The 144,179-nt window shown below is 42.0% G+C and overlaps 2 protein-coding genes and 1 pseudogene across 3 annotated transcripts; 1 reads left to right on the forward strand and 2 right to left on the reverse strand.

Annotated features, from left to right (window-relative positions):
* Nucleotides 1-23,594: 23,594 nt before the first annotated feature.
* On the reverse strand, nucleotides 23,595-70,017 carry LOC147444076 (uncharacterized). Of its 2 annotated transcripts, XM_086526815.1 has the most exons (4): nucleotides 69,259-69,959; nucleotides 24,609-24,792; nucleotides 24,305-24,477; nucleotides 23,595-23,982 (listed from the first exon to the last, which is right to left on the reverse strand). In XM_086526815.1, exons 2-4 carry the CDS (start codon nucleotides 24,726-24,728, stop codon nucleotides 23,886-23,888), a joined length of 390 nt encoding a protein of 129 aa, XP_086382941.1. In that variant the 5' UTR covers nucleotides 24,729-24,792; nucleotides 69,259-69,959; the 3' UTR covers nucleotides 23,595-23,885. The 2 variants fall into 2 exon arrangements, 1 of the variants encoding a protein (XP_086382941.1); XR_015190013.1 differs by lacking the exons at nucleotides 23,595-23,982; nucleotides 24,305-24,477; nucleotides 24,609-24,792 and adding an exon at nucleotides 51,682-54,439 and having other exon boundaries at nucleotides 69,259-70,017.
* A 49,363-nt stretch (nucleotides 70,018-119,380) lies between these two features.
* Nucleotides 119,381-120,987, reverse strand: LOC147444077 (uncharacterized; annotated as a pseudogene).
* Nucleotides 120,988-139,652: 18,665 nt separating this feature from the next.
* On the forward strand, nucleotides 139,653-140,054 carry LOC147444078 (uncharacterized). The gene is made up of 2 exons (XM_086527782.1): nucleotides 139,653-139,889; nucleotides 139,974-140,054. Exons 1-2 carry the CDS (start codon nucleotides 139,653-139,655, stop codon nucleotides 140,052-140,054), a joined length of 318 nt encoding a protein of 105 aa, XP_086383908.1.
* Nucleotides 140,055-144,179: the final 4,125 nt, after the last annotated feature.

Genomic DNA, 144,179 nt, shown 5'->3' on the forward strand with positions numbered 1-144,179 from the left:
TAGAATGGAAACAGATGCCAAAGCAAAGATTATTGAAGATGATTCATCTCCAACCTCAAAAGAGCTTAAAGCAGATCAAGCAACAGCAAGTGCAGATCAAGAGAATCAAGCAGCAACCACAAAAGCTATTGAGCTGAGAAAGCCATCAAAACTAGAAGTAAAGAAGGTTGAGATTACAGACAACCAGGAAGCAATAGGAAAGCCAAAGTCCAATTACTCAATGTCATTTAAAAGAACAGATGAAGGTCTTACTGGAACACAAATTCTCAAATCACCTTCCATAGAGAGCAAGCTAGGTGAAGATGATACCACGATAAAAGAAACACAAGGAGCTTCAAGAGAACCACCAATGAAGATAGCTATAGTCCTCAACAATACAAATGGAGCAAGTGTCAGATGCAATGCTCTATTGGATAAAGAAGCACAGTGCAAAATGGTTGCAGATAACATCCAAAGAATACTCATATCACTCCATGCAAGCAAGATAGCAAAGCAATACGAGGTGTGGCGTCAAGAAGAAATGGTTGTTACCCTTAGCATCCAAGAGCATGAAGAGTAGGTAAAGATTCAAGTAAAGTCTTCAAAGGAAATGCATACGGATGTCATTCTTGGACATCAGTGGTTAGACCAACGCAAGGCCCACAAAGAAGAAACAATGCTATTACTCTCTTGTCCAAGAGGTATTAAGCAACCGATACAGGTACCACTAATGTCGGATTTAGAGTTGAAAAAGTCACAAGAATCAAGGATACATCTTACAAACAAAGGTAAAGCTAAAGTGGACCTATCATTGATGAGAAAAAAGATGTGACATCATATGTCTCTACATCAAAGAACCCTTGTTAATCAGCTTCTTCAAGCAAATCAAGCTTTAGAAACTTCAAGTCAATTGCTAACCCAAAAAAAACCTCTAGGAAACCACCCAAAAAAGAAAAGGTATATCAGCCAAAGTACTCAAGAAAAAGAAATTCAAGCAAGTGCGTGTTCGAAGCAGTTTAATAAAAGTCAGTGATCTAGTGTGGATTGAAGATGAAGCATCAACATAGAAATACAAACACATGGGATGGATAGCATCACAATGGAGTTTAAAAGAACATGAGTACTACAAAGGTAATAAACAAAAATGGGTACCACAACCAAAGATCAGGGAATTTGAAGTGCAATCAAGACCCTCCCAAAGGACAAAAAGGTATCGATCTCAACAACCCCCTAGGATACCTAAGAAGCGGGTGTACAAAAGGACAACACCACATGCTGAAAAAGTCAACCATAACTCTCTAGACGATAAAGAGCAAAGATGGATTTCAAAGAATCTTCTTCTTGGACAAAGATTCTACACATGCTATACAAATATTTAGCTACCAGTTAACCAAATACCTACTACAATTACGACAAAACTACAAGAAGATCTCAAGAGCTCAAAACGATCTTTTGCTAGAAAAAGTCAACAAAGACGCTACAAAGGTATTAAAGAGATTTATATTCTTAAGTCTTCCAATGCTTCAAGTCAAAAACCAGATGCCAACAGTAACAAAGGTCTACATCAACATCAAAGGCTCCTTAAAGTAGACCTAATTGCAAAATCAAATAGACAATGCCAACTTGGTCCTTCAATAATCCACTATTTGAAGATTAAGCTTACTTTTACGTGAATAAATGTTCGTAGCAAGCACAGGAATCTAAAAAGTCAAGCCGCCAAGGTAAAAAACACTTGTTGGCATAGTTAAAGGTGGGTTGTTGAGCCACTAAATGAGCAAATCGTTAGTCCCAAAGATTAAACTCCATGCTAAGAGTCATAATTATTAGGCTTGCTACCCTCATATATTTGCTACCCTCTTATTTTCACAGCAATCAACAAATAATCTCCTCAGTACTTTATTAATATTTCCCATGCTAATAAGAACTCCAATATCCCAAAGGCACTTTTTTCCCATCGGTTTTTTTCTTTGGTCTTCCAAGTAAAAGACCCTAATTTAGATCCTCACCAATCTACTTCCTTCTTTATGTTCGGGCCAAGAAGATTAAGAGAGATATTGGAATGTCCTTTACCTGTTGTAATTCCAATGATCAACTACGAAAACTCATTTGATGTGCATGTGTTTGTCCTTATCTGAAGTTGAGCTCCATTGAAGTTTCTGGGAGTTAAGTCAATCAAAAGTTTTGGGTTCTTGCACGCGTGTTCAAAGGGGTTTTCAAAGCATCATAATTTGGGTAGCCATGGCTTTCTCTTATCCGGAGTTTCATGGAAGAAGTGATGAACATGTGAAAGATTTTTTGGAAAAGATGGAGGTTGCCTGCATTAGCAACCAGATTCATGACCCTACGCAGATGTTACGTATTCTCCAAATTTGTTTGAAGAGTGATGCATGAGTCTGGTCCAAAACATTTGAAGAGGAGTTGCGTGTGGCTGATCCACCTGTAAGGTTGAGTTGGGATAATCTACGACATGGGTTGGAAGTGGAGTTTGTGAAGATAGAAGATCCTGACAAAGTGTGGCAAGAAGTACAGGCTTGGAGCAAAAGGAAGGTGAGCCAGTAGATGTGTACATACGTAAGTTCTCATTGGCATGGGAGTGGATGTGCAAGGCCTTAGCACCACAAGTACCCCCGCCTGACATGATGAAGAAGGACAGGTTCTTGGCTGGTCTTTGGGAGAATATACGTTGGAGAGTGGAGCTAAAGAAGCCTAGGACATATGAAGATGCACTAGAGGTAGCAAGGAACAAAGAGTGGAAGTTGAGGAAAATGAGCCAGTTAGGGGTGGAGTCTTTGCCCATGAGGTATGAATTTCAGCCTATAGAGTCTTTACAAGGTCGCATGTCAGGGGTTCATCATGAACCAGTGGTTCCTGTTACTACTCAGGTTATGCCAGCAGTGGTCACTACATTGGTGCAAGATGATGGGCTAAGGCCTAGGAATGGTGTTGGACAAAGCAATGGTAGGTTTTGGAGGCAGATGCCCACATGTTACAATTGTGGAGAGTTGGGTCACATCAGCCCGCAATGTGATAAGCCACCAAGGATGGGGGGAGTCATGTATCCATTGCGAAGACAGGTGTTAACTAGGTCAAATGATTATGGCATCGAAATTAAGGGAGATGAAGGAACCAGTGGATTAACCCAAGAGGAAAAGGGAAAGACAAAAGTGCTAAGTGTAGTCACCTTGGAGAAGCCATCAAAGCTAGAGGATACATTAGTGATGCCTATTGGGAAGAGGACCGCAGAGGATAAGAAAGGAAGAAGTGCCCCAGGTCCTAGTAAGAAGAAAGGAAAGATCCATGAAGGCGAGGATGTCAAGGCCAAGAGAAAAAGGAGATCTCGTAGAAAGTTTCATGTTTCAGATTTTCCACTAGGGGATGGGCAATTAAGCTATGACTTGAAGGAGGATCTAACGAGCAGGAAGGCAGATGTTACTTTTGGGCAGCTTATAGAGATGGTGTCTAAGCTAAAGCGATAGTGGAACAGGATGGTTAACCCAATGGACAAAGAGCCAGAGAGAGGTTCAGTACAGGTGTTGGCAATGGATGAGCTACCAGACATTTGTCCAATAGTAGATGTGTGGCATAAAAGGAAAAATTTGGGACAAGGTTATGTGGATGGCGGAGCCCAAATATGCGTCATAACACACTCATGCGTTGAGAAGATGGGTCTCACAGTGGCTGGGGTGTCAGGTTTTCGGATCACATTGGCAAACCATCAAAAAGTAAAATGCTTGGGTGTTGTAAAGAGCTTAGAAGTGGAGGCATATGATGCAAAGGCAGTGGTTGATTTTCATGTGATGCCAGCAGGGTTGGGAGCATATCCTATTATACTGGGCAGACCATGGTTACGTGTAGTGGGAGCTGTTCAAGATTGGCGACATGGTACGATTAGCCTCTATGGAAAGACAGGTACCAAGAAGCTTTATAATATGGACACAAGGAAACGATTAGAAGAGCTTTATGAAGATGAGGATGAGTCTAGTGATGAAGACTATTCCACGATGACAGATAAGGACAGTGATAACACTACCAACAGTGATGAGGATGCTAATGTTGCATTTCTTTTGATGGATAAAGAAATCCAGGAGTCTGGTTTAGTTGCATTTGCGAATGAAGTTGAAGATGAAAGTGAAGGGCCTTATGAAGTGATTGAAGGGCTGATGCAAACCAAGGTTGAATTGTCAAAGAAGCAGGAATTGATGACACAAATGATCAGTGGAGACCTCTCAACTATGGAGAAGGAGATATATTTGCAAATGCTGGCTAGTTTTCCTGATTTGTTCATTACTTCATATGAAGAGATCAGAGGGTTCAAGGGCGAAGAGATGCATATAGAGCTGAAATAAGGTGCTAAGCCAGTACGGCAAAGGCTAAGAAGGATGGGTCAAGAGAAAATGGAAGCCTTGCGGGTAGAGGTGGACAAGTTATTGAAGGCAGGGTTCATAGTTCCAGTAGAGACCACAGAATGGGTGAGTCCAGTAGTAGTCAGTCCAAAGAAGGATGGGAAGTGGAGGATTTGTGTAGATTTTAAGCCCTTAAATGTAGCCACTAAGAAGAACCCATATCCTCTTCCATTCATCGATCAGATCTTGGATTCAGTGGCTGGTTATGAGAGGTACAGTGTGTGTGATGGTTTTTCAGGCTATTTTCAATTGAAGATTGCTCTTAAAGACCACACAAAGAAAACTTTTATTACGCCATGGGGCTGCTATTGCTACACAGTATTGCCATTTGGGTTGTCAAATGGACCATCTTTCTATCAAGAGAGAGCAAATTGGGTATTGGAACCATTCATTGGTAGTTGTGTTAAAGCTTTCATGGATGACTTCTGTGTCTACAGCAGTAGGTTTGAACATCATGAGAAGCTGCAGATGGTATTGGCTTGATATGATGAATGTGGAGGACAACTAAATCCAAAGAAATGTCATCTAGCATAGCCAAGGGTGAAGTTATTGGGACATATGGTGTCAGAAAATGGCATTGAGGCTGATCCAGATAAGGTTAAGTCTATTATTCTTCTTCCATCACCTACGAGTACGAAGCAATTGACAACTTTTATACACAAAGTGAAGTACATGGCACGGTTTATTCCATTGTCTTCGCAGCTTCTTTATCCATTACAGCAAGTGGCAAAGCATGATCCATTGCAATGGGATGACAAGTGTGAAGAAGTGTTTCGAGAGGTGAAAGAGGTGTTAGGGGGGTTGTCAGCCATGCAGGCTCCTGATTGGGAGAAAGTGTTTTATGTAAATCCATCAGTAGGGGATGATGCCATTGGAGCCATGCTATTACAAAAGGGGAAGGGCAGCCATTATATGAGGCCAGTGTATTGTGCAAGCCGAGTGAAGTTGGTAGCGGAGAGAAAGTTCTCGTAAGTAGAGCTAGTGATGGCCAGTGTAATATTTTCTTGTCGACGCTTTCGTCATTACTTGCTACCACGACCTTTTGTTTTCTTGACGAGTTATGCCTTTTTGCCACAGTTAATTAATGGTACTAACATGTCAAATGTGATGAAGAAATGGGTAATTGAGCTGCAAGAGTTTGAGTTCTCTTTTCTAGTGGAAGATAGTACAAGGGCTACCCTAGCTGATTTGTTGACCTACAAGGAGAATCCCCTTATTGTTAAGGAAGAGGTGGTGAGAAAGGTAGTTGAAGAAGTGTTGCAGATCAGCAATGCACATGTGTTGTTCTTTGATGGTTCATATAGAAAGAGCCATGATGCAGCTTCAGGGGGTATAGCACTTTATGATCCAGAGGGGAAGCTAGTATGCAAGAGAGGGTTCAAATTGGATGCTCATAGTAACAATGAGGCTGAATATGCTACTCTGGAATCCGGATTACACATTTGTTTGAAGCATGGGGTTCGAAGGTTGAGCATAAAAGGTGATGCCTTGTTAGTGGTGAAGCAAGTGCTGGGTGTGTGGAAGAGCAAGAACACCTCATTGAAGGAAATGTGCTTCAGAATTAAAGGCCTATTAAAAAAGTTCGAAGCATGGAGCATTAGACACATTGAACGTGCTCTAAATGGAGAGGCACATGAAGTAGCTCAAGGCATGATTGGGGAGCTATTTGTGTTGAGGACCACTTTACCTCTTTATCATGGCCGAGAAAGTTTGGCTCAAGAAGAGGAGTTTTTGCTAACAGGAATCATTCCAAAGGAGATTCAGAAGTCTAAGAAGTATGGCTTTGTGCGTAGAGCATACAGGTACAAATTGATTGGTGATGTCTTATACATGAAAGGGGCTGATCTCGTGTTGAGACGTGTACCTTGGCGGGAGGAGCTTTACAGAGTGTTGGAAGAGAATCATGAAGGCGCATGTGGTGGCCATTTTGCTCTAAAGATCACCTTGCATAAGATTTTGCAAGAGGGGTATGTATGGCCTAGTTTGCACAAGGATGTTCACCATTGGTGTAGGTCTTGCAATAGGTGTCAAGCATTTGGGAAGAGAGTGTTGAAGCCAGAGCTACGAAAAACCATTATGGCGTTTGATGTGTTTGAAAAGTGGGGGATTGATGCAATAGGCCCGTTACCTATCACAAGCAGGGGCAAAAGCTATATCTTGATGGCAGTGGACTATCTCTCTAGATGGGCAGAGGCTATAGCAGTAAAACAGATCACTGCAAAGAATGTGGAAAAATTTGTGTATGATGAAATATGTTGCAAGTTTGGGGTGCCACTGGAGCTACTTTCAGATAAGGGGCCTGGCTTTAGAGCTAAACTGCTAGATTTTTTATGTGCAAAGATGAAGATTAGGCACCAGCATACCACTCCTTATTATCCACAATGTAATGGCTTAAATGAAAGATTCAATGGTGAGTTGGTACAGATTCTTTCGAAAGTGACAGAGCACCAAGGAAAGAATTGGGATTTGGAATTGCCTAGTGCATTATGGGCTTACCGTACTTTGGTGAAGACAGGTACAGGGTTTACTCCATTTCATTTGGTGTATGGAAAAGAAGCACTATTGCCTGTGGAAGTAGAGTTGCCTGCGGTCAAGATGTTAGAGAAGTTGCTTGGGCCGCCTAGTGATGCATTCGAAGAGAGGCTCTTACAGTTACAAGAGGTTCAGCTGGATAGGATGAGTGCATTGGAACATTATGGGCAGATGCAAGATAGGGCTTTGGCAAAGATAAATGAAAAGGTCAAAAGTAAGGGTATCAAGAAGCATGACTTGGTTTTGCACTACAACAGTAAGCTGGACAACACCTTCCAAAAGAAGTTTCAAATTAAGTGGGAAGGCCCTTTCAAGGTAGTGGAGTGTTTCCCGAATGGTACATATCAGTTGGCTAACCTGGATGGGTTTCTACATAAGTCAAGGGTAAATGAATTGCGTCTTAAATTGTATCATGCCAGGTTGATGATGGTCAAGCAAGATGAGCTGTATGTGGATCAAGGAGTGTTGGAGAAGGATGAGGAGACTTGTGACGCTGCGAGTCTCATATCGCTTTTTGCTGTTGTTGATCATGAATGATCTAGCATACTAGGGGATGGGCAAATTATGTCAGGAGTTTTTTGGAGCAAGGGATTGCGCATATGTACATACACATGCATGGTGCATCGAATAAAGGATTGCCCAATTTTCATAGCCAGGTGGTTACGTGGGGCCCACGTGTGTACAGGTAGGACAGGGTGTACATAGTGCAACGATTTTCACTATTATCAGTACCAATGTGTTTTTTCTACAATAAGGAGGAGTTGGTAGCGCGTAAAACTTCTCGAGGAAGCTATCCGTGGGCCAATGACATGAGGTAAGCAGGTGCGTCAGATGGCATCGAGTGGCGTCAGGAGGTCGAACGGGGTCAATACTTGCACGCGGAGAAGTACGGACACGACGTGGGTGTTTTCTTGTGATACTTATGCAGAAAGGTCATCATGAGGACCACTTTTTGGGGCCAATTCACGTGGTTGCGGGATGCATTATTGGGAAAAACTGAGTGCCAGGTGTGCGGATGATGCAAAAAGGTGACAACTATGCACTGCGAGGTCAGTTTTTGGCCTGTTCATTGTCCGTTTGAGGTCATCTAAAAGGCCAAGGGTGCCCAACTAATAAAGCTAAGTGTGGAAACTGAAAAAACTGAGAGAAGACCAGAAAAAACGTGGAGAAGAGAGGAGGAACAGCCGTAGGTGTGTTTTTGGGGTTTTTGGAGCCTGTTTTGGCCGTAAACTGCTCATCCGAGGTCGGATTTGAGCACTTTGACATTGTAGACTAGGGTTTTGGGCCATTGCAGACGCGATGGTGCTGTCCATTTTGCCAAATTCCTCACTCTTTTTCTGCTATTTTTGCTGTGTAAGTTTCTCCTATGATCGAAGCTTTTGCTCCAGTTTGTGATTGTATTTGGCTTATTTTACCCATACTGTGTGAGCTATTTGCCCCATTGGTGTTGGCCCAAGCTCTATTGTATCTAAACATCAGAAATTCTCCTCTTTTGAGCTGAGTTTTTTGAGTGTGTGTGTGTGTGTGTGTTTCTCTGCGTGGAGTGGGCAAGTGGATAATCTCTCTCCTCTCACTCCATAGGTGTGTTCCCTGTCTCGGCCAGGGGTATTGTGTAAGCCGAGTGGTGCCCCATAGTGTGTGTGTGTGTGTATCTTCCCAAGAGTGTGTGTTGGGTCGTTATAGAGGCACTGTGTGTGTTTTCATCCCGCTCACAACGCGATAGGCAAATATATCCCATTCTGTTGCAAAAGCAGTTTTATGCTGATCTTTTGGGTCAACCAAAAGTTGATTGTATCCCGAAAAGCTGTCTAAGAAGCTGTAAGCTTCTTTTCCTACAACTCGTTCTAAAACATGCTCAGTCGGAAGAGGGAAGTTGTCTCTAATGGTAGCTGCATTCACCTTTTTGAGATTAACACACACTCGTAATTTTCTATTCTTCTTGGGTACTACCACAATTGGAGACACCCAATCTGTGTGTTCAATTTTGTAAATGAATTCGGCTTCCTTTAGTTTTTCAATCTCTTTTTTATCTTCCTGGCAAATGTTTCGTTATACGTGTATGGCGTTTGTCTACTTGGTTTCGCATCATCTCTCATGGGTATGGTATGTTGACAAATTTCAGGATCAACACCCTTGAGATCCTTGTAAGACCAAGCGAAGATATCTCGGTATTTCTTTAACAAGCTTAGCAAAAGCTTTTCTTCTTTGTCTGTTAGGTCATTCACAATGTACGCAGGTCGAGGCTCTTCTCTTGGTTCAACCAAGTCTATCTTTTTAGCATTTTTGGGCCCTTCGTAAGATTCGCCCTGTTTTCGTAGTTCCCTAATAGGTTGTTCGACTATAATTTTCCGAACTTGGAGAGTATACTTTTTGTAATGGGATGAAACATGCATTACATCCTTACCATCTTCTTCCGTGGTTTCCATTTCAGTTGTCTATATCTCCTTTAGAGCTTTTTTCAACTCTTGATATTTCTTTTTCCGCTCAACTCTGGTCATGAGTGGCTTCTTATCTTGTGGGTTTTCTTGAGTACCCTTCCTTGTTTTCCTCGATGTCTGAGACATTTCTGAGTTTTTGTCTGAAGGATAACTACCAGTGATTTTGTCCTTGACACAATCATTTGCATCTATCTGCATCATGAATTGTGTTTTACTGGAGAGTGATGGCATAGGTCGTGTTTTCACAATTTTGGTGTCTCACTTTTGTCTATACCATTTTTGTCTTCTTGATTTCTGGTTTGGAAAGTCAAAAAACTTTTGCTACCCTCCTTTTAAGAGTAGCTTAGCTCTCGTATGCTCTTTTTTCGATCTCGAATCTTCTGAAGTAGCTGAGTGTCCATCTAACTCATCAGTTGCATCGTAATAGAGGTTCAAAAAGACCTATTGAGCTTTCATTAAGTCCTTGGGTTCCTCACCTTCGTCTTCAATGTTGAGGATTGAAATCATTTGGATGGGAATTATTTCATAGCCATCCTCATTGAAAACTTGAGTAGGCATAGACGTATTCACACATACATCCATTGTCGCTAAAATTTGAGTCCACTCGAATGACTCAAATAAATGCTCTGGAAAGGGTTCAGATACATAGGCTTCGTTTATGCAGTTCCTTTCTAGGATACATTCTTCTCGTCTTAAGCTTCCGTTTTCTGAAGCTCCACACATCCAAATAGGAGTGTCTTTGTTTAACCAGGATGGGAGTTTAGTTTCAGCCGAAGAGACTGAATCAAACTCTTGGATGGGTGTTTTCAAGACATCTCTATAAGTGTGATCTTTTAGATTTACTCTTATTATAGATCCCACTTGTTTCAACTACAGATAATCATTTTCCCAATCTTGGATAAGTTGTACCTGTCGCATGAAAGGTCTTCCCAATAAGATTTCATAGTTCAGTTTTTTAGTCTATTATGGCAAAAGTGTGTTGATATTCAATTCCACAGGAATTGACTATCACTTTTTTAAGTAGCCCTAATGGTCTCTCAATGTGTCCGTCAGCCAACTGCAATTTCGTTCGAGTTTGTCTAATGGTTGGTTGTCCCTAGGATTCCCATACTGCTTTAGTGGCTATGGCTATGCCCGCTCCACTATCCAGTATCGCCATGGTTTCAATGTCATTATATTTCACTTGGAGGGTGGTGTTTCCTTCTTCTGCTTCATAATATTCTCCGACTTTGTTCATGAAAACTGATCGAATCTCTTTGTTGTCCATTTTATTTTTCAATTTTTTCTTTTTTTTGAGATTATCCTAGTTATCCCCACCTTCTCTAGGATTTTTTGTAAATCATTCCACAAGCATGGTCTGAGTTTTAACAGTTCTCCCAAGGTAAGAGTGCATTGGATGGGTGTAGACATGATTGAATGAATGTTGTCTACTTCTAGAGTCTGTTCAGCTCTTTTTACTTGAGTGGTCTAAGGCATCTAAGGCATTACCTTATTATCGTCTAAGGCATATTCGTTGTCAGGCACTATAAGCTCTGGTTCGTTTGTGTCAAGGTGGGGTTCTGCCACCACATCAGATTTTTTGTTCGTTTCTTTTACCAGAAGCTCCTCAGGTTTTGCGATACTTTCAAGCTTGGGTTTTTGTTTTCCAGCATTTCTTGCGCGATTCTTACCAAATTTTGATAAGCTTCCAGCTTAGCTGCTTCCATGTCTGGAGATGGATAGATTTTCCACCTATTTTCCATGTTTTGGCCTGCTTTAAGTCCTGCTTAGTAGGATTCCAAGGTGACATTAATAGGCTCAAAAATTTTATCAACCAGAATGGATCCCCTAGATTTCACGGTTGTTTCTTTAAATTCACTTCCAGTTTCTTTCAACTTTTCTTGGAATAGCTTCTTTGCTTTCTCCTCGATTTCTACCTGTTGTTTTTGTTCTCTCATCTCATATTCTGCTTTTTTTTATTCTTTGACAAGAAACTTTCATATTTTTCGAATCATCAAAGGAGTTATGTTTCTTTTTCTTGGCCTGGGCTCTAGTGATTACCTTGATTGGAACAATCGGTTCACTCTTTGATGAGCTACTAGGTATCACTTGGACTACGTTTACTACGGTTTTACCCTTGTTCAAAGAATTTTTAGGACAATCTTTTGGAAAGTGTCCTCTCTTTATGCAACATTGTATGCAATAGGCTTCAATTGGTTTAAGGTTTTTGTCAGGCTCTGGACATTCATTTTTCCAATGATCATCAGTACCATAGTTATAAAAGTTTCCTGTTCTTGGCTTCATCGTGGGTCTTACCATGGGAGGTCTGACACCTTGATTAGCTACATAATACATTGGTGCGAGCTCTGGTGGAGCATAAGTCACGATTTCTTCCATTGGTGGTGGATGTGGATTATACCAATCTCCCTCTACCATTACTATAGATGGACTAGGCTTTGCATAGGGTGTAATAGGCACTAATGCTTGTTCATCTATGACTCCTTCAGAGTGCATGTACTTTACAGGCACTGCATTATGTCCTGGATACGGAGGTTGTTGGCCCAACACAGGTTGAGGTCTTTCCATACGCATTGGTGGTCTTTGAGCTTAGACCATATTAGGATGATATCTGTACATGGGTTGTCATTGTGGCCTCATGGACACGTACTAAACATTCCCATCATACTTTGGTCTGAAGTAGCACTCATGGGTCTCATGGTTGGTCCACTTACCCTCAATTGCACACCATTTTTGTGGCCTAATTGGTTGTCCCTGTGGAGGTATCCCTTGTTCTGGTCCCCTCGTAGGTGCTTTTTTCATGTTGTTCATCATGTCATTCATCCTTTTTAGCATATCTTCTATGGCTGAGAGTGGCGCTACAGCAGCCGTTCCTACTTGTGCTAGTTTAGTGGATGCTGTTTTCTCGCTTTGGTTATCCTTAGGAACATCTTCTTCGTTGAAGATATTGCAATTGTCTCCTAAGTCAATAGCATCCGACACACACGCTTCTAGGGTTGTATGCTTTTTACTATAGAGTATAGCATGAAGTTCTTTGTTTAGCAATCCCTCCAGAAACAAAGATACAAGTCGTTCTTCTACGGGTATCTCCAGCTCTGGGAATCTGGCAATGTATTGTTTCATTTGAGTTGCACAATCCCTAACAGATTCACCATATTTTTGTTTAAAGCTATAGATTTGCGCTACCGTATTATGTTTGATCCCCGTTTTGAAACAAGCAGCTACAAATACTTGAGCTAATGTGTTCAAGTCCATGATTGACCTTGGTGGAATGTTTTGGAACCATGTCAATGCTTTTCCTTCTAATGTCATTTCAAACCCCTCGAATTGAGTATGGAAATCGAATTGAGTATGGAAATCGAATATACGCTCTGCTCTTAGCACTTGCTTAAAGCTTGCTAAGTGGTTGTATGGATCCCTGATCCACTGTATTTTCTGACCCATTTCTGAAAATGAGCTGGTCTGACGCGTCTGTTTGGTTCAACTCTCAGTCTTCTGACAGTTGGTCCTATTTCGAGTCCTTCAAACCAGTCTGTTGGAAATAGTGACTCATGTAGCCCTGGACTAGCCTTAGTGTCACCCAGTTTTCTACGTGATGAGGTGGTTTCTGGTTTCTCACATTACTCTCAGATGATCTCTCACGGTGTTCATCTCTTGGAGTTGTTTTTGGACCTTGTCCTAATATCCAATCCCGTATGGAATATTCTTTGTATTTGGTTTCTTCTACCTCCTCAGGACTCCTCAGGACTCATCATAACAAAGTTGTTGTTATAACAATCCCTGCACAGGTAGGTTGGTAGGTCTGCTGATCCCTTATCTTTTATCTTGAAGATATAGATAATCTTCATGGTCATTAATTGTCCTGGTTTGGCATGCGAAGTTCACAAAAGATCTTTTATGTTTCTATCTTCCCAACAATAGACTCTGATCCTAGGATTATCCATACTAGGCCGTTTCAAAGGCTTCAAGTCTACTTGATCATATCCCTCGAATTCTAAAGTTGGTGGTCCTTCCTTTGTTGACATATCTAGGATTATGGTTTTTACTTCTAACCCCCATTTGTCGATCACGTCAGGGTTTTTGACTTGTAAATACTGAGTTCCGTTTCGATCCATGTATATTTTTCCTTGTTTGTTTGCCTTGAACTCTTCTTCGAACTCAATCCATGGTCATCAATGCGAATAGCATACTCCTCGTTAGGGTCCAAGTAAACCTGGGCTCCATGACGGTTAGTCTTGTAAAAAGATAGTATATGCTTATAGCGCACTGTCGTTCAGGTTTCTGAGTGAGTCGAGTAAGAAGACATTTCGGATGTTGAATCTGAAAAAGTGACTGAGACTTCTTCAAGAATTGTGTGCGAGGAAGTGCCTTGATTCACGCTTTCTTCGGTGGATACTCTACTGGAGGTTTCTCCGGTATGTCCTGATTTCCTAGTACACAAACAGATCGAAGGTTCATATAGACTTATGAAGACCTGGATAGAATACTCACCTTGGATTGACTTGTCGTCAATTTCCACTTGATTCAATTGCAACTTTCTGTCAAGCCACTGATTCCTTGTCTGCAACCTGATTCCTGTACAAATTTGATCAATTTAGCTATTCTTCTATAAATAAAGTAGATTTTTTGCTAACTCTTGTAATTGGTCTCAGTGTATCACTTCAAATCGAGTTATGGGAGTCAATATTTGACTTTCAGATTCGACTTTAGCAAAAATTCAAAGGTTTGATCTGCAGCCTGTAAACTGAGTGTACATGTATCAGTTTTGATCCGATTGAACCCAAAATTGCCCTGTGGCTTTATGTTATGTTGATCTAACACTGTATAAGCGTTAAAGCCAAAATTAATGTCTCTGGATAGCAGAAGTAAATAATCGTGATTATTTACTTTTGTCAGTTTTTTGCACTTTTTGGATTGGTTTGGCAAGTATACAACTTGTTAAAGTCCCTGGACAAGTTTCAACAAGTTTGGATAAATTTTGATCAAGTTTATCAACTGTTTTGTGTCCGCAAACTCTCATTTCGAGAATCTGGCTTAAGTCTCACTTTTGGAATCCAAATTTCAACAAAATTGATTTGTGAGGTTTAATTGATGTGCTTGACCTTGTGGTCTACTCAAATTGCAAAATCATCAAGTTTTGAAGCAGATGTAAATAATCGCGGCAAGTTTTTGTCCCAACTTTGACACAGATCTGTCAAGCACCTTTAGTTAAGGTCACTAGCCAAGTTTTATCAAGTTTGGACAATTTTTAGTTAAATGGTCATCAATTATCTGTCCGCAGACTAACTTTGTAATTTTAGTCACAATTTTCAATCCAATGATCCAAATCTTACCAAATTTGGTTTGTGGGCTTATTACAACATGGTAAAACTAGTGGTATACTGACTTGGTCAAAAAAGTTAGAAAAAGTGGACAGATGTAAATAATCGCGATTATTTACATTTGACAAATTTTTGCAAATTTTTGGTCAAATGAGTATGTACACATGTTTATCACATAAACATAAGCCTATGAATCAAATTTTAACAAGTTTGGATAAATTTTTCCCCAATTTATACTCAAGATTCAAAAAGTCAGTACAAACTTTAGTTTTTACCCAGTATTTTGCCAGTTTAGTGATCTAAATCTCTTGGGCCTTTACAAAAGTTGTTTGTAAACATGCAATGAGCCAATGGTATGAACCTTAGTCAATTTAGAGCAGAAAGTTAATAATGACAATTATTAACTTTAGGCTTGAAATGAACACTTTTTTGCATTTTTTTCAAAGATGGTCTTTATAAGAGCTGTTTTAAGCCTATGAATCAAGTCAAAACTTAATTTGGCCTTCTACAATCCTACAATTCTAAAGGCACTCAGCAAGTACGATTACTTCCAAGCTACCTCTACAGAGCAAAAGATGACAACCTTAAGCTATGCAGTTTCTAAAAGAAAGTTTTGAACTCTAGGCGAACCCAGAGGAAGTTAAAGGACAACTACACAAGATGCTCGTGTTTTTCCCTAATTTAGGTCTCTTCGATCTCCGACAGCAGCGCCAAATATGGGACGCATATCTACCTCACCATCGTATCTTATTGCAGTATTAGCGAGAACCACGATTACTTTGTCAAACCATGGGACGAAGCTGACTTGACTAGTGCATAGAGGCTACAAGAGGTTGTCAATCTCTCAAAAAACAACTAACAACTCGCATCTAACTCGAGCGACACTCAAGTGACTGAAATCACCAAAAGTCAATCACTCGGCAAACAAATCACATCCGTTACAGCATCAAATGACATCCAAACGTAACGAAACTTCTAGGACAATTTTATAAGACCTAAGCACACATGCTTATGGTCTCAAATCCCACTTTAGGTCAAGTTCCAAAATCGTGATTATTAACAGCAGTGGATTTTTGACATAGTCGCTTTCAACCCAGAATGCATCTAAATGCTTAGCAATGATGTCCCAATACCCCGCCTATGCTTATTTTTCGATTTAAAAGTGTAAATTCCTAGTTATGATGAAATTAGGCCGCGGGACGACGACGCCAAAAGCTACGAAATATTGTGATGTGTTTACGTCAATGCGTAGAGCTCTTACCTACGGTTGCAATGCAACAAATGCAATCCCAATGTGACAACCGGAGAGGGAGTAGGAAGTGCGAGAAGGAGAGAAGTGAGCGTCGTTAGCTCACACTGTGTATTTCTTATCCAAAAACTTATAAAAAACTTACAAAAATTGGCTTAAGTTTTTGGGTGGTCAAAACTAATAATCTGGAGTTCTACCAAAGCTGGGAAATGACTAGCTGATACAATCTGGAAGCTTGTAGCCCCGGCTCATTAATTACAGAGTTTATCTGAGAAAATAGGAGTTACAATATTCCCGATTTATCAAAATAATAAATGTTTTACAAAGAGAACTCTGAAAAATGGTGTCTGTGTTAGCTTGCTGCTAACAATTGGGAAGAAGCAAGTTGTGTCCCAGAGTGCTCCATATACGACAAAGAGCTACTAAAGAGGGTAATTGATTCGAGCAAAAGGGTTGCAAATTAACCTACTTTAGTAGTTATTTGCAAATTGCACCATTCAACCTAGTAATATTGACCATTTAGTCTTTGAATCATGGAACCATCTTTGAGACACTTATCTTATTCTCAATCAAGCATAGTCAATTAACAGACTACAAAAAATGAACTACACTACCAACCTGAAAATCGTGTACAAATGTCATCCAATTGTGCAAGCCGGTGGACAATGTTTGAGTCAAGCACAAAAAAGTAATGTGAATAGTTAAACATATCGTCTTGCAATGTCATAGACTCAAACTACAAAGTATACAGTGCACATCATACAAAGGTGCCATACAAAAGTATACAATGCACATCATACAGAGGTGCCATACAAAGTATACAGTGCACATCATACAGAGGTGCCATACAAAAGTATGGTGGAGAGCTAGTACTGTGGTCTCTTCAAAAATTATAAGAAATGGAAGTCGTTCCCTACCCTGTAGCGTTTATGTGTTGCACCAAGCAAACGCATAGGCCTGGGGTGTTGGATACAGATAATGAACCTTGTAGTGTTGTTGAGTTGAAGATGCACTTGTGCAATTGAAACATCCACTGTTGTGAATATATGTCCTCCTTGTCAGACACAAAACACACATTAAGACAAATAGAAAAGATGAAGGATATAGATTAAACTTAAAGAGAAACAGAGCTAACTTTATGCTCTACATCATAGACGTATTGGACTCCTACGTAGTGCGTGAAGTGTCCTCGCTTTGCATCCTAAAACCAATGAGACAGAGCTTCGTGGCCCAGTCCTTGTTGGGCATCTCCTGCAATCAATGCATTTCAAGAGACAACATGTCAGAAGGTAGTGCCATATGCCTTCAAGGGGATTTGACATACGGCCAAAGCACTGCAAAGATTCACGAGGCCTTTCCCTTAATCCCCCGACTAGAAACATCCTTGTGTTTAATTTTTCCATGTATGTGTGTTAGGGTGGCAGAAGGTGACCTCCTCGTACTGTGGGGCTAGCAGTGTGCTTGGTGGGCTTTTGGTTGTAGAACAAATACAACCTTCAAGAGAACGACAGTGTTTCCTTCAGCAAAGACTCCTATGGAAAATTCGCAGTGGTGATCAAGCAAGGGGGCATCATCATGTATGCCTCCACACCAGTCCCTTGTCTTACATGGTGGTGGGCTTCTCATCCATAGATGAGAACAACATGACAATCCCCTCTCTCCACTACCCTTCTCGCTGCACGGGCATCACCTTGACATACAACAGTGAAGGGGGAGTTGTGATCTTTCAATAGAAGCACAGCAGTAGAACGCCTGAATGCTACAACTCTTCAACATTTATGTAGGATCCAACAACAACAACATTGACATTTTCTTCAGGCTCGATTAGGATAGGAACTTCTGTCATCTGCATTGCCAACAATCTTATAGAATCATCAGAAAAATGTGTTGAACAGGCCTGCAAAGGTAATGAATTTTGGTGAGTCGACTCCATATTAGTCCACCTGATCATCAATTGAAATCTGATATCTTCTGTTTCAGTAGCACTAGAATAGACCTCTGCCATGGGTTGACCGCATGAAATATCTAATCTTTGAGAGTGCTCGTCATGTCGGCAAGCATCCGAAGTACCTTCCAGCTTGATGATCTGCGAAATATAAGCAGGGTTTGAAAGGTCTTCTGTACTCCGATTCTGCCTGTCTTGCTGCTGCATGGACAAACTGGGTGGAAAAGAATTGGTGTGAATCTTGACCAGAATTAGGCATGGGACTTGTTGCATATCATTTCCATGAACATTGAAGGATGGCCGAGGGCACACGATTGTTGAATCTGCATGAGCTATACTTGGAGTGGCATAATGTTGGCCATAAATAGTTGCGCCTGCAAAAAATATTTGAGTAAGGTAGTTGAAGCTGGACATACTATTCAGTTGACCACTATGCGGGGAAGGTGCAGGTAGGCTTATAATTAGGTATTGACACTTCACTACAAATGAAGGACAATTCCAATATGCCGATGGGGAAAATAGTGACATTGCGGACCTTGTACTACTAGAATGAATAGGGAGGAGCTTGGCCTATAGACTTTATGTTACTGAAGAATGCTCTCGTCATGTTGACAAGGTAGGCTTTTCTTCATGGCTCTTCGCTTTCATGTGAACATGTATAAGGTGCCAATACCACAGATTCCACTTCCAACACCAAAGATGGGAGTTGCTCCAACACCATGGATGGGTGTTTCCACTTCCAACACGATAGATCAGAGGATGAGAAGGCACTAGGTCTACGTTTGATGGCTCCATTAAAGCTCATTAGCGAGCAAAGCCATCATCACCTACATACTATCCATTATATCCTGAGTCTCTCTCTCTCTCTCTCTCTCTCTCTCTCTCTCTCTCTCTCTCTCTCTCTCTCTCTCTCTCTCTCTCTCTCTCTCTCTCTCTCTCTCTCTCTCTCTCTCTCTCTCTTTCTGAGAATGGCCAGAGACAAACCTGCAGACAAAGCTCCGAGCTCCTTCCGGGAACCTGCAAACTGCTTGTGGAGAAGATCGAAAAGCTTCTGAACGCAAACTGATTTTTTTAATCTTATTCACTTGGTAGCTTTTCAAGCGTATTTTTTTTAAAAATCTAGAGCTTTTCATTGCAGTGATGGTTTTTTATAAATTTAAATCTACTGCCACGTGGTGGCTTTTGCGTTCAGATACTGGTGAAAGAACCTTGGGCTCACCAAGTAAAAAACTGAATTTTCACTAAAAAAGACTTGAGCCACGCTCAGAAAAATAAGAAGACTATCATAATTTGACTCAATAAAGACTTATACATGACAATGAAATCAATGGATCCACACTTGGGACACACGTTAAAAAAGTGACAAATAATTTTTACAATGAAGTTGTCAAACATCATAGAATTGTATTGCACGGTATTGAAAAACTCAAAGAATGATAATATGGTGCGACACAACTTGATTGATTTTCAGAAGTAAAGATTGTATTAATATGGTCTACATCATAAGAGGTGCCATCTCCAAAAGAGGGTGGAGGCATCGCTTGAGCAATACACCAAACTTGGTTGAGATGCTCATCCAAGTCTACCATTGTCTTTCTATCTTCTTTTTCATTTTCCACATAAGGTTCTATCCAATATTTAATCAATCCTATCTTGATGGCAAACTTTCCATCCCCAGGCACATTGTGAAAGTCAAAAAAATTTACGTAGAATTTACAAAACATTTCTAGAACCCATGTTAGGGCATAGATATCTAATTCCTTGCTTTAGAAACAAGCTAACCCATTGGGAAGAGGATGGGGTGTAGGAGGGCCTCTTTATTTTCCCCATGAACAAATAGGTGTACGCCATGTGTGCAAGAATGTGTGTGTGTGTGTGTGTGTGTGTGTGTGTGTGTGTGTGTGTATAAGAGATGCGTAAGAGTGGTCAACGGATGCACTTTTTTCCCAAAAAAGGAGGTGGAAAATTTTATGATTTTTGGCCTTCCATAACTCCCACATATGATCTCTGATATGAGTGGAGATCATAGATCTACAATCTATGCGTCGAGCTCTTTCCATACATATGCTACATGATATGGTTTTACCCTCTAGATTTTAAATTTCATTTTGGGAGGGAACTTTGAATTCAAATAAACTAGTCATTTTGCTTGTTTGAATTCAAAAATTGTCCTTTGATTACTTTCTTAATACTAAAGGTTTGACTTCCTTAAACTGCCAAATAAAGAGGCCCTCCTAGAACCCATTATCTTCCTAATGCAACAATTGAGGTGTCCTCCATGGATGGAATTCATGATTTTCCCTAATTGTGATTTTTATTAGCCTATGATCAATTCCATCTCTCAGTGTCATGCCCCTAACAATGATCCTTGCTCACTAAAACCCCCTCTCTAGTGAAATCTAGCATGAGATTACATGCATGCATGTCATTATAGGTGACCCCCTCCTGATGGTGAATGCCATTGTGCACACTAGTGCATGGATGAAAGAGGGGAAAATTTGTATTAGACCTTTTATTTGCTCCATCTCATGCTTGAAAAGCATTATTAACTTCTTGGGATTTTTGTACTAGCAACTAGCAAGGAACTCAGGGTGCTTAGGAGGTGGCACACCCTCCATCATTGCACGAAGACACCCCCCCCAACACACACACACGGTTAAAGTAGAGAAACAACAACACCAGTTCTCTTTATTGGCATGGCCAATGGTGCGTACTAAGCCCCTGTTCGCCACTTACTTAAACTAATTCTTGTCATATATGATATTGTCTATGTGATTGATCAACATGCTATTGATGAAGATCAATAAACGTTTGCAAATGGATTTCTTCACATCAAGGGGGGGCTCAAACTTTCCCATTGATGTGCAACACAAAGGTTTATTGCATGCAAAGGGAATTTCAAATAATTTAATACGCCACATTTATAATCATTACATACAAGCTACAATTAAACTCAATTTACAGGCTACATTAATCATAGTAAAACATATGCTACATGATGTACAAGCAACAACAAACCTAGTCAATTTAAAGACCATTTGACAAGTCTTTCACATTGGAAGCATTCAAAAAACAATATCAATATGTGCTCTGCAAATGGAAGACCTAGTCAAGTAAACAATCATTTGTCAAAGTTGGATACACATGCGAGATCATTAAATAGTATTGACACATTCTACACTATTTACGCCATGCAACAAAATGGAAATCATTCAATGTGTTTCTTGTCACCTTTGCAATGATGGAATTTTCCTACCACTTGTCAAAGCAGACCTTGCCTATTTAATAACCATGTGTCAGAGCATCTCCAAGGTAGGAGTTTACAAGTAAGAGTTTAACATAGATCTTAGCAATAGAATACCTTGTTAAAAGATGACCATCTATCAAATCATTGCCTTTTGTTAAACTGGAAAGCATGGATTCCCCATTTGGTTTGCATGATAGCATACCTAGCCAAATGCACGACCATCTTTGAAGGTTAGCCAAAGGCTTACCAAAAAACAAGCCATTCATTATATTTGTGTGATGGTAGACCTAGTCAAGTGAACAACCACCTACTAAAATCTTGCCAAAGAATCACAAAAAACTTGAGTTAACCATTTGTCTTGGGTAACGACAGGACTGGTCGAGTGAACGACCATTTGCCGAAAGCTCATCAAATGGTTAACTCAACAATGCAATAGAAATTGCAAATGAATTGTTAGAACTTAGACCCAAAGCAAATAAAATTGAAAAGAAATAAATTGCATTGTACATGTATTTTATCTATCAAACCACTCTTAATCTTCAATTTCAATCAATCTTTGCCAAGAACTATGGGAGAAAAGACCCACATATATGTAGCGCAGTAGTCTATCATGCCACCTTGAGGCATGCCTATCGTGCTATTAGTTTCCACCAGGCTAATAGATTTACCCACTGGACTATTTGGAGGTCACCACGCCCCACCAGCAGGTGGCTTGTCTAAATTGTGAAATTGATAAAACCCTTGTGATTCATAGAAAAAAACACTTTGAACATGTGAATATGAGATAACATTGATTAGTCTAAAACAACACTTTGTGGTTGGTGTCCAATTCAAGTCTCGATGTTGTCTTGTCCAAGGGTATCCCACAACCCCATGTTCTCTATCTCCCTTCACTCTCAATCGTATGCAAACCCTCCCAATTTTTTTAAGGTGATAAAGTAGTTTTGATTTTTCAATTTTTTATAGTTTATTGTATTCTATCGGATTACATGTTTGAAATGGATACAGTAGCATCCACACTGTTTTTCTTCTTTGATCTTTGCAAATAAAGGCATGGCTTGTTAGAGAGCTACAATGTTTTCCAAAACAATGACATGGATGAATAACAACACAACATTAAGTATACAAAATACAGAGATTGCTCCATTTAGTAAATTTCAAACTCGAGCTCTTTTAGACAATGTGGTCTATAAGCACAATTCATGATGAAAACTTCAAACATACTAATTTAAAATTGTATTCATGAAAAGGTACAATTTTGGATCTCAAAAGGATCTTATAAGAATATCCATGTCTATGGTTTTTTTCAAATAGTTATGAACTTCATAAAATAGCTCCACTTGAAAATTCTAAATCTTTGATGTCCTTGAAGGTCCTTTGAAGAAAAAAAATTAACATGCAATTCTAAGAATATTTAAAGTTGAAGATTATATTGAAGGGGCCACTATTGAGATCACACCACTTTGTTTTGATGACTACACTATGCTGATGATTCAAACATGCATTCGTATTTGAGGAGTTGAAAGGACATTACAAACGTTGTCAAGGCATTTGTTCTTAGCTCATATCAAATAGAGATCATTACTATCACAAGAAAACCATTATCTTTAAAATTGTGGTTATGGTACAAATTTCTTGAGACTAAAATCCGAGTTATCACTCATGATCGCTAACTTTTCCCATTTTTTTACATGCAAATTGACAAGCAATGATTATATATTTTAAAGAATAATTGTTCCCAAATTTTCAACTTTATATACTAGTAAAAAGTTGCTATACAATTTTAAAATAAATATTGTTTTTAATGTTGTCACCTTTTGACCTTTTAAAGGTGCAAACTCCTCATTAATGTTTTAAAACAGACCTAAAAATCAAAATTTTGTTTAGAAAATGAGCAAGATCTTTCATAAATAAACCTTTTGTTTCTCCCGTGTCATAATATGGATATTGTAAGCCTTATGATTAGGATCCTCTTTGAAAACATGAACAAGACCTTTTATTTAAAAATGTGATACAAAAGCTGTTTAACCTAGTTGAATTCAAGTTCTTGGCAATCATGATTACCAAATTCCTAATGGTAAGATTCCCTAATCTCTCAAAATAATGAGTTGAGCAAGGTATATAGATCAACAACATGTATATAGACTCAAATTTTTTATTTTTTTTTAGCCCAAGCTAGACAAAGTTGCTTTATAGGTTTATCTTGCTGAACATAGTGTCCAGCTTCTCAAAAGTTGCTTTATAGGTTTATCTTGTTGAACATAGTGTCCAACTTCTCAAAAAGCCAAGGGTTTTCCCTTTTTGTGTGTGTATACAAAGGACTTCCACCGGAGCTTCAATGGACCATGTGAGCTCTCTCTCTCTCTCTCTCTCTCTCTCTCTCTCTCTCTCTCTCTCTCTCTCTCTCTCTCTCTCTCTCTCTCTCAGAGAAGAAGAAGAAAAGAGCTTTTCAACACCATAGGAGCCGTCCCAAGAGACCGCAAAGATCTATGTGACAAGCCTTGAACTCAAAACCTGTAATTCAAGAGGGAACTGGGATAACCAATCTACCAAACTTCACTGATAGAGAGAGTGAAATGATATAAAATGTCATATTGAAGTCTTCAAAACTCCAAAATGACCTATAAGACCAAAAGGATACATCCATTTGTGAGGGTGCCTAGAGCAGGTAGGTATGTATCAGCATCACATAATATATCATCTCCAAACATATGGGGAGGGGTACAATCAAAGAGGGCTATAGAAGTTCACAATGGCCCGTCAACATGTTCAATTCATTTAATGTCTGGTATATGGAAATCAGGACCAAAGAAGGGCGTCAAGGCCTTCTGCACTTGCTCTCGACTCATGCTCGTGCAGTTTGGAAGACATCTGTATTAAGAAAGGACAATAAAAACAGTTATTGAAAGCTTGTGTGAAACGCTTTAGGCTCCCACAAAAAACAGAGACTAAATCACAATCATGTAAAGTGAGACGGGTAAATATGCTTCTCTCTCTCTCTCTCTCTCTCTCTCTCTCTCTCTCTATATATATATATATATATATATATATATATATATATATATATATATATATATATATATATATATATATATATACATGTATGTATGTATAAAATCAATTGTCTATCTAAGAAAAAAATAGACACACAAAATTACTAAAAAGAGAGAAACTTCATATAATAAAAACTTACCTGATGAGCGTCAAGTCACATGCCTCGAGGGTTCGAGGAGACACAGGGTCTACCTCCACCCATGCCTCCCATACATATAACTCTTCATCATAATCCTCCTCCTCCCCATACTCTATAAACATCACATTTGGCGGTGCCAGCAACTTATCCTCCTTCAAGAGATCACTAATGGCCTACAAAAAAGGTGACAACACACAAAAAAAACCACCTCGATTAACCTAAAAGATACAAAAAGATGATAACATCAATTAACCACCTTTGCACCCAAAAGAACACTAAAGAAAACTCAATAAAATTGACATACCTCCACTAAAATGCGCCCCACGCTTCTGCATGCCTCTTCAAGGGATGCAAAATTGACGATCACCGAAGGAATTTGGCCGAACTGCATGGTTATACTCTCCAAGCTCTTGTGAAGACTCATTTGAACATGATACTTGAAGCCCGAATAAAACCATGTAGGATCTCATGCTCCAAAGTTCCAATACCTGCCAATCTTTAAGTTATGAAAACTTTTGTAGGGAAGCAAGTTTTGTATTCACATTATAAATGCCAACAGGTATCAGTTTAGCTGGGGCAAGCTATATGGTTGCAATCCACACTTGTGTACTGAGCATGCCTTCTGTCTTTTGCTTCTATCGAGTGCCCACTAGGTTTCTTTTTATAATTTCTTCGTAATTTTCCTACCTACTTTTCCAACAAAAGTCACTTATTAATAAGTGAAAAATGTGTACTTTGGCAAAAAGGGTTCAATGCTCTAAAAAATGCTCATGCTTGGTACTATATCATGATACTAATGATCCTCGGTTGTGCAATTAGAGGGTATACAGCTACTCTAAGTTCCTGGACATGCACGGCCTACACACAAGCTCACAAGGTGCCAGAACACTTCCTAGGCTTCCTAAACCCTACAAGTAGGAACAACTTGTCCACGTACACATAGGTTAGATGTGCACGTGACACATGCCAAAAACACTCACTTGTAGAACACACAAATGAAAAAGCCTTCGTGTTTTTCATCTTCATCAGTTTGAAAGGGTTTTTTTTTTTTTGGGGAGGAGGGGGGGGGGGGGGGGGGGGGGGATGAGAGAAAAGGACACGATGAATGTCCCTAGGCCGCCACGCCCACAAGGTTGCACTTGTACAGGTACACAGTACCACCCCAAGGTGAGGTCCCCTTTCATAAATATAGGCACAAGCCTTTGTAACAAACTTGGACATCCCAAGTCATGAATCTGGCATGACACACGAGAGAGAATCACTTTAAAACACTTTACACTTAATTCACAGTTCACTTGAGCCGACACGGCTTGGCTTTGTTCCGTGCCCAAAGAGATTGGCCCCAAAAACTAGCACCCCTTTCAGTATTTCTTTTTGTTTTAATCCTTGAGAAAATTACAGTTGCCAGCGGGTCTCCTCTACTCACCGGCTCGTCAACACAAGTGAGCCAGAGAGAGCCCAGAGACTTATTTGAAGGCCCTTGGCCATGGGAAAAGCAATACATGAAAGCTTCCAAATTCAAAAGCAATTTGGCTTCCAAAAGCTAGCACCAAATCAGCCAGTGCAATTTGCCTTATTCCGTACGGCCTGCCACGTCAGCACAGCAGCGCTTTTTGCTAAAAGCATTGTGAATCTTCCAAGTGTCTGGCAACTTGAGTCTGAAGAATACATCAATTATCTTTTCTTGAATCTGGAAAGGGCCATAATACCTCATGGTAAGCTTTGGAAAAAGCCGTTCCTTTCCCTTTCATTTCCTTAGGCGTGCCTTCTAAAAACGTAAGAGCACCCAATCATCTTCCTTCAACTTCAAGTCGCATCTATGTCTATCAGCTGCCTTCTCGTGCCGTGCTTGAGACTTCTCGAGAGCCTCGTGAACTTTGGCAAAAGAAGTGTCCAAATTCCTCGTATATTGATTGGCTTCAAAAATCTTGTCCTTGGTGCTTAGAAATGGAGGGACCTTCTTAGCACCTTCGATTACCTCAAATGGCGCCTTCCCCATCGAAGAGTGAACCGTGTTATTGTAGGCAAACTCCACCAAAGGAAAATATATTTCCCATTGAGTCTTCTGATCGAAAATCTAAGACTTCAGTAAGTCCAAAACCACTGAATTGGCTATCTCCGATTTCCCATGTGTCTGCTGTCACGTGCACATCTAACCCTATGTGCATGTGGACAAGCTACTTTATGACAAGGGTTCAGTTAGCTTATCTTAGGAAGTGTTATGGCACTTTTGTGAGTCTATTCGCAGACCGTGCATGTCTAGGCACTTAGAGTAGATGCATATCCTCTGGTTGCACACAGCATGATCATCAACATTACCATCAGGAGCATTTTACAATGCACAAAATCTATTTTTTCCTATTTTAGCCATTTTTCACTTATTATTAATAAGTGACTTTGTTGGGAAACTGGGTACAGCAATTCTGGTAAGTCATTATATAAGAAAACTAGCGCTAGCACTTTTTGGCAGAAGAGGCAGCAAGGACGAAGTGTTCGACAATGCACCTTCTCAGCAAGACCCCCGGGGCAGGCAACTTAGCATTTCCAGTCACCAAAGACAGCCTAGCGTTTTTTATCAAGGACAACCCAGCGTTTTCATCAGATCAGTCTTGGCGTTTTGCAGTCAGCAGATCAGCTTGGCGTTAGCACTTCACGACAGATTATTTGGCGTTTTTACTGCAACAACCCTCGCGTTTTTTGCAAGTTGCAAATCCACTAGCGCTTTGCAGATTCTCCGCAACAATTCAGCCCACAACATCAGCGTTTTGCATTTTCAGTAGTTAGCCTCCATACTGCAGCCCCCAAACCTCGCAGATCTCACCTTCTTGAAGCAGATCCTCGCGGCACGGTCAGATCAGCTAGCGTTTGCAGATTTAGCCCGCTATTCACAGATTTCAGCATCTGCGTTTTCAGCGCATCGTCGTCACCGACATAGAGTCAGAATTCAGCAGATACAAGATTTGCAAATTTCAGCCATTAGCGTTTTCAGTTTTCAGCCTGTCTCGTCGTCGACATTGTCGGCAAGTCCATTGCATTGTAGAGATTTGTGCAATCAATAGTAAACTGCTCTCGCCATAGAGAGTGGAGCCTTTGGAGGAGGATTTGACAACATTCTGGTGTCGTATTCTTCTCTCTCTATCTCTCAGTCTCAGCACCTTCATTCACAGTGTTTACCACTTTTTTTGTGATCATTTGCACTCTCTCACTAAAGGAACGGAAGGCTCTCCCTTCCATAAGTACAAGGAACCCTTGAGCACAGTTTGGAACACTCATCTTAAGCAAAGTTCAACATTCACATCTGCTGCACCTTACATAGGTATCACAGCTTTGGTAGTATTCTGTATCACTCAAGGAAAGAACCACATAATTTTTTTTGCTTGTTGTGGTCGCACGTAACCCAAGTCCACTTGAGCGTGTCGATTCCTAATCGTATTTTTGAAGTGTGACAGGAAACCCAAGAAAGAAGAGCTTGTCCAGCCTCCCCTTGTTTCTCTTTTCGCTCATTAAGCGCGGACGGTGCACTTAGCGGCCGACCAATCGACGTGAGGTGGGAAAAAGCAACCTTGGTGTGAGCACATGGCTGCCAAGGGGTGTGCCCGTGGGAAAGAGAAGAGCTCAGGTAAGAGAAGATTCTTCTCTAACACAGATTGCAAGAGAAAGAAGAACCTCAAGAACCCAAGAACCACAAGAACCTAAGTTCCTCGTGAACTTAAGAACCCAAGACTTCACTGTATGGTCATTACCCGAATCGGAATGGATACTTCACATGGAGGTGATGAGCATGGAAGTGGCGAAGAAGAATTTTCCCCACCAAGAGGTTTTTCTGACCCTCCCCCTTCTCCATCTACGCCAAGGATTGCACCAAATCCTATGGAGGCTTTGGTCAAGACGATGATGGACATGATGTTACAAAAAGAAGCGCAACGCACTGCCTTGGAGCGCGAGCGCAAAACAAGAAAGGCTATCTTGGATCGCGAGCGCGAAGAAAGAAAAGCAGAATTGGATCGCGATCGCGAAGAAAGAAAAGCAGAAAGAAAGGCCAACTTGGAGTGTGAGCGCGAGCAAGCGCACTTGGTGGCCGAAAAGCGAAGGGCAGCCTTGGAGAGTGAGCGTGAGCAAGTGCGCTTGGCGACCGAAGAAAGAAAGGGAGCTATTGAGCTAGAGCGTGAGTAAGCACGTGAAGCCCAACAAGTAGCGGCCGAAGACAAACGAGCGGCCTTGGAGTTAGAGCGTAAAGCGCAGAGAGACCAACGCATGCAAGAGTTTGCCAGCCAAGATTCGGACTCCAACAACCTCGTCACCGAGAAGTTGACGTTCAATAAGTATGACGGTAAGATGGATGCTACTATTATTCATTCTTGGTTGCATCAATTTAATGCTTACTTTGCGACAACTAAGAAGACAGGAAATAGCAAGGTTTTAACGACAACCATGTACCTTGCCGGTGATGCCATTAATTGGTACCACGCATGGCAAGAGGCACACTTGACCGCACACCTAGAGGCAGCCAACGAAGACGCGCCCCTTTCCTTCAATTGGACCGACTTCCAAGACAAGCTCAAGGCGCGGTTTATGCCACCCCAGTACCTAGCACGATTGAAGGACGATTGGCGCGGTACCTAATGCAAAATGGTATGCCAGTTATGTCTTTCTCTGATCGTGTTTTGCAACTCGGCACCTGCTGAGCGCAAGGAGGCATTCCTTTATGGATTGGACGAGTATATCAAGTTTGATGTCGAGGTACTCGATCCACTTGATCTCAACAAGACGGTAGCGATTGCTCTCGCACAAGAGATGAAGCACAATAAGGGAAAGCCTATTTACATCTGTGGGTGGAATGATGACGAGAACTGCAACCGCGTACCAATGTTCTCCCAAATTTCCCTCCAAAACAAACTCGTGAATCGGGGATCTCTGTCCGACAATATCGTCTCCGGCATGCCATGTAACTGAAAAATTTGAGCAATAAACAATCTCGGTAAATGATCAGTGTTGATTGTCTTCTTTACTGGAATAAAGTAAGCTTGCTTGCTAAATCTATCAATGACTCTCCAAATGCCATCGTGCCCACTTTGAGTCTTGGGGAGATCAAAGATGAAATCCATAGCAATGCTTTCCCAAGGACGGGGATGGGTAAAGGCTGTAGAAGTCCATGTGCCTTATGCTTGTCAAACTTGACCTTTTGGCATACTAAACAACAACGAAAAAAGTCATCCACATTCTTTTTAAGCCTTGGCCAATACAAGTAACGCTCCACACCCTTCAAGGTGGTATTCATGGCACGGTGGCCTGTAAAAGGTGGAAAATGACACTCTATCAATAGCCATCTCGTATGGAATAGCCTGAAACTGTCTCCCCATTCTGTATCCGGATAAAAATGTCAGCAAAGTCAAGATATGTGGTGTACTCGTCAACCATATCCCCGAAGCTTCTGTGATGAATCGCAAAAAAAGCCAGAACCCAAGTGATTCTCATATTCTTTTCCCAAGATAGAGCAGAAGGGGAACTTCCTATCTTGGGGAGAGTTCTCAGCTTGAGCTTCTGAGCTTTCAGTGACATTGATTGCTTTGTTTCGACGTGAGGTTGAGAGTCGAGACAGTTCTTACCTCATAGCATACCTCTTAGGATACTTTTCTTTCAAAGGGGGCTTCCAAGTTATTATCTTCGGTTTGCTACCGATGCTCCATTCAACCGAGTACCATGCATGGTGTCTTCCAGACCTTCCCTTGCCCATTTCTTGTGGCTTTGGATGGTGTGCTTTAGCCCACAGTGCGATCAGTATCCTGGCGGATGTTCTTCTTTGGCCATTTCAGTGGTTGTGTCGTCTTTCGGATTTGTGGTCTGACAATTGCTCTTCCCAGTGCATCCGAACGGTAGCTCCTATTCCATCGTCTTCCAAATTGATCCCTAGAGACTGTACCATACAAGACACACCTACTTACCTTATCCTTAGACTTCCCTACGGCCCTGTTGACAAATGCCCTCCAAGTTGGGACAACTTATGGACATGCCACGTTCCTTAGGCGTGCCTTCTCAAAACGTGACAACACCCAATCATCTTCCTTCAACTTCAAGTCACCTCTATGTCTATCTGCTGCCTTCTTGTGCCGTGCTTGAGACTTCTCTAGAGCCTCACGAACCTTGGCAAAAGCACTGTCCAAATCCCTCGTGTACTAATCCGCTTCAAAAATCTTGTCCTTGGTGCTTAGAAATGGAGGGACCTTCTTCGCACCTTCGGTTACTTCAAATGGCACCTTCCCCATCGAAGAGTGAACGGTGTTATTGTTGGAAAATTCCACCAAAGGTATATATTTTTCCCATTGAGTCTTCTGATCGGAGATGTAAGACCTCAATAAATCCAAAACCACTGAATTGACTATCTCAGATTGCCCATCTGTATGCGGGTCGAATGATGATGAGAACTGCAACTGCATGCCAATGTTCTCCCAAATTGCCCTCGAAAACGAACTCGATCTCTGTCCACCGACACTATCACCCTGAGATGGCGTCCAAGGTGATTGCGATGAGCCTCCTGGCCATCCGAGGAGTTTGAGCCATAGTTACCCGAAACGCAGAACGAGAACGGCGACGGGGGAATCGCGACGGGATCCCCTGTGGAGCGGGGGAACGGCGAGGAGTCCAGAACGGGAACAACGCAAAATGAGAGGTATAAAAACACCCAAATAATGTAATTTTAAGCTCTGTGTGTTTGAATAAAAGTAGTGTCAGAGTCCTTTGACTCTAATACTCACAAAAAACTTGATTTGAAGACCATTCAACCTTATTATTGCCAATGTGTGTCGTATAGACTTGAAAGCTTGAGAGGAGGGGAGGGACACGGAGAGAGAGAGAGAAATGAAATGAAATGTTATATTAACGTCTTCAAAAGGCCAGAATGACCTATGAGACCAAACTGATACAAAGTGGTGAATCTGTTACAATGTCTGGGTACCTTAGTACTAAAGTACTAGGTGTGAAAAGTGTGAAAGTGAATGTGAAAAACTAAACACAAAGTATTAAATAAACTTCTTAGGAGCATTCTGGGTGTCTGGCTAGAATGCTTTTAATCCTTTGTTGTAGTCTCCTCCGGTGAAGTGTGCTTCTGCCTCTTGGTCTTGGTCGTCTCGATTTCCTAAGCTCAATCGCTCTGTCAATTAGGGTGCCTTTGGTATGAATGTGAGTACTCCTTTGTGTTGGCTGCTGGCCTCCTGCTTCCCCTTCCACTCCTCCTTCACTCGATCCGAAGAAATCTGTGATCTGCCTCTGAGGCTGTAGTGAGTGCTCTTTGTCTTCTCATTAGATTATCCCTGTGCCGATGTAGTTCCAGTAGGTACAAGCCTAAGCATCTTTGATCTTGGTATTGCATGGTTCTATCTAGAGGTCCAAAGCCTTCTTTAAAGAGGCAGTGAAAACGCCCACGTATCTCGTAGTATACTTTGCAGTGGCATATGTAGTGTAATTCTGTCTCCGGCTCCATTCCGCATAACTTGCAAATTCTGCTTTCAGGTGGGATTCCCCTAAATCTGCCAAATTCAATTTCCAACTGGTGTGAGGATGTACGAATCTGACCAATAGCACATCTCAAACCATGAGACAGGTGGGTATCCATGTAACTCGAGCGAATCACAAATCCATCTTCATATAGTTGTAGGAAGTTTTCTTTGTAGTGGGCCATCTTCGTGCCCAGTTCTTGTGTAGGGTCTATCCATGTCCTCTTAGTATCCAACTGTATAAGATCCTCTCGGATGATTTTATTAATCTCCGTTTGTGTAATTTCCAGTGATGGAGCCTCAAGTGAGTATTGGAAGGGGGGTAATCTTTCCATACTGAACCCGTGTCTCTGAAACCACGATGACAGTTGCGCATACCAACATGATGTATCCCCTTTCATTGCCAATTGTCGAGAGGATTCGAGGGCCAATCTAGTATATCGGCAGTTATTTGTATCCCACAAACCATGCATAAAGGACACTGATCTGGTAAGAGCTTCAATTTCTATCGGAGGGGCCGCTAGTTCCGCTCGGGTAATCGCGTGTGGTACGGAGGCCTTGGCTCTAATCAATTGGGAAATCATAGATACCAAAGGTCTCTCCATTGACTTCCAATTATCCTGATCCACAGATGGTCCCCAAATCTGGACCCCATAAAGCATAGCCGAAGCCACCATAGTATCAAAGAGCCACAGTTTTGTTCGTGGTTCCTGAAACTGCACTTGTGAACACATCCTCTCCAACCCTCCCAAGGCCGCAGAGGCTCTAGATAATCTAGCATCCGCTACTTTCTTAAGAGTAAACTTCGGTCCTGCAAATACCACCCCAAGGTATGTGTATGCATCTGTGTACTCTACTGTATCCTGGCCATATGCAAATGTAGGTGCCGATCTCCTAACCCACTGCGGTGTGGTGTTAAACACCATAACTTTGGTTTTACCCAAGTTTACTGACAGTCCACTGTCCTCCGTGAATTTATGTAAAGCATCTAGCTGCCTCTGCATTCCATCTGGTGATTCTGCTATCAATACAATATCATCTGCATACAACAGCAAAGGGATCCATGACCCGGCAAGTTGAGCACCCCTGTCATCTTCTCTCTCAATGTAATCTGATACCTCATCTATGTACATACCAAATAAAGTAGGGGACAGTGGGCATCCCTGCTTTACTCCAACGGTGGAATGAACAACGTCGGAATCCCCTTCTGGAGTACGTACATAACCAGTTACTAATCCGTATAAGGCCATGATCCCCCAAATAATCTCTTTGGGGACCCCTAACTCTTGCATCCTACGCATCAGTCTGGCCCTTGGTACTGTATCAAAAGCTTTCCGAAAATCCACAAAGCAACAATACATCCTTCTCCCGTTTGCTCTTCCTTCCTCAATAATGGCTCTGAGCGTAAGAATATGGTCTAAAGTGGAATAACCCCTTCTGAATCCAGCTTGTCCTGTTGCCCTTATGCCCTCATTCTCTGCCCATCTACTCAATTTTTGTTCAAGAATGGATGCGTACAGTTGGGTCAAAGTGTGACCTACCATAATGGTACGGTAGTTCCCGGGTATCATAGGATCCCCTGACTTGAAAATAGGTACGATAGTAGATAATTTCCAAGATTCAGGGAATCCTTCACACATGACCCGATTAAACAGACGAGCAAGGACTTCTGAAAGTAGATCCCTGGCATGGATCAGATGTTCTGCTACTAAACCCTCATGATCATATGCTCTTCTTGTCTTCATCTTATCAATGGCTTTTTCCACCATTTCCGTAGTAAAGAAAGTACTAGTAGCAGGGCATGGCTCTAGCGGATCTGGTAATGGAGGCTGTCCAGAACCATATATAATGATGTTACATATTGACCCCATATCTCAGGAGAAGTGATCGTCGGATGCGGTGAGTGCTCGCGAAATAAGCGCCAGGCCTCATGTGAGTCCTGACTCAAGAAGAGCTGATATAAATCCTTCTCCAGTTTGGCTAAAAATGCCCTTTTCTTGCGACGTACTATACGCCGAAGAGCAATCCGAGACTGCTTATATGTGATGATCCCAAGTGTAAGCTCTTTCTGGACTTGGGTTCTCGTCTCTCTGCATTCCTCATCATACCAACTGTTTTGAGGCGTGTTCCCAGATCCTCTCTTCTGATCAGGTTGAGTATGTGGGTATGCCTCTTGTGCTGCTCCATGTAGTATCTCTGCTAATTGAGAAGTAATCTCCTCTACAATATATACTGGCTCAGCTGCCCACGTCCTATTATAGATCTTTTCCACATAGAGTGAATCAGTTTCTGGCGTGAAAGTATATCTTGTGTGTGTCTTCTTCCTTTGTACTTGAGAGGCATTGTATTGGAAGGAGATTGATAAGGTCAATAGAGCATGATCCACTGCAATCCCAACCGGCCTGGGTCCCACCATAAAGTCCTTGATACTAGAAATAAAGCTTGGTGAAGTCATGACATAATCCACTGTACTGGCCCCATGCCTGTGCGGGAAGCATGTGAATCCCCCAGATAACGGGAAATTCTCTAGACCATTAAGTATGGCCAAACCATGTATAGTTGCCATCTCCATGAGATGTCTCCCATATTCAGTGTGTTCTTTGTCTTGTGAGTTTCTAGTAAGCCCTCTCTGTGATAAATCCACTTCTCTGAGCATTTCCTCAGAAGTATCATAGAATACTGCTTGAGAGTTGGGCGTTCTATCATTAAAGTCTCCTAAGAGAACGATGTCTCCATCTCTAGAGAACTCAAATATGTCATTATTCAATATGGAGAAAGGGGATTGTCCTTTAGGTGAGGAGTAGACTGAGGTACTCGGAGGGAAGTAGCATATAGCGATATATAGAAATCTACCTGTCTCGGCTCTCATTCTCACCCACATATACCTTGCTTGCTCATCTTTCCTGATAATCTGTAGTAGTGGTTTCAACTCCTCTTTAAATAAGACTGCTACTCCTCCTGAACCCCGGCTACCCTGTAGAGATCTCTTGTCTGGTCGACCAGTTGTTTCCCATAAATAACCCTTCACATGTGGCATACGTTGTCCCGGTATCCGGTGTGTCTCTGAGTAGAAAACTATGTCTCTGTCCCTAAAGCTGTCTTCAAAGGCACCTACATCAAGCCTATATGATCCATTACAATTCCACGCCGCTATCCGGAGCGTCGCCCCATACATCTCGCACCGTCATGATGAGCGCTTTTCCAGAACCACTACTTTCCCTCCTCTATAAAAGGCGATTTTCCCCTTTTCTCTTGCTGCCTGATCTATGGCATCAACTCTTGCATGTGTGCCACTTGTGCCAATGTAAGGTCATCTCCCAGGAAAATACCGGTTTTCTTAAGAGTTGGCCTCTTCTTTAGAAATTCTTTCCTTATTTCTATATTCGGGAAGCGGAGAATAAGTGCCCTATCCTTTACGTTTCCCTTCTCATTGGTTCCTCTCTTGCCCACTCTCCATGCACTTGTGTGAGTGGGTTCTGTGATGCCCATGCGTTGTATCAGTTCCTTCACTTCTTCATCTACATTCTCTTTGTCTTTGACTCCTATGACCCGCACATGCAGAGCCCGAGTCTTCCTTTTCTGCTCTTTCCTCAATGGTCATATTAATGATGGTGGAGGTAGGTGTGGTCTCGGGCATCTGAGCCTTCCCTTTCTTCGCATCCTCAATCCATTTCTCTGCTTCATCAACCTTTTCTTGTGTCTTAAAAAGACGTTCCGCCCATGAGGATGCCGTTTTCGATTTCTGTTCATCTCCTTCCCGTAGAGCTTTCATCTGATCCTTCATGTCCTCAAGCTCCTTCAGCACCGAAGGTTGGTCGTCTCCCTTCTCCTTAGTTGCAGATTCGCAAGCTGCCAGTTCTCCTTTTAGCTCCTCGATTATTGCATCTTTTTCCCCCATTTGCTTTTCCATATTTGTTCTCCATGCTTCAAAACTTGTTGATGCCTCATCGATTTTCTTTTGCATAACGCATTCTATTACATTTACTTCGGCCTTGATTAGGTTTCGTAATTCCGTTTTCAAGATCTGACTCTCCTCATTCTGTATCCCCCGGATCTCTCTCCTTAGTTCTCTCATCATGTCTCCATACATGGAGTTCCTGTAGCTCTCAGCGCTCGCATGCATTTCCTTCCTGATGTCATCTCTCATGTAGTTTAGCTCTTTTTGAGCATCACCTGGACCTTCTCCATCATTAGTTCATCATGTATCTTGGACGTTTTCCCCACTCGTAATGATCCTGGTGATAGTACAGTATCTCTGTTTCTTCGCTTGAAAGTAGCCGTTGTTTTTTTTGGGAGTGGTGTAGCTATCTACACATGGCCCTTCCTCTTCAGTAGGCGGATCCATCGAACCTGGGCCCCAAATGTGGGGTAAGGTACTAGGGTGGGGGACTGAGAATAGGGCCTACTCGTTGACGGGAGAGAGAGAGAGAGAGAGAGAGAGAGAGAGCTTAAAAGTTGAGAGAGAAGAGAGGGAGACTCGAGAGAGCTTGAGAGAGAGGGGGAGAGGGAGAGAGCCTTGTCGACTCTAGATTCTAGAGTCTAGACTAACGAGGCTAGAGCTTGAGAGTCAAGACTCCAAGACTCGAGAGAGTAGAGCTTGCGCTTTGGACCTTGAAAGCTTGTGTGCATTGTGAAGGTAAGGGGTGGGGGGAAGGGCATTTAATAAGGGGAGCCTCACAAGATAAAGCACATAAATCTGAAAATCTGCCATTCCCAGCCGTTCCAGGCCATGAAACCCTGCCGGAACGCCGTTCCCAACCCACAGGGTGGCGTTCCCCGGTAACTATGGTTTGAGCTCATTTTTGACAATGGCGCCATGGTTTCACCCCAGCTACTGACGTTCTTGTCAAGAAGGCGAACCTTCCCATCTCAGTCTCCTTTTCCGGTCAGAGAAGGGAGTACCTTCCGATCCTATCCACGATAGGCCCAGAGATTGGGACCATACTGGAGACACCTCGCACGGCAGCCTCTGTAGCTGGCATTCCCACAGTACGTGTTCTGGTTTGGGACACTCACACCCTCCCGAAGGTCATTCTACTATCTCGGGTGAGTGGTGGTTGGCTCTGCCAAAGCGTCGAGTATTCGGGCCTCTCAAATCAGTGTTTCATTTGTCGTCAGATGGGCCATCTTGCAAAAGCCTGTCCACGGAGAAGGCCTTGACTCACCTCAGGCTCAGCCCCAGCCTCCTAGGGCTAGCCAGCAGCAATAGACGGAGTCACAGGGTACTCAGACAGACTCACCCTTCGAGCCTAGGGCTCAGGCAAAGGAGGGTTGGCAGCAGGTTCGTGGTCGACATTGACAGGGACCACCATGTCAGCCTGGCCCTCCGGATGGCCGCCAAGCTCTAGGCCAGCAGTAGTGGGTTCCCACACAGAACCATTTCGGCCCTCTTCAACAGGACGATGTCCTAGCTCCCACCTGTACCTCAGCCTCACCTTCGACAGCCCCTCCTCCCCCGAGTTCTCCTCGGCCCCTCTTTCCCCGCCTCGCCCCTCTCCTTCTGTCGCACCCCGCCCTCCCACTCCTCCATCTCCCACTAGCCCCCTTGCAGCCACATCTCCCCACCGTTCCTACCCCGCAGCCGACCCATGGGGTAGGACCTTCCTCGACTGCTAGGAGATCACTTGACAGCGCTTTTGCCACGAGTCACTTGGCAAGAGAGGGACAACCCTTCTTGCATAGCCCCCTTCTGGTGCAGACCTCTCCCTTTGCAGCAGTTGCTCGTGGACTGACGAGTTTCGACATTCGTCACAGGTGGGATTTCTTTGCCTAAGACTTCACGTGGTTTCTTGGCGACCCTTCACTAGACTTTGAGGCAGCTCGTTTCGAAGTTCATGTACTGTTTCTTGCAGTTAGTTAGAGTGATAGAGGCCCTGGACTCAGCGGTTGGCTTCTCTTTTCCCTTATGTGGCAGGGACCAGTCTGAGTGGACTTTGGACTCGGTGCTGGAGTGGCTGCAGGCATAGGCCCTCAAGTTCTCTCACTACATGGGAGACCTGGGGGTTACAGACCTAGTACAGACTTTGTGGCCGCTGGCCAAGTTCCCAATGACACCTCCCAACTCGGCAGGATATAGACACATTGTGGTACACTTCTTTGCTGACACACAGGGTCCACCATGCTATGTATACAAACATGAGGACTCTTGGACAGAGGAGGTTGTCCTACGCACAGCACGCTCTTCTTGAGCATCGGCTAGACAGTCTTTGCAGTCATGCCTATCTTGGGGATGCTCGGATGCGGATTACTCCCCGTCCAAGCCAGCCTCGAAGATAGTGCGCTTAACTGTTGCTGCAGCATCAGTTCTCTCTGGTTCCCATTGTCTCATGGAACGTGAAGGAATTAGGCCGGATCCCAGTTTCAGTGCCAGCCGGGTCGATTGCATCAAGAGCTTCAGCGCTACCTTGTGGGCGGAGAGATTGACCTTCTTATGCTAAACGAGCATCATCTTTGTGAGAGCCGCATTAGACGATGTGGTCAGCTTTTGCGTGGGCGGTTTGAGACATTTCGGTCAGCTGCATTTGGACCTGCATTTGGACCTGGTGGTATCCAAGGAGGGGTATGTATGACTATTGTGGACTCTTGGTAGCAGGCCATGTGGACAGAGGTATTATTGTGCCAGGCAGGGCTCAATGGATTACTATGCAGGTTCAAGGCTACCTCTTGGGCTTCTTCAACATCTATGCGTCCAATGTGGCAAGTGCACGTGGAGAGTTTTGGTCTCACATTGTAGAGTCTCTGCCGCATGCAGAGCAATGGTGCATTGAGGGTGACTTCAACATGCTGCAGGATCCTTCAGACAAGATTGGAGATAGCCATGCTACTATGCACGGAGCTGAGTTGGCAGCCTAGGAGAGGCTATGTATGACTTTGAGGGTTTCAGATATTTGGCAGTATTCTTGCTTTGTGACACCCCCAGACAGCTTGGCCTTCTCTTGCGCAGACCGCAGAGTGGGAGGAGTGAATCTATCTCAAATGGATCGCTTCTACGCTAGTGACTACATCCATGACTTGGGTGGGTCAGTTTGCATCTTGGCTGGGACATCTTTTCCGGACCATGCACCAGTGATTCTCACAATGACAGATAGACAGAGGAGGGGGAGCACGATGCTACGCATCCCTGAGAGGATCTTGTTGGACTCCGAACTCAGAGAGCGAGTGACGGCTCTTTGGACAAAGGGCTTGGACATGCAGGACACTCCTACTGACAGAGTGGCCTCTGGACTTGCTCAGCTTAGGTGTTTCTTTCTCCAGGAGTCTATGACTCGCCGGACGCTCCTGCTGACAGAGTGGCCTCTGGACTTGCTCAGCTTAGCTGTTTCTTTCTCCAGGAGTCTACGGCTCGCCTGGCTGCAGTGAGGGGAAGGAGCAGCGTCTCCGCCAAGGCGTTGCTTGTAACAAACTGGTGGTGTGGCAGAGCCACCCGAACACACACTCACACGCCTGTTGACATGGCAGTTAGTATGGACGCCCGAAAAATGCGCCAACAAGTTGGCATGGCGCTACGGATTTCTGCGATACGCACTGACTGTGCTGACGTGGCAGCAACACATGGATGCTCGCTTTTTGCGATAACAGAGCGTACGGATTTTCTGCAAATTACGCTAACAGCTTTTGTTGGCAAATTTTTTATCAGTTGATTTTTGGGATAGTTGCTTTTTATTTTTGAAAGCTTTTGGGGCTCTGCTTGTAGCAACCCTTGTAACTCTTTATAAGGACCCTAGGGACTCACTCTGCAGAGCATCTGGACGTAGAGTCTGAGAGCGAGCACCCACGGGCTCAGTTGTACTTTGCTCAAAGATTAATATAAAAATAAATACCGAAAGGGGCACCGGTCTTTGAGGCTAATATCTCTAGGCACGGAACTACGCCGGGTCGTGTCATCTCTCTTGTGAACTGTGAACTAATTTTAAGTGAATCTCTAATGTGTCGTGGTAGAATCTTGACTTGAGGTGTCCAAGTTTGTTAGTGGTATCAGAGCACGGTCGATTTCTCTTCTACCGAGAATTCCGATCCCTTATCTTGCGACACTTATGGATTCTGAAAAGGATCAAATTTTCTCAAATTTCTCGCCATACTTTGGCTCTTAGCCATTCATTTATGGTATGCTCGTAGTGGTTATAGGTTTCCTTTGATTTTGCCTCATGTTCTCACATCGACACATATTCCGAGCGTAAGACTGCAGCATGCAGGTTACAGGTTTTCACTATTGAGCTACTGGTTGGTTTATGCTTGATTAGCATAGTGGTCAAGTGATCCCCCACTTTGTTGCCATTTTCGCGTTCACTTATGGCAGCAGAAATGTGTGATATTGAGAGACGGCGGTCTCGTTCTTGCCGATACATGTGTTGTTGGCATTGCGCTCACACAAGGCACATTAGACGCCGTTGTTTCAGATGTATGAGACAGCAGTGGAAATGTATGCGAGATGCAGATACAGCTTTGACAAATGTTAGAGAGGCAGTTCCAGTGGCAGTCTATGCCAGTGACAGTGATGTCACGCTTACCTCCAATGTATCTCTTGCAGATTTGTCTATGGTTAGCACACTTTCTCCACAATGGTTACTAGATAGCGGTGCAGTTTTCCACGCCACACCATGTCGTGAGTGGTTTAGCACATTTTCTAATGAGATGAAGCAAAACATCGACACCATCTGCTACAGATGTTTCAGGCATTGCATGATCACAAATTAGTCATCGATGCCAAAAGGAGTGAATTTTTCTTGCCAGACATACACTTTTTGGGACGCAGCAGGAGTACAAATGGACCCGGCCAAGATTGAGACTATATGTGACTCACTAGATTTGAAGAATATTCATGAAGTTAGATTCTTGGGCTTGCATTCTTACTACCAACGGTTCATTCGAAAGTCAGAGGTAGCTTCCCCTTTGCACATATTGACTCAGAAAAGAGTCCCTTTCTTGTGGGGACCGACAGAGGTGACTGCCTTTCAAACACAAAATTCATTTGAAGTATATTGAGATGCTTGTGGTCGTAGTCTGGGAGCGGTCTTAAGGCCATGTGATTGCTTATGAAAGCAGATTGTTTTCAAGGCCACAATTAACAGCACAAATTTATAAGAAAGAGCTTTTGGTAGTGATCCATGCTCTTACTCAGTGGCGACATTACCTACTTGAAGCCGATTTTACGGTCTTCAGTGATCATCAGAGTTTACGCTACTTCTTGTCTCACAGAAGCAGCTTTCGAAAAAGCAAATGCTGTGGGCTAACATCTTGTCACAGTTTCACTTCCAGATTTTGTCCATGTTCAGGGATAGAAAAACTTGGTGGCAGGTGCATTGTCTCAGAAGCCCCTAGTCTTGGTTATTTCCGCGATTCATCATAGAAGCTTCGAGGACATGGTCAATCAATACGCCACAGATCCGTATTTTTTCGATGTATTCACTCGAATACAGAATGGGGAGGTAGTAGCGGGATATTCCATACCGGATGGCTACTTGATGAAGAAAACGATGTTGTGCATTACACAGTCCTTGAGGGAAAAGGTTTTGACTGAGTGCCATTGTCCACCTTTTACGGGTCACCGCAGCATCGACACCGCCTTGAAAGGTGTAGAGTGTTACTTCTTTTGTCCGAGACTCACATAATAATGCATACTGAGCTTAGAAAACAACCGTTCCTTGCCCTTCATCTTCTTTAACCTTGCCTTTTCAAACCTTAACAGAACACAATCACCAGGTGACAATAGCAATTCACGACGATGACGATCAACAGCCTTTTTTTGCTTTGCCTGAGTCTTCTCCAAGGCAACTTTAATTTTCTTGTACATTTAATACATGTTCTCAACATATCGATCTGCCTCAAAAATACTTTGTATGAAAAATGGAAGGAACCTTTTTGCCGCCTTCAACAATCTCAAAAGGTGCCCTGCCAATCCACGAATGTACTGTATTGTTGTACGCATACTCAAGCATAGGCAAATACTATTCCCACTTGACCTTATTATTGACACATAGCATTTTAGCAGATCCAAGACAGTAGAATTAGCCTCTTTTAACTGTCAATCAGTTTGTGGATCAAATGAAGATGAGAACTTGAGCGTAGTGCCCATGTTCTCAAACAATCCTCTCCATAATAAACTTGTCACGCGAGGATCACGATCACTGACAATCGATTGTGGCATACCACGGTACTTACATTGTACATGAACAACCATACCATCTGGTCAGATTTTATCTTCTTCCTCACAGGAATAAAACGGGCTTGCTTGTTGAACCTGCAAATAATGGTCCATATACCATCATTCCATGTTGGCGTTCTTGGAAGATCAAAGATAAAGTCCATAGCAATGCTTTCCCGTGGCTTATCTGGAATCGGTAGTGGTTGTAACAACCCTAGTGCCTTTTGCCTGTCAAACTTGACCTTTTGGCAAATCAAGCATGTTCTCACGAAGGCATCCACATCTCTCCTCAAGGTAGGTCAATAGAAGAATGTCTCTACAGCTTTAACCGTCACATCAATACCACAATGCCTTGCATACGGTGGAACATGACTTTCTACCATGACCTTATGTCACAATGGCCGAGTGACACAAAGTCTGCCATGCATTGTCACAAATTGGTGACGTGGCCTTAATACACACACACACACCTATTCTCCCCTTTGGCATGGACAGACCCACGAAGAAACCAGCTGAGACTGCTGTACAGAACTGTCCGGATTTTGCGGCGCATTCGGCGGGATGCTGACATGGCAGTTGTGTACGGAAAAGCCCTGCTTTTTATCTACGCAAGGGCTGAAATCTATCTACGCTGAGGCTTTTGGGATTTGCTTTATTTTTCCACTAAGCTTGTGAGAGAGAGAACCTGCTTTTGATTTTGAAGCTTTTTTGGGCTCTGCTTTTAGCATCCCATGTAAACCCTTTAACTAAGTGGGCAGGCCTCCCACTTCTCAAAGCATTTGGACGCACAGTCTAAGAGTGAGAGCCTCCCACTCAATTATAATTTTTCAACAGATAAATACAAAAAGAAATACCGAAAGGGGCGCCAGTCTTTGGGGCCAATATCTCTAAGCACCGAACTCCGCCGGTCGGGCCAATGTCGAATCAATTGTGAACTGTGAACTGTGAACTGTTTTGAAGTGAATTCTTGTGTTGTCGCTGTAGAATCTCTCAACTTGGAGTGTCCAAATTTGTGACAATGGTATCAGAGCACGACCGATTTCTCTTCTACGGGAAATCCGATCCTTTTTACGCAGCACTTATGGTTTCAGACAGAGATCAGTCGACTTCCTCTGCATCCAAAGATGCGAGAAGAGATCACAACAAAGATTCAGGCGAGGAGTACAGCTGCCTCGGCCTACTCAGGCGGAGATTGAAGAGATGGAGCGTAGACGATTGATCGGCGATGCAACAAAGATGATGCTAAATTTTGCGAAGGACCCGAAATATGCAAAATTTATGAGTCAGACCTCTTTCGACGAGATGCATGCACAGTGGCCGCAGACCACAGAACCATCCCTCAAACCAGCCCTAAAGAAACCTCCTACTCTAAGGATGCACACAGAGCAAGAATTAGAAGAGGTGGTTGATGCACGAATTGCTCAGCTTTTTGACGCGTAGAACAAAGCAGAAAAGCACGACAAAAAGCAGAAGAAAGGAACTGACTTCCCAGGTTACTTGGGTCGTCAGTCTACATTTGCGTTGGCAAGAAAACAGAAGAAGCATGTTCAATTTGAAGGAGTACCCAGTTCTTCTTCTTCTTCTTCTTCTTCTTCTTCTTCTTAAAGTTCTTCTAGCTTCTCTGACTCGAGCAAAGAAGACAGAAAAGGCAAAAAGCGAAGCAAAAAGCAAAGCTTCAAAAAGGGCAAGAAAAAGGCAAAGAAGCCTAAATCTCGCCCCGTGGTTGACAGCTCTACAGAGGACTCGTCTTCAGATAGTTCGGACTTTGACGACATCAGCCTTTATGCAAAGAAGAAGAAGATAGAGAGAGAAGATCGACACAGAAGGGGGCCAGAAGATGGGTTGGTCCCCCCGCGTAATAGTATCTTTATTACTGAGGAGAAGTCTATACAAGCACTTTAACCGAACGTATTCCACGTTCGTTCTAGAATAAGACTTGATGGTTCCCGAAAGCCTCAGCTTCCGATTCCTAGGGCAAAACCCTATTCCAAGGAACTTCGGTTCCTTATTCCAATTCCTCGAGAATCAAGGTTCTCGCCTCTGGATCTCACCTTCCAGACTCAGGGCATGACATCCCTGCAACTCTCTTTTAGAACTCTATTTCCAGAGTCCTCTTCCCGCAGAATAACTCTGCTTTCCCGGACACGAAGTCCTTACTTGGGAATCCCAACTTCTGGATCACAACTTGAGAGACTACCTCTCTCTCCGATTCGTGGATCTACTTCCCAAACTCGGGTACGAAACCCCTGGGCTGATCTGGCTCTAGTTCCTCGGAGCGCTTTTCTCCTGCAGAGGCTCATACCTTCCTCTGCTCCTACTCCCTCACTAAGAGGAAGTACACCTGCAAACAAACACTCAGAGTTCATAACATGAAAATCGTTACCTTCAAAGTCTCGACGCTCGAAACGCAACTCCGTTCTCGAAAAGCAATTCCCCGGAAGAGATCTCTCCATAGAAAATCCTCTCTTCCAATCCCACACACAAAAGAGGTGTGTTCTCGGGTTCCTTCTCATAAATCAGCCCCGTCTACGACGTATATGGGCTGAAAACAGAGAAAAACAGCAACTTGTCGCGATGGAAACACGCTTCGTAGGCACTTCTTCACAAGGGAACTCGCGCACTCGGTCTTGGCGACATTTGGTACACTTGGGGCAGCCATGGGCATCACCGGCAACATCTTCTTTACGGCTGAAATCTGCAGCAGCATCTCCTCCTTGCAAAGATTGGTCCTCCCCTCTGAGTGAGGGCATGTGATGCTTTTATAGCTCCTAGCCACGGGCACTAATAGCTGCTCGCGTAGAGATTGCAGCCCCGTTTTTTTTTTTTTTTCCAAAAATTGTTTTTTTTCATATTTTTTTTCTGTTCTGCCAGAAAAAGAGAGAGAGAGAGAGAGAGAAAACATTGGCTGATCTATTGCCTTATTTATCAGATGGCTGCCCACTTAATAAGTGGGCGGCCGGCATATTGTAAAAATAGTCACCTTATAAGTTAAAAACAATGCTTTCACAGCACTTCCCAGGCATCCCTGGATGCAATCACATGCACAGTTGTAATGCACACATAGACTTCCTCGCGAGAAAGCATCTGCTCTCCCGAAAGGCAATCCCGCTTTCTCAAAAAGCATCTGTTTTTCCTCAAAGTTTCCTCTGAACCCATCTTCATTCAAGTGCTTGCTTTTTCCTTGTGCACAATTCTAACACAGTTCGGAATTTCCTCCCGACTATGGATATTCCCTTTCCGATGCACCCGTCACCACCTTGTGACGCATCAAGAATACCCATCACCTAGTCTTTTCCTACCGAACTTACGGTACAATCTCCTTCACGATGCTCTATGTCACCCATCCTATGACGCATCAGAGATGTCTCTTCCTGGATGGTCAGATACTTCTTTCCGATGCTCCCTGTCACCCATCCGATGTGACCCATCAGAAGTACCCGTTCTTGGTGGCCTTACAGATATTCCTGTTCTCAGTGCTTCCGTCATTCCTTTGAATGACGCACTAGGAATACTCTGTACTCGGATATCTCCGGTGAGAAAAACCCTCTCACTTAAAATTCTAATAATTCATTTAGAATTAGTTTCTTGGTGTTCCAAGCGAGAAAACCCTATCACTTATAAATCCAATAATTCATTTAGAATTATTTTTCTGTCAGATAAAGCCAATTTAGCAACATCCCTCTCACTTATAAACAGTTGTCCTCAACTGTAGAGGTCCAACTGAACTGCCGGGGAGAAACCGGAAAATTTCAAATCTTGCTCAATGTTGAGTTGAGCCAGTCCTTTCTCAAAAGAGAACTTAGAAATTAAATTAAACAAAAATTCAATAATTCAATACTTCAATACTTACCTTACCGGTTTATGTCTTTCCTCTAGTACCTCAAGGATATCCTTCACCTTTCATTAAAGTTACAAGCCAAGCTCGTCATTCGCGTCTTTCCAACAGATCGGAAGTTTCCTCATTCGAGAACATGTTAACTCAATTCCACCTTTTCAATCCCGAGAAGAATAATCCTCCTAGAAATCAATCTAGGTCTATGTCCTTGCGCATAATCGTGCGCTGTTAGTCCAGAGGGTATTAAACCTCTTGTGTCCTCCCACATAGGGAATGCCCAAGTCATAGAGCATTAAGTTCGATGTCTTTCTTTCACAAACAAAGTTTGCGATCACCTTAGAGAAGGTTCTTGTTCCGGGCTATCACTCAACGTAGGCGGACGGTTCCAATCCGAAGATTCCTTGTGCACGGCGGCACTTCCTTCCAATCTTTTCCTCTTGCAAGTTATTACCACCAGCAGTGTTTTCCCGACGCCCATTAGAGTCTCTTTCTTACAGAATCATAAAAAATGATTCACCTTGCGAGCATCAATGACGCCTTGCAAAATCTCAGGCAGATAGGATTCTAGCCATAGCATTTTCTGAACGTACATTCAAACCCGGTTCACAAAAGAGCGAACTCTCTTTGATTCTTAGGGATGTTCTCCCATATGTAATTCTTACCATTTTGAAACGGTTGGCGAACTATATTCTTACGAACATAATAGTTCGAATTTATTCCAACAGCGTGTAAATGTTACTTGACCTGCTCATGGAGAAACATATAGTGCAACCAAAAGTTGCTACTGTAATGGTAAAGGCACATAGCATACTCAATGATCAACGACTATCAGAAAATCTCTTCTCTGTAGAGAAACTCAAATTCCTTTTACCGAACACATCTCAAATAGAGATTCTCGTGTCGGAATATCCTTGCGCGCAAAAAGGCACTCAAGAGAGTATAACAAACTCTCATCCAGTTCCTTGGCATCTTCGTGTGTTATTCATGTACTCAAAGGTGTACATAATTCTTAAACTGTGTTAGAGTTTCGGTGAACCTGGGAAATTACCTTCCCTTCGTAAGATCCTTAGAGGGAAGATGCTCAACTTGATGATCACTTGGCTCGATCTTAGAGCAAAACCCGCTCATCAAATAATCTAGGATTTCAATCCTTGGATTCCTCGAGCACAGGTTGTAGTCATCGCTTGTTCCTTCCCTCGTAAAGAGAATGTTCATTCACTTGTGCAAAAAGCACTACCATATCTTCCCTTACCGGGTAGGGGGTGTGGGCTTAAAGAGTACTCAAGCTTCATGAAAGCTTTTCTTGGTTGAAGTCTTGGAATGGTTCCTTCTTTTCTACCATCCTACCCGCAATTGCAGGTAATTTGTTGGTGAACTACCGGATACGAAATCAATAGTTGACCTTCTGGATGGTTGAGCAAACCAATTCATTGCATTAAGCAATGTTTCAATTCAATTCTACTCTCATAAACACTCGAGAGTGATCAATCCTGGTTAAACACATGCATATCTCGTGCATAAAAGAAATACACAGTTTATGGGTTCCTGAAAGATTTAACTTTGATCAAAGACCTACCCTCTTACTTAAAGTTTGAGGGTCTTCCTTTCAAAAAACTCAGGAGTTGGATTGAATTCCTTACTCCAAACTTTCTCCGGATAGCAACATATCCTTCGAGGAGAGGTAACAAAAGTTCGTTGTTTTTGTGTTCAATGGTTCCCGTCCCACTGTGGGGATTAGATTCTATGTACACTGAGGTGTACACTTTCAGCTTTTATTGCTGACTCCACCATCTGCTGCAAAGTATCTTGCAAATGGGTTTACAAAATTCGGGCAAAAGTCCTTCGTTAAATTTGTTTATCTTTCCTTCCTCGGAGAGGATCAAGAGTGGAGCTACCTTGGCAAGAGTGAACCACTACTTTCTTTGACTCGCTCGTGTTCCTATTGGGCAAACCGATCCCAATCTTCTTGGATGCCTTCCTCAAAGCGTAGAGGAAAAAAAAATTGTCGGAAAATTCAGCCTTGAAAGTTTTGTTTTAAGTTCCTTGCAGAGCTTTGGTATACCACCAAGTACTTGCAATCCCCCTTGAGGTGTTTGGTCACATGCCTCACCTTCGACGCTTCTGAGAAATTGCCATTTGCAAAGGCAACTTCAAACTATCGGATTAAAGCAATAGCTTTCGGGGCATCTTCCGTTCCGTCAAAAGTATCAAACTTGACTGGAAGTGTTCCTAGGTCTAGAGACCTTCTTCATATCCTTCCCGGAATGACGGGATTTCATGGCTATAGTTCTGGATTGACGTTCATGGATATTTTCTGGATTCTGAAGAATCTCGAGCATTCCGCTCCTTAGATTCTCTAGGTTCTTGAGCATCATGCTCTCGTCGCCTTCTCAGAGAATCCCAAGCCTTGTGTCGACTTCTTGCAAAGAGAAGAAAAAATTTCCAACTCTGCGAGCTTTTCCTTGTAGGACTTACTACTTAGGGTTCCGCCTACTTAATTCTCTCTTGGCTTGTCATGGCTTCTTCCCGTATCTTCCCAGAGTCGTCCTCCTTTACAGAGAAAGAGAGGAGACCATGCTCTGATACCACTGTCACAAACGGGAGCGCATAACAATATAAAATACATTCGGATAAATAGGATTTATCACTTATTACTGAAGCCAGAGGATATAGAGAGAAATAAATAGAGAGAGAGAGAGATAGAGAGAGAAGATCGACACAGTACTGGAGACCAGAAGATGGGCTGGTCCCCCCGCGTAATAGTATCTTTATTACTGAGGAGAAGTCTATACAAGCACTTGAACCGAACGTAACCGAACGTATTACCACGTTCGTTCTAGAATAAGACTTGATGGTTCCCGGAAGCCTCAGCTTCCGATTCCTAGGGCAAAACCCTATTCCAAGGAACTTCCGTTCCTTATTCCAATTCCTCGAGAATCAAGGTTCGCCTCTGGATCTCACCTTCCATACTCAGGGCATGACATCCCTGCAACTCTCTTTTAGAACTCTATTTTCAGAGTCCTCTTCCCGCCGAATACCTCTGCTTTCCCGGACACGAAGTCCTTACTTGGGAATCCCAACTTCTGGATCACAACTTGAGAGACTACCTCTCTCTCCAATTCGTGGATCTACTTCCCAAACTCGGGTACGAAACCCCTGGGCTGATCAGGCTCTAGTTCCTCAGAGCGCTTTTCTCTTGCAGAGGCTCATACCTTCCTCTGCTCCTACTCCCTCACTAAGAGGAAATACACCTGCAAACAAATACTCAGAGTTCATAACATGAAAATCGTTACCTTCAAAGTCTCGACGCTCGAAACGCAACTCCGTTCTCGAAAAGCAATTCCCCGAAAGAGATCTCTCCATAGAAAATCCTCTCTTCCAATCCTACACACAAAAGAGGTGTGTTCTCGGGTTCCTTCTCGTAAATCAGCCCCGTCTACGACGTTTATGGGCTGAAAACAGAGAAAAACAGCAACTTGTCACGATGGAAACACGCTTCGTAGGCACTTCTTCGCGAGGGAACTCGCGCACTCGGTCTTGGCGACATCTCGTACACTTGGGGCAGCCATGGGCATCACCGGCAACGTCTTCTTTACGGCTGAAATCTGCAGCAGCATCTCCTCCTTGCAAAGATTGGTCCTCCCCTCTGAGTGAGGGCATGTGATGCTTTTATAGCTCCTAGCCACGGGCACGAATAGCTGCTCGCGTAGAGATTGCAGCCGTTTTTTTTTTTCTTTCCCAAAAATTGTTTTTTTTCATATTTTTTTTCTGTTCTGCCAGAAAAAGAGAGAGAGAGAGAGAGAGAGAGAGAAAACATTGGCTGATCTATTGCCTTATTTATCAGATGGCTGCCCACTTAATAAGTGGGCGGCCGGCATATTGTAAAAATAGTCTGAATCTGCCCAAAAACTCAATAAAACCTTATAAGTTAAAAACAATGCTTTCACAGCACTTCCCAGGCATCCCTGGATGCAATCACATGCACAGTTGTAATGCACACATAGACTTCCTCGCGAGAAAGCATCTGCTTTCCCGAAAGGCAATCCCACTTTCTCAAAAAGCATCTGTTTTTCCTGAAAGTTTCCTCTGAACCCATCTTCATTCAAGTGCTTGCTTTTTCCTTGTGCACAATTCTAACACAGTTCGGAATTTCCTCCCGACTATGGATATTCCCTTTCCGATGCACCCGTCATCCACCTTGTGACGCATCAAGAATACCCATCACCTAGTCCTTTCCTACCGAACTTACGGTACAATCTCCTTCACGATGCTCTATGTCACCCATCCTATGACGCATCAGAGATGTCTGTTCCCGGATGGTCGGATACTTCTTTCCGATGCTCCCTGTCACCCATCCGATGTGACCCATCAGAAGTACCCGTTCTTGGTGGCCTTACAGATATTCCCGTTCTCAGTGCTTCCGTCATTCCTTTGAATGACGCACTAGGAATACTCTGTACTCGGATATCTTCGGTGAGAAAAACCCTCTCACTTAAAATTCTAATAATTCATTTAGAATTAGTTTCTTGGTGTTCCAAGCGAGAAAACCCTCTCACTTATAAATCCAATAATTCATTTAGAATTATTTTTCTGTCAGATAAAGCCAATTTAGCAACATTTCGATTGTCCAAATTGCAGGCCGATATTTCAATGAAGCTAAAAAAAGCAATGTGAATGGTTAAAACACTTTGCCTTGCAATGAAGGGTCACAGACTGAAAATGCAAAGTATACAGTACACATCATGCAGAAATGCCATACAAAAGTATGGTGGAGCATTGGCATTGTGGTCTCTCCATAAGTTATAAGAAATGGAAGCCGTGCCCTGCCCCGTAGCATTTATGTGTTGCGCCAAGCAAATGCATAGCCATGGGAATTGGATGCAGATAACCGACCTTGCAATGTTGTCAAGTTGGAGACGTGCTTGTGTAACCGAAACATCCACTATTGTGAATATATGTCGTCTCTGTCAAACACTAAACAAGTGTTAAGACCGACGTTGCATTAATTCACATGCAGTGTGATATAAAAAAGAGTATTGGCCCTCTGAAACCCCGAAACGGCGAAACAGCCGAAACGTTTCGACGTAACGGGCGAAACAGGCGAAACGAGTCGACTTTTTCTTTTTGTCCCCCTTTTGACCAGTTGACCTTGAACCACGCCAGACCCTTAAAAAAATCAATACCTTGTTTACTCGTGACTCAAATCTCACATCCAGATTTTGGTATTTCACATGTTTTGACAGGTAAATTTATATGTATTAATGTACAATTATAGGTACATACATGTAAAACAAAACATGTGTTTCGCTTTCTTTGAGCCCCGAAACGAAACATTTCAGAAACCTCGAAACCCCAAAACGCACGAAACCCCGAAACGTTTCATGTCACACTGTGAATCACATGGAAGAAGTGCGCAACAACCAATTGGTGAGCATAAGTAAATTTGATGAGAAAAAGAACCTTCCACCCAATGGACAGCAAACGCTAAGCTCAATGGATGACCTGGAAAGGAGGAAATACCCAAGTAGCAGAAAACATCGTCATCTTTCAAACACAAAATTTAAAAATCGAGATGTGCATAATTATATCAGATTGAACGGATCATAAGACTCTAGTAGTATGATTAAAAGCAATCATGTCAAAATAAGAGTCAAGGGTACGAAGAAGAAGATGGAAGTGAAGCTTTAAGAGCATAAAAGTAATCTGGAGAGACCTTCCTAGGCAATCATTCAAAAGACTATAACTATAACAAGAATTAGAAAATTTAGCATCAAAGTTAATTATGCCATTGACCTCAAAGATCTATTCGATGAGTCATGAAGGAGCTTGATGGAGTGGGAGAACAGACCTTCAGGATCTGCAGAAAACATGTCGTCGAGTCAAGGCGTAGGGATTGAGTAACAACTCTATGATGACCCCAAGAAGAAGAAACAATTTTTTTGTTCTTTATTTTTTATTTTGATGCACTTTCTTTTGCTTTTATGGCGTGCGAAACAACCCCAAAAAACACAATAAAAAAAAGATGACAAGACTTCCGCAAGAGCCATGAGGGGAATTGTAAACAACTCCCATCATCAAGTGACCTCAGCATGAGCGAGCAACGGCAGTAGATTGCTCCCTGACAGTTGCCGTGAGCAGTTGAAGTCGCAGCAGATCTCGTAGGACTACTGCACGGCGAACCCCAAGCTCAACGAACACGTCAATAGAATTAAACGCAGCAACTCGACTTCACCATGCACTATAGTATGCTAGACGCTTGCTCTCATAAGGAGCATGCCACATCTGGAATACATGTCGGTCAAGGCAATGCCAAGCACACAGCCCCTGTGTAGTTCAAGATGTAAGCATAGCCTTGAAAACCAAAGCATAGGTGATTTCATTTGGAGAGATGCTCTTACTTTGCATCTGCAGAAAACAGCCAAGAGCTTCCTGGTCATGCCCTGTTCCACATATCTTGTAATCGGTGCATTCCAAGAGTTGATGTCCTGCACAAGAAGCTCCTCAAGCAGTTTTTGTGCTTTCTGAAGTACACCATATTTGGCATACATGGCAACTAAGACAATGCCAAGCACAACTTCTTTTTTATCCAAGTGTCTTGCATAGTGTCACATGCCTTCAAAACAAAAGCATAGGTAAATGCATCTAGAGGTTCCCTCGCTACACGTTTGTTGAAAACATCCTAGGGATTCTTGGCCCTGCAACATTTGGCACACATGTTGACCAAGGCAGTGCCATGACTAACAATATTGTCATGAGTTCTTTTGTCCATCTTGGCGTCTTCCAAATTGCCACATGCCTTCAAGATGTAAGAATAGATTATTGCATCTGGAGAGATGTACTCGCTTTGCATTAGCTGAAAACAGCCCATCCCGCTCCTGTTTAGCGTATCCAGCAATTCGTGCATTCTTAGACTTAATATTCTGCGACGGCAGATCCTCAAAAACCTTTTTTACTTTTTGAAGCACACTGCATCTGGCATACATGTCAATCAAGGCAGTACCAAGCACGGAGCCCCTGTCTCACAATATCATCATTGTCGAGTCCAGCGTAAGGCCACATGCCTTCAAGATGCAAGCATAGGTGATTGCATATGGAGAAATGCCGTCGTTTTGCATCCGCTAAAAACAACTGAGAGCTTGTCGGCCCTGTCCTTGTTGGGAATATCCTGCAATCAATGCGTTCCAAGAGACGACATTTTGGAGAGGAAGCTCGTTAAGATCTTTTTGGAGCTTTCTAGAGTATTTGGCATACATTTCAACCAAGGCTTTTCCAAGCACGTCATCTTTTTTTAACAGCCCTTGTCATAATATATCATCGTGAATTCATTTCCCCATATCAGCATCTTGTGTAATGCCATATGTCTTAAGATGCAAGTGTAGGTCATTGCAATTGGAGAAATGCCATCTCTTTGCATCTGCTGAAAACACCCCAGAGCTTCCTGGCCATGTCGCTGTTGGGCATATCCCACAATCAATGCACTCCAAGAGACGACGTTCCAGACAGAAAGCTCCTGAAGCAAGTTTAATTCAGTACGTGTGGGGTTTGACCATTTCGCACATGCCCGTCAATGTTTGGATTGATCATTGACATCCAGTTGTGGTGTTTAATCCATGTCTACTGATTGAAGAAACTTCTCCAGGGAGAATGACATAGGTTACAAAATATCTAGCAGAAATAGGGTACGCAACAAAAGGAAAAGTTGGCTGCACACAACGTCCAAGAGTGGGATAGGTCGGTTCAGCAATTGTCGTCAAGGTTGCCACAGGCTAAGGGCACAAAGCAGCAAAGTTCCATCCTCCTCCACACTTGACAAAACCAAGATCGTTGTGATTGTTGTTGTGCTCGCTTCGCATCAGGTGAAAATACCTCTCTGGCCCTGTCCCTGTTGAGTATATCCCACAATCAATGTGTTCCAAGAGACGAGATTCCCGACAGAAAGCTCCTCAAGCATACCACATCTGGAATACATGTCAATCAAGGCACTGCCAAGCACACAGCCCCTGTGTAATTCAATATGTAAGCATTGCCTTGAAGACCAAAGCATAGGTGATTTCATTCGGAGAGACGCTTTGACTTTGCATCTGCAGAAAACAGCCCAGAGCTTCCTGGTCATGCCCTGTTCCACATATCTTGTAATCAATACATTCCAAGAGTTCACATCCTACACAAGAAGCTCCTCAAGTAGTTTTTGTGCTTTCTGAAGTACACCATATTTGGCATACATGGCAACCAAGGCCCTGACTATCGATACCATCGTGAATTTTCTTGCCCATGCCTTCGAGACGAAAGCATAGGTGACTGCATCTCGAGAGATTCACTCGCTTCACATTTGCTGAAAACAGCCCAGGAATTCGTGGCCCTGCCACATTTGGCATACATGTCGACCAAGGCTGTGCCAAGCATAACATTTTTTTTTCAACAGCCCCTGACTAACATTATCGTCACGAGTTTTTTTGTCTATCTTAGCGTCTTCCAAATTACGACATGCCTTTAAGATGTAAGCATAGGTCATTGCATCTGGAGAGATGCACTCGCTTCGCATTAGCTGAAAACAGTCCATAGCTTCCTCGCCCGCTCCTGTTTAGCGTATCCAACAATCAGTGCATTCTCGATATCAGCGTCTTGCATAGTACCACATGCCTTCAGAATGCAAGCATATGTGTTTGCATCTGAAACAAGCCCAAAGGGCGGTAGACTTTAGCTTTCACCCAATCATTACATAAACTTTACGACACAAAGGAAAATCACGAATAAGCATGTGATTGGAATTCAACACTTCAAGACATTTCACAACTTGGTAGCTAGAGCGCCACCAAGCAGACAGCGACACCCTGTTGGCCCCAAAGACTGGCGCCCCTTTCGGTATTTCTTTATTCTTATGAAACTTGAGAAAAACCAGTAAACCTCTACAAGCTGTCCCACTTTTATCGGGCTGAAATTCCTCTACTCTAAGCCGATTTTAGCAACATAACCACAGTAGAAGTCTCCACGGACAAAAGCCCAACTAAACATTGACTTTCCACACACTTTAGAGAACTTTACAAAACCTAGCGAGAAATTACAACTCGCTGAATTCTCGGTTTTGCGCTCCGAGTGCCGATCACTTCTGTGGATAGCTCTCGAGCTCTCGCACTCGAGCTCTCGCACCTGTAGGGTCACTTGCCCCTTGAATTAGACGAGATTCCTCGCAGGAAATCTCTCTAAATTGTCATGTACAAGCACCCAATGCTTTCCCGAGGCTCCCTTGGCAAATAAACGATCCGAACGCTTCCAACTAGCCCTCACCAAGCTGTCCAAACCTGTCCATGGCTGTAATTGCAGGTTTTTGACCCAATTTTGCCAACTAACGATGCAAAAATCCCTGTAGGTCAAAAGTACACCTCAAGGACACTTTCCCTTGCAATATGGAAGCTTTCTAGTGAGCTACAGGTCAATTTCAGCATGCTGTAATTTTCTGTTTTGCCACTGTTAGCTGCCTAATGCCCTGTACACGCATCTCAAGGCCTTTCCGAGGCTCCCCTGGCGATTCTCTGCAGTTTAAGCGCGAAACCCTAAACCTACAAAAAAACACAACAGGCTGTAATTCTCTGTTTTGGGACCGTTTTGAGCGGAGCGAGCACGCCTACGTGTGTCTCAGGTGCTCCCGCACGCAATGGGACAATTCCCCTGTAAATCAGACGAGTTTTCATGCGAGAAAACTCTCCGTTTTCGTATTCCTTCGCGATGGAGCTGTGCATACCTGAAGGAGATTAGCAATTAGCTAATCCAGTTCCTGTATAGAAGGCTCTTGCCTTGGCAAACACGCATAAAACTGTCACCAACGTGTGACTACTATCTATCCTTTTTGTTGATTTCTTTCTTATTATTAATTTACTTTCACTTTTTGGAAACACCCCTCGGGAAATCTAACTGCCCTGCATTGCATAGCTAGTGTGGAACTGTTCAGATGGAGTCTAGGCCTGAGGGCAAGAGAGCACTAAGATTGGACAAGGACTATGGTTAGCCAAAGTGGAGTCATTGACTAGCCAAAGTGGAATCCTTTGCTACAGAGGCTACATTTCAGTTCTGGGTGTGGCTGCAGTGTACAAAGGGGGTCGGATGACTTAGAAAGATACAATGGCAGCATCTCCTAAATTCAGTGAACTGCTATTTTGGGACCTGGAAATGTGTTCGAGTCATTACCTCCGGAATGACAAGGGGAACATTTTATTACCCTGCAATGAAGTCAACTGGGCAACCGGTCGGGAGATTTTTAGGCGGCAACCCCGAAACGCGAAATGGCTTGTAAATGTGCCAAGTGGCACATTTCAGTGCACTTTCCTCATGCATGAAGAGGGGGCGCTGATTTTAGAGAGAAGAGGGGCTCATTTTCAGGCTGTCACAGGTTGAGAGCTTCAATGGAGTGCTTGCTTACCTCTTATGTACAGTGCGGTGCTAGGAGTGATGCCCTACACGCTACGCATTGCCCTCTCTCTCCCCTATGGCAGTATGTTATGCCCCTCTAGTTGGCTTTTCAATTGACCAATGTACTGTTGTGTGGGTTCATGCGCGATTGCCGAGGCAAGAGCCTCTTGCACAGGTACTTGATTAGCTAGCGGCTAATCCCCAGCAGGTACAGGTGATTCGGAGAGGTTTCACGTGCAAAATCTTGTCCGATTCAAAGGGCAAGTAGCCCTACAGGTGCAGGAGCTCGAGGACTTGCTACGGATGCGACCGGCACGCAAAACGAAGCCCGAAACAGTGAATTACAGCTTGCTGTGTATTTTTGCAGGTTTAGGGTTTTGGCCCTAAACGGACCCTAATGCCCCCAAGAGGTTCGGGGACGCAAGGGGACTGCTGTACAGGTGATCTGGCGCATTTTCGGGGCAGAAAACTGAGAATTCAGCGTGCTGCAGATTCGCCAGGTTTTATAAAGTGTCCGAATGCGTCGGGAAAGTCATCCAATGCGTGGGGATACTGACTGTGAAGGGTCCTAGTACAGTTATGCTGCCGAAATCGGGCCAGAACAGTTGGAATTCAGCCAAGACTGTGCGGGGCAGCTTGTAGGGAACCACAACTTTTATTCCCTCTTTTAAAGAATAAAGAAATACTGAAAGGGGCGCCTATTTTAGGGGCCAATCTGGTGTCGGTCTTCTCATACAGGTGCAATCTAGCAGCCTGTATCCCTTTCCCCTTTGTTGTGTCTTGAAAGTACAGGTAAAGTGGGCGACAAAAATGGGTGAAAGCAAATAAGGTTTAAGTCTAAGGTCTACCACCCTTTTTGGATTAAACAGGCCGGTTTCATGGTTCCATCGCCGGGATTAAATCACTTTTTCCCATAGAAGTGAGCCTTGGTCAGTTTGGGCTTGAAGACACAGGGGATCATAGATCAGACACAGGGAATTGTAATTATGGCTGACAGACCAGATGATGTGACTGAAGAGGTTTCCTCTTCACAGGGTCAACAGACACATGAAGTGGGTGAGTCTTCAAGGCCACCACAGACGGATGATGATATATTCAGGACCCAGTTGGCTACTGCTGTGGCTATGTTCACACAAGTAATGCAGAACCCGAGGTTTTTAGCCTTTCTGTAACCTCCTCTTCGGTCTCAGCAAGTTGGGTCACTGGATCATATTCAAAAGTCTGTTAAGGCTCTAGCACAGGTGATTCATACTGCAGAATCAATCGAAACACCTGTACACTGGACGGAGACCATGCAGTCTCCAAAATCTGTGCCTAAGGTGCAAGAACAGGTGACTGAAATGCCAGTCTTTTAAGTTGTACCAGTTCAACCAGCCACCTTTCAGTAGCCTATAGCTGGTTCTAATGGGCAGGGAAGCAACCTACAGGCTATGCAACAAGTCTTCCCACCACCTTCAATACACCTTGGCTATTTTGGAGGTGGATCAATATTCTAGAGCATGGCTGGTCATGCACCTAGAAATCAGTTTTACACGCCAGGAACAGTGTTCGGGGGTGCTCAAACGATGATGCCTAACCCCATGTATGGTGTCATGGGCATGCAACCAAGGTTTCAAAGCACTCGGGACCAATTTGGGATGCCACAGACAAATTTTGGTATGGCTGGAATTACAAATCAACAGCCAAATATGGCATTTCCAGGTCAACTTAATAGCGGCCAAGGAACACAGATGAACCCTAACAGTGTTCCCATGTTTTAGTCACTTCCATATGACAACTTAGCGCCGCTGGAGAAGCCAACTCCGTACAAAGAAGGTGGAAAAGGTGTGGCATTCACGACCTTTACAGGGTTTGATGACAGGAAGAAGGCTCTCTCATTCCTCCAGCAGTTTGACAAGGCCTATGCAGAGAAAACTTTACAGAGGCTTCAAAGGTCCGCAAGGCAGCCACTTTCTTGACAAGGAATGCGAGACAATGGTGGACAACTTTATTGCTTCAAGGGCAAGCTTCGTCCGCATGGATTTACTTCAAGCAGATTTTTGCAGCAACATGGTTATCTGACGACTTTGAAGCAGATGTCATGACAGAATGGCACCAACTTGATGCTGCTACTTGCAAGAATCTCGATGACTACAATCGGAAGTTTTGGAAAGCTCTACTTCCAGTAACTTCCTATAGGTTTGTGCCATTGACAGAACAGATTGAAAAATACTGTTGTGGCCTACCCAAAGGATTGAGAAAGTACTGCACGAAGACCAAAGTCACTACTTTGACGCAGCTCATCAAGGTAGCAAACACTAGCAATGGTTTGCTCAAGGGAGAAGATTGTGAATTTAATACTGGTGTCAAGGAAGGATCAGCCAAGAAAAATTCAGCGAAGTACGTTCCCAATGAGGTTCCTAAAGGGGCTCAGGAGCCAGCCAATGCAGGGAAAGGCAAAGCTACGGCTGAATCAGAAAAGGGACCAGCAAAGAAATGGAAAAGACGTTTTCCTCGCAAGTCGGAAGAGCAAAAGAAGGTCCTGAGGCCAGAGAACAAATGCTTTAACTGTGAGCAGCCTGGCCACATTGCTTACAATTGTCCTCAAAAGAAAAGGCCAGCTGATTCTGAAGACAAGGAGGACAGGAAAGGAAAGAGGCCCATGGCTGGTCTAGTGCCAGATATGGTGGGCGACAAGCCAAATTCAGATGCAAGTGAGCTTTGCAGAGCATGGGGAAAGGTCAAGGATCAAACAGTGCTTATCTTCTTTGATCCAGGTGCCAAAGCCAACTTCATTTCCCCAGAATTGGCTTCAAAGTTGGGAATTAGACCTGAAGAGATGGGGTATACAGCAGAGGCAGGTTTGGCATGTCCTGGCCATACAGAGGCTGTGACACCCATCATCGGAAAGTTGTGTCTACATATCCAGTTATATGTAGATGCTGAAGAAGTTTACATCATGCCACTGGACGGATGTGATGTGTTGCTAGGTATTCCTTGGTTGTTTCGTGTACAGGGAATCATGGATGCCTACAACAAAAAGATCACTGTGCAGAGCAGGGGAAAGACTCACATTCTGGATGTAAAGCTTAAAGGGGAGTCTATTCCCACTGTATCAGCTTCTGCTATTACTTCTGTAATGAAAAAGCATCTTTCTGCGTACTTGGTTTTTGCCCGTGAAGTGTCAGATTGTGATGAATCAAATTTATCTATGTTAGATAAAGAAAGGTCAATGTTTTTACAACAGTATAGAGACTGTTTTTCCGATTCATTATCGTCTCAATTACCGCCAGAGAGACCCGAGGACCATGCGATAGATTTGGTGCCAGGCAGTAGCCCACCAAATAAGCCTCCGTACAGGGTTAGTGCGGCTCAGCAGAAAGAGATAATGAGCCAAGTACAGGAGCTGTTAGCAAAGGGGCTGATTCAGCCCAGTTCATCTCCATTCTGTTCTCCAGTGTTGTTGGTGCAAAAAAAGGATGGCTCATGGCGTATGTGCATCGACTACGTACACTGAACAAGAATACAATCAAGAATAGGTTCCCTATACCTAGAATTGATGATATCCTGGACAAATTAGAAGGAGCAGCTAAGTTAGCAAGATAGATCTAAAGAGTGGGTACCATCATATCTGCATTAGATCAGAGGATGTGCACAAGACTGCTTTTAGAACAACGTTTGGCCTTTACAAATTAGGAACTTTTAGTGATGCCCTTTGGTCTCAAAAATGCTCATGCTACGTTCAATAGGATGATGGACAGAATTTTCCGTACACACCAGCAGTTTGTTGGTACATTCTTTGACGACATGATAGTCTACTCAAAGAATGAAAAGGAGCATAGGCATCACTTGGCCATTGTGTTCAAAGAGCTACGTAGCCATAGGTTGCTCATCAATGCAAAGAAAAGTGAATTTTTTCTAGAAGAGATTCATTTTCTGGGACACATTGTCTCAAAGGATGGTGTCAGAATGGATCCTGCAAAAGTTGAAGCGATCAAGTCATGGCTAGATTTGAAGACGGTGCACCATGTCCGAAGCTTTTTGGGACTATGCTCCTATTACAGAAGGTTTACCCGAAATTTCGCTGAGATTGCTTCACCTTTACATGCTCTTCAAAAGAAGGCAGTCACCTTTAGATGGACACAAAAAGAGATTTCAGCTTTTAATCTCTTAAAGGAAAAGATGACTTCAGATCCAGTCATTGTGTTGCCAGATCTTATGAAGTCATTTGTGGTCCATTGTGACGCCTGTGATAGTAGCATTGGTGCAGTGCTAGTGCAAGATGGCAGGGTAGTAGCCTATGAGAGTAGAATCTTACAAGGGCCAGAAAAGACTATTCAAGTCTATGAAAAAGAACTGCAGGCCGTCATTCATGCGCTCTTAAGTTGGAAACACTACCTGCTAGGTGCAGATTTCGTTGTCCAAACGGATCATCAGACCTTGCGATACTTCTTAACACATGCAAAGTTATCTGAGAATCATATGCGATGGGCAAATATCTTGTCCATGTTCCATTTTCAGATGGTGCATGTGGAAGGCAAGAAGAACGTTGTGGCTGATGCCTTGTCAAGGAAGCCACAAATTTCAGCTGTCAATTCCTTATCATCATTAGCTTGATGATATGAGGGAACAGTATGCAAATGATGAAGATTTTGCAAGGGTCTTCGAGCAGCTAATGGATGGACAACGTCATGAACACCATCTTCTCAAAGATGGCTTCATGATGATGCATGGCAGATTGTGTGTCACAAAGCCATTGCGACGCAAAGTTATGAAAAAGAGTCATGTCCCACCGTATGCAGGGCATCGTGGTCTCGATGCTACAGTTCAAGCGGTTGAGACATTCTTCTACTGGCCTACATTGAGAAGAGATGTGGATGCCTTTGTGCGAGAATGCCTAATATGCCAAAAGGTCAAGTTTGACAGGCAAAAGGCAAGAGGGTTATTGCAACCACTATCTATTCCAGATAAACCATGGGAAAGTATTGCTATGGATTTTATCTTTGATCTTCCGAGAACGCAGATAGGAAACGATGGTATTTGGACCATCATTTGCAGATTCAGCAAGCAGGCTCATTTTATTCCTGTCAGGAAGAAGATAAAGCCATATCAGATGGCACGCTTGTTTATGAGCAATATTTTCAAGTATCATGGCATGCCACAGTCGATTGTTAGCGACCGTGATCCACGCATGACAAGTTTGTTCTGGAGAGGCTTGTTTGAGAACGCTCAAATTCTCTTCGTCATTTCATCCTCAAACAGATGGGCAGTCAGAAGAGGCAAATTCTACTGTCCTAGATCTGCTGAAGTGCTATGTGTCAGAGCATAAAGGAAAGTGGGAGCAGTATTTGCCATTGGTGGAGTATGCATACAATAATACAGTGCATTCATCAACTAGCAAGGCACCTTTTGAGATAGTTGAAGGTGGCAAGAAAGTTCCTCCCATACTGCATACAAAGGACAAGATATTTGAAGCAGATAAGTATGTTCAGGACATGGATGAAATGTACAATAAGGTCAAAGTGGCCTTAGAAAAGACTCAAGCAAAGCAAAAGAAAGCAGCTGATCGTCACCGTCATGAAGTTGTATTTTCACTTGGTGATTGGGTGCTTCTACGCTTTGAAAAGGCAAGGTTAAAGAAGATGAAGGGCAAGGAAAGACTGTTTCCAAAGCTCAGCATGCGTTACTATATGGGCCTTTTCAAGTATGCGACATAATCAGTGATGTTGCATACAGGCTGAAATTGCCTGAGAGTGAAAAGATTCACAATGCGTTTCATGTGAGTCTTCTCAGACCCTATGTGGGTGATGTGCCAGAAGATATGTCAGCTGAAGATCATCCGGAAGTCGAGGAACTTGACGAGATCTTGGTCCCGGAACAGACTTTGGCACATAAAGAAAGAAAAGTCAAAGGCAAGGTTGCTAGGCGTTACTTGGTGAGGTTCAGAAACTATCCACCAATGGATGCTAAGTGGATGGAAGAAGGTGAACTTGCAGAATCACCAATTGTGTTATCACTTTACCTTGAAGCCTTCGATTTGCAACCTACCTTGACCCCTTGAGTTTCAAAGCTACATGGATTGTCAGTGTGACAATGGCTCCTGAAACAAATGATGTACATGGTATTTAAAGTGAGCTCAAAAAAAGACAGTGGCAAAATGCACAGCTACCATTTTGTCATTGCAAAGTTAATGACTCAAAGCAATGGCACAATGCGAAGCTACCACTATGTCATTGGGACAGGGTTCACACGCACGCAATACATGTGTCGACGAGGTGTTGAATACACCAATGTTGACTGTGAGCATGTATGTGTAGTACATGTGTAGACAGGTGTTGAATACACCAGTGTTGACTGTGAGCAAGTACGACATAGATGCAAACGAGGACGTTTGAGATTTCAAGAGGGGGGTATGTCACCAGCATGTGACTACTATCTATCCTTTTTTATTTCTTTCTTATTATTTATTTACTTTCACTTTTTCGAAACACCCCTCGGGAAATCTAACTACCCTGCATTGCATAGCTAGTGTGGAACTGTTGAGAGGGAGTCCAGGCCTGAGAGCAAGAGAGCACTAAGGTTGGACAAGGACTATGGTTAGCCAAAGTGAAGTCATTGACTAGTCAAAGTGGAATCCTTTGCTACAGAGGCTACATTTCAGTTCTGGGTGTGGCTGCAGTGTACAAAGGGGGTCGGATGACCTAGAAAGATACAATAGCAGCATCTCCTAAATTTAGCGAACTGCTATTTTGGGACCTGAAAATGTGTTCGCGTCATTACCTCCGGAATGACAAGGGGAACATTTTATTACTTTGCAGTGAAGTCAACTGGGCAACCGGTCGGGAGATTTTTAGGCGGCAACCCCGAAACGGGAAATGGCCTATAAATGTGCCAAGTGGCACATTTCAGTGCACTTTCCTCATGAATGAAGAGGGGGCGCTGATTTTAGAGAGAAGAGGGGCTCATTTTCAGGCTGTCACAGGTTGAGAGCTTCAATGGAGTGCTTGCTTACCTCTTATGTACAATGCGGTGCCAGGAGTGATGCCCTGCACGCTACGCATTGCCCTCTCTCTCCCCTATGGCAGTATGTTATGCCCCTCTAGTTGGCTTTTCAATTGACCAATGTACAGTTGTGTGGGTTCATGCGCGATTGTCGAGGCAAGAGCCTCTTGCACAAGTTTGGATTAGCTAGCGGCTAATCCCCCGCAGGTACAGGCGATTCGGAGAGGTTTCACGTGTGAAATCTCGTCCGATTCAAAGAGCAAGTAGCCCTACAGGTGCGGGAGCTCGAGGACTTGCTACGGATGCGACCGGCACGCAAAACGGAGCCCGAAACAGCGAATTACAGCCTGCTGTGTATTTTTGCAGGTTTAGGATTTTGGCCCTAAACGGACCCTATACCCCCAAGAGGTTCGGGGACGCAAGGGGACCGCTGTACAGGTGATCTGGCGCATTTTCGGGGCAGAAAACTGAGAATTCAACGTGCTGCAGACTCTCGCCAGGTTTTGTAAAGTGTCCGAATGCGTAGGGAAAGTCATCCAATGCGTGGGGATACTGACTGTGAAAGGTCCTAGTACAGTTATGCTGCCGAAATTGGGCCAGAACAGTTGAAATTCAGCCAAGACTGTGCGGGGCAGCTTGTAGGGAACCACAGCTTTTATTCCCTCTTTTAAAGAATAAAGAAATACCGAAAGGGGCGCCTATTTAGGGGCCAATCTGGTGTCGGTCTTCTCATACAGGTGCAATCTAGCAGCCTGTATCCCTTTCCCCTTTGTTGTGTCTTGAAAGTACAGGTAAAGTGGGCGACAAATTAAATGGGTGAAAGCAAATAAGGTTTAAGTCTAAGGTCTACCGCCCTTTTTGGACTAAACAGGCCGGTTTCATAAAACCCCCATAATTGTACATGGTCATCTGAGAAGCCCAACTAGAGGGGCATTACCATATGTGCAAAGGGGGGAGAGAGATGCGTGAGAGCAAATTGTCGCGCTACATAGAGCAAGGGAGAAGGCAAGCTTTCCAATAAAGTTGTGAGCACCTACACCCACAACTCACACACACTGTAGCACACTTATGAGTTGAAATCAGTCCCCCTCTCTTGAAATGGACACCCCCTCATGCTTCTGGCAAATGCATCTAAAGCCGCCATGTGTCCAATTTGCCTCTTTTGAGTTAATTCCCTAGTACCCGCTGACTTATAAGTGTAGCGAGGGGCCTAAATGATTTTGAACTGAGCCTAAACACCCTTTTACTGCTCGGATTCTAGTGTCGATTGGCCCGACCAACTTGTGGTGACCTGCCCTTCCCGATTGCGGGTGAAACTCTCGGCCGTCGGCCGTTTCACACTGGCCATACAATGTCTGGCCATTTGGCAACTTCAAAAAGAGGATCTAAAAAATTGAACAAAAATCATCGAAAAGAAACCAACAACTCAAGTTAACAATTGCCACGTCCTCGTGACATACCACCCTCTTAAAATCACAAACGTCCTCGATTGTGTGCCATATATACATGCCATAGATGATTTAGTCTGGTAAGCACCCTTTTATCACCGCATGTATCCGCAAGAAAGACTATCAAAACATGTGTACAAATGAATTAATGAGACCTTCATACTTTTGTCAAACAATGTATACTACTATTGCATTGAATCCATGAGTACATTTGGTGTGCTAGTTCTACCATTACCCCTCCTTTGCAAACGTTGGGTTGGGACATACGTAGGCTGTAACCAAAAGGCCTCAAGGTAAAGCTGCAATACATTTGGTGACTCTGATAGTTCATGCTCTTCCATCCACTTTGCATCCATAGGGAGATAGTTCTTGAACTTCACCAAATAGCATCTTGCAACCTGTCCCTTAACTTTTACCTGTGCAAGAGGCTCTTGCCTCTGCAAACGAGCATAATTCCACAACACTCTAACGTACTACCCATGACCAAGTAAGATCAATTTCAAGATGATTTACCAATGCGTCAAAGAATCCAAGCAATCGCCTCACGGAATCGACGAGCAACGTGCCACCTGGAAGACCCACATCACTCCCGCAGGAGATCTAGTGGCCAGTCTACCACCGTGAGACCTCTCCCTATCTCATCTTCATTCATACTTGCAAACCCTAAAAACGCAGCAAAAAACCAGCCCTAATTTGATCACTTTTTGGCTATATATCAAAAACGCTGAAAAGGTTATATAAAAACATGCGGAATTTCCTGTCTGTGCTGTGAAGAGGAACCCTCTTCCCTAATGTCATTCGTACTGTCAACCATAGTGTAAATCCAAGTTCCTGTGCTGTGTCTTTGCTCAAAAACCAACCAAGGCTCACTTCTTGAGGAAAACGTGATTCTGTCCCGGCAACGGAACCATGAAACTGGCCCATAGGGCGGTAGACTTTGGCTTTCATCCGATCATTACTTTAACTTTACAACACAAAGGAACTTCACGAATAAGCCTGTGACTAGAATTCAACACAAGAATCTCTTTGTGAGATCTGTCCGATTGCTCTGTATTTCTCTATTGAGAAGGGATTTTCTAACGGTCATTGAACATCGTGTACACCACGTGGATTGACCACTCACGTAGCAAGTTATGGTTGTCGGATACGCTTCCCGATAAGCAAGTCAAGTGATGAACTCTTATATTCCAAGATGAAAAGAACTACCTTCACCATATTTGAGAAAACATCCCTGAGAATCAAGAAGGTTCGCTCTAGTGTGATCCGGGTTTGAACGTACGTTCAGAAAATGCTATGGCTAGAATCCTATCTGCCTGAGATTTTGCAAGTCCTCATTGATGCTTGCAAGATGAATCATTTTTTTATGATTTTGCAAGGAAGAGACGCTAATGGACGTCGGGAAAACACTAATGGTGGTAATAACTCGCACGAGAAAAAGATTGGAAAGAAGTGCCACTGTGCACAAGGAATCTTCGGATTAGAATGGTCTACCTACGTTAAGCGACGACCCGAAACAAGGGCCTTCTTTAATGTGACAGTAGACTTTGTTTGTCAAAGAAAGACACCGAGATTAATGCTCTATGATCTGAGCATTCCCTATGTGGGAGGACACGAGAGGTTTAATATCCTCTGGACTAACAGCGCTGGATTATGCGCAAGGACAGATACCTAGGTTGATTTCTAGTTGAATTATCGTTCTCGAGGTTGAGAAGGAGAAAGTGAGTTAACAGATTCTCGAATGAGGAAACTTCCGACCTGTTGGAAAGACGCGAATGATGAGTTCTTACATGGCTCGTAAGTTTGATGATTGGTGAAGGATATCCTTGAGATACTAGAGGAAGGACATGAACTGGCAAGGTAAGTATTGACTTATTGAATATTTGTTTGATTTAATTTTGAGTAAGAACTAGCACAACTCACCCTTGAGCAAGACTTGGAAACTTTTCGGTTTCTTTCCGGGCAGTTCAATTGGACCTCTACAATTGAGGACAACTGTTTATAAGTGAGAGGGATGTTGCTAAATTGGCTTTATCTGACAAGAAAATAATTATAAATGAATTATTTGGATTTTTTAAGTGAGAGGGTTTTTCTCATTGGAGACATCCGAGTACAGAGTATTTCTAGTGCGTCATTCAGAGTAATGACGAGTGCACTGTGAACAGGAATATCTGTAAGGCCACCAGGAACGGGTACTTTTGATGCGTCACATGGGATGGGTAATAGGGAGCATCAGGGAAGAAGTATCCGGCTATCCGGGAACAGACATCTCTGATGCCTCATAGGATGGGTGACAGAGTATCGCGAAGGAGATTGTACTGTAAGGACTAGCTAATGGGTATTCTTGATGCGTCACAGGGTGGGTGACCAGGGCATCAGAAAGAGAATATTCCGTAATCGAGACAAAATTCCGAACTGTGTTAGAATTGTGCACAAGGATGAGCAAGCACTTGAATGAATATGGATTCAGAGGAAACTTTAAGAAAATACAGTTGCTTTCTCAAAAAGCAAGTTGCTTTTCGCGAAAACACATGCTTTCCCGCGAGGAAGTCTAAGCCTGCATTGCATTCATGCATGTGGTTGCATACAGGGACGCCTGGGAAGTGCTATGTAAGCATGATTTTCAACTTATAAGGTTTTATTGAGTTTTTGAGCAGGTTCATACCATTTTTAAACAAAGTCCGGCCACCCACTTAAAAAGTGGGCAGGCCCTCAATTAAAATAAGGCAAAAAAAAAAATCAGCGCTCCATATATAAAGCATAGCGTACGGTCCTCTTCTCTCTCTTTCTGGTTGAACATCAGTTATCTCTCTCTCCCTCTCTCTAGCGCCCCTATTCCTGCTGGCAAAGTGGCCCTATTCCTGTCGGTGGTCGAGAGCAATAAAAGGTGAACCTCCCTCACTCTTGGGAGGAGAAAACAATCAGCACTGGAAGAAAGGGGATGCTGCTACAGAATTTCAGCGGTGAAGATCGTCAGAGTGTGCAGCAGAAGGGGAGAGGATGGAGACAATGGAACACCATGAGACACAGAGAGAGAAGAGACATGACGGGAGACAAATGGTGGAAAGGCTGACAGCCCAATAACTCCAGATGGCTACATGGTGATGATAATACAAGACAATGAGAAAGAGGGTGCCCCCCCTCCTATATATAAGAGAATAGGGGTTGGTCGGGCAATAATCCTCAATATAGCCCAATGACCTAAAAATATGACCCTCCAATATAAATGGGAGAATATGTGACCAAAACAAGTCTGAAGTTGGAAATGTGCTGAACAACGGTAAGTGTGCCTGAAATCCCTGTCCAGCAGGTGTACGAGTGGCCAACCCACAACCAAGGGCCAGTGCACATGAGTGGTGAAGAGCCTGTAGACGGTGTGCGAAGCATCTAGAGATGTAGAAAATCTAACACCCTCTCTCAACAACAGATGCGGAGAAGCTATTGAGAAGAATGCAACACGCCTAGTAAATCTGGAGAAGATTTTTACTAGGAGAAGATGTAAATCTCGGGAGAAAAGGATGAGGAGCGCCAACCAAACAACACGACAATCCGTACAGCACCAATGTGATGATGACCAAGGGTGAGGAAACTCCAATCAAGTCGCACAAGGAAGCTGATGGACTAGCAAGCTACGGAATAAGTCGTTGAAGAGGATTTATATGAGGAAGTAACCGAAGATGAGCATCCAATAGCTCATCGGTGATGATCACCACTAGGATGGAGGGACCCAGCGTAGCAGCAGGAGACAAGACATGGGGACCCCATGAGGAGGAGCACTCTGACCAAGAGGAGAGAAAAACTGCCAGGGTGGGAAACCGGTAGCATATCCAAGTCAAAGAAGCTCGAGCACAAGAGAGAGGAAGAGCATGAAGAAGAGGCTCAATAGGGAAGGCATCGTCCACCATAGTAGACAAGATGACAAGATAAGCAATCCATCCATGTAGAGACCGTAGTATCTGTAATCTTCCGAGAGAAGAGTCATCTTGAGGAGTAAAAGCTGCAATATGATCTGCCGTTCCATGGTAGACACACAATATCGGACAAAAGGGTAAGAGGAGATCCTGGGGAAAGTGAACCTGTGGGAGCATATCCACCACCGGGGTCTGGACAAAAAATCCAAGAGAAAGTCTACAAGTGCAAGTCGTAAAGACACATGACATAGAAGAACTCCTCCCCCCCCCCCGGAAAGTAATGAAATGTGGTGAGGTAAAGGACGGTTGCGAGGATGCATCGAGAAGAATGACCGGTGATGTAGAAGTCATAGCCTCGGAATAGACCAGCAAAGCAAGGAACATCCAAGAGGTCTTCACCGTGTAAGTAGTGCATAGGTGCATCCAAACTGCAAGTGGAGGAGCCACAGAACCAAGCACAAGCAAGGAAGAGACTCTACCAAGTAGAGGCAAGGCAAAAGAGCCACCATGGAGCAGTGTGCCAGAAGAAACCTTGCAAGCATCCAGATGCCAAAGGATACTCACATCTAGGAGTACATGTCCAAAAGAAGTGTCTGACGTGCCAAGAGGCACGGGTCTATCGTACAGAGAATCAATGAAAGAGGTGACTAGGGCAATCCCAAATAGAGAGAACAATCGAGAGAGAGGTAGGGAGGGTTACTGAGAAAGAAGTAGCGGTGGAAAACACAAGCACGTCAACATAAGTACCTGTACGAATCTAATCCCCTGCATCTTCCCGAGGGCAAGAGAGCTACAGGGAGGGAAGATCTGCAATGTCGAGGGAGATCCGTCCATTGTGCCAGAACCTATATCTGAGTCCACTCTCAATGTCGGAGAAGAAAAGACAAAGTTGAAATGCGATCTGAAAACACGCCGGAATCCAGTGGATCACTGAAGATGCTGAAGGTTTGGGGAAAGGACAATTGAGGCACCAAGCACCGGCTGAAAACAGCGAGGAATAAGTCCCAAATCTGAAGGTAGAAGGTCAAGGGATGGAACGGGGCAGCAATGGCAAAGTGGGCAAGGAGGGAAACTCCAGCCGGGAAAATAGAACCAAGCTGAACAAGACCAACCAGAAAACGCTGGTGTAGGTGAGTCCTAAACCTGCACAACGTTGGGCAGCCAGCAAAAAACAGTAAGGAGAGAAGCACTTCCTGCTGAAAACGCTGGAGATCTGAAAACGCAGGCAGAGGTAGAGGGGCAAAGGGATAGGCGTTGGGCAGAGGAAGCATAGGCGATAGGAGAGGAGCCTCAAATCTGAAAACGCAAGGGCCCAAGTGCTGACAACGCATGGGTTGAAAAAATGTTGTTGGAGAGGACAAATCCTTTGCGATGGAAACTTCTCATCAGTGATGGTGATGGCAAAAAAGCAAAAGCCTGCTCTGATACCATGTCAGAGTGTGCAACGGAAGGGGAGAGGATGGAGACAATGGAACACCATGAGACATAGAGAGAGAAGAGACATGACATGAGACAGATGGTGGAAAGGCTGGCAGCTCAATAACCCCAGATGGCTACATGGTGATGATAATACAAGACAATGAGAAAGAGGGTGCCCCCCCTCCTATATATAGGAGAATAGGGGTTGGTCGGGCAATAATCCTCAATATAGCCCAATGATTTAAAAATAGGACCCTTCAATATAAATGGGGGAATATGTGATCAAAACAGGTCTGAAGTGGGAAATGTGCTGAAAAACCTTAAGTGTGCCTGAGATCCCTGTCCAGCAGGTGTATGGGTGGCCAACCCAGAACCAAGGGCCAATGCACGTGAGTGGTGAGGAGCCTGTAGACAGTGTGTGAAACATCTGGAGATGAAGAAAATATAACAAAGATGGCACCGCCGGCTAGTCCCATGGCTGCCCCGAGTGTACCAGATGTCGCCAAGACCATTGTAGTCAGGTACCATTGTGAAGAAGCGCCTACGAAGATCGAATCCATCGAGCAAGCTGCTGTTTTTCTCTGTTTTCAACCCATAAACGACGAGGACGGGGCTGATTTACGAGAAGGAACCCGAGACCACACCTCTTTTGTGTGTAGGATTGGAAGAGAGGATCCTATGTGCAGAGATCTCTTCCAAGGAATTGCTTTTCGAGAATCGAGTTGCGTTTCGAGTGCCGAGACTTTGGAAGTAATGTTTTTCATGTTATGATCTCTGAAAATTTGATTGCGGTGTACTTCCTCTTCGTGAGGGAGTAGAAGCAGAGGAAGGCATGAGCCTCTGCATAAGAAAAGCGCTCTGAAGAACTAGAGCCAGATCAGCCCAAGGGTTTCATACCCGAGTTTGGGAAGTAGATCCACGGATTGGAGAGAGGTAAACTCTGGAGTTGTGATCCGGAAGTTGAGATTCCCAACGAACGACTTTGCGTCCAAGAAAGCGGAATTATTCTGCAAGAAGAGGACTCTAGGAACAAAGTCAGGAAAGAGTTGCAGGGATGTCATGCCCTGAGTGTGGAAGGTGAGATCCAGAGGCAAGAACCTTGGTTCTCGAGGATTTGGAATAAGGAACGGAAGTTCCTTGGAATAGGGTTTTGCCCTAGGAGTAGGAAGACGAGGCTTTCAGGAACCATCAAGTCTTATTCTAGAACGAACTGGTAATACGTTCAGTTCAAGTGCTTGTATAGACTTCTCCTCAGTAATAAAGGTACTATTAAGGGGGGGGGGGGGGCAGCCCATCTTCTGGTCACCAATTATGTGTCGATGTTCTCACTCACTCTCTCTCTATTTCTCTCTATACCCTCTGGCTTCAGTATTAAGTGATAAATTCTATTTATCCGAGTATATTTTGTATTGTTATGCACTTCCGTTTGTGACAAAGGTCAACGCACACTTCTTCTCCTCCCTAACGCTTCTCTGCAGACTACAAACAGAGAGAGGTAATTCTCTCTCTCTCTCTCTCTCTCTCTCTCTCTCTCTCTCTCTCTCTCTCTCTCTCTCTCACACACACACACACACACACACACACACACACACACAGTAACTTTATTATCCTTTCTCTGTAGTCTTCTCTTCCTTGTGTGCTTTGGACAGAGGAAGAGAAGACTACAGAGAAAGGATAATAAAGTTACTGTGCATCTAAAATCAGCAAATTAACAAGTAATTCTTTGATTTTTATCGTAGTAAAATTCATTGGAAAACTTTCAATTTTCACCACTCTCATTTGTTAGATTGCTGCTGTTTATCAAAAATCAGCAAAAGAACGCTAATCTTCACCTGCAAACATGCTTACGAGAAGAAAAATAAACAATTTCAGCAATTAGTCATTAAAAATTGCGTGAAACCGAGGCTATCTGACTCAAACCGATCCGTAGGTGTGCGCGTGGTCCTTCTGTAGCCAAGCCGTCTCTAATACCATCAAACGAACCCACGGAGTGAATCTCCTGGCTACACGGACCGCCTACAGATACGTGTCGGACGAACCACCCGACTGTAAACCACCATCCGACAACACCCCCGTGCTGGGGCCAACGTCCGGGCACGTAGGCATGCATCTGTAAGACGGAGCGTCCCATACAACCCGGCCTCACCTCCTCGAGGTGACCTCGCGTACTCCTAGCCTCATGGGCTAACCACTGGCACTATGCCAGTGGGGGCCGATAACCACAAATGAGGCCTTGGCCTCCTTTTTATAATAATGGTCAACCACGCTAGCGGGGTTCAGACTACGTCCGCCCCACTGCACGCCCATCCCTACAGCGTCTACGCTAGATCCCCTCTCCTGTGAGAGGGACATAACATCATCCCAACAGCATTTTCTACGCCTTGGATGGCCATCCCTCAGCCAGAAATTGCGATCCTGTCTGCTGCCCCATAGCATGTAATTGCTGGTCCTGAGCGCCCCTTTTCCAAGTCCATCGAAGGGCTAAGGGCTGCCCAAGCATAGGCAGCCAGGACAGTCCCCATTGAGAAGCCATCGACAGCCCCCACTTGCTGCCCATTCTAGCCTCCACATCACCCCAATTCTGGCTTTCATCGGAGCCAATCCCCAATCTCCACAGCAGGCCTTATTTAGCCACGTTTACATCCTCTATCCGTGAAGCCAATTCACCCCGGTAATTCCCCGTTGGTGCCATTCCCGGCCTCTCCATCGAGTCATGACCTCGGCCATTCATATCAGCACCAGAGCTACTCCTTCTCCACCAGTGCCATCTTCCCAACTCTCAATATCTGGAGAGTCTATGTATATAGGTATCTTTGCGTATATTCCATACATTGCAATAGAAAGCAAATACCACATCGGAAACGGTGTGGGGACCCTTGAGGGGGTTGGTTGAGACCCAATCGGGTATTACTCTCTCTCTCTCCATCTCCCACACACATACACAAATCTGGCACACATCTCTAATATACTCTAAATTCTTAACATCTCTCCCCCATAAAAGAAACATAAAGAACCATAAACGAATCAACCAATTGTACAATAAAAAGGATTCAGGGATTGGTGAAGAGCATAAAGCTAGATCTTGTCAGCTATTCTATCCGTTGCGCCAGACAATCTTGTAGGTCGATCCTCCATGCAAGCAGATCGACGTTTTTGGCATTGTGTTACATTGATATTAGAGCATTGCAGATTGAGCGCCCATGCACGCAAGCGGTGTTTTCGACAAGAAACTAGTTTTGTGTCACTACCCCACACTAATAGGTGTTGCCTTCAATTAAAAACCACTCCGCCCTTTCATCCATCAAGCGTTGGGAGTGCTCCCATCTTCACCGCCACTAAACTCAATTTCGATAAGCCGAGCATTTTTGGAGTATTTACTCCGAAATGCGTCCATCATGGGCATCTTGGGGATTGTTTGCATCCCACCACATATAAAAATTATAATGCAGTATATATAACAATCTCCTAGTTGCCATGTCGTGTGTCGTCTCTCTCTCTGCTAAAAGTCTGTTAATCTGTTCTTTTCTATTGGCACGTGGTGCCCGTCTTGTGACATCTGCAACTTGGGCACTGCGGTAGGCATCATCGGCACATCTTGGCCATTAGCATTTTGCATCAGAGGTGCAATATCTGGCTGCTGTCCAGAAAAACCAGCCATGGCAAAATGACCCTGTGGACCCCAAACTGGCCCTGGTTGCACTGAAAACCTTGCTGCATGCCGATACTACCATACATGGGGTTTGGCATCATGCCTTGCATACCCCCAAACACTGTTCCTAGCATGTATGGCTGACTTCCAGGCGCATAACCAGCCATACTTTGGAACACTAATCCACCCCCGAAATACCCAGGATGTACCGTGCGTGTGGAAAAACTCGGTGCATTGCCTAGTAACCAGTTCCTTGACCATTCAAGACAGCATGCGCGCTCTGAAAGGTAGCGGGCTGAGCTAGCATAACTTGTGGAATAGACGTTGTCAGGAGTTTTGGAGCAAGGGATTGCCCATATGTACATACACATGCATGGTGCATCGAATAAAGGATTGCCCAATTTCCATAGCCAGGTGGTTACGTGGGGCCCACGTGTGTACAGGTAGGATAGGGTGTACATAGTGCAACGATTTTCACTATTATCAGTACCAGCGTGTTTTTTCTACAATAAGGAGGAGTTGGTAGTGCGTAAAACTTCTCGAGGAAGCTATCCGCGGGCCGACGACATGAGGTAAGCAGGTGCGTCAAATGGCATCAAGTGGCGTCAGGAGGTCGAACGGGGTCAATACTTGCACGCGGAGAAGTACGGACACGACGTGGGTGTTTTCTTGTGATACTTATGCAGAAAGGTCATCATGAGGACCACTTTTTGGGGCCACTTCACGTGGTTGCAGGATGCATTATTGGGAAAAACTGAGTGCCAGGTGTGCGGATGATGCAAAAAGGTGACAACTATGCACTGCAAGGTCAGTTTTTGGCCTGTTCGGGGTTCGTTTGAGGTCATCTAAAAGGCCAAGGGTGCCCAACTAATAAAGTTAGTGTGGGAACTGAAAAAACTGAGAGAAGACCAGAAAAAACGTGGAGAAGAGAGGAGGAACAGCCGCAGGTGTGTTTTTGGGGTTTTTGGAGCCTGTTTTGGCCGTAAACTGCTCATCCGAGGTCGGATTTGAGCACTTTGACATTGTAGACTGGGGTTTTGGGCCGTTCCGGACGCGATGGCGCTGTCCATTTTTCCAAATTCCTCACTCTTTTTCTGCTGTTTTGGCTGTGTAAGTTTCTCCTATGAGCGAAGCTTCTGCTCCAATTTGTGATTGTATCTGGTATCTTTTACCCATATTGTGTGAGCTATTTGCCCCATTGGTGTTGGCCCAAGCTCAATTGTATCTAAACATCAGAAATTCTCCTCTTTTGAGCTGATTTTTTTGGGTGTGTGTGTGTGTGGAGTGGGCAAGTGGATAGTCTCTCTCCTCTCACTCCAGAGGTGTGTTCCCTGTCTCGGCTAGGTGTGTTGTGTAAGCCGAGTGGTGCCCCATAGTGTGTGTGTGTGTGTGTGTGTGTGTGTGTGTGTGTGTGTGTGTGTGTGTGTGTGTGTGTGTGTGTGTATCATTCCCAAGAGTGTGTGTCGGGTCGTTATAGAGGCGCTGTGTGTGTTTTCATCCCGCTCACATTCTTTTGGCGCCCCCACGGAGGATCTTCTTCGAGTACCTTCTGCTTCGAGCTTCAAGCTTCGAGATTCAGGGCTACAGGTTATAGGTTACATGTTACAGGTTACAGGGGCAGGTACAGGTACAGGTGATTCACACAGGTACAGGTAGATGGAGTTCAATTATATACTAGCAGTGGTGTCACTTGCAGTTGTTGTGGGGATGTATCACTTGGTGCCTGTTTGAGCGCATTGTCTGTTGGATTGTACGTTACTTGTGGAAACTGCCATGGTACGCCTTTGTGGAGCCATATTTGGTTTTATTTGGCAGTCCCAGCCATTTCTAAGACTTGGTCTGGAAGATAGTCATTTCTGAGACTTGACTATACGCGATTTGCATTAGCCTTCGTGTGAGGGTCGATAGCGTGAGGTTTTTATTGAGCTGGGGGATTCTCAAATGTGGAGATCCTTTCAGTGATACAGGTAGCTTGAGCATCCTTTTCGTGACCTCGCCATAGGCTATGTACTAGTGAGTCCTATTTGATGCTCGGGTTCTATTGTTGACAGTTTATGCATACATATACAGTCTATATTCTGGGTTCACAGTGCTCTACTTCTGGGGAAACTCTTTCAAAATTTTTCCAAGTTATGATGGCTGGTTTTTGGTCTTTTGAGCCATTTATGTTGTTATGCTGCTGAAATTTTGGCAAATCAGAGGATAAGACAGGTGTTCTCTCTTGGGAGCTTCATGGTTGGCTTTAATGGATGATCAAAATGGCCCTCAATTCACTCCTTTTCATTTAACTCAGAGAATCCAGATAAATGTTCATGTGTCCAGGAAGATTTTTTTCCAGCAGCGCATAGTCTTTATGTTCGGGCCAAGAAGATTAAGAGAAATATTGGAATGTCCTTTACCTGTTGTAATTTCAATGATCAACTACGAAAACTCATTTGATGTGCATGTGTTTGTCCTTATCTGAAGTTGAGCTCCATTGAAGTTTCTGGGAGTTAAGTCAGTCAAAAGTTTTGGGTTCTTGCACGTGGTCAAAGGGGTTCTCAAAGCATCATAATTTGGGTAGCCATGGCTTTCTCTTATTCGGAGTTTCATGGAAGAAGTGATGAAGATGTGGAAGATTTTTTGGAAAAGATGGAGGTTGTCTGTATTAGCAACCAGATTCATGACCCTGCGCAGATGTTACGTCTTCTCCAAATTTATTTGAAGAGTGATGCACGAGTCTGGTCCAAAACATTTGAAGAGGATTTGCGTGTGGCTGATCCACCTGTAAGGTTGAGTTGGGATAATCTACGACATGGGTTGGAAGTGGAGTTTGTGAAGATAGAAGATCCTGACAAAGTGTGGCAAGAAGTACAGGCTTTGGTGCAAAAGGAAGGTGAGCCAGTAGATGTGTACATACGTAAGTTCTCATTGGCATGGGAGCGGATGCGCAAGGCCTTAGCACCACAGGTACCCCGCCTGACATGATGAAGAAGGACAGGTTCTTGGCTGGTCTTTGGGAGAATATACGTTGGAGAGTGGAGCTAAAGAAGCCTAGGACATATGAAGATGCACTAGAGGTAGCAAGGAACAAAGAGTGGAAGTTGAGGAAAATGAGCCAGTTAGGGGTGGAGTCTTTGCCCATGAGGTCTGAATTTCATCCTATAGAGTCTTTACAAGGTCGCATATCAGGGGTTCATCATGAACCAGTGGTTCTTGTCACTACTCAGGTTATGCCAACAGTGGTCACTACATCGGTGCAAGATGATGGGCTAAGGCAAGACATGAGGCAAGTGGTAGATTTGATGAAGAAGCTCAGCCTAAACATGCTAGGTCAAATGGGAAATAATCGAGGTCGAGGGAGGTTTGCAAATCAGCCAGGAGGTGAAGAAAGGCCTAGGAATGGTGTTGGACAAAGCAATGGTAGGTTTTGGAGGCAGATGCCCACATGTTACAATTGTGGAGAGTTGGGTCACATCAGCCCGCAATGTGATAAGCCACCAAGGATGGAGGGAGACATGTATCCATTGCCAAGACAGGTGTTAACTAGGTCAAATGATTATGGCATCGAAATTAAGGGAAATGAAGGAACCAGTGGATTAACCCAAGAGGAAAAGGGAAAGACAAAAGTGCTAAGTGTAGTCACCTTGGAGAAGGCATCAAAGCTAGAGGATACATTAGTGATGCCTATTGGGAAGAAGACCGCAGAGGATAAGGAAGGAAGAAGTGCCCCAGGTCCTAGTAAGAAGAAAGGAAAGAGCCATGAAGGCGAGGATGTCAAGGCCAAGAGAAAAAGGAGATCTGGTAGAAAGTTTCATGTTTCAGATTTTCCACTAGGGGATGGGCAATTAAGTTATGACTTAAAGGAGGATCTAACGAGCAGGAAGACAGATGTTACTTTTGGGCATCTTATAGAGATGGTGCCTAAGCTAAAGCGACAGTGGAAGAGGATGGTTAACCCAATGGAGAAAGAGCCAGAGAGAGGTTCAGTAAAGGTGTTGGCAATAGATGAGCTACCAGACATTTGTCCAATAGTAGATGTGTAGCATAAAAGGAAAAATTTGGGACAAGGTTATGTGGATGGCGGAGCCCAAATATGCTTCATAACACACTCATGCGTTGAGAAGATGGGTCTCACAGTGGCTGGGGTGTCAGGTTTTCGGATTAGATTGGCAAACCATCAAAAAGTAAAATGCTTGGGTGTTGTAAAGAGCTTAGAAGTGGAGGCATATGATGCAAAGGCAGTGGTTGATTTTCATGTGATGCCAGCAGGGTTGGGAGCATATCCTATTATACTGGGCAGACCATGGTTACGTGTAGTGGGAGCTGTTCAAGATTGGCGACATGGTACGATTAGCCTCTATGGAAAGACAGGTACCAAGAAGCTTTATAATATGGACACAAGGAAACGATTAGAAGAGCTTTATGAAGATGAGGATGAGTCTAGTGATGAAGACTATTCCACGATGACAGATAAGGACAGTGATAACACTACCAACAGTGATGAGGATGCTAATGTTGCATTTCTTTTGATGGATAAAGAAATCCAGGAGTCTGGTTTAGTTGCATTTGCGAATGAAGTTGCAGATGAAATTGAAGGGCCTTATGAAGTGATTGAAGGGCTGATGCAAACCAAGGTTGAATTGTCAAAGAAGCAGGAATTGATGACACAAATGATCAGTGGAGACCTCTCAACTATGGAGAAGGAGATATATTTGCAAATGCTGGCTAGTTTTCCTGATTTGTTCATTACTTCATATGAAGAGATCAGAGGGTTCAAGGGTGAAGAGATGCATATAGAGCTGAAAGAAGATGCTAAGCCAGTACGACAAAGGCTAAGAAGGATGGGTCAAGAGCAAATGGAAGCCTTGCGGGTAGAGGTGGACAAGTTATTGAAGGCAGGGTTCATAGTTCCAGTAGAGACCACAGAATGGGTGAGTCCAGTAGTAGTGAGTCCAAAGAAGGATGGGAAGTGGAGGATTTGTGTAGATTTTAAGCCCTTAAATGCAGCCACTAAGAAGAACCCATATCCTCGTCCACTCATCGATCAGATCTTGGATTCAGTGGCTGGTTACGAGAGGTACAGTGTGTGTGATGGTTTTTCAGGCTATTTTCAATTGAAGATTGCTCTTAAAAACCGCACAAAGACAACTTTTATTATGCCATGGGGCTGCTATTGCTACACAGTATTGCCATTTGGGTTGTCAAATGGACCATCTTTCTATCAAGAGAGAGAAAATTGGGTATTGGAACCATTCATTGGTAGTTGTGTTAAAGCTTTCATGGATGACTTCTGTGTCTACAGCAGTAGGGTTGAACATCATGAGAAGCACAAGACAAGGTCTACAAAAATTATTGGACGTGAAATAATCCAAGACAAATATTATCTCTTGCTAGTACCACACATTTGGTAAACTTAGGTCAAACTTCAAGATAGTATGTTCCTCTTCTTGTAGGTAGCCAAAAAAGGCATGTACCAATCAAGGAGCATCTAAAGGTCAAGCCAGGAAGTTAACAAAGATGCTTCGAAGAACTGACAAATTGAAGCAAGCATGACTTGATTACCGTCAAAGGATGATGGTTTTAATGCCAACACCAACATACCCTTGGCTTCAAAGATATTATGTTTCACATTTTTTAGTGTCTACAAGACACCGAAATGAGGTGAGTGTTCGTGCAAATGTGTTGTATCTGCTTGGTCAAACTAGTCAGGACCATGATCAAATAAGATAGAAATTATGGCACTAAAGGCTACCAAATGATTCATTCATTGCTCAAGGACGCATTTGGAAGGAATTTGACCCTCTTCTAGTTCTTCAACCTTCTCTTGTTTTTTTCTTAGTCATCTTTACTATCTAGGTTGTTTATTTGCTGAGTTGTAGAAGGATGTGAATTTTGTGTTTGGTGAATGGGCCTAAAAGAAGCATCACATGTGTTCTTTAAACACATCAATAATCTCCCAAAAAATTTCTCATAGATACCTCTCATAGTAGCGGCAACAAGTTGGTGTTGGAAGGACCCTTTTCTACTTTCTAACTTGGGAAGGTGTTTAATGCCTTATTAAGCCTTTTGGACACCTTGAATAACAAATTATAAGTCATTTGGACCCTTGAAACTCATTCTAAAATTGAGATTGTTAGGGATCCCTTTGCTCATTTTTTGAACTCTATGTGTTCATCTTGCTATGCTTGTGCCCTTGGTTAATTTATTTTCCTTCGTTTCTTAGCTCCAAATGGGATTGATTTGTTGGTGAGATTTCTTGTATATATTTATCCCTAGCCTTTGCAATGGATGTAATGGTGCACTTTTACCTATTGGTGCTTGCAGTATCTAATGTGGAGCAATTTTGCTTGAGTATTTTGCAAATGTATGCTTGATCCTACCTTGCAAAATGTATCACCCTTTTTTTGCTTATATTCATTCGTTGAACCCCAATTAGCATACTTACCTCCTCAACTCAGCCTAATTGCTTGATGATATTTCATCCCTTGCCCATGATGCCTCATTTTAGTGCATGCTCATAGGTTGTGTAGTCTTGGAACTTATTTGAATGGATGTGTAGATGCATGTGCATGGGAGTAACAAACAAGGTGCCTAATGCTGGCTTTAAATGGTACACGACCTTATATACAAGTAAACAAGAATGTGGTACAAGAAGGAGCATGATGAGTCGCTACAATTTTGAGGAAGAGGTTTCAAATCCTTCCATCATTATAGAAAATGGAAGTATTTCCCCGTGCAAGATTAGGTAGACGACTAGCTAAATAGGCATAAAAGTGATGGGACTAAAACTTGCATGTAATGGAATTGGCATATTAACTTGAGAGTAGCGGAAATTAGAGAGAATACTTATAGCGAGTGAACATAATTGATGGTAGAAACATAAACATAGTATTTAGTTAACTTGGCATGAACAATACTTTTGCAAGAGAGAGAATTTAGAGAACATGACAACAGTTGAGGACCGGATTTATGTGGAGCCAGTCCCCCCTCCAATAGGCATTTGTATTATGATTTCTCCCATCAAGAGAGACTTGTTACAATACAATCTTTGTGTTCCTTGTGACCTAGGTGATGCAATGAAGATGGAAAGCTTCATGCATCATGAGCATAACATAAACTTTGAGGAAAGCATTAACTATCCCAAATCTTAGTCCCAAGACCTCAAACACCTTCGAAGGTGGAGAGAGCTAGCAGGAAATGAGGGTAGGGAAGAGGAAGAAGAAACATTTCATAGGAGAAATAACTAGTTCTTCACTTATCATCACTCTTCTTGCTAGCATGCATAATAGCACAGTAATGAAGATGGAGAAGATGGCAAGCTTAAGCATTGAAGCATGGCTCTTGGTTGGATTTTCATTCGATAGCCAAGAGTGTTGGTGTAGGCTCTCAACCTCTCTACTTGCTTGGAGAAGGAGAGGGAGCTCTTGCACTTTGCACTTCACACAATGAGAATGTGTATGTGTGTGGGAGAGAGTATACCCCTTAAGAAGGCCCCCTACTTGCTTTGGCCGACCCCCTTGTAGCTCATGCTTGAAGCTCATTGGACCCCTCTAGGCCTAGCCAATCACAAGCAAGAGTCATACCAAGCAACAAGGGTAGCCTTGGGACAAGTGTCCCCCGTTCCCCTCTGAGAGAGAGGGCTTGATAAATGTTAGAACAATTAATTAAATCCACTTAATTATCATTGGACCCCTTGGAAGGCCAACCAATATGCTTTAGGCACACCATGAGGGTAACCTAGCTAGGGGCTTGACATGTGTCCTACTTGCCCCTTGGGCAAGGGGTGCCCTTTGGGGGAGAGAGTGGTCAAGCAACCACCCCCCTTCTTGCATGGCTCTCCCCCTCCTTGTATGGATTCATTTGACTTTTGTGCCACCTCAAGCCCCTCAAACTTGGGCCTAGTTCTCACCACAAGCTTGGCCCTTAAGCCCCTTAAGCTTGGACTGGGTTCTCACCTCAAATACAGCCCTAGCATCTCAAGCATGACAAGCACCTCAAGCATCTCAGTCATCAGGCATGTCAAGCACCTTAAGCTTGGGCCGGGTTCCCACCTCAAGCACAACCCTAGCTTACCTAAGGTCAAAGGACTTTTAACACTATTTATTGAAGGTCTTGAATGAAGCTAACCCTGAGGTCTTTATGCTCCATTGGTTAGCCTTGCTCTTTGATAGACCATCTCTCATTTGGGCCCTATTACCATTGGCCCCGTGTTGAGATAGATCTATAAGCACATGTCTATATCCTAACCCTTGTTCCTGTTTATTCTCCCACATTAAATGATTAGTTTAATATGAGAAAATCATTTGGGTTGGTCAGATATTAGATTTTATGACATGCATGCATTTTGGAGCAAGACATTGGGGGAAAGGGCCATGTGGCTGCTCATGACTCTGATAGCACCCACTGATCTAATCTCTATTCATTGATAGTATAGAGGTAAACGAAAAAAGAAAATGTTGTTGCTTGTCTGCTCCATGCTCTCTCTCTCTCTCTCTCTCTCTCTCTCTCTCTCTCTCTCTCTCTCTCTCTCTCTCTCTCTCTCTCTCTCTCTCTCTCTCTCTCTCTCTCTCTCTCTCTCTCTCTCTCATTGTATCAGAGCTGATGGCTACGATGGTGTACTCCCCCCGGCCTTGAGGGCTTTGTGGGTGATAGTTTGCACATTGGAGGCAACAAAGGAGGTAGCTTGGATCTTGAGCTTCTCGTGGGCAAGCTTTAGCCCAAGGGGGAGCTTGTGGGGCATCAAACATGGCATCATCTATAAAACAATCTTTGGGTTTTTCATTTTTGGTCCACATGCACTTTGAATTAGCTAAGGACTTCTCTACAAAGTTGTAGATCTTGAAGTCAGTCCCATGCAGATAAAAATGTTTTCAAATCAAAGCTCACTTGCTCAAATTATGGCCAAAGTACTAAACTAGCGTCAAATTGTCGTAGTTGACAGACCCGTTCTCTACGAAATCAATTTTTGCAATTTCTGTGATGCGGACCATAAACCTTCAACCTTAGGTTGATTGGGAGCTACGCATACGGTGCAAATGCCGCAGACTAGAGTGAGATGGATTTTTTTGGCATTAGCAACACTTCTAGCTAGCGACGGAGGTGACATTGGCAAATAATTTTGTAATCAACTTAGACATCCACCTCGACTCCGATAGGAAGGTATAGTTTTGACATCTTGATTTCTCTCGTATACTCAGAGGTGGCATACACACATGCTCACATAGGAGCACCTAGAAGCATCTTGTTTCTCTCAAGGAGGAGTGTGGATTGATGTATGTTCTAGTGTGGATAAGTGAGTTGCATTGATTGATTGTACTATGGTCTCTTATGCATTGAGTTAGTTTCCATTTTTTCTTGAGCACACATCTTGCTTGAAGGCGGAGGATTAGACCTATGACTAGACTCTTCGACATCACTACTTGTGAATTGGAAGCACTCTAGCTCAAAGGTAGTGAGTGCTAGAGATTACAGGTGGGGATTTTCAATAGATTTGGGATTCGATTGAGGCATAAAGCTGACAATAAAGTACAGATTGAGTCTAGCGCACATATAAAAGTATTTATGTATGATTTCTTATGGTTTATGAGAGCAAGGCTGTGAGTTTTGGGTAGCCACATATTGACTTGCAATTTGCACTTTCTACAAGTGTTTTGGACACTATTATTGGACCATGTAGTATTTATTGTGGGATGCTTTGCATGGATTTCATTAACGTAATCATGATCATGTGATTACGTCAATAACTCTAGTATTTACACAAGAAAATCACGTGATCACGTTAATTGTTAACGTGACTTTGATTATGACCTGCAAAAATCCATAGAGCCGGTTAGCCCTCTGGGGTTTTTATTTTTCTTGGCGAGGCCCGCCGGCCTTTCACTATCCTAACGGGATCGCCGAGCTTCTGCAGATACCCGGCGGGCCTGCCGGGAAAATGAAAAAGCCCGGCGGGAGTAATTATATATAGTAAACAGTGTGCTAACCGCGGTCTTTTAGTTAAGAAAATCCTTGGGGAGTATATCCGAGTGCCAGGTATAGTCATCTCCTTGTGAATTGACCTAAGGTTACAGAGTCACAGGTCCTTTTTTTGGGTTGAACGTGATTCTTAATTCGGTAACCACTTCTAAAAAAATTTAATTCGTTTACCGACATAAAGGTACGAAACCAAAACAACTGAAAACTTGGAGAGTCATGCTCATTGCAAAGAAGCCATTGGTCCAACTGAGAGTTGTAATTGGTTTTAGAAGATGAGCATATATAAATGACGAATCGATAGTCAAGGGTCGGATGTCTTGTACTAGTGTATTGGGCATATAAAGATCCTTGAAGTCTTGCATTTTTCACCATCATAGATTTGAGTTTATTTACATTTGTTACTCCACAATATAAGAGCTATAATCCTTAATTGGAGTAAAATAGCTTTTATATATTGAATTGGTTGCATGGGGGGGCTACAATCCTTCATTGGGTACAAGTAGTCCTCAATTGAGTGATTATATTGAATATTTATTTGCGTTAGTTCATGCATTTTTATACAGAGAGTGCATTATGTATTATGATAGATTATTAGTGCATGAAATGACCAATCATATATTTTATTGCTTTCGTTTGTTTTTTGTAGCAATTGAAATTAGATGTGTCTTATTGTTTGCAAATCAAAGTGGACATATAAATAGTCATTATAGCAATAGTTGCATTGAGAGATTCATAGCATTGTTGTAGTTATTAAGCCGTGCATAAACTGTATTGCAATGTGTATGTTTGCTAACAATATAGGTGATAGATATGTGGATTGACTAGCGTGCATTGAAAATCTCATATTGTGCATCATGGTTACTTTCATATTGAATGGTTTTTAGATTTTAATATATATTGAAAATAAAAAAAATGTTTGAATAATTGAACATTCGGTTCTTTTGTCTTCAGTTTTATTTTAAAAGCAATGGAGCAAAATGTGAGCACAAGTGGTACGAAGAAGCCAAAGAATAAAAAAGCGTAGGATTATGCTCACAACATATGCGGCCGATATATGGAGTGGCAATGTAAATTTTGTCACAGAAAAAATCAGGCAGTGCACCACGTATTAGGGATCATTTTCTGGGTAGCGTTAAAAAGAGTTGTAAGAAATGTGAACATCCTCAGGCACCTGCATTTGCAAAGCGTTTGAGAGAAGAGCTTTGTTACCATATACATGTGGTAGTGATGTGTGTGAACACACTAGGACCGTCGGGGTATTTTTTCCCTCTTTAGGAGGGTTTTGCCCCTGAGCATTGTATATACGCCCATCACTCTAGGGCTATCTATATTTCCATTGCACACTAAGTAACACACTCTCTATTGTGTGCCTTGAGCTTCCTTCATCTTCTCCAAGATGTGTGTGTTTCTCTGCAACCCTAATTCCAACAATTGGTATCAGAGCAGGTTGCGTCCTCCCGGGCTTAGCCGCCCAGCTTCTCCAGTACACTCCTGCTCACTTTCTCCGATTTCAGTGAGCTTTGGCGAGCGTTCACAGGTTGACAAACATTTCGAGTGAGCTCGTAGAGCATGGTCTGCTCAGATTTTTGATTTGGGCTCATTTCGGCCTCTGTTTCCACTACAGGCAGTACTCCACAGGCTATTTCATCATTTTGTGCATAATTTTTATCAGTGCCGTTTTCTGCATAACAGGTGCCTCATAGTCTTCTATGGTTTGTGCTATATAGCACATGTTGTTACCGCTCCGTTTCTCCTATTTTCAGGTAGTTTTCACATCAGGTGCAGCATTTACCATGGCTGACAACAACAACACATATGTGTTCAAGATGTTTGCTGTTGAGGACAGGTTGGATGGGGACAACTACCCTATGTGGGCTTATATGATGCAACATGTTCTTGTGTCAAAGGGCGTCTGGAACATTGTGCAAGGCATTGATGTACGTCCTGGTTCTGAGGATGTAGGCAATGTTGAGGATGTTGCAGGTCTTGCTGCAAGGATTGCTGCTGTTAGTGTTGTTTTGCCTACGATAGAACAAGCTCGTTGGGATGTAAAGGATGCGCAAGCTCATGCATTGATTGCGTTGTCTGTGAAGCGCACCATTGTTCCTCACATCCGTTCAGCAAAATCTGCAAAACAGGCTTGGGATATTCTAGCAGGTCTTTATGCAAGCCGCAATGAGGCTAAAATTGCTTTGCTGCGTAAAGAGCTGGAGTCGAAGATTATGCATGAGGAAGATGATATGGACACTTTCCTTGCTAGTGTCAAGGATATCAATGAGTAACTTATTTTTGCAGGTGAAGTCATTTCAGACAGTTCCCTTGTGCAGACTGTTCTTGATGCCTTACCAGATTCCCACCAGACTTTTGCTAGTACTTGGAGACTGATGACCCAAGGAAATCTTGAAGTTGTCAAGTTTGATGCATTATGCACATTGCTGTTGCAAGAGTCACTTTCTAGAAAAAATAGGACTAGGCAGCATGCAGTTGAAGAGGCCTTTATTGCTTCTCAAAGAAAGGGTGGTAACAGTAATGCAGCCACTTCTTATGGTTCTGCTGCGAGTGTCAAAAATTCTGTTCCTAATGCTTCTGCTGGCAGCAATTCGTTTGGAAATTCTGGTGATGAAGGCAAAAAGAAGATGTGTTGCTATTATTGTAAAACTAATGATCACTTGATCAAGTCATGTCCTAAGTTGAAGTCCAAAGAGGCTAAGAAGAAAGAGGGTGGTTCCATTGCAAATGCTGGTTCCACTACAAATGCATCCATTGTTGAGTCTTCTGTGAAAGGAGACTGTGTTGCTGATGTTGATGCAGAATGGGATTTTAGTGCAGAGTGCACTTACAATCCTGATGTCCATGATGCATGCTTGTGAGTTGTTGCTGCAAACTCACATGTGTGGTATTTTGACAGTGGTGTTACAAAGCACATTACCTCACATTGTGATTTGTTTACCTCTCTTGAGTCTGTCCCTCATGGGAATTCAGCCACTTGTGCCAACAATGCCTCTTATCCAGTTCAAGGAGTTGGAAAGATTGTGCTTACTGCTGCTAATGGTAGTTCTTTCACACTTGTTGATTCACTTTATGTACCTGAGATCAAGAAGAATATCTTGTCTGTATCCGCACTTGCTAGACTTGGACTTGTAGTCAAATTTGTGGATGATAGATGTACAGTTCATGATCTCAGTTTTGGTGATGAAATTGTTGCATCTGGCCTTTTGTGTCGTGGGTTGTATAAGCTCATTTTGTATGAAAAGTGTGGACAAAATTTTGCAAATGCTGTTGTAGATTCAAGGGCTATTTCAGATGCAAAACTTTGGCATGCACGTTTTGTCATCTGAATTTTACCAGTTTGTTGCGTTTCCAAAAATCTGATATGGTTGCTTCTTTGCCACCACTTGAAGCACTTGTCAAACTTGTTTGTGAAGGCTGTATTTTGGGTAAGATGCAGCGTTCTAAGGTTCCAAAGGATGGTTCGGTTCGGGCCACATGCAAGTTGTAACTTGTGCATAGTGATGTTTGTGGGCCCATGCAAACTCCGTCCTTGGGCAATTACATGTACTTTGTGACTTTCATTGATGATTACTCCAGGCTTGCATGGGTATTTCTGCTTAAAGCGAAGTCCGAAGTTTTTATGTGGTTCAAAAAATTTCTGGCTATGGCTGAAAATGTCTCAAAATGTACTATAGGCACCCTCCGTTCTGATCGAGGGGGGAGTATATGTCTCATGAATTTAATGCATTTCTGGCTAGTTGTGGGATAAAACACCAATGTATAGTGCCTTATACACCTCAGCAAAATGGTGTTGCTGAGAGGAAAAATAGGTCACTTACAGAAATGGCACGATGTATGGTCAAAAGTCAAGCTTTGCCGCATTCTTTTTGGCTTGAGGCCATCATGTGTGCCACTTATGTACTTAACAGGTGTCCTACGAAAGCTTTGCAGTCTATTACTCCATATGAAGCATGGCATGATAGAAAGCCTTCTATTGAGCACATGCATGTTTTTGGTTGTTTGGCATATGCTTTGGTGCCACAAACATAGTGCAGAAAATTGGATGATAAGGCTGTCAAATATATTTTTGTTGGTTATAGTGCTGAAAGCAAAGGTTACAAGTTGTATCATCCGCAAACGAAACGTATTCTCGTTTCACGGGATGTAGTGTTTGTGGAAGATTCTGTTCAGCCCTTGCTGTCATATACTAGAGACAATAGTACATTTATGACACTGTTGCCTCTTTTCAGTGGTGGAAATACGAATGTAATTTCCAATGAGGCAACTGTACAGCCTATGGGGGTTTCTGAAAATGTTTTAGATCAACCTATTACCGATGCAGATGTACATGATATACTTGATGAGGAAAGGGCTGAAAATAGCAGGCTAGAGGTATGCCAAAATGGCTGGTGCACACTTTGCATGACAGTAAATTGGATGCACCTTTGTCTAGTCGTACTCGTTCACGCTCTCGCCATGTATCTTATGCATAAGATTGTTATGCTTTGGCTGTCTCTAGCTTACATGATGTTGAGGAGCCTCTGTCTTTTGATGAAGCACAAAATTCAGAAGATTGGATGGCTGCCATGCAATCAGAATATGATGCACAAATGTCACATGGACTTTATGTGATTTTCCTCCTGGTAAAAAGGACATTGGTACGAAGTGGGTTTACAAGTTGAAACGCAAGCCGGATGGTGAGCTCGATCGCCATAAGGCTCGACTTGTTGCAAAGAGTTATGAACAGCAAAAAGGCATTGATTATGAAGAGACTTTTGCTCCCACTTGGCGTATGACTACTGTGCATTTTCTATGTGCATTGACAGCTCATTTTGGTTGGAATGTACATCAATCAGACATTGTTAATGCTTTCTTGAATGGTGACACATTTGAGGAAGTTTATGTAATGTAGCCTCACGGTTTTGTCATAAAAGGACAAGAGGACAAAGTGTGCAGACGTAAGAAGGCTTTGTATGGGTTGAAGCAATCTCCTTGTGCTTCGTATGAGAAAGCTGACACTCATTTGGTTAAACGAGGCTTTCGTAACAGTCCAAGAAAGCACATTGTATGTAAAGCATGAGGGTGATGTACTTCTCATTGTGGTTCTTTATGTTGATGATTTGTTGATCACTGGACCAAATGAGAGACATATTGCTGAATTTAAGGCTGATTTGAATGCTACTTTCAAGATGAAAGATTTGGGGCTATTGCATCATTACTTGGGTATACAGTTTAAGCAGTGTGATGGTGGTATTGCCTTGTGTCAGAAAAGTTACATAGAGACATTGCTATGTAAGTTTGGACTTGAGGATTGCAAACCTATTGCCACTCCCATGGAAACATGTTTGAAATTGAGTCTACATGATGCTAGCGATCCTGCTAATGTCACTCTTTACCAAACTGTTGTTGGCTGCCTCATTTATGTATGCAACACGAGGCCGGATATTCAGTTTGCAGTCTCACAGGTCAACAGATTTATGCATAGCCCAGGGTCTAAGCATTGGCAGGCTGTCAAGAGGATTTTTCGCTACCTTAGTGGCACTTTACATCTTGGCTTGTTTTATCCCAAGGGGGGATCATTGCTGCCAGACTTACATGCTTTTTCGGACTCAGATTGGGCTGGTTGTTTTGACACGTGAGTGTCCACAAGTGGTTTTTGTTTCATGCTTGGCAGTTCATGTATATCATGGTTGAGCAAGAAGCAACCTACTGTGGCCACTTTGAGTTGTGAGGCTGAGTACAGGGCAGTCTTCACAGCTACGGTTGAGTGTGTATGGCTCAGACGCCTTATGGCTGATTTGGGTGTTGGACAGGACACTGCCAACACTATCTACACTTACAGTCAGAGCGCATTGGCAGTTGCGAAGAACCCAGTTTTTCATGCTCGCACAAAGCACATTGAGGTGCATTACCACTATGTCAGGGAGAGGCTCTCAGCAGGAGAGAACAGCTTGGCTTATGTGCCAACACATGACAAACCTTGTAGATCTTTTCACAAAGGCATTGTCTCGTGAGAAGCTTGAAGCTTTCTGCAAAGCTTTGGGCTTACTCCCCTTTGTGGACTGATCATGTCCTCAGAGCATGGCACTTCCCTTTACTCATGTGCCAGCTCTCGTTCACCGCATCACTCTAGGGGGAATTTGTTACCATATACATGTGGTAGTGATGTGTGTGAACACACTAAGACCGCCGGGGCATTTTTTCCCTCTTTAGGAGGTTTTTTCCCCCGAGCATTGTATGTCTAGGGCTATCTATCTTTCCATTGCACACTAAGTAACAGACTCTCTATTGTGTGCCTTGAGCTTCCTTCGTCTTCTCCAAGCTGTGTGTGTTTCTTTGCAACCCTACTTCTAGTAAACCCGCCAAAAAGGGTGGCAAGAGACAACAAATATATAGCTATGAGGCTTCGAGTCAAGAAATCTTAGAGCCAAATATTAACTCTACAAATTTTGTAGTGATGCCAACTAACCTTGGAGAACAATGTACGTAGGGAGAGGAAATTCCAGGCAGTGTTCCTTTTAAGCGTCACAATGAAGGTGGACTTAATCAAATGCATCAAAAATCATTACATCAAAGGTTCCGAGTGTACTCTCTAGAAGAAGCACAAACTGCACTCACCAAAACAATATTCTTTACTAGAAGTGCTTTAGCCATGGTAGACAGCAATCATTGGAAGGCTACTTGGAAGAAAATCGGTGAGTTTGGCCCAGGAGTTTTAGCTCCTTCTGATCACAGGATACGAAATGTTTTCTTGGACAAATGTTATCGCGAAGTCAAAGAGCGTGTTGGCAAAATAATACTTGGGAATATTTCGCTTTCAGGAAGTACGATTGTGAGTGATGGCTGGTCAAATGTTCAAAGAAAACCGTTAATCAATGTAATGCTGGTTTATCCAAGGGAAGAAACGTTTATAAAGTGGATTGATAGTTCTGGTGCAATTAAAAGTGGCAAATACATTTTTGAGGTCTTGATTAATGTAATTAAAGAAATTGGTGTTGAACATGTCGTTCAAGTAGTCATGGACAACGTAAAGAATTGTAAAAACGCCAATAAATTAATAAAGAAGTGCCTTCCACACATTTTTGTCAATGGTTGTAATATGCACAGTTTAAACTTGGTGCTAAAAGATTGGTAAACTAGCGAAGAAACCACATGGTTCGCCAAAATAATTGATACAACACGTCAGGTTGTGAAATTTATCTTGAAACGACAAAGAGTGCTCGATTTGTATAGGATGTGCATGTCAGTGATGTTGAAGCTTCCTACTGAAACTCGGTTTTGCACACACTTTTATACCTTGGAATCACTTCTCCGCAATAAATGCATTGTGATTGACACATTCAATTGTGCGGCCTTTGATGAATGGTAGCTTGAGCAAAAAGAAAAAGTGAAAGATAAAATTAAATGTCTACGTGGCAATGTAAACAAGGGTGCCTGGTGGAGGAGTGCAATGGATGCATACCATGTAATGATGCTCGTTATGTTCGCGATCCGTAATCTTGATCAAAGGGCGCCAAACTTCGGCAAAGTGTGGATGACATGGTGGTCAGTCCAACAGAGTCTTGAAAATCCCGAAGACCTGAAAGAGTCGATAGTAGAGAAGAAGTGGCGACTACTATTCTCTGGCAAACAACGAAAAATTTTGGCCAAGTATTTTCATGCAAGGTAGAAGAGTGCTCATATTCCACTCCATAATGTTGCTTACATGCTCGATCCAAAGTATTGGAATTTAAATCTGATGTCCAATACAGAGGTGGCAAGCGATTTCTATCACGTGGTCAACACCTTCTACTCCAACGTTCAAGACCAAACTGATTGCATCAAAGAAATGAGTGCATTTAGATTAAAAGAAGGTCCTTTTGCAAATGATTTTGTACAGGTAATGGCAAAAGAGCAACCTGCATGGAAGTGGTGGATGATGAATGGTGGAGAGCATTACTCTACCTTACGTCCCCTTGCAATGAAAGTACTAGCACAATATGCAGCAAACTCAAGTTTAGAGAGAAACTCGAGTATGTACAAGTATGTTCACAACACTATTCGCAACAGACTTTTAGCAGAAAGAGCGGAAAAATTAGTGTATATGTTTTGCAACGAAAAGATATTGAATCACATCGAAAGTGCTGGCTATGAGGAGGAAATGCAAACTTGGTTGTATGATTGTCAAAACAAAGACGAAGAAGAGTTCATGTTGGTGTATCCCAATGCACTATAGACAAAATAGAAGAGAATTTGATAATAGATGTGGAGGTTGAAAGACAAGGAGAACCACAACACTCAGACTTAGAACCGGATAATAACTTTACAGATTCAATATAGCTTGAGAGTAGAATGAAGATCGTGTCAAAACCCATTATAAAAGAACTTGTATTCAAATGTGTTTTGATCATATACAATGCTTCATATTTTGCAATTATACATAGTTTGTCGATCTTGATTGTGTTGCTTTGAAGTAGCATCTTGTTCACCATACAAATTTCTAATTATGCTAGGGGTATCTTGGCGGGCTTGCTTGAATTTATACTCATTTGCCATGCCAAACATAATATATATTCCTTGTGGAATATCTTGTGAACAAATTGTGCATCGGCTACTATTTTTCATTAAACGAATAAGACAAACGAAGTGATAATAATGATCGTATGTCAATATATAATATCCACTCCATCCATCAAAGTTCTTGTAGCAAATTGGACATTGGGAAGAAGAGGATGCATATGAAGTAGACAAGGGGACCAAATCTGGATGCAGGACAAGGTGGCTGATGTGTGTCCCTTATACAGGTGTTGGGTTCACTCACTGTGTCAGATTTTGAACGTCCTGTCTTAAGTGGTGAATATTTTTCTCCATCCGGACTTGTGAGGGTTGGGGTGTCTGGGTGGTATAGAAACCCGTGTTATTTCCGCATCTTTCTTTGCCAACTGTGTCGTGTAAATATCCTTCTCTCTCTCTTTAACGGTAGGTCGGCGCCTTCCATTATCAATGCCAGCTCATCTCGAGTGAAAGTGACACAACTCTCCCTTATATCATGAGTGGCAACAATTGTCTCCTTTGACGAAGTCTACTGGTCGCTATTGCACAAAGTGAACATATAACATTTTTGCGAAATATAGCGCACAATCTGCATTGTGCATGGGATGGCCATAAATTTTCAAGTAAATCCTCTCAGCGTTTTCTTTGATCGAATCATGGTCCTGCTCTGTTGTCTGTTCCTGGCCTTGATTTGCAATATTGGCCTCCTCCTCTGTCACTCCCTTATCCTCCTCTGCATGGCCTAGAACCTCTGTTGCATTCTTCGTCTCTGAGTATCATTTTACATGTGCATTTTCAGGGGCTTGGTCTACTTCACATTGCTCAACCCCAACTTTGGATTCAACCGCTCCAACTACAAAGCTTACCGATATCTTTTCCTCTAATATGGGGTCAGTTTGAGGAATTTGGTTTAGGGTGGGGAAAAATGGCCTGACTTCCTCTTCACCGGTCATTGTTAAAGCTATAATATGGTCGTTGACAAAACTGTCTTCTGCATCTAGGATTCTTGGGGTTGAAAGAGATAGTAGATGTTGAATCATTGAAGCGCGGTACCTTTGTAAATATTCCAATGTATAATTTTCCAGAGCATTCTGTAAAATTAGGTTAACTTGTGGTCAATACTTTAATTAGTAATAGCACTAATGTTGGTCCATACCATAGCAAGGAAATACCTTTGACATAAATGGATTCAGAGCAAAAAAACTCTGGAGTATATACTCTGCATGGAGAAGACGTCTCCAACCACAGAAATTTGGATCTGTGTGATTAGGCACTTTGACAGCTTTAAAGGTGGACTTGTACAGTTCATGATTTCCACAGAGTTTTCCATAGACATGAAGTAATCTTTTTACCCATCTATGAACAGTGAAGGTGATTTATTATTAACAATATTCAAGTCATCGGCCATACCCCAAATAACACTAAAGGTTTTATCAACACTTACACTCTTATCTCTGAATGTGTTGCTTGTATGGAGTTGATAGTCCATACCACTTGTTTGTCCAATTCTATGCATACAAGGCTCCAATGATTATTTGATTCGTATGGCAACACGAGTGTTGTCACCTGGAGCATTGGACAGTGGACAACCATCTCTCCAATGTGCCATGAGGGGTGTTCTTTATTTGGAGTGGCACAAACATTTGTGGATCTAAAATATAAATTTCATTTTGGGTTTCTTGAGGGAGCTGGCTCTATTAAGCTACAATCACAAACAAGGATTTAATTAGAGGCCAAGTACCAACAAATAAAGATCTTAAAGGTAGAGATGAGCACTTACTTTAGGCATACATAAACAATATAGTCGGTAATTTGTGCATTTGGATCTTTCAATATCCCAATGTCAACAGAGTACAGCGCTAATTGCCTACTACCATCAGCAAGGGGAGCTCTGTGGTAACTTGCCCATAATTTCTCCTCTGGGCCTCTTCATCAGCAACAACAGACTATATACTCTTTAACTTCTCTCCTTCAGAGTGACGTCTTTCTTCTTGCTCAGCTCTGGCTCTAGTGCTCAGCTCATGAGTAACCTCATGAATCTTAACCCCTTGAACTCGGCGGCCTGGTGGTATTAGCAGTATATCTTTCATTTTGGGATCAATAAACTCATTAGGGATAAGGAGCTTATCGTATCTCCAACGCGCTCTCTTGAGAGTCTCACTGTCCTTGTCCATTATTGTCACACGGTGAGCATGAGCAGCAACAATGGTAATATCATTAAAATACTCCAAAAGAAAATCTTATGCTACTTCTTTAAGACACAACAGGGCAATTGCCTTCCACCTCATTGTACCAACACATGCTTCCTCACAGATTTGTCTAACTACTCTTTGAAAATGAAGTTTAGGGACACAAAGCTCAATACATTTCTGAGCTTTCCTAATCTCCCTAAATAAACCCATGTTTCTTTGAATATTCTTCATTCTTGGGCCCTTCAATAGCTTCATTGGTTTACCTGAAGTTTTCTTCTTACTAGCAGACCTTCCACATGCTTTCTTTGCAAGTCCTGGTCCTTTCCCTGCCTTCCTTGTTGTTGCCTTGGTTCTGGCCATTCCACTGGAAGAGAAAAATGCAGAGGATCACTCTCTCTCTCTCTCTCTCTCTCTCTCTCTCTCTCTCTCTCTCTCTCTCACTCAAAAAACACAGCCGTTTTTTGACCTAGTAGACAGCAGTCCACTCTTTTGATCATAACTTCTTCATCCGAACTCCGATTTGGGTGATCTATAGCCTCAATCGAAGAGCACGAAGTCCTCTACGCATTGATGTAAAGACATAAATTTTCAGAGTTATGGAAGGCATTTCTGTAGCAGCATTTCTGAAGTGAACAGGTTCAACAAAATTGATTCTCATCTCCTATTTTACATACAATGTCTTCCGGCACTCACAAGGGTTCTTCTTCTTCAACAAGGTCCACAACCATTGTGGAAAATGATCCAAAATCTCCTAAGTGTGGAGATAGCAACACAACCACCCAACCAACGACATCGGAAACCATGATCATGGCGTACTTTGTATCATTGCAAGAGACCGTAAACAAACAAGGCGAAGACTTACGAGCACTTGCAATGGAGAATGGCACACTAAGGGTACTTGTGGTTGAGAATGAGAATCTCAAAAGGACACTTGAGATGCAAACAACACGTTTGATGCAACTTGAAGAGGAAGTCAAGGAATGTAAACGCTCTCTTGTGGACTTGAATGCTTTGAAGGAGCGGATGAGCAAAGTAGAGCATGACCATGTATTGAAAGAGGAGAAATTTGACACTATGAGCCGGGATGTATGCGACATGAAAAATGTATGCACAAACAAGTCTTGGGCTGATGTATGTGGTAGTAATGTGGTTTCTAATTCCTCACTCATGCAAGCTATGGTTCAAACAAAGAATGTTGAGAATGTGGATGTGGAGGAGTTGAAGGAACGGGAGCGACGTTCCAAGAACATTGTTATTCGTGGAATTCCCGAAGAGAAGTTAGAGACACCTCCTTCTCTTGCCATTGTTATTGAAGATTTCTTCAAAACCCACTTTGGCATGTCCGGAGTTATGGTCTATGGAGCACATAGAGTGGGGAAGCAAGGAGCTCCTCGCTCGGGAGAAGGGCCAATTGTATGCACCATGCCGGATGAGACCAAGCAAAAGATTATCCTTGATAATAGTTGGATCTATTTGAGGGATACAAAATGTTTTGTATGTGAAGATCGCACTATTAAGCAACAAAATATGCGTCGCAAGGCATATGAGGAAAAGAATAATAAAAACAAGGAGATCTCTCATGAAGAAAACGTGCCCAAGGAGGAGGCAAGTCTCTTAAGCAAATAGAGATACGTGACCTATGAGACCGAGTTACAATTGAAAATATGCTTTTGGAATTGTAATGGATACCCATGGAATGCGGGGGTTGGCATTGATGAACTAACAAGCAAAGCCGATGTTGTACTTCTTGTTGAAACTTGGGATCATGATACACAAAGGATTAACGGCTTGGAGGATTACAATGTACATTCATTGATGTGGTCAAAGAATCTCAAGCAACGAAGAGGACAAGGAGGGTTAGCATGTATGGTTAAGAAAGGATTGGAAGATTTTGTATCAATTGTGAAAGATGACAAGTACAAACGTTATGTATGGCTGAAAATTATGATACCAAAAAGAGCACCCATTTTTGTAGCCGGTTGCTACATTCCTCATCATGATTCTCCCTTTTATGCTTGCATGGATAGAGATCAACCATTTTCTGATTTGGAAGAGGACATTGCTTATTTCAAAGGTGAAGGTGATGTTATTGTATTTGGGGATATGAATGCTCGCACAAAAACATTGCAACATGATACTCAACAATTTGATATGCCATACATTTCAAGGGAGTTGGAGGAAGTTCACTTGTATGATCGTACTTCAATGGATGAGAAAGAGCCGGATCACTATGGAAAGTTACTTTTACACATGTGTAATAGCACGGTATGCTCATTGCTAATGGTGTATCTTTGTGGAGTGGAACCAATGGATTTACATGTAGGAGACATAATGGGGATAGTGTGATTGACTATATGCCACTCTCTGAAGCCATCATGTATCGCATAAAGAGTTTTATGTTTGGTCAATGGACCCCGGAATTCGACCATCGCACCTTATGTATTGACCTTTCATGTGGAGAAGCAACTAAGCATGACAATCTCAGCCAAAGGAAAGAGAAGTTATCACTATGTATGGATTTCAAACGGGCACCAATGTACATTGAAATGGTTGAGCAAAAATTATGGATGACAAAGCTTCAATGTGATGCACCATTGGAAACTAAATGGGAAGCTTTCAAGAAAGCTATTTGTTCTTGTGCGGAAGAATGCTTTGCCATAAAGCATCTCCATGGTATCAACAAAGATAGATCACGCAAAAGGTGGTTTGATAAAGAATGTCAAGATGCTCGAAAGTCCTTGATAAAGCTTGATGCAACTATGGACAAAGACAACTATCAAAGTCATTTGCATACATACAAGGCATTGATTCAAAAGAAGAGAAGAAGATGGGAAGTAAAGCAACAAGAATTTCAAGTCCAAGAAAAGGCACATGCATGTGGAAGATTTTGGAGAAACTTGAGAGGCAAGCGGGTTGAGAATTTTGGTAACTTGAGTCTAGTAGATATGTACACACATTGTAGGCAATTATATGAGCAAGAAAATACTGAAAAAATGCCATTTTATGGTTCACTCCCATGTATGCCGTCTTTTTTTACTATTGAGGATGTATACGGTGGGCTTGAAAAGTTGGCCACTCGCAAAGCGGGAGATCTTCAAGGTATCAAGCCGGAGATGATCAAATGGACGGGAGAATATACTCATGAGTGGATGTGTGATATGTTCAACCTTGCACTTCAACATGGTATGCCTTATGATTGGAGTACTAATTGGGTTAAGCCTTTGCATAAAGGAGGGGATGTAAAGAATGTAAGCAACTACCGAACTATAATGATTGGGTCCCTTATGGCAAAGTTGTTTGGGTGCATAATGGAGATGAAATTGAGTTATTGGACTGAAGAGAATGACAAGCGTGCAAAGGGACAAGCGGGTTTTCGTCGATGCCATAGCACCATTGATCATCTTGTCACTCTTCGTGTTCTCATGGAGGAAAGTCGGTTGAAAGGCAAGCGATTGTATTGTTGTTTTGTGGACTTTAAGAAAGCCTTTGATATGATTCCACGTAACAATTTGTGGAGAATGATGGAAGAACTCCAAGTGCCAAGTGAGTTTATGCTTGCGGTTTCTCGAATCTATGAGAAGGTGATTTGTCAATTGCGCATGGGAAGAGAAATTTCAGAAATTTTTGTAAGCACTATTGGGGTTAAACAAGGATGTCCATTGTCACCAACTCTCTTTGGTCTATGCATCGATCAATTGGAACAAATGGTACTTGACTTTATGCAAGAAGAAGGCATTGAAGAGGTCACTATTTGCAATGCGGTAATCATGCTTTTGTTGTATGCGGATGATGTAGTGCTTCTAGCACACACTTTAGAAGATGCACAAAAGCTTATGGTTGTCCTTGAGAACTTTTGCTTGCATAGTGGGCTGATTGTAAATGAGTCCAAAACAAAGGTTATGCTTGTGAAAACCAACCATAAGGAGAAGCCATGCATTGTGTACAACAACGAGACACTTGAAGTTGTTGAGAGCTTTAAGTACCTTGGCCTTGAGGTTCCATCCAATCACAAGTGGCATGAATGTGCTATGCGTCGTTTGGAAGCGGGAAAGAGAGCATATTATGCATTTGAGAACATGTGTAATGCGGGAAACATCAAGTGTTGGGTTCTCAAGAAGTATCTTTTTGATGCATTGGTGACACCGGTTCTTCTTTATGGAGTTGAAGTGTGGGGCGGGAGCATCTCAAAGTCTACTTGGAAAGAGTTTGAGAATGTCCAAAAGCGTTTTCTTACAAACTTTCTCCAAGTTAAGACACAAACACCATATATGCTCCTACTTCTTGAGTCGGGATCTCTTCCAATTGAGGTAATGGGCATGGAAAGGGTTATGGAGTACATGATAAAGATGCGTCAAAACCCCTCACATCGACTTCCTACAATTGCATGGGAAGCAAGCAAAAAAGTTCAAAAGAAGCATAAAAGCAAGATCTTGAGCACGGGATGGATGCAAGACATAAAGAAGTGGTTTGGGAGATGGGATGCATTACACTTGCTACATGATGCTTCAATTGACTCTCAAGTGAATGAAGCTTTTCTACAACGCCAATGTATTACGGCTTGGGAGAAATCCGGTGGGTCATGCTTCATACATTACACCACCTATATTGCCCCCAACTACAAAACCATGTTCTTCGCTGAGAGAGGAAACCGTACTCACACTTACATGCTTGAGCCTATTCCCTTGTCCGCGATACGCACTATCGCAGCAATTCGGCTTAGCTCCCATTTCCTTCGATGCGAGATAGGGCGTTGGGGCAATGGAGAAGAGTCAAATCGATTGTGCACATTATGCTCACTGCAAGTTCGAGAGTCTGAGTACCACACACTACTAGAGTGCTCAGCTTTTGATCACATCCGAACTTGCTTCTCTCACATTTTCAGCCATAACTTAGACCTACACACTTTCCTCTCCCACCCAAAGTGTGGGCTCTCCATTGCGACTCTCATCACTACAATTTTGGAGCATCGAGAGTCACTCATCAGCCATACACATACGACATCACATGTAACTTTGGTCCCATAGGTCATATTTGACCTCCGAGGACGATAATAAAATCTCTCTCTCTCTCTCTCTCTCTCTCTCTCTCTCTCTCTCTCTCTCTCTCTCTCTCTCTCTCTCTCTCTCTCTCTCTCTCTCTCTCTCTGTGGGATCATAGCGCGCGGGCTCAGATTTGACATGGGCTAATAGCCTATTGCGCGTCGTGATCCACAAGTGGAAGGAGGAAAATTAGAAATTTACAATTTACTTCAAGCCTTTTAGGCAACAAGCCCCAGTTTTAATGATTATTAAATTGAGTCTAAAGTAGTAATCTTGAGATGTAGAATACTCTTGAGATATAGAATACTATCTCTATATCTCTTTCTCTCCTCTCTCTCTCTCTCTCTCTCTCTCTCTCTCTCTCTCTCTCTCTCTCTCTCTCTCTCTCTCTCTCTCTCTCTCTCTCCACCCCGTTTTCAGTGGATCACGACGCACGGGTTCATCTTTAAGCCAGGCTAGTTGCTGTCCGCGCGTCGTGATCCACAAGAGGATAGAGAAAAGTTTGTAATCTATATCATGCCTTGTAAGCAACAAGACTCAATGGTTTTGTAGGAAACTCTCTCTCTCTCTCTCTCTCTCTCTCTCTCTCTCGGGAAGTCTACTTGGAAAGAGTTTGAGAATGTCCAAAAGCGTTTTCTCACCAACTTTCTCCAAGTCAAGACACAAACACCCTATATGCTCTTACTTCTTGAGTCCGGATCGCTTCCCATTGAGGTCTTGGGCATGGAAAGGGTTGTGGAGTACATGCGTAAGACACAACGTAGCCCTTTGCATCGACTTCCTAGAATCGCATATGAAGCAAGTCAAAAGGTTCAAAAGACATGCAAGAGCAAAATACTAAGTTCGGGGTGGATGCTTGATATCAAGAAATGGTTTGGAAGATGGGATGCATGTCACTTGGTCAAGGATGCGTCGATCGACTCCCAAGTTAATGAGGCCTTCTTACAACGCCAATGTATCATGGCTTGGGAGAAATCCGGAGGTTCTCGCTTCAGCCATTACACCACACACGTTGCCCCAAACTACAAATCTCTCTTCTTCTCGGAACGAGGTAACCGAACCCATTCCTACATCCTTGAGCCCATCCCGTTGAGTGCGATCCGCACCATTGCCTCCATTCGTCTTAGCTCCCATTCTCTACGCTGCGAGACAGGACGTTGGGGCACTGGCGAGGAGTGTCATCGACTTTGCACCTTATGCCCTCGTCAAGTGCGAGAGAGTGAGTACCACACACTACTTGAGTGCTCAGCTTTTGACCACATTAGGTCCTCTTTTCCCCATATATTCAGCCATGAGCTCTCCCTACATACCTTCCTCTCCCAACCACGATGTGGACTCTCTATTGCTACGCTCATTTCAGCCATTTTTGAGCATCGAGAGTCACTTATAAACTCCACTCACACCACGTGACATGTTCATTTGGTCCCATAGGTCATATTTGACCTCCCAGGACGATAATAGAACTATCTATCTATCTATCTCTCTCTCTCTCTCTCTCTCTGTATGGATCACGACGCGCAACACAAAAGCAAGCAAAGAGAACACTCTATCGCGTGCCGTGATCCATTTTGTGACATCCCTCTCTTTTCTCTTTCTCTGTCTCTCTCTCTCTCTCTTTATCTTCCAAACCTAACAGACAATCAACAATTCTAGCTCTCTCTCTCTCTCTCTCTCTATCTATCTCTTTTTCACTCTTCGTCTTTAAAAATCACTATGAAAATACCTCTCTAGGTGGAAGTCAAATAACGTGTGTAGGAGCCTTGCGCCTTGGTTAGAGAGGATGTCTCAGCTGTAGGCGTCTCTCTGTCTCTCTCTATCTCTCGCAAAGGTCGTCTTTTCCGTTAGCTATCTCCCTCTCCTTCTCACAGAGGTCGTCTATGCAGGCTTTTTCTCTCTCTCCCTCTCTCTCTTTCTATTTCACTCTATATCTCTCTCTCACTCCCTCTCTCTCTCTCCTCTCTCTTATCATGAAATCAAGTGTGCATTTGTTACTATAAATGTACACATATTTTTGGGTTGTTAAAAATCACTTCTTTGGTCGTACCACCCATTAAATGCATGTCCTTGTAACACGCGTTCAATATATGCGGCTCGCATCGTGAAAAACGCCAACGGTAATATCTATTATTGCATGAAAAGGAGAGAGGAGAGAGAATAACTCAAGAGAGAGATATATAGAGGCTAGAGAGAGAGAGAGAGAGAGAGAGAGAGAGAGAGAGAGAGAGATTAACTGGTGTGGTCAAGCTAATTACAGGCTTCGAGAGAGACGGAGATAAAGGCTTGAGAGATAGAGAGAGAAAGTGAGGAAGTGGGAAAGAGACACCTAAGAAGGTCTCTGCCTCCTTCAAGGTGCAAAAATCAGAAGCTTGAAGACTCAAAACTACATTCGTAGTCCTAAACCTTTACTCCAACAACAATGTCTAGTCCTGGCAAAGGTAAAGTCAATCTCTTCAGTTTCACTATGTCCTTAGTTTGTGAGTGTTTTGTGAGTGTGCTTCAAAATGTAAAAGATCATTTCACCATTCAAATACCATAATTGGATCGCGGCACGCCAATTACATTATGGAGATTCATTTACATAATCCACGTGCCGTGATCCTCTTCTAATATTTACAAAGGGATTTTTTATATAATAATATTGTAGTTATTTCAATGCATGAAAGCCTGCTAATTGGATCAAGGTGCACCAGCAGCCAGCAGTGTTTTTAACGTTAGTTTACATACTCCACGCGCTATGATCCTCTTTTGATTTTGTACAACTTTGTACAAACGTTTTTTTTTAAAAAGTACAATTGCTTTGATGTATTGGTAGCTATTCTAGTTTATGAAAGCCCAATAAGTGGATCATGGCGCGCCTATAGCTGTGTGGATTTTTGTTTATGTATTCTTCGCGCCATGATCCACTTGTATGGCTTTTACTCCTCACATATATAACCCAGTTTTGCATTTAATCCATAGTAATCATCTTATTTGTTTGTCTATATGGTTAGTTGGTAAGAATTGTGAAATACTTAGTTATAGTTTGTTCAGAACTTATATGATCATTTGGTGCTCTTCTTTTTATATATACTCATTGAAACTTATGTTTGTGAGTATGAAATAAATGGCAGGTTTAAGATCACATAGGAGGAAGAGGCAGAAAATAGATCCCGAGTGCATTGTTGGCCAAGGAAACCTTCCAAGAAGACTGCCGGAGCTGTTAAAAACATCAATGAAGAGGAATGTAGACTTCACAGAACCCATTGATATAACTACTGTAGAGCTTCTAGTAGTTTGGAGGAGCATGCTCTAGGTTTGGAGGAGCCTTATACTGACCCATCTGTAGAAATGGAGTCCCCTTCTACTCCAAAATTTATTGTACCCAACTCACTTAAGAGAGAAGTGGATTTTTCAGCACCTACTTTGCAGAGTGCCCAATGTGTTGCAACAATCCAAAAGAAAAAAGAGATAGTTATTTATGAAGACCCTACAGTGATTGATGAAAGGCTTTTAGATTTTGTAGTTTCTTCTGGGGCTGGTGATAAGTTTGATTTGGTCTCCTGCATTTTTAATGCTCCATGTAATCTTGATGTGTTTATAGTTGAACAGAGTGAACACTTGAAGCTGGAACGAGAGAAGTTTGACCTTCACACTCAAGAGGGCAGGGTTAATGTTGGTGAAATGGTTGTAGTCCATTTAAAAGACTGTGATCCTAAAAGACTGTCTTACAAGAAGTATAATCAGCTGTCTCTTATGTACAGGCCCCATTGGTGCAGCTTGCATGATTGGGAGTGCAAGTTGATTCAAGAATCCTTTTGATTTCTAATATTTTTAAATGGATTATTTACAAGTCTTAGAAAGATCCTAAGGAGTTCATGGAGGAACAAGATTTACCAGCAGATGAAAAAGAGGAAAAGAATGAGGAATATATTGAAGTGACAGAGATAGAGGAGTCCATTGATCTTGAAGAAGAAGCAAAAGAGGTGAAACGAATCAATATTCTCTCAGTCAAAACCTCAGATATCAAGCTACCTCTAGATGTGTCAGGTTTCAATGAGCAGCAAGCCACCTTAATGCTACCAGGAGTGCCAGAGTTTAAATTTGGAGATAGATCGTACATTTTTCTTCATGATGTACAAAGTATTTTTTGTTTGCGAGAGGACTTTGAACTGGCCACTATCTCCAAGTATCAGGAGGAGAGGAATGGATTTGTTTCAGATGACAGTAGTGATGACGACGCAATGGAGATCTCCAGTAACCCACTGGACTGCCTTAAAATCTACTTTGAAAAGGCAAAAAAATATAAAGAAAGCCTTCTAGATGAAGCCACATTTCAAGCTATTCAAAATAATCTTAAGCCATCAACTAGTAAACAGGATATGGAGGATTGGTTTAAGCGACTAGTGCAAGAGTCAACCGGATCAGTCAACCTATGGAAGGATAGCTTTTTTGCAAGATGAGAGTTCATGGTATAAATTCCTCCTCCCCCCCCCCCCCATCTCTCTCTCTCTCTCTCTCTCTCTCTCTCTCTCTCTCTCTCTCTCTCTCTCATACACAAACACTTCTTTTGTTTACAGTCATGGATTGCTGAAAAGGAAAACTTTCTTCCTCGTCAAAGAAGACAGTTCCGTGGTAGGGATGCAGCTCCAGGACAAAATCTTCCTAGTTTATGCGAGCCACACATCTTAATCTTCCACAACGGAATGTCACCAGAGGGGAATACTACAACCTATGCTTTCAAAACATTATCTCGCTTCTTAGGTGGTTCAATGCTGCCACGAAATGCTGACAAAGTAATCCTCGGCAGTCGTCGATAAGATTTTTGGGAGAGAATGTTTTGGTTACTCGCCAGGATATACGGGGGGCCGTGCAGCATATTACTACACATACACAGCAATGGCATTATCTTTAGGGAAAGAATACCCTACTGAACTCTTAAAGTATGGCAAACACTTAATGATCAAATACAAGGACGAGGTTCCACATGATATTTGAAAATCATCAAAATGTTGAAATAGTTGTGGTACATATTTAATTTAATTCTACAAGCATTTATGGTACATCTGATCATCTAAACTCTAACTCTCTTGTTCCACCGATGATTGGCATATTGCATTGTCTCTCTGCACCTAATTTGACTTCCAAGAGCACTTGAGTTGTTGAATGCGTCTGATCGCTTTATTTTCTGAAGTTGCAAATGTCTGATTGCCTGTATGGTTGCTGAAGAGGCCAATACTTGCTTTTGTTGCATGCGATGAATAATTCTACGCGATAAAACCACTGAAATAACTCCTTTAGACTATTTGCCTTATTTTGAGAGCCTCCATGTTGTGTGTGTCTGAAGTAGGCATTTCTAGCCATGTAATGAGACTTCTCCAGGCCCTGGGTGTTCCATATACCTAGATTCCCATACTTTTGGATGAAGTATGGCAAATGATTAAAAATAATGTTCTACAAAAGAAGACATTTATTTAGAAATTTAAACACAAACTTAGTACTAAGACTATATGAGGCGCTTTGAATTTACCATGTAATGAGTGATTTGAGTGTTAGTCCATGCTGTCTTGAAGGATTTTTTCAGTAGCTGAAGATTCTATTTAAACTTGCTGAGATTATCCTGCGACCAATCATCATTCTCACACATTTGAAATAATATGTCAATGGAACGCCTTCAACTTTGCTAATGTAGGTAGAGTGATATACTCTCCCTCGCTTTGTTAGCTTCACATCTTTTATACCTTGAGGTTTAGATAGAAAACGACGTGCCTTGACCTCACCTATGGATGGTTTGCAGGGTACATCTTTCTCATTGGTTGACCTTTTTTCGTCTCACTGTATTTTCACATTGCCCCCATATAGACCAATATTTGACAAAACTAGTTCCAAAGCCTCTAGAGCGGCTTGTCGTTCAAATGACTTTTTGATTTTCCAAGAAAACGCAATGTACAGATATACCAACTTCTCTACAATCCGGCAGAGAGCATGCATTGTACAAATATGGACATTAACAAATGGTATATTTAGAACTGGTCAGAAATTAGAGTCTTGATTGTGACGAGTAGGAGCCTTTCGCCACCAATTTGGGTCCATCACTTTTACAGGCTCCATGCAATACAAGCATGGAGACTTTGCCATGGCACCCATTCCACAATTACACATACACTTCAGTGTTTTGAGGTCACCTGCAAGATGCCATTGAACTTGACAGTCTCATCTCCCATCTACAGCCAATACCTCTCCTTGATTCATTTGCCTATCAATGATATTTGGAATAGGGGTTTGATGGAACACCCAAAATAAAATGTCATGGTCTTCTTTCTTTACCTGCAGATCAGTCCTTATGAGATACAAAAATTAAATCTAAAATTTAGGTACAATAGAGGGCTTGCTAGAGCTGCAAAATTGGAGATAACTGGATTACCTAAAATGCACCAAGCCACCATATGTTTGTTTCTGATTGAACACTGAAGTATGAAGGGTCATCAGTGGGACATTTGGAAAGGGCCCTATTCATTAATGTGATTGTAACTTGCCCTAGCTTCTTCTCTTTAAGAATCTCACACTCATCTAGCTTCAAAAAAAAAAGTAGAACGCCACTTCTCTCTTCGAATGTGATATTGTAGAACTCTACCATTTTAGTTTGCAGCAAAGTGAGGTCCATGAAGATATTGTTGTACTCATTATAAGTGACAGTAGTTCCCTATTATCTTGAATATGATATGAACATCCAATGAAATGTGTCTGTTCATTATTGAGTTGTAGTCTTTCCTTCCAAACACTTGCAGTTGTTGGTAAAAGCTTAGACTTTATTCCCTTCTTCACAAACATGGAAGAGATAGACTATTGAATAGCTGAGTAACCTCTTTTACTAACTCCAAGGGAGTCCAATGTACCCTGTATATGCTTGGCAGGCACTGCATTCTTTGAAATGTATCTGTCAACGACATCTCGTTGCAAAACCTTAAACTTTTTGTCATGCATGATATCCTTTGCAAGACCACTAGTTATCAATGGCTTTAAGTGCTTTCCTACATTGGCCTTCGGGTCTATGTTTTCTTTGTCTGGATAGATGGAATCTCTACAAAGAAAGCATAACTAACATAAACAAACACTTAGATTAATTTAAATTAATTAGACAGTTTACAATGCTCACCTCGATACTTGGATTCTTTTCTTAAGGCTGCCAGAGCCTACCTTCAACGTTTCAAAATTCCGTAGTTTATTCTTTCGCACACGAGTGTCTAACATTGTCTCTTTGTTTTGTAATGACTGTACCTTTGTTCTCACACGAGTGCCTAACATTGTCTCTTTGTTTTGTAATGACTGTACCTTTGTTCGCAAGACCTGTGATTCTTGTGTGCGCTGCATTACAGTCTTTTGGTCCTCATGATGCAAGTTTGAAAGTCTTTGAATCTCATTTTCTTGGTGCTTCACCATGTCTTTATAAGTTTTTGATTTGTTGTTTAGAGCTTTACTGTAGCCAAGCAATCCATTCTCTCCATTACTTGCAAAGCTCAATACGTTAGTGGGATTTGAAAATGATGGGAAAGCATTTATCATGGGATTTAATGGATAGAGTGAGCCTTTTGTCCAAATATCTAAGTGTTTTGCTCCCTCTCCTCTGAGTCCCTCTGTCATGATCGATGTCACTTTGATGTTAGTTTTGCCTCGCTTACACAGTGGCGTATATTGGGGATCCAGGTCAATGTGTAGATGATAGAAGGGTCTTTTAAGGAGGACATTTGTGGGGGTGGAAGAAGAATCCATGTGTGCAACAGGGCAAGAAAGGGAGGATTTCTTTAAGGTCAGCGCACAAACAGTGAGAGAGTAAGGAGAGAGCAGGCTTGGAAGGATATGTCCTATTTCCTTTAGTCATACATTCCATGTACAGGAAACTCCCTCCAATTCTAGGACGTTCACTAAATGCAACTAAAAACGATTTATTCTTCAATCATCACGGCCGTTATGAAACTGTGGCAAGAATCTACTTGTAAGTACACTTTTCGAATGCTTATTCCAACTTTACATTTTCTTTTACCACACCTATTTTCTAGAGAGAGAAATTCAAAATTCTATTTTTCTTAGAAGGCCCTCCAAATGACCTCCGAAATTTTCTAATAAACAAGGGGATGTTGGACAGGGTTAGGGTTTGTCTTTTATTGTTCTTTGAAAAATATCAACACGTCAGAAGCATTTCTTCTTTGATCCCGCTCTTTTAACTTCATCCATCAATCTACTTTAGTCCGAATAGCCCTTACAAAATCTTCGTCCGGGTGGTGAAAAACTTCTTCTGGAAAATAAACTTTTGTGGTTGCACTCCAAAAATCTGCCAGCATGTCGAATAGATAGCCCAATGCATAAATGTTACTCGCTTTTGTATATGCATCTATGTACCGTGGATCGTATAGTTCTAGAGAAATCCACAGTCGCTTAGCCATCACAGCATCCCCTACTCTCTGTGCCTCCAAAACTGTAGAGTCCGCCGACTATGCGCTTGGATGCAGATAATTAACTGTTGTGCGCTTAGCTGGCGTTCTAAGCATCATCCCCCACCCAATGATGATGACACAAATTTTATTGGTGCGAGTAAAGTCCAACATTATGTTGAACGAGTGCAGGTCACTGTGCACTATCTTGGCCGAGTGGACGGCCGCAACGCCATCGATTAAGGTGTGACAAATGACTGGCATTTGCTCGATCACTTCTTTGATCCATGTCGTGTCTATCTCTTGTACATGAAGATTTTCTGTCGGCAATGACCTCCAGCCATGTTGTAGCATGTGCATGTGTCGTCTAAACAATCCGTGAGCGAATGGTAAGTGGCACATCATGTCGCCCACGGTACCTCCATTGTAGTATGGGAATATTGTGATCCAAGGAGCTGTAGTAGTAAAGCCAATGCACCTTACAATAGAGGGGTGAAGTGTTTGCATTCCTTGTTCTATCTAAAAGCTATCAAATTTCGTTTCACTCCCTCCCTTGTAACATTTTTTCACATATGTAATGTGGTTTGGAAAAAAAGAGATGCCTTTGATGGTGTACAATATGCACAGACCAAAGGACCCTACTCCAACCCTCATACCTTCTACCAAGGCTTCGTGAGGGATGCCGAAAAGATGAGCGCACTTGGCATTCAAAGCCATGCAAATGATTTTGCCGGTGCTGCTGGCATTGGAAAAGCTGCTTGCGCATCTTGGGCCATCTTCAATCTCTTGGGTAAGGATGCTTGGTCCTGCGCTTTCACACGCTTCATCTTTACCTTCTGTTCTTCCCACAATTTATCCCAGAGCTCTAATTTGGACATGTCGTAGGCAGGTGGGATATCTTCCTTTAAGTCTATGCAACATACTTTCATATTGCCCAATATTGTCCTAACCTTGTGGTGGGGGCCAAATTCTCAAATCCCTGCTGGAATCAACAACTCGTATTGGCCTTCACCTCGCTGCGTGCACTCTATGTTCTCCCAAATAGCGCTAGTGAGGTCTTTGATGAAGACATCGTTTTTACTAATCTTCTGTATGCCACGATCTGCACATGGTGAGATTGCCAAAATACATTCTTTACGAATGGCACGTATAATACTTTTCTTTTGATCTAGCGTCATATTTGCACTGGACAATAAAAAACAGCATATCAAATAGTCATTCATGGTTACGAATGACACTACCACTCTCACACTATTTCAGACAAACCCTTAACCACGACTTGTAGACTTTAAGAAATGTGCAAGGAAATATTGATAAAAATTTGAAAACAATCTTCACTTAAAATTGCAATCTGTTACACATGTAAAATGTAGATCAAACAAGTGGTTATAAGAACTTAATTCAGATCAAACAATACATAATAACAATCTAGCACATTTCAGCATGTATTGAATTTTTAACTTATATTTTCCTCCGTGCGCATATACTAGTTCAAACAAAGCACATAGTGATTTAAAGACTTCAAAAACATTTAATACAAAGGAAGTATACAAATCAAACTAGAAAATTGCAAAGAATGTCTCTCTTTAAAAAGATAGAAATAAATATTTAACATGCAAATTGTGTTCACACACTTTTTTACATAGAATTTATGTAAATGTAGCATTCAAAATAGCGATGATAATTGATGCTCTTCAAAAAGATACAAAAGAATATTTAACATGCAAATTGTGTGCAAATTCTTTTTTACAGAGAATTTATGTAAATGAAGCATTAAAAATAGCGATGATGCTTGAGGTCCTTTAAAATGATAAAAAATAATATTTAACATACAAATTGTGTGCAAATACTTTTTTGCATATAATTATATAAGTGGAGCATTTAAGATAGCAATAATTGATAAATAAAGCATTCTTTTGAATACGATTAGCCGGTATATAATTTCATATAGACACTTAAAAACAACAAAATCAAACAATTCAAACATTTGTATATGAAATACTCTTCACAGCTGCGTTACCGACCAAGTATTTCATATACTTAATACTTAAAAAACTAATTGCACATACGCATACAAATTATATGACATTCGTACGACCGGGTTAACAACGTGAACGCCACATTTATGCAAAAACAGATGCTTCTAACAAATGACACTCTTTTAGCCACATTACCGACCTAATGCCGCTTGAATCTAAGGAGAAATCATGGCTTGCATATAAACATCATATGACCGCATTACCAACCAATGCCCATATGTTTTTTGGGAAAGGGGAAGGAAAGTTGACTTACCATAAGGATACTTGATTCGTCGCGTTATCGACGTAGTACCTAGACAGTAAGCCAATACTTACCACAAGGACACCATCTTTCCCGCGTCACCGAGGTGATGCCCCCCTGGTAAGCACTATTCCGTAGAACAGCTTACGCACACACTCCCATTGTGTGGTAAGGTACCTTATGAATGCCGTGCAATACGAAAAAAGGCACGCTACCACACAACGCATACACACACACAACACATACCCGGTGTTGGGATTAAAACCCAAGTGGCCTCTTATACGGATATGGCCGCCCGCCCGCCTAACTCGCTTATCACTAACTCTTTGTATATACTCACTTATATTGTGTGAATAATAAGATTTGGGAGATAACCCTTCAATGAATTCTCTGCGTACTGTGTAAGCTCTCTATCTGTGTATCTATGTGTGTGTGTGTGTGTGTGTGTGTGTGTGTGTGTGTGTGTGTGTGTGTGTGTGTGTGTGTGTGTGTGAGTTGATCTAAGCTCCGCTCCGCGACTTCAATTGGTATCAGAGCAAGGTTTAGTGCGTTTTCGCGTAATTGCCCGCGCGTGCACTTTTCAGGCAGATTTTGAATCTGGGGCTTGGAAATTCACACTCGGCGTTCTAGGAGTATTTCCATCAGGTGACCTTGGGTTTTACCCCCTTTTCGAAGTTGTTTATGCCCTCAGAATTTCGTTATGAGCACTACATCAAAAGATAGGTTTCAGCCACAAAGAAACTCGTCTTGTGTAGATTGGCAAGCAGGAGGTGGTCGGCGTCGACATACATCACTCATTAGTCTTCAAAGCATCATCTATAGACCAGGTACACATATATATCATCAGATATATATATTACAGTTCTGCATTGCTACTTTCTGTGCTTGCCAGGTTCTAAGGGAGGTGTGGCCATACGACAGCTTGACACCACTGGCATGTATTGCAGATTGATGTACTGTGATTGTGGGTCTGCTAATTGTGAGTCACGCTAGCAGGCAGACCACCGCAGCGGTCATAGGATAGTGATTGGTCTATTGTAGGATGTATGCTAGTTCTAGGCAGTTTGCTGAGCCATCTGAGAGGGTCGTGTGTGAGGTTTTTTGAAGCCAAGCACTGGGGATTGGGTGAGACTCTTTACAACATAAAGAAGCTGGATGGCACAAACTTTCCATTCTGGAAGAAGCAGATTTGGCAGGTTTTGGTGCAGAAAAAAAAAGTGAAGCCACTGAAGCTCAAAGGGAGACTAGAAGGTATGGCTGAAGATAAGTGGGAAGAGCTTGACGAGTTAGCTTGTTTCACAATCATGTTGACACTGGCAAAAAATGTTTACTTCAACGTAGCAAAAGAGACTACAGCGTATGGCGTATGGCAAAAGCTATGTGTTATGTACGAGAAACAAAGTGCTTCTTCTCAGATTTACTGGCTCAAGAAATTGGTGGATTTGAAGATGAAGGAAGGCACAATTTTCAGCCAGTTAACAGCATAAGAGATAGTCTTTTCAGATTCAGTGAAGGCTATGTTTCTCTTAATCACTTTGCCAGACAGTTGGGATACTTTTTGCATGGCATTAAGTAATTCTGTCGCGCCAGAGGGTCTTACAAGTGCCAATGTAGAAGGCAGCTTGCTTACAAAGGAAGTGAACATGAAGAACATTGACAAAGGAAAAGGAAATAGTGCTTTGGTCCTTCGAGGGAGACAATAGTCTAAAGAGAAGAAGGGTAAGAAGGCACAAAACTGAAGTAAGTCTCGTGACTCGAAGTCAAAGGATGACATAGGATGCTACCATTGTGGCAAGAAGGGTCACATGAAGAGAGACTGTACGAAGTAGAAACAAGAAAAAGGCAAAACAAAGAGTTCTGAGCAAGATGAAAAGAAGAGTTCAATGAAGATTGAAGAGGTGAATGTCACAAGATCTGGTTCAGACAGTGATTCTGGTATAGCAGCTGGTGACATCTTTCTCACAAGAAATTTTGATTCTATTTTCTTGACTGTAGAGGATGGACATGCTATGAGTGATTGGATTATCGACTCAGGGACATCTTATGTTTCTCCACACAAAGAGTGGTTTACATCATATGTGGCTACTAAAGATTATATCAGACTTGGAAATGAGCAGGTTTGTGACATACTTAGAGTGAGAGATGTGCAGTTGAAGTTTCGGAATGGCTCTTCTTTATGGCTCAAGAATGTCAGACATGTTCCAACAATCCGAAAGAGCTTGATTAGTATAGGGAAGTTGGATGATGTGGGTTATGTGACAGTTTTTGGGAACATTACTTGGAAGATCTCCAAAGGTTCGATGACCGTAGCACATGGCAACAAGTCAGGAACTCTGTACACTTTACATGTTTCAGAGGTTAAAAACCATGTAATTAATGTGATTGAGCAGCCAAGTGTGTCACTGTGGCATCATAGGCTGGGACATATGTCAAAAAGAGGAATGGAGATACTTTCTCGTTATGGTTATTTGCCTAGCTTTTCATTTCAAGATTTCAAGTTTTGTGAGCATTGTGTTTATGGTAAGAAAACAAAGGAAACGCACAGATCAAAGAGGAATCGTAGGGACGAACGGTTAGCTCTTGTGCACAGTGATCTATGCAGACCAATGCCTAGTTTGTCACTAGGGGGAGCAACGTACTTTTGTACATTCATAGATGACTATTCTCGCAAAGTATGGGTTTATTTTGTGAAGCACAAGGATGAGGTGCTCAAGGTCTTTAAGACATTCTTGCAGCTTGTGGAGAATCAGACAAGCTGAAGTGCTTGAGAACTGACAATGGTGGAGAGTACGTTTCCAAAGCTTTTCAAGACTTTTGTGAAGAAAAAGGGATTAAGTGGGAACCTACTGCACCATACAATCCTTCACAGAAAGGGGTTGCAGAGCGTATGAATAGAACCATACAAGAGAAGGTCAGAAGCATGTTATCAAATGCTGCGTTGCCTGATGGATTTTGGGCGGAAGCAGTGGCTACAACATTCCATTTGATCAACAGATCTCCTAGTAGAGTTCTAGAGAGGGAAGCAGTGTCCGAGATGCTATGGACAGGAAAGGATCCTTCATATAAGCATCTCAGGATCTTTGGTTGTGAGGCTTATAGCCATATTTCTAAGGATTTGAGGAATAAGTTAGAACCAAAGAGCAAGAAGTGTATATTTCTTGGCTACGGAGAATCGGGCGAGATGGGTTACCGGCTTTGGGATCCTGAGTTCAAAAAAGTTATTCGTAGAAATGGTGTGCATTTCAATGAAGCCAAGTTTCACGCTAAGCCAGAGAAGATAGAGGATATCAGAAGAGTTGTCTTCAGGGAAGATGGACCTAGTGCTAGCACATCAAGACAACATGGTCATGCTTAGGAATAGCCTATAGTGGCTAGAGAGGCACAATCAGTTGTGGTGAGATGTTTTGAGTGTGTCTCCAAACCACCTGATTGTTATGTGCCACCTCTAAATTATGTCATGCTTATGGATTGCGGAGAACCATCTTGTTACAAGGAGTCATTACAAGTGGTTGACTCGAAAAAATGGCAGTTGGCCATGCAATCAGAGATGACGGCTCTGCATAAGAATCAAACGTGGGCTTTGGTTCAATTTCCAGAGGGCAAGAAAGCTCTACCTTGTAAGTGGGTTTACAGGTATAAGCTTACTCCTCATGATGGACAGCCAAAATACAAAGCACGGTTGGTTGCTAAGGGTTTTAAGCAAGAACATGGAATAGATTTTGATGAAGTCTTTTCACCAGGTGTTGTCAAGATGACAACATTGAGAAGTGTACTTGCTTTGGTTGCCAAACATGATCTGCATTTACATCAGATGGATGTGAAAACGACATTTCTTCATGGAGATTTGCATGAGGAGGTTTATATGCAGCAGCCAGAAGGGTATGTTGAGAAAGGAAAAGAGAAATTGGTATGCCATTTGAGAAAGAGTCTCTATGGCTTGAGAGAGGCACCAAGAGAATGGTACAAGAAGTTTCACCAATTTATGCTTTCTCAAGGATACAAGGGAAGTGAGACAGATCATTGCCTGTATACTCGATAAGCTAAGGATGGTAGCTCGATAATCCTCATCTTGTATGTGGATGACATGTTGCTTGTAGACAAATGGCAGAAATTTCAACTCTTAAGTCAAAAATGGCAAAGGTTTTTGACATGAAAGACATGGGTGAGGCAAGTCATATACTGGGTATGCGTATCCAGCGAGATCGGTCAAAGAAGATGCTTTACTTATCTCAGGAAGAGTATATTGACAAGGTGTTGCAACATTTCCATATGGACAAGGGAAAGGCATTGATGACACCATTGCAGTCATATGTGAAACTAAGCAACCAAGATTGACCACAGTCTGAGGTGGAAAAGGTTGTCATATGCGTCTGCATGTGGGAGTTTGATGTATGCAATGATTGCTACACGTCTGGATATTGCATTTGTAGTGGGAGTGGTTAGCAGATATATGTCAAATCCCGGCAAGAAACATTGGGAGGCAGTGAAAGGTATCATGAGATACTTAAAACATACAAAGAGTATGCGCATATGCTATGGTAGTCAGGATTTGAGTGTCAAAGGATACATTGAATCATATTATACAGGAGACTTGGATAAGAGGAGATCTACATTAGGCTATGTCTTTACATTGGCTAGAGGTGCCATATCATGGTGATCTTGATTATAAGATTGTATTATGCAGTCTACTACAGAAGCTAAGTATGTTGCAGAAAATGAGGCATGCAAAGAAGCTATTTGGCTTGGTACATTGGTAGAAGACTTGGGAAGCAAAGTAGATATGCCAGAGTTATATTGTGATAGTCAAAGTGCTATACAATTGGCAAAGAATCCAATGTTCCATTCAAAGACTAAGCATATTGATGTGAAACATCACTTCATTAGGGAAGTACTTGAAGACAAGCAGATACAACTGATGAAGATCCACACAAAGGACAATCCTGCTGATCTACTCACAAAGGGACTTCCAAGAGAGGTCTTTGTGCATTGTCATGAGTTATTGGGCATTGGATAGATGGCAGCCATGTCAATTTTTGTACATTTTTGTTCATAGATTTACAATTACTTAAAGTGCCACATTGGACTTTAAGTCGGAGGTTGTTGGGATTAAAGCCCAAGTGGCCTCTTATACGGATATGGCCGGTCGCCCGCCTAACTCGCTTATCACTAACTCTTTGTATATACTCACTTATACTTGTGTGAATAAAAATATTTGGGAGATAACCCTTCAACGAATTCTCTGCGTACTGTGTAAGCTCTCTGTCTATGTATCTATGTGTTTGTGTGTGTGTGTGAGTCGATCTAAGCTCCGCTCCGCAACTTCACCCGGATCGTGTGGTCAAGTACTCCGCTACTGCCGTGCACTACGATGTAGAGCACGCTCCCACATGACCCCCTCTCTCCTCTCTCATCTGGACGCACCTGCAAAGACGGTCGACGAGCTCTCTCTCTCTCTCTCTCTCTCTCTCTCTCAAGATGAAACAATAAAATAACACCCAAGGGGCCCGATCGGGCGCGTATATATATAATTATGTGGGCCTGTCGAGCTTTTTAGTATTCCTGGAGGGCCCGTCGGGAATACTGAAAAGCCCGACGGGATTTTAGTGGGTTTTCAGGTTGCCCTTAACCGGATTTTTTGTGATCATGTTTAGTGTAATCATGTAAATGTGTCAATAAGACCTTGTGATCACACAAAATTTGTCGTGATTACATAAATATTAAATCCTTGATGCTTTGTGATGCATATGATTATGCATTTTATACAGTTTTCACTACTTGTGCTCTTTTTTGGGTTGAAGTTTGTGGTCAAGTTTGGTAGAGTGAAGGAGAGAAAAGGGAATTGAAGCCACATGCAATGTAATGGTGTACAAAAAAGTATAAAAAGGGACTTCTAGCTCAATGCAAAATCATCCAAGTTTGTGTACACGAAGTGCAATGCTTCTTATGAACTTGTAATCGCTTGCACTTAACTCAAGATCGTATTTATGAGTCCAAGATAATCTATGTTGGAACCTAATTCTCTTGATTCACATTTTGTGTGCACAAAATCTCTCCCGCCTACGCATCATGGCAGAATGTAGGATCCATCCACCCTAGCTTAGCTTGACCCTTGTTTTTCAACATGGTATAGAGCCTAGGTGATGAGCTCCGGTTAGTAGTGGAAAGTTTGGGGTTTCTCAAACTAATCTTTGATATCCCAATTGAGGTTACATTCTTATGAGATCCACTTGCCTCATTAGGATGATTAGAGGCTAGTTAGATGTGTGTTTAGTTTGAGAATCATTCTTCTTCATGTGACTAGGTATAAGAGCACACCCCTCTCTTGCTTATTAGCTCTGGGACAACTAATTCAGTGATTAGAAGAGGATTGTAAGCTCTTGACCTCCATATTTTGTGTTGTTTTCATCCTCTCAAATATTTGTGTTACATATGTGTTTATCCAATGTTAAGTCAAAAGACCACTCTTTAGAACTCAAAAATGTGTTAGTTGAAGAGGATTTACTCATTGACAAAGCCTGAGGTTCTTTGCATACATTGTGATGCAACTTTGTGCAATACTTGTGTGTGTGTGTGTGTGTGTGTGCGTGTGTGTGTACCTTTCAACGGGTGGAAACCACTCCACACTTTACAAGTCAACAAGTCTATAAATAGCCGGTTGAAACCCGAGTTCATTTTGCCATAGCGAGTGCGCAAGTGGCTAGCCTTGCAGGTTTTTTAATAGCGCTGCAGAAGACAAATGACTTTGATTGGCTGAGACTTGACCACATAGTCGAGCTACTGATGGTCTGCACAAATCTGAAGTGGGCTTGTTTTATGTATCAACCACGAGGGGCAGCCATAGTCAAAGTGGGCCCCTAATCTCCCCACCCATGACCCGAGCTTGGTGCACAAACATCGTGTTTCCAGCTCACTCTCTGCACGTCCGGCGTTGCCTTCAATTGGCACGACAATGAGTACATATCACAATTCACAAGGTCCACGGCCCTATTCATCCATTATAAGCAATTCATCACCAATGAGGTTAGTCTTCGACCTCTAAATAATTCAATTTAAGATGTTGTTCCCTCTCTCTCTCTCTCTCTCACACTCACACACACACACACACACACACACACACATTGTGTTTTTGAGAGAGAGAGAGAGAGAGAGAGAGAGAGAGAGAGCACAAGCATAAACAAAAAACTCACACACACATGGATAAACAAAAAATACACACACATTGAGAGAGGAAAAGACACACACACACACACACACACACACACATTGTGTTTTTGAGAGAGAGAGAGCACAAGCATAAACAAAAAACGCACACACACATTGAGAGAGGAAAAGAGAGAGAGAGAGAGAGAGAGCACAAGCATAAACAAAAAACACACACACACATGCATAAACAAAGAATGCACACACACATTGAGAGAGGAAAAGAGAGAGAGAGAGAGCATGCATAAACCAAAAATGCACACATACATGCATAAACAAAAAATGCACACACACATTGAGAGAGGAAAAGAGAGAGAGACAGAGAGATATAAAACAAAGAGAGAGAGAGAGAGAGAGAGAGAGAGAGAGAAAAGAAGAAGAACAAGGGAGTCTTAACATCGTAGGAAACTATCCCAAGAGACCTTAAAGATCTAGTTGACAGGAGTTGAACTCAAGACCTGTTATTCATGAGGGAAATGGCATAACCAATCTATCACATTTCGGTGATAGAAAAGTTATACCATTTTTCTCTTTTTTTTATTGGCGTGCACACACACCCGAGAAGAAGAGAGTTTAATTTAACGTCGTAGGAAACTAATTAAAGAGCTAAAAATCTAGCCGACGAGGAGTTGAACTCAAGACCTGTTATTCAAGAGGAAAATGGCATAACCAAGCTACCACACTTAGGTGATAGAAAGGCTATACCATTTTTCTCTTTTTATTCACACACACACACACACACACACACACACACACACACACACAAGAAGAAGAGAGTTTTAACGTTGTAGGAAACTATCCCAAAAGACGTTAAAGATTAGGTTAGATGTAGACTTACATTAAATTAGATTTAGGTTTATTTAAGTTAAATTATATTAGATTTAGGTTTATTTTTAGTTAGATTTACGTTTGATTAGATTTAGATTTATGTTATATTAGATTAGATTTATGTTTATTTACTTTATTTACCTGTTATTGAAGAGGGAATTGGCATAACCAATCTACCACACTTGGGTGATAGAAAGGTTATATATACCATTTTCTTCCTTTTATCGTTTAAGATAAGGTTAGAAGAAATGGCGAGAAAATTTCCTGCGCTCACAGCCTCGACAGTCCATGCGGACCAGAAATTCCACCTGCATATTCGACTGCTTCTACCATACAATAAGCCGTCATGTTCAGCTAATGGAAGAGAAAATTGAGCCTACATAGAAATTAGTGATGCAAGATGACGATTCCAAGGGTCACACACACACACCACATCCCGTCAAATCTAGAGTAAGAATTAAGTGCCTTGAGCAAACATCACCTACATTGCAAGAATGGCGTACCTGCATGCTACAAACAAAGATCTATTGTGAAAAGATGTTAAGATGTTGTGAAATGCTACAACTAGAGAAGAGGCAAAGGGGTTTTTTCCACTACATGCAGTATCATGTAGACATGGGTGTGTAGATTTCTTGTACCCACAAATATAGGCATTGAACAATAAAGACGAGATTATAACCCGGTGGTTCTGATCTTCGTGCACCTCTATACCGAACGAGGTGTGCGGGGATTGGACATGACTAGAGAATGTGAGGTAGTTTACAGTGTGAGCAAAGAGAGAGAGAGAGAGAGGGAGAGAGGGAGAGATAAAAGACGAAGAATGCCAATAGAAGATTAAATTTGTTGTCCAGGTTATAATATTTTTACCCTCATTATGAGTAATGACGAGGATGTAGGGCCATCCAACCGAAACACCTATCTCTCAATGTAGAGAGCACTAAATATAAGAGACATCCAACAATAACTTGTGTGCTTATCAACACTTATTGCACTGATTAAAACCCTCTCAATCAATAACCCATTACACCCAAGACCAATTGCTACATCACGAAAACTGATCAAAGGCGCTCCCATAATAGCAAAGCGAAAAAGGCATCAAATGTGCACAAGGTTCTAACACCTGCACCCGAAGCTTCAGTAAAACCTTATTGGAGCTACCCCTCATAGAAGCATTATTTAGAATAAATCATCTCTCCAAACATACAAAATTACTTTCCTTGAATTGGCCAAGGGGAAAGTTTAGAAAAGTTAGGTTTATTTTTGCACCTTCATAGCTAACGTGAACTTGGACACCAACACGTCTACCATTAAAAATTCATGACCATGGTGGAAAAATGGCGGGGTGTATTTAAGCAGCTGCATCTATATGGGCCACCATCAACTTCGACAACCAAGAGAAATCTGTTCATATTGATACGCACCATTTAGCCAATACTTGTGCTTCTTGTTTACATTGCCTCGAGGCGGTGATGTTGGGGAAGCAGGTAATGCCATTCGCTGGAAGACATCCGGAACAACAGAGAGATCATTGATGTTATGATCTAGACCAATAAACAGGTAGTCAAATGCCCAAGGCTCATCAGCAGAGCTGGACATGTCAGCTTCCCAGGCCCTCGAGACACACCAAGGCCAGAATGTGTCGGAGGGGAAGGCATTTGTGGACCCAATGCCACACTCTCCTCCTAAGAAGGGCTGTGCTCATGCTCCTCTAGGAAGTCTAGCTAGCAAAGCAAGAGTGCTCTTCATGAAGGCCAAAGCCCGGTATGTTGCTTTCCTAGAGGAGAACCAAAAGGAAAACGAGTAAAGCTCAATAATTAAATCAACAAAAGGCAAACACAAGAAAAGCTCAATAATCAAATCAACAACAGACATCACAAATCTACAGTATTTTAGAAAATAGTGCTTGCACAACCATGGAGACACAAATAATGACAGATAAATAAATGTTGATTCCATTGTTAGGAACATCCTAAAACAAACTTGTTGTTCCTTCTGTGACATGTGAAATACATTTACTGGCAGCTTGCTATCGACTCAATGACTTTAACAGACTTCAAGCAGCAATGCAGTGCTACCTTGGGAGGCGACAAAGTTCGGCCGCTATCACATCATCTAACACCAACCAGATCAGAGAGTAGCTTGTCAAGCCTCCATCCAAATGCATCAGAATTGAGATAATCAGAGATGCTGCCATCCTCAACCGAGGAGTCGTCCACATCCATCATCACACTATCATTGTGACTGTTTTTGTCATTATTGTTGTCTGCTACTACTGTTGTTTGGATTCTTGCTGTTGGCCTCTAATTCTCGTATAAGGGATGAGCATATAGAACTCAAGAGATAACATCTTACTTCTCACTGTTTGAGGTGAGGGTGGGAGCTTGTTCACAGGTCCCTTTCTACCCATGCCACCATCATCTTTCCTGCGACTCTCTACAGCCGAAACAAAATCTTGGGCAGCAGAATTCTTCAAGGCAAAGTTGTTCTCCTTGAGGGAGCTAGTATACGTAGCTGGCATATGCTGAGTGCTTAGCTTGTCTCTTGGGCCGGGGGCAGGGTACCCATAGGGCTCATGCCAACTGTAATGGCTACCAAGAGGAGTCTTCTATGCTTGGTTGTGAGGGCATTGGAAGAATGTGCCGATAAATCGCAATCTCTACAGAGAAGATCTCGGTCCTCGACGTGAAGAAAAAGGACAGCTTTATCCTGAGAGCCAAGCAGATAAGCAGAGGTTAAAAACCACTCTAAATCACATGGTCAGAACAGTAATGAATCCAGATGCATGAACATACACAAACAAACCTGGCAAATTTGCAGATAGCTGGTTCTGAGGTGTCGAGAATTAGGGTAACCCTATGATGCTCGATAGCCGGCTTGCTAGTAGCATGCATATGCAAGTCGCATGCCAAACACAGCTCTGCCTCATCGGCATAGCAAACTGTCCAGGTCACTGCACTTTCACATACATCACATAAAAGCTTCATATCCTTCCTCGGCTACGACAGACCCTTCATGGGTATGTTGTAAGCCAAAGAAAAGAGCAGAACCAGGAAAGGAGATGGTTCATTTTTACTCTTCAGCCAGCACATAGCTCTAACCAATTTAAAACCCACTAGTATGGGATTCCCTGTACGCATATTCTCTCCTCCGCTCTCTCTGTAGAAATCCATGTCGATAGCTTGCAGTCCAAGGGTATCGCGCCTCTGCCTCCACCTCCTTCCACCTCTGCCTGGATGCACCTGCCTTGTATGCCAGACAGAGTGGGCTACTACTGTTGAAGACTCTCTCTCTCTCTCTCTCTCTCTCTCTCTCTCTCTCTCTCTCTCTCTCTCTCTCTCTCTCTCTCTCTCTCTCACATACACACACACACACACACACGCGCGCGCACGCGCACACACACACGATCACGCTCATTGGCTTTTCTCAGATCTGCAGTTCTTTGCCTGGTCAGTACAGCTCGATGGACCCGTCTTCTTGGTGCCTCACCCAAGAGCTTCTTGTAGATGACGGTGATGACTTTGTTCTGCAACGAGCCGAGAGTTACCTTGATGCCTTTGCTTGTTTCTCTATTGCTACCCCCCTACCTCTGCTTCGCCCTCTGCCGCCTCCAACCTTGTACGTTCACCTGCAGTGTCCCAGTCAAAGAGACAGCAATGGCTCGCAACTTTCCCTCCATGCATGCGTCTCTACTAAGCGTTCCTTCCCCCTTCTTCCTTCCCCCCAAACCAAAACACTCCGTGTAGGCGACATGGCACACTGCTGAGAGAGAGAGAGAGAGAGAGAGAGAGAGAGAGAGAGAGAGAGAGAGAGAGAGAGAGAGAGAGAGAGAGAGAGAGAGAGAGAGAGAGAGAGAGAGAGACGCTTTGCACTCCGTGCTTGTGCGACAGAGAGGAAGCTCCATTGTTGCACTCACCTGCACGACACATCACATTTTACTGGCTACATTGTAGATGTGTCGCCCACCGCCTTCAGAAGAGGTGAAGATTTCTCGAGGTTGTCTCTTCCTTCTAGAGAGAGAGAGAGAGAGAGAGAGAGAGAGAGAGAGAGAGAGAGAGAGAGAGAGAAAGAGAGAGAAACTTTTGAGGTCCTTTCAAACTCCAAAGAGGATTCCACCAATTTTTTAAAATCGTCCACACATTTAAGCAGGAGAGGCCCAAACCATGATTCAAAAGATACTAAATATATTTGATTGTCTTCCATCTTAATCTGCTTTTTGGCCTGCCCTATAGCATTGCCTTATCTTTTTGCTGACTAAAATCTATACTTCTATAATGTAGCTTAAAATTTTGAAGGAAGGAGAGACCCTCCATGTGTCACTCACTGCTTCACTTCAAAGGAAACCTTACAAAATATCCCATTCTCTAAAGCTTGGAATCTTGGAACCTGTGAAACTTTTCATACCTTCAATTTTTAACCTTCCAAAGTATAAGAAAAAGGTTTGACTCTACTTTTCCACCTTTACTTTTCCTTAATTGAAGGGTGGCTCAACTTTGCTTTTGGAAAGCAAATGGCCATAAAATGTTAAAATTTAAGAAATTGTTCGTATGCACACTAGCAAAGTTTTATCGATTTATTTCAAGGTGAACTTGGAATCTAACTAGGATTTTTTCAATTAACACAATAAATCTCGATTTTAATTGAACACTGACGAATAGCCCCAAAATAAAAGGGTGTGTGTGTGTGTGTGTGTGTGAGAGAGAGAGAGAGAGAGAGAGAGAGAGGTCTCAAAAAGTGCCAAATTTTTTTTCTTGATCGAAATAATTTTAAAGTAAATCTATACATACAATGATCTTGAATAGCCCCAAAATGGAGGGCATATGTGTGTGTGTGTGTGAGTGAGAGAGAGAGAGAGAGAGAGAGAGAGAGAGGTCTCAAAGAGTGCCAAAAAAAAATTCTTGATCGAAATAATTTTAAAGTAAATCTATACATATATAATGGAGCTTAAATTTTCCAAGCAAGGAAAGGCCTTCCACGTGTCATCCATTGCAGCTTGCACAAATATCCACGTTTGGAACTCCATGAAATAACCTGTAGCCTGACGACCTCCTGAAGGTTTCGAATAGCCCCAAAATGGAAGGGCATGTGTGTGTGTGTGTGTGTGTGTGTGTGTGTGTGAGAGAGAGAGAGAGAGAGAGAGAGAGAGGTCTCAAAGAGAGTGCCAAAATAAAATTCTTGATCAAAACAATCTTAAAGTAAACCTATACATATATAATGAAGCTTAAATTTTCCAAGCAAGGAGAGGCCTTCCACATGTCATCCATTAGAGCTTGCACAAATGTCAAAACGTTAGGAACTCCATGAAATAACGTGCAGCCTGACGACCTTAGTGCTTGAAGGTCTCAGTCCAATCTCGACCTGCAACAACTGCTCATGCATGCATTCGTGTCCATGATGTGTGTGTGTGTGTGTGTGTGTGTGTGTGTGTGTGAGAGAGAGAGAGAGAGAGAGAGAGAGAAGAAGAAGAAGAAGAAGAAGAAGAAGAAGAAACGCAATTGGCCACTAGCTATGTGTGCGTACGAGACTCGAATCTCAACCTACACTGTGACTAGGCATTATTGGTGGTGTGTGTGAGAGAGAGTCCAATCTAGCTGAGCGAGCCTGTGTGTACACCCAAGGTTGTGTGTGTGTGTGTGTGTGTGTGTGAGAGAGAGAGAGAGAGAGAGAGAGAGAGAGAGAGAATGTGAGATCACAATTATCCGCATCCTATGTGTGTGTGTGTGTGTGTGTGTGTGAGAGAGAGAGAGAGAGAGAGAGAGAGAGAGAGAGAGAGAGAGAGAGAGAGAGTGTGTGTGTGTGTGTGAGAGAGAGAGAGAGAGAGAGAGAATGAAATTGGTTCCATAGCCAATGACAAACAAAGTCGAGTAAGCCCAAGCTAAGAATCTAGGACATGGAAAAAATCTAGACCAGGTGGCGAGCAATTGCAGGTTAACAACGATGAAAGGCAGAGTAAACTATTGACTATGTAATAAAAAAAAATTGTGCAAAATTTCTCATAACTTTGTAGGTGATCTCAATTTCAAATTAGAATTTTAAGGTAAATCTCAAATTTTGTGGGTGGGATCAAACTAAACCTAGGTTTTTCCCTATGAACTTTGTAGACATTCTCACCTTCAAATTAGAATTTAGAGATAAATCTCAAAATTTGTAGGCGAAATTACACCAAACCTAAGTTTTCTTTAGCACTTCGTTACATAGTGTTTTTTCCCAGCTTATAAAATCTATAGATGAGTCTCGAGATTTAGTATAATTGAGCGTTTTTACACTAAGCTTCTATGAACTTCATGGGTTTCCTCACCTTCAAATCTAGAATTTAAAATTTGTACGTGGGATTACACTACACCTAGCCTTTTTTCGAGTACTTAGATACTTATTGCTCTTTTTCAGAAACTTGAAAAACTTATATATGAGAAAAGTATATTTGAAGGTCTTTACATGATTTTCCTAGAATTTGCCTATAAAATTTGGGGATTTGCGTTTCAATTTGAAGGTTTTTACTAAACTTGGAGGTTGCAATCACGGGATCTTAGAGAATCCCACAAAACATTGAAATTTTATAACACCTACATATGATAGAATTGTAGAGACAAATTTACCATATTTGAAAGTTTTTATATTTGAATTACTCACATTGCATGTATGATGATGATTGTATGCCTCCCCTTTGATATGTAATTCATCCCTACTATGTATGTTTTCTCAACTACAAATATAGAATTTAGAAGTAAACCTCAAAATTTGTAGGTGGGATTACACTTAATCTAGGTTTTTTTTCGAGCGCTTGGATATAGAGTTCTTTTCTCCATGTTTCAATGTTTGTAGTTTAGGATGCCACATAAATCTAGAAGGAGAACGGTGAGGGTAAGGAAGCTCTAAGTAGTTTTCACATGAGACAAGGTGAGGGCTTGTGTACAGATACAATGGTGTATCCTTATATCTGAAAAGCATATGGCATCATGCAAGTATTTGACATGAGCAAACTAAAATGGCTATTCAGGGGCTCTTTTAAAAAAACCTTTAAAAAAAAAAAAATTGTTTTGGTCAACATGGACATCATATTTAAATCTAGCCTCTTGGAATGCACTTATGTGGCCCTTGGTACCCCCATTCTTAGAGTTTCTTGCTCTTTGGGGTCACTTTCCAAGGAGGCAAATTTACTATATTTACATTAAACTTTAGATTTTCTTCGAGCACTAAGGTACACAATGCTTTTTTCAAAATTTTGGAAAATCTACCTATGAGAAATTTTAGAGGCAAATCTATTGTATTTGATGGTTTTTACACTAGATTGTTCTAAACTTTTAGGAGTTCTTACCTTCAAATCTATTATTTAGAGGTAAATCTCAAAATTTGTAGGTTAGATTAGACTAAATGTAGGTTTTTTTTAGCATTGAGATACACAATACTTTCTCCCAAAAACTTGAAAAACCTACGTATGAGAAATTCTAGAGACAAATTTACTATATTTGTAGGTTAGATTACTCTGAATGTAGCTTTTTTTTTAGCACTGAGATACACGATAATTTCTCCCAAAAACTTGGAAAACCCACGTATGAGAAATTTTAAAGGCAAATTTAGTATATTTGTAGGTTAGATTACACTGAATGTAGGTTTATTTTTAGCACTAAGATACACAGTACTTTCCCCGAAAACTTGATGGTGGGGAGAGGAAGGTGTCGCAGTGCCTTATGCATTATTTGTTCAAGGTGCTATTGATCCAACATCTAATGATGATGGTGAAGAGGGAGATTATCCCTCATCGAGACCTTGCAAGATGTCCAAACATTAATGCTTTCTTGAAGTGTTGGTTTGCGTGAATGTGGGATGCGTATGGAGATGATCCATTGAAGGCTAGAGGCCCAGCAACATGCTTCAATGTCCATATATCATTCTTCATCTCTTCCTACATCAAGTTAGGGGCCAATCCCATGGACTCAAGAATGTTGAGTCTGATGTAGACATCCAATGAGCAAACATGAGCTATGCTTCTTTTCACCTCTTCTAAAGGCTTGGAATTATCCATCTTTAGCATACCAGCTCGATGTGAGTGCAACCAAGTGATGATGGTACTCCTCACAAGATGGGCTCATTGGGTGACAATGGCACTACACATCTTCTTGACTTCCATGGCCAGCTGCATCTCTCAGACGCGGTACACATAGGCACGATCATCTTCCATGTTGACCAAAGATGTGCAGCAGCTCCTTTGAGAAGCTATTTAAGGTTAAATTCTCCTTCATCATGGAGATAGCAGGCCCTCTGTAGCTCTCTTTTTTCTCAGACAATTAGACTCTATGTGTGTGTGTGTAGCTTGCTGCTTAACAAGAAGCAACTTCTATTGTATTAGAACACCATAAAAGTTGGAGACTTTATAAATTGGGAGAAAAGCTGAAGAAAAAAGTGTAATGTCACCTACAAATTTTGAAACGTTACCTCTAAATTTTAAATTACAAGGTAAGAAAACCTTCAAAATATGAAGGACTTTAGTATTTAAAGCTTTTTTCTGGGCATTGGGGAGGAAGAGAGAATTAAACAACTACCACCAACCCAAAAAACTATCCAATTAAACAGAGAGAAGGGAGGAGAAGGATGAGAATAGAAATATTAATCTTTGTGTGTGTGTGTGTGTGTGTGTGTGTGTTCTCTTCAATAGCTATAAAGAACCTATATCCATTGAATAAAGGCTAGAAAATTCTATGTAATGTGTGAGAACCTGCCAAGCTTGGTATTAAAGGAATATTTGTTGCCTGTTCCATGTATATTTTTAACTGAGAATCCATAGAGAGATGTTGTGAATCATTTTTTTGAAATTCAAGAGAGTGTATATATGTAGAATAATAGAATCTATATAATTTTCCACTTTTGTAGTTGTAAAAATAGAAAACATGCATTTTCTAACCGCAACAACGTGCAGGTCACATACTAGTAAGAAAAAGGTTGAGTTGTATTTTTAAGCCTTTTTTGATAGGTAAAAAATTTGATTGGTTGAAATAAGATAGTGGACACTCATTGACATTAATTGTGTAAATCTAATGATGGATATGTCTTGAGTTTTGAAATATGAAATGAACTCTCCTATGTCGTCAAGGAAAAGATTTTGAATTGCCCAATGCCTTTGAAAGCGTAAAAAGTTGAGAGCCTTACATGCTAAATGATAAAGCTTTAGAGACTCAAGAGTCACCTTTTCATTTTGAAATTTGAGAAGTTCTTTTACCCACCTTTTTATTTTCATTTTGAGAATTTGGTTCACCCCTTGAAACTTGAGATAATAGACTAAAGTTGTCATTTTTGTTAGTTAAAACTTTATGGAAGGAATTTATCATTTAGGGCTTTAACCTTTAAAGATTTTTTATTTTTATTTTTAGAGATTTTAAAGCTAAGTTTAGAACTTAAAGATGTAAAACTTTTAAAGTAAGTCTCCAATGATCCAATGAGGACCTAGAGTTTTTTTTTATATTAGAAGGTAAAACTTTGAATTAAAGAAAGTGAAAATGTTATATGGATCCACAAGTAGGGGGAGGGTCACCCCGAGACACTAGAGTTTTAGGACTTGAAATTTTAAAGCTTTTAAAGTGGGATTTATAACTTAGAGATCTACAGTTTTAAATTTGTAAAAAGGGCTCTAGAGCTTAGAAATGAATTTTTTTTAAAGTAGGGTGTAGAGCATAGGGACCTAAAGCTTAGGATGCTTTTGTAATTCAATTCTTTGTCCTTATGTTTATTTTTTAAAAAAGCTTAGAGATGTAGTGATTTTAAAGTGGAATCTAGCCTCAGATCAATGCCTAAAATTGATGCCTATTTTTTTTGTCAAGGGCTATTTTGCCTATCAAAACAATCTCAAAATTGCATGTCATTTTTTGTATTTATATCTTTAAATTAACATTATGTATGGCAAATTATATAAGTTGATTGCATTACACAAAGCATATGAAAGGGACCTTGAAAAATTGCATGTCAAAAAGAAATTTTTATCATGCCTGGCAGGCCTGGTGATTTTATCACTTGTTTTCGTTAGCAAAAAGGGAACACATCACTATGGCGCTCCCAATACACCCATTAAAGCAACATTTTAGAAAAGGGCCCTCTAAAGTTTGGAGGGCCCTTTTAAAATCTTATTGTGTGTCCATATGCCCTTTGAAAGGAAGTTTCCAGGTCGACTGTGCCAACAATTTTAGAGCACACCCTTACTTTTGACTTGTAGATCTCCTATAGCAAGTTATAATGGCGTTTTTGAAATGTAAGGGGTGGTAGAAGGACCCCCTAAAAGTTTTGTGCAACATTTTAGGTGGAGGGCCGTTTAATTTTTGGCAGCCCTATGAGGCACAATTTATTTGTTTGGAGGGCCCTCTAATAGCACCATTAGGGGGTCTATGGGGGAGCAAAATGACCATTAGGAGATGTACATAATTAAAACAAGATAGAGAGATAGAGAGTGGAGCCGTGTTGACCCTGGTGCCCTTCCGAGCGTGGGACTACCCAATCGCTCAGGGTTGCTGTGCTAGCTTCTGCGAGCTGTTGGCATACGATACTCCGAGCGGAAGGCCATTGAGAGAGGGCATTAATGAGTAACTGAGGGCAAACTACACAAAGCAACTTTGGTGAGAAGGCCAAAAATGAGGAGGACGCTTTCAAGACAGCTAAGCGCCGCTAGGGGTTGAAGGGGCCTTACATGAGAGAATGACGCGAGAGACGGTGAGAACTAGATGATAGGGAATGCAAAGGATGGCAGGAAGAGTAAGCAATATCAGTTTGCAAACCGAGACAGGGTTGGCAGGAAGAGCAAGTATAAGTTTGCAGACCGAGACAGGGTTGGCAAGGCTGCAAGTGGGGTGCTACAAAGGAGGATAAGGAAGGCAGTCCATCAAAACTAGCAATCATGGAACAGGCATCCCAAGGGGTGGGATATCATCGAGCATGGACTTCATTCTGAGGACTCTCTTGTGGAGAGTGACTGATCTTGATGGTGATTTCTTCCCTACCCAAAAAACTCTCTGGAAAACTGTTGCGTCATCCTCTCTGTACAACATGCCATCATCAGCCCTCTCTATAGTGCTCTTCCCTTTTGAAGCTAGCCTCCTCCATCCCACTCTCTCCTTTATGCTCTCTGCATCATCCCTCCGCCTTCCTGTAGGTGTCTCCTTCCCTTCTAGTTCCTTGCAACTCGTCACCAGCTGGCTACTAGCCCTGGCCACCCCAATCTTCATGCAGCTCTAAACCTCCTGTAACGAGGTAGTTTGGCTCCCAACCCCATGGCGATCCCCAAGTTTGCACCACCGATCAGCAACTCACCCTTTGCCCTCGTCTTGGTTCAACCAAAGGCTCTCCCAATCGTTCTCTACCGTTCCCCTTGGTAGTGCCATGTGCTTCTATGCAAGCCCTTGACGGCTCATTCTCCTCAACTCTACAACCCAGACTTTGTTTTCTCGCTCTCTCTCTCTCTCTCGCTCTCTCTCTCTCTCTCTCTCTCTCTCTCTCTCTCTCTCTCTCTCTCTCTCTCTCTCTCTCTCTCTCTCTCTCTCTCTCTCTCTCTCTCTCTAGCAGAGGATGCACATAGCACAGACCAAAAGGGGAGGATGCATAGCCGACACATGAAAAAAGGGGGAGGTGGTAGAGATCAAGAAATTGAGTGAAAATTCGGAAACTCATTAGATTCCATGTGCTAAAAGTCGACCAAAATATGTCTCCTCAGTCTCAAAAAATCTCAATATCTTCATCATATTCACGATCACATCTTTATCATTGTCCTTACATGTTTCTATCTAGGAATTATTACCTCATTCAACCAATGAAAAGTTTGCTTGTCATGATTCAATTTTGTTTGTCTAATGAGTGTTCTATCTGCCCCAACCAATTAAAAAATATTGCATTTAAATAAAATATCTTGGCCTTTTTCATTAGCAAAAAAGAAACACGTCACTATGGCCTTAGCCCTTTGGGCAGGCCAAAAATCCCAAAAGCAATTTATCTTATTTTTAGCCAGCCAAGAAGAGAACCCATCTCTATAAAAAATCCAAGTTAGGAAAACTAATTTTCTAGCTTGAGAAAATATTTCTCCACATGGCAACATAATTTCCAAGTAAAAAAACATTCTTTTTTCATTTAAAAAAATATTTTCATTACTTAATTACATGGGAAAAAAATCCATCACATCTTCAAACATGGGTGTATTTTACTAGTAGCTTTCCTAAATGGAAAAGAAAATTTGGAGTTTTTCCCCCCCCTTGAAAGTGGTAAATCATATGAAAAAAAAAACCTTTTTTCATTTGGGAATGTGTCATGAAGTTCTTGTGATGTGTGCGTCAACTCCTTCATAAACGAGAGAGTAGACAATCTGTGAAAATCCAAATGTAGAAGTTATCCAAATGTAGAGGTCGTCTTTGCAGGTATGTGGAGATTGGGGGGGGATGCATCCTCGGGTGAAGCTTTTGGGAAACCCTAAGGATGCAAGTGCATCAGTCCTTGATGAGGGAGAGAGCGAGTTTATCTCCTTCAAGGGAAAGACGCAAAATGGGTGTGTGGCAAAGTTGAATACTGAAGCTCACAAGAGGGGCAACCCATAGAGATTAGAAAGCAAGAAATGGATACCTTTTGAAACAAAGGCGAGAGTTTAAGAGTGGGATGCATCGGCGGCAATGGCTAACCTCGGCACTCACACATGGCACGTGTGCAGATTTGGACAATGGGAAGGGGTCCCATATGATCCCACCCATAAGGGATCAATGGTCCACTTTACAAGGTGCAATAAGGCAATTCTCTGTGGTCAAATTGGGTGTGTGAACTATCATGGCTATTATTGTGGCTATTGTGAGTTGCATGTCAAGTGAAGGTGAACTCAATAGACGTTATGAAAAGTGTTTTCTGGAGGAATTGAGTGTTCATGTACAACATCCAATTTATGGTGTAACTTTACTTTACCAAATCATAAGAGCACACCAATGCCAAATGGTAAAGCAATTGTCTTGGAAAGGGTAGATTATGTGACACAAACCCTCATCCCACCATTTTTTCCCTCTCCGTAGCAATTGGACACTTAAATATCCCTTTCAATCTTGAGCAAAGTTTTGGTTGAGAGGTATCATTTCGTGTCAAGGGCAATGCGATAACAAGGGTAGAACCAAGGGGGGCACGGTCAGCTAGGCACGCTAAGACTAGAGGTTTCCTAAAGATAGCTTATGGAGTCTATAAAAGGGAGTGGTTGGGTAGAGAATAGGCATGTAGAGTTTCCCTTCTCCTTTCAGTGGTACAGAGCATGCTCAGTTTCTAGGGAGGGGAATGCATCCTCTCTCTCTATGTGTGTGTGTGTGTGTGTGTGCATGCGCGAGCATGCCTGCAACCCTGCTCGTAGTTCAAAACTTCGAACTTCAGAGGCTTACTGCCTAAAACTTGAAATGCATTATGCTACCTTGGTTAATTAAAACAAAACACCCAAGGTCAAGCCTCAAGGATGCATTTGTTCAAACTTCATCTTTGGATTCTAGAATAGCGACAGAGATAGATGCACACACACACACACACACACACACACACACACACACACACACACACACACATATATATATATATATATATATATATATATATATAGAGAGAGAGAGAGAGAGAGAGAGAGAGAGAGAGACCTTAGATCTACTTATCTAGATTTTGGAGCACTCCAATGACGAGCTCCTCTCAACGTTCTGAGAATTCTTCAAGGACCAGACTCCAAATATGCAATGGTAGTGGTAGTGAGCACTACCACTTGAGCTCAAAGCTACCTCTTGTTGTGTTTCTCCTACTTATTGGTTAGAGTCAGCCAAGAGAGACAATGTGACATGCTTTAAGGTTCTCACTACTCAGCACTCACAGACTCACAAAGAAAATCTATAAAGATGCGGGATGAGAAATTCTGACAGAGCTTGTGTCACGTGTGCCACAAACGTTGAGAGAGAGGAAGAGAGAGTGAGAGGGGACTCATAAACAACACTCACAAGTCACAATCTCAAAAGGAGCGGGATGACACAAAGGGGCGGGAGCCTTGCCAACCAAAAATAATGTTTATTTAGATTTGAACATTAGCCAAGCCTAATAGCAACAGTAAAGTCTTTAAACTTTACATTAACATGATTAAGGCATCCTGATTCCCCATTCCCACTATCCTTAGTCCTATTCCTCACTTCAAGAACATAATGCACTTTAAAATTCTAAAAAAACTATATAACTTTTTTATTTTCCCTTACATTTATCTTATCCTTGTATATTCAAAAGGTAGTTTACCTCCTCTTCCTTTGCATATACTTAAAAAACCTAATAGGTTTTTTCTAAAAGTTACCAAAACCCACATAATTGATTTCAAGAGGCAGATTTGAAAATTTGTAGGTGGGAATACACTAAACCGAGGTTTGTTTCAAGCACCGACATGTGGCCTTCAGTTTCAGTTCAAGATAGTATAAAAGATATAGGCTAGATCTTCAAGCATCTAGAGCATGATAAAACAAAGAAAATTATAGGGAATAGTATGTGTCTCCCCCCCCCTCCCCCCCCAAAATATGGTACCCCCTCCCTTATTTTTAAGCGTGGGAGATAAATTATTTTGGGCCTACCCCTAACTTATACGCTTATGTGACTTGTAAAAAAACCCACCTCCCTTGCACTTACGTGGTGCGGTAAGTTTTCCATGGTGAATCCCCTAGGCTCTAAAGAATAGTTTTCACTATGGTTTTGGTAAAGGAGTGGTTGGTGTCATGTTGCCTCTTAGAAAACTTGAGAAAAACACTCAAAAAGTATGTTGAATTTAAAGCTTAACTTGGTAGTCCTTTGGTGAATGTATGTGATATGCGATGCACTTTTGAAACACTGTTAGCTGTATAGCTAACAAAGAGGCTTTGAAGACCAGCCAGAATGTAATATTTCATTTTTACTCAAATCTGACAATTATAGCCACAAGCCTTTATAATTTATTGATTCTCGAAGCAAGTGCATATGTAATTATGAGTCAATTCTAGCGGGTCTATAAGCTTCCAGATTGTAAAAACTAATCTTTAGGCTGAAACAGAGTTGGTACTTCACTTTAATTTTGACCTAAAACCTTATGGAAAGGTATAAAAGCCAACTTTTGTATTATTTTTGTAAGTTCACTTTGGATAATGAAGCTACATGCGATTACACAGAATGTTGTGTATTCTCCCCTTTTCTTCTGAAGCTTATAGCTCTCCTGCAAATAGTCTATTTGGAATGCCATTACTTCCATTGCGTTTGCAAGTGAAATCTCTATGCGGCATTGTAAGTTTCTCATGATAAATCTAAGTTTTTGTTGTGACTAACCTCCTTCTCAATCTTCTCATAAATCACATTTCATGTATCAAAACTGCATTTTATGCATATGAAGAGTGTTGGGACATCACTGCTATTTCAAACTTACCACACCCTTTCAAATCCAGTATTTCCTATTTCTCACTTTCTTCACATCCTTTGATGGGCAAATTATCAATGAAAGGCATTGTGATTTGAGAAATAAAGTCTCATAAGACCTTGTTCATACCTTTTATCATATGTCCAATTGAGTTGGTTTCTCTCTGAGGTAAGCATTAGGAAGGGAATGGGGTATAGGAGGGCCTCTTTTTTTGCCATGGGATATAAAATGAGATTAAAGAATGAGCAAATGGGGGACTGCCATGTGGACTGAAATGGTGGGTGTGGCAGGTTCTAAAAGTGAGTGGTCAAACTTATAGACCTAGAGGTGGAGGGGTCTTTTCTTTACTAATAAAACAAGAAAATTTGAACCTTTTTTTATAAAACTGGGGTAAAAACCCACTCTTTATCTCTTAAGAGGCTATTGACTCCCCCCACCTTCCTCCCTAAAAGGGGGACTTTCAAAAAACGTGCTGATAGTTTCTCTCTTCTATTTACTCTCTCTAAGGCTGCTACATCTACTCTCTCTCCTCTCTAGCTATGAGACCTACATCTCCCTCTTCAAGCCCACTTTTCCCTCCAAATACCTTTTGCAGTAGAGGTTTGAAACCTCCCTTCTCCATTGATCGCTCAACCTCACCTTCACACCTCTACAGAAAGTTATAGATCTACAACATTGGATACTTCTATGGTGTCTTCATCAACACCTCCCTTCTCCATTAATCACTTAGCCTCACCTTCACACCTCTATGGAAAGCTGTAGAACTGCAACACAACTTCTTTTGGAGTATCCTCATCGACACCTTCTTTGATCCTTCTCCTCATCTAGGTATGATGGTGAGGTTAATCACTTAATCTTGCCTTCAAACCTCGACATGAAAGTATAGATTTGAAGTAGTGGCTGCTTCTTGAGTATCTTCATCAACACCTTCCGCGGTCCTTGTTCCTCATCTAGATCTGAAATGATCTCCCCTCACTCATCCACATCTTTTGGAGATTTTGCATAGGAGCATTGTTGGGTAAGATTGTTAGGCTTCTTTAGATGATATGTGTTGGTAAGAACAATGAGCTTCATTCCTATTTTCAATGTTCTTGTATTTTTGCTCACTCACCATACTGGTTTTTGTTTCCATCTTTCTTGTAGAGATTTGTGGCAGTGTCATTGTCTGTCTTTGTATATATCTTAGCATTTCTTGTTACCTTGCACTAATAGAAATCATGTATATAAACTAATCTTCATTTTTGTCACAACGTGTGTTACATTGCTTTCATGGATTCTTTAGGTGCTCATCAATGTGGGAGTTTTATTGACTCAATAAGTTGCAGCAATATGCAAGACGATAGCAGTTCTTGGCTTGCTATCATGACTACAAATGATTTATGTGGGTGAAAATGCAGCCAAGTTCATGGAGTTTACACAAGGTGTAAAGAAAATATATGGCTTCTCAGAAGGGGAAGATTGTGGGTTTCAAGCAAATTCAAGATGGCAAGTGTCGACGTGCGCCAAATTAGGAAGGGGGGAATGTTAGGAGCAGCTAACACAGGCTACACCGCATAATTTGGTGTGTTTTTACTTCATATATTTTCCATCTAACTTTGCAGAGTGGGAGCCAATGGAATCTTTTGCAGCGGCTTTGAATCTATCCATGCGAACGTTGGCAAGTTTTTATATGCAGAGTGTTTACATTGAGAGATTCCCTCACAAGAGAGATTCTTATATGGCCATGCTTATGCCACATCAAATGCTCTATTATTGGCAAAAATTGGTATGCAAATAGCAATCTGTAAATCAAGGCTTGTCAATGAAATTTCCATACTGAAGATCAAAGCAAACAATGGGAGTATGGGAGGCGCTCGACTCCGATATTGTTTTTGAGGAGCTCGTAGACCTTCAAATATTCCCCCACACTGATATTGTGCCCAATGGTTGTGTCAATGATGATTGACATCTTTACAATTTTTGCAAGTACCTCAGTCCTTGAATAGAATTCCTTTTGTGTGAATAGAAAAATTGTAAGGTCAGGAGAAGAGAACGGCTGTACTTGTAAGGACATCTCATTCCCATGATGTATCATTGTACAAGCTCAACCACAGGGCATTATCTTAATAAAAACTTGTATTGCATCCCAACTTTGTGCATAACTTTTTGTAAAGATTAATATAAGTTCTTCTAATCTTTTATTCAATTTTGGTGTGATTATTTTGGTATTTCATGAAATTTTCAAGTTCTAGGTGTTTCAATCTTAAACGTAATTAAGTCTTAGATAATGACATCCAAGAGTTGTATTATTGTGCAAGTACACAAGTTTAGTTCTCTATTTATCTTCTCCACAAAAAATTATTTTTAAACTCAATTTTTAGTAATTAAGTGAATTCTAATTAGTACTACATGGAGGCACACATGTGTGAATATGAATCATTTTAAATAGATTACAGCATATAATTATCGATTGAATTTCTAAAGCACATGTACAAAACTCACAAGAATTTTTTATATTGCATGTTGAAATTTGTCAAAGGGATTTCTAAGAGGGACTGCAAGGTAGATGATCACAATGGCCTCATCGACTTGGGCATAAGGTGTATAGGTATCCAATTTCCTAATTGGGACATGGACCTAGATTTGCTAGTTTTTCAGGACACAGAGAGAAATAAGAACAAAGGAAAGAGCATGAAGAGAGATAGGGAGGTTGAAGATCTATAAGTGAGCATGAAGAGGCCTCAATGAAGCTTGCGCTCCTACATGACTCTAACCTGACGAACAACATAACTTAAGTACTAGATAAAGAGAGGTGATGGCTTTGTATGCAATCGTGATAAAGGGTCATCAATTTCTTTTTGTCAATGACATTCCAAAGACTGTTGGACCGTGGTAGTATAGGAAAATTCTTAATTATTTCATGATTTAGCCTTTAGTATGGAGCTTTGGGTATTATGGGATTCATGCTCTTTTATATTTTTGTATATCATGCAAAGCCACTATGATGACTCTCCATTTCTTATTCTTCTTATTCAATGGTGGTGTGGGAGTAGGTGATTGTTGTTTCCATGCAAGGACATCGTTCTTGTACTTTTTTTTCTTCACTCTCTACAACTGTTTGTTCCTCTATGGTTTGAGCAGTGTTACACTTCCTCTTTTAAAATCTCTTTGGCATGTTCACAAAGGGTCTAATCTTGTGTACCCTCTTTGTAAGAGTCTGCTTATCTGAGAAAATGGGGTCACTTCGAAAAAGATTTGGAAGAATGTGTTGCGTTGGAGATTTGTTGGGTCCATGAAAGTATGAGCTTTTTTTGCACCACGATCAAGGTACATGCTACATTTTTGGAGAGAAAGAATGGAACTTTCCATGCGAGGTCATGTTCTTGGGGTAGATTACAGACAAATCACGTCTATTTTGCAGCAAAGAACTCGGTCAGGCAGGTTTTTGAGACCCGACAGGCTCGGATCTAGCCCTGTGCACCATGACGCAAAAATGGCGGCCAAATCATGCCTATTTTGCACCAAAGAACCCTGCTAGGTGGGTTTATGAGACACGAGGGGCTCAGGTGCATGAAAATGTCCTGTTTGACCAGTCAAACATGCCATTTTTGCATCGTGGCGCACAGGGCTAGATCCGGGCCCCTCGGGTCTCAAAAACCCACCCGACAAACATGCCATTTTTGCATCGTGGCACACGGGAAGATCCGAGCCCCTCGGGTCTCGAAAACCCACCTGGCCGGGTTCTTTGGTGCAAAATAGACATGATTTGGCCGTAATCTACCCCGAGAACATGACCTCGCATGGAAAACCGTTCTTTCAGCCATAATCCAACAAATATATTCTTACAAATGGGAATATTCCAGTGAGCCTTTTTTTGACGAGTTATTTTAGTATTCCGGTGAGTGATTTCTCTCATGTATGATGGCTTCTCCTCATTATGGGGGTCTTACAAATGTGATTTTCTAAAATAAAAATTACAAGGGTAAATCAAGGTCCATATTTAATGCATTCCCATGTTCATCTTCAATGGAATAATTAGTTAAATCACAAGAATTTTCACTAAGTCATGAATATAGGTTAGGTATTTCTTAACCTGGCTCAATTTTTTTAAAAAAAAAACCATTTTTAGGTATGTAGTACAAATGTGAAGCTTCTACAATATGTCAATAAAGAATGTTGGAATTCAATACTCATTTAAGCTCAGCAATAAACTGCAACTATTGCATAAACTTCTATTTTTCAAAAATAAATTTTTTGGGTCCTTTCAAATCAAAATATGAGTTTTATCATGTTTTTACATATTAAAACTAGATTTCCATGAATATTTCATATTGTATACATAAGTTATGGTGAGATTGTCAAAATCTACCATGACCTGCGTGGTCTAAGCCACTAACTTGATCCAAGGAACTTTTGTGCATATGTCCTAAAGTCCACCACCTCCCCCACCATTTTGAAATTTGGTCAAAAATTCATTAAGTTTTAAGTGCTTACTATACTTCCATGAATATTTCATGTTGTATACATAAGTTATGGTGAGATTATCAAAATCTACCATGACCTGCGTGGTCTAAGCCACTAACTTGATCCAAATAACTTTTGTGCATATGTCCTGAAGTCCACCACCTCCCCCACCATTCTAAAATTTGTTCAAAGATTCATTAAGTTTTAAGTATATACTTAAAATTCCAAATAAGAGGCCCTCCTATATCCCATTCTCTTCCTAATTTCTATAAAGGTTGATTCTACTATTAGCAGCTATATGTTTCTTTTTCACATTTTAGATTTAGATGCCCTTTATTTAGAAATATGAATAATGATCTCTCCTTTGTTTTATGGTACCTTTTGACCATCCCTTCACCAGCCGCTATTGATATCCAATTATGTACAAGAATGTATCAACTACAAAAGTTATTGGCTAACTTGATTCTCAGCACAAATTTTGTGGGGCCTAAAAAATGAGAGAAACAATAGTATTTCAAGACTAGTGCACATAGTTAACTAGAATGACAACATAAAGTAATTTTAAAACAATGACAAAGTTTAGTGCAAGTAAAGAGATGACACAATAAGATGGTAAAAATTGTATTACCTTAATCAATTACATGAGCCCACTCGCTTGGCATATGAGTGGTGCACTTAAATGTTTCATAAATGGGAAACAGAGCTAGGCTCTCTCTCTCACTACCACTCTATTGCTCTATCTTTTGGCCCCTTCATCTTGCCTTCCATTTGCAGCACCTTTCTTTGCAATTGTAAGTTTAGCAGACACTTTCAACCGATTCTTGGTTGTTGAGATTTGGTTCCACACTTGAATGTCCATCTTGGCTTGGTTGGTTCTTGGTCCTGCCATTGAGCCACAAAGTGACTGATTATATCTCGCTAGGGCTTGACTTTTCAAATATTGTAGGCATGAAATTCCACGTTATTAACTTTTGCACTACACCTTCTGCAGATCAAAAGGAACACATGGATCTACAATATCAGAATCTAAATCCAATGTGAGTTTCTTAAATCCATAGGTGAATTTAATTGCAATATAAACATTACAACTTTACCTCTTCCAAGAGCAAGTATTTGCACATTGTTGAATCTAGACCAACCCGTATTCTGGCCTACATTGCTGAAATGCATTGGAGTCAAGTTTTCCAACCATTGACAACAACTTTCAAATAAACCTTTTGGAGGCACTAGTACCGATTTTCAATGTTGTTGAATATAGGAGAATCCTCTAAAACAAGAGATGATTAATAAAGAATCCTTCTAATTTCAAAGAAAAAGAGCTCGAATAAGTCATTCATGGAAAAAACACACTAACCGCACATGCTTTGCAGGAACTGACACTTACCTTAGGATCCTTTGCCAACATTAAAAACTTTAGAGCCTTCATAAGCCTAACATACACCCCTTGCGTTTTGCTACATTGGCACCATGTATAGTAGATCTATACTACATTGTAATCCTTTGCCGGGTAGCTATGAGCAAGTACATTCTTGCTAGAAATTACTTGCATAGTGCATATTTCACACACACACACACACACACACACACACACACACACACACACACACACACACACACACAGAGTAAAGAAGGAGATGTTGCAGAAACTGTGAAAAGGATTTTGAAAGGAGATAGGGAGCTAGAGTAGGAAAGTTGATGTTGTACGTCAAGAAAGAGGTTATGGAACTCAAAAGAGAGATGCAAGCTTGGAAAGAGAGCAAAAGTGGACTGGGAACCTAGAAGTTGGAGATATGGAGATAGAAGTTGTAGATCTAGACTGAGATGTTGGAGCTATGGAGAAAGAGGTTGCAGATCTTGAAGAGAAGCTATTGGATCTATGGAGAAAGAGGTTGCAGATTTGGAAGAGAAGCTGTTGGAGCTATGGAGAAAGAGGTTGCAGATTTGGAAGGAAATGTTGCAGCTATGGAGAAAGAGTTTGTAGATCTAGAAGGAGATGTTGTAGCTATGGAGAAAGACGTTGCAGGTTTACAAGGAGATGTTGTAGCTATGGAGAAAGAGGTTGCAGGTTTACAAGGAGATGTTGTAGCTATGGAGGAAGAGGTTGTAAGTTTACAAGGAGATGTTGTAGCTATGGAGGAAGAGGTTGCAGGTTTAGAAGGAGATGTTGTAGCTATGGAGGAAGAAGTTGCAAATCTAGAAGGAGATGTTACAGAGGTAGAATGATGTGTGATAGGCTACCTTACAAAAAGATGCCCTAGCATGAGAAGAGAGGAGAGAGATGTCAGGGCATTTTAGAGAGAGAGTGAGGATAAAGATTGCAGATCTTCACTTTTCAGCAGAGCTGAGGGGAGAGAAAGAGAGCTTGGGAAACTTTTGGAGGGGGAGAAATAAGAAGAGAGAGAAGACAAAGAGGGGACAAGAGAGGGAAACTTTTAATATTTGAAAAGTGAAAAGGTGCTTTTGGGGGGAGAGTAACTCCAACCAGACCTAGTAAAATCTGCATATATTCTCCAAGAAAATAAGCAAAAACATTTTTATAAAGGCATGTCTAGGCTATCTACCCCACCATTCTAGCCCTTGGTCAAAGCTTGATTAAGTTTTAGATATATCCTTAAACCGCCAAATAAAGAGGCCCTCCTATACCCCATTCCCTTCCTAATGGGTACACATCCTTACCGAGCCCAAAGAGTTCCTCATGGTTTTTAAGTCCTTGCTTTAATAGCTAGTTGGAATTGATCATACACGAGCTGGTAGAGATCCTCCATTGAATAGATGGACTTTCTTGCAAATGTTTCTGCAAACTTGTCCACAATTGGTCTTGTACCCACATTCTTGATTGTGACCTTGTTTCCATGTTGTATGCCTTGGATGAAGCATAAAGCACCATTCTTCTTTGGGATTGTGAAGCACCTATTTGAGTATGGAGCATAAGAAGTCACAAAATCCCCATTTTAATTTTCTCATTTAGCAATTCTACTAGCTTTGGCAAATGAGCCTTCAAAACTAGAATAGGTTGTAGATCTCAAGGTACATAAAGGCATTGTGAAAATTACCATAGGAGCAACAACAGAAGGATCAACACATCCTATCTCATGTGGATCAAACGCAAAAGCCTTCCCATGCTTTGAAATCATTTCTTCAAAACACTTCTTATCCTATTGTGTTGGAAAGTTTTCAAAGCCAACCTGCTTTGATTTTTTGTCTTTGCCTTGAAGGAGGGCTGATGGTTGTCCATTCTCTTCAAGATTTGCAAGTTTTAGATTTAATTCATGCATGCCTTTCACAATCTCATCTAGAACATATTCATCAACTTTTGGAGCTCCAATAGAAGGTTTTACATCTTTTCAAGAGTAAAGGAGGTCATAGTAGAAGTACAAGCATTGATAAAACATCTTCAACATCATTCTAGTTAGTCTTAGTACTTGCTCAAAATCTTTGTCTTTAAGTAGAAACTCCAAGTTTTCTTGAATTTCTTTTCATGGTGCTTATGAGAAAAGTTTTGCCTTCTCTTATTTCGATGTCGCATTTTCTATCCTTGTTAGTTGAGCATAACATCACTCAAATTATCTGAGAAAATCTGTTGGAGAGAGTCCATCCTTTGGCTTGTCTATCTTTTTGTTACTCTCTCTGAATCTTCCATGCACTACTCCTCCTTTTAGGCCAATTTAAATGCTTCCCAACCCGCCCCATGCCCTTCCCTAATGCTCTTACATACTCTGTAATCCCGTGAGTTATAACCAGATCAAAGCTTTGTATCATCTCAACTTTTAATACTCGATGCAGCTCCATCTCCTTCACATATCCGCCAAGGTACTTTGTCACATCTTTCCCATCAAGCTGATCTATTTTGTTCACAATTTCTTGAATGGATTTGGTTGTTGAAACCTCTTATCATTTTGTAGCATGCTAGTTTTGCATGGATGAGCAAAACGCACGAAACATTTGCATTGTAGCTGGATCAAACTGCACACAATGTTGCCGTTACTCCCACAAAATCTCCCCTTAGCTTGCTTTCACATCGGGTTCACCAAATTATGTTGAGAAGTTGGTGTGGTTACCTAGAACATACCAGACCTTTGATTGTGAGAGCTTGTGAGGAGGTAGAAAAGGATTTACTTGATGGAGTTTAGTATTTGGTAATGAATACTTAAAGTGGAGCCATAGAAGAGTCTCTTGCATACACTCATGTACACAAAAAAACTCTCAAAACAAGACAAAGATGAAAACATCCAAGCTTAGATTATCGCTAATCAATGGTAAGATGAAAGGGTTTTCTAATGCATTTATAGTGGCTAAACTTTGTCACCCAAACAAACCCCAAATTGTTCTTTAAAATTGTAACTTGGTGCTCACAATGATGTATATATTCTACCTAGTGATTGGAATGAATTTTGTATAAAAATGTTTTTGGTTCATGAGAAATCAAGCAAGACTCACACCCTAGAGAAAAATAAATATATGCACATTGAATATTCTGGATAATCAATGAAGATGATACAACAGAATGAACCTCATCAAAAAATTCAATGAAAAATGAAGACAACCCATCGACAACCAATCAACAACCTTCCACAAACTCTAGAAGATACTTCTCAATAGTGCATGAGGATAGGAACTAAAATTGGAACGGGGAAATATTAATTGAGCCGATGTCACTTATGTGAAAAAGCAATAAAGATTGGAGTTGCACATTTTTCACATTTTCCCAAAATGGCCATGTATTGTAATTTCTTGATTTATTTCAATCCATTATAATATTTGTAATGTGTTAGGGCTTAATGAAAGTTCCAAGTTGTAAATAATAGGTGAGTTAGTGTGCCTATGTTGCAGATTTAGTAAGTTGTGGAGACCTAAAGGCCTTGGACACCCAGACATTGCATATTTTTACCCTAGGTATACAAGGCAATGTGTAAATAGAATTAGGGTTCTTAGCCTCATTTGTTGAGACCACTCTTTAGTGAGAGCTCATGAGGTGTGTGTCTATGGAGTCCTTGAGCTTCTCCTTGCTCATGTGACTTGATTAACACTAATCAATGCTTAATTATCTTTCATTATGCCTCTCTCATACTCTCTATGATTATCTATGATGCTTTGATTAGCTAGATTGTAACTAATTAGTTGTTAATCTTGCTCTAATATTGTGTGATTCATCTCTATTCTTTGTGTGTGCATGTAGGCTCGATTGGAGTGCGAATTCTCAATAGATCTATGTGTGTGTGCTTGTGATTAGTGTGTTGCATGATGGGATTAGTGATGTGTGCATCTTTGCAATCCTTGGTGTGTGTGATTGGGCTGATTTGAGGTGAAGAGAAGTGGATGTGGAGATTGCCAATCGTAGTGGCTTAGCTCCTCCATTGGCCAAGAAGCTCACCTCATAGAGTCTCCATTTGTGCTGCCATGATTAACTCGTTAATCGGGTGAGTGTTTCCATGCCCTAGCTGGGTAGTCATCACTCTAGATTGACAATTATTTTTGTTCATTGGAGCTATGCTATGATTATACCCCCAACATGGCATTCTTTTGTACCAATTTTTGGCTCTATGTCAAAATTAGCAACTATGCATGATTAGAGATGTTGAATTGTTGTACCTCTATTGTAGGATCTCATTTCATTAACAATTTTGGAACACTCTTGGATCTCCTCCACTTCGTTATCACACGTGGATGATAAAATCATGAGAGCATTCAAACGTGTAAAAGACGTGGGTTATCTATTGAGTATCTATTAGCAAAATTTGATAGGTGGGAGACTAGAATGGGCTGAAAATCCCATATAAGATGTTTTTGCATATCATCCTTTGAACTAGATAGAAATCTCTCTGAACACTGCACCTTTGGGCTTCTCTTTTGGACTGAAATGTTGCACTAAGAAAATTAACTACATGAGTTGCACACTTCATAGGCCAACCATTTGGTTTTATCTCCTTATATGTGAGTGAGGGTTCTCTTAATGACAACACTTGGATCATCATGCTCTCCTTTTTTGTGTCCTATAGAGGAGAAGTTATGCACCATGTGCAAGCATGTCAGCCAAATAATAGTAGCTTGCCAAAAAATAGAATAATCTTAATGTGTCAAGCCAAAGGTCCTTAGCAAAGCTAAGTTGGAAAAACAAGACCCAGTGGTACAACCACATGGACGATTGGCACTCCTCCCACCCATCCCCTTCGTATACTTGTAGTGCTTGGCTAGCCCTTGGCCTATAGAGATCCCCCGTGCATGTTGTCCATGTGGTTTGCCACTAGGCCTTGCCCACTTAGCCTTGCTTAGGAACTTTTCCCTGAAACTACTCCAACTTGGAGAAGCATTTTTGTCCTTAAAAAAAGACTCGAAAAATCTGAAAACATC

Source organism: Adiantum capillus-veneris, chromosome 13 (assembly GCF_014529385.1).
Source record: "Adiantum capillus-veneris isolate H3 chromosome 13, ASM1452938v2, whole genome shotgun sequence".
Lineage (NCBI taxonomy): Eukaryota > Viridiplantae > Streptophyta > Polypodiopsida > Polypodiales > Pteridaceae > Adiantum > Adiantum capillus-veneris.

Excerpts from the sequence above, each read along its gene's own strand:
- LOC147444078 (XM_086527782.1), top strand. The coding sequence starts at position 139,653 with ATGTTGGAGCTATGGAGAAAGAGGTTGCAGATCTTGAAGAGAAGCTAT. Across the intron at positions 139,890-139,973 it reads TTGTAGCTATGGAGAAAGAG|GTTGCAGGTTTAGAAGGAGA; the intron begins GTTGCAGGTTTA and ends ATGGAGGAAGAG.
- LOC147444076 (XM_086526815.1), bottom strand. The coding sequence starts at position 24,728 with ATGAGTCTTCACAAGAGCTTGGAGAGTATAACCATGCAGTTCGGCCAA. Across the intron at positions 24,478-24,608 it reads TGGGGCGCATTTTAGTGGAG|GCCATTAGTGATCTCTTGAA; the intron begins GTATGTCAATTT and ends CCTTTTTTGTAG. Across the intron at positions 23,983-24,304 it reads TGTGACTTGACGCTCATCAG|ATGTCTTCCAAACTGCACGA; the intron begins GTAAGTTTTTAT and ends TTCTTAATACAG.